At 45.9% G+C, this 144,179-nt stretch overlaps 2 protein-coding genes and 1 non-coding gene across 5 annotated transcripts in view; all 3 read left to right on the top strand.

Annotated features, from left to right (window-relative positions):
- Positions 1 to 11,962, top strand: part of LOC130296984 (keratin, type I cytoskeletal 13-like) — a 13,126-nt gene extending 1,164 nt beyond the window's left edge. The window contains exons 2-8 of the mRNA XM_056549108.1: positions 4,297 to 4,379; positions 4,450 to 4,606; positions 5,036 to 5,197; positions 5,289 to 5,414; positions 6,743 to 6,963; positions 7,706 to 7,779; positions 11,841 to 11,962. Of these exons, the coding sequence (XP_056405083.1) occupies positions 4,297 to 4,379; positions 4,450 to 4,606; positions 5,036 to 5,197; positions 5,289 to 5,414; positions 6,743 to 6,963; positions 7,706 to 7,779; positions 11,841 to 11,914 (897 nt within the window). The 3' untranslated portion in view covers positions 11,915 to 11,962. The remainder of the gene's footprint in view (positions 1 to 4,296; positions 4,380 to 4,449; positions 4,607 to 5,035; positions 5,198 to 5,288; positions 5,415 to 6,742; positions 6,964 to 7,705; positions 7,780 to 11,840) is intronic.
- A 21,433-nt stretch (positions 11,963 to 33,395) lies between these two features.
- Positions 33,396 to 81,398, top strand: LOC130296985 (keratin, type I cytoskeletal 13-like). 3 transcript variants are annotated; one of them, XM_056549110.1, is made up of 8 exons: positions 33,396 to 33,437; positions 73,730 to 73,812; positions 75,086 to 75,242; positions 75,338 to 75,499; positions 76,863 to 76,988; positions 78,539 to 78,759; positions 80,042 to 80,097; positions 81,235 to 81,398. In XM_056549110.1, exons 1-8 carry the CDS (start codon positions 33,411 to 33,413, stop codon positions 81,252 to 81,254), a joined length of 852 nt encoding a protein of 283 aa, XP_056405085.1. In that variant the 5' UTR covers positions 33,396 to 33,410; the 3' UTR covers positions 81,255 to 81,398. The 3 variants fall into 3 exon arrangements, with proteins under 3 accessions (XP_056405085.1, XP_056405086.1, XP_056405084.1); XM_056549111.1 differs by lacking the exon at positions 33,396 to 33,437 and adding an exon at positions 33,587 to 33,610; XM_056549109.1 differs by lacking the exon at positions 33,396 to 33,437 and adding an exon at positions 70,013 to 71,070.
- Positions 56,924 to 57,114, top strand: LOC130297198 (U2 spliceosomal RNA). The gene has a single exon (XR_008849446.1). It is a non-coding gene; the product is annotated as a U2 spliceosomal RNA (small nuclear RNA).
- Positions 81,399 to 144,179: the final 62,781 nt, after the last annotated feature.

Here is a 144,179-nt window from a genome sequence, read left to right on the forward strand (position 1 = left end):
TGAAGTTCTGTGCTTGACTTAAATTATTTTTTTTTAGCTATCTTTCTATCTATTATCTATCTCTTATCTATCTATCTATCTCATATCTTTCTATCTATTATCTATCTCATATCTATCTATCTATCTATCTATCTCATATCTATCTATCTATCTCATATCTATCTACGGTATCTCATATCTATCTATCTATCTCATATCTATCTATCTATCTATCTCATATCTATCTATCTCATATCTATCTATCTCATATCTATCTATCTCATATCTATCTATCTCATATCTATCTCATATCTATCTATCTCATATCTATCTATCTCTCTATCTCATATCTATTTATCTATCTAATATCTATCTATCTATCTATCAATTTATCTCATATCTATCTATCTATCTCATATCTATCTATCTATCTATTTATCTCATATCTATTTATCTATCACATATCTATCTATCTATTTATCTCATATCTATCTATCTATCTATCTATCTATCTATCTATCTATCTATCTCATATCTATCTATCTATCTGTCTCATATCTATCTATCTCATATCTATCTATCTATCTCATATCTATCTATCTATCTGTCTCATATCTATCTATTTATCTATCTATCTATCTATCTATCTCATTTCTATCTATTTTTATCTCTATTTATTTGGAAATCTCTCTCTAACAACTGACTTCAGTTCTACTATCAAAGAGGTAATGTTTCTCCTTGAGGTGAGGACCAAAACGGTGAGTGCAGACCTATGGACCACTGAGAGTTCTGGGAGGAAGGATATGTAAAGTAGCTCTCTGGTGCCACCTTTTGGCTGTAGTTCCCCTCGATCTCATTGCTTGGCTCCATTAAGAAACCCCAAGGCTAGGGATTTAGCAAGCCAACCATATTCTTCTTCATATCCTCCCAGATATTTTACAACCTAACATGTGGATAAGGACACGAGCGGGAGAGGGCAGCATCTTACTTCTTTTACAGGATAAATCTGTTCCTCTTACTCATAACACAGACAAACCCCGTCATGTTCGGGATCACTTGCTACAGAATAATAATATGTCTGGCAAAGAAATGCAAATTAACCACACGCACTCTATACTAGAAACAGTATTCCGAACTAGCACTGAGATCTATAAAGGGGTACTCCGGTGGAAAACATTTTTTTTTTAAATCAACTGGTGCCATAAAATTAAACAGATTTGTAAATTACTTCTATTAAAAAATATTTATCTCTCCAGTACTTATTAGCAGCTGTATGCTACAGAGGAAATTCTTTTCTTTTTGAATTTCTTTTTTGTCTTGTCCACAGTGCTCTCTGCTGACACCTGATGCCCGTATCAGGAACTGTCCAGAGCAGGAGAAAATCCCCATAGCAAACCTATGCTACTCTGGACAGTTAATAACACGGACAGAGGTGTCAGCAGAGAGCACTGTGGACAAGACAAAAAATGTATTCAAAAATAAAAGAATTTTCTCGGTAGCATACAGCTGCTAATAAGTACTGGAAAGATTAAGATTTTTAAATAGAAGCAATTTACAAATCTTATAAACAAAATGGAGAGGCTCCTGTCTATCTGACAATCACCGAGGACCCGAGCAACCCAACATACACCTATACCCACGGTGTATAAAAATAGGATCAATATGGAAGAAATAATAAATGGGGCTCAAGGGTCAAAGATATCTGGTTTAATTAATAAGTATTTATTAATATAAAATGTAAAAAAAGAACCAAATAGGGATGTACAGGGCCCTTGTACCTCCCTAATTAATTACATAACGATAAAATATAATAATCCCAATATAAAAACTAATAACAACTATAAAATTGATATGCAATTTGAGCCTGTAATATCAGTATAAAGATATAAAGATCTCCTGATCTTAAGGAACAGCACAGTATAAATGTTCATTCAAAAAACTCTTGTTTCCGGAGATCTTCAATATAGAAAAAATAATAAAATGTATCCGCTACAAGTAATCAATTGATGCGGTAGTGCTGTATCCGTCCAAATCTTGGCAACTAATTACACCAACACAGTGATACAATGTGGCACTTTGTGAACAGTGGACAGTCATTCAAAATCACTCTTTAAGCATTTCTGCGTATGACATACATCAAAGAAGCCAGTTGGTAGTACATTGCATATAATGCTCACCACTCCGAAATGTCACGGATCTCCCTTCAGTATAGTCCTGGGGGCCGGCTGTTAAGCGTCGTATGGCCGGTGCCTTGCCTCTATCAGGGATCGTGCTGCTGGAGTCTCGGCCAACTCCTAAGATCGCAGCACTCGGTGGTGGGCACCGTTTGGGGGACTGCAGCACTGTCAAGCGGAGTCCCTTGGTCTGGCCAACTTGAAATGATGGTGGTCTATAGACCTCAAGTCCTTATTGCAGATGGTCCAATTGGCTTCTCACTGGTAATTTTTATATGCGATAAGCAGAGTGAATAACCCGGCGGCGTTCCTCGTGCAAAGTTCGCGCGCTCGGGAGATGGTTCACTGTGATGAATGCCTTGGATCTGGCGAATGATTGCTTATTCTCTCAGAAGAGTGTTCTTTAATAACAGGCTCAATATCGCAATGTCTGAATTGCTGATTCAGACATTGCGATATTGAGCCTGTTATTAAAGAACACTCTTCTGAGAGAATAAGCAATCATTCGCCAGATCCAAGGCATTCATCACAGTGAACCATCTCCCGAGCGCGCGAACTTTGCACGAGGAACGCCGCCGGGTTATTCACTCTGCTTATCGCATATAAAAATTACCAGTGAGAAGCCAATTGGACCATCTGCAATAAGGACTTGAGGTCTATAGACCACCATCATTTCAAGTTGGCCAGACCAAGGGACTCCGCTTGACAGCGCTGCAGTCCCCCAAACGGTGCCCACCACCGAGTGCTGCGATCTTAGGAGTTGGCCGAGACTCCAGCAGCACGATCCCTGATAGAGGCAAGGCACCGGCCATAAGACGCTTAACAGCCGGCCCCCAGGACTATACTGAAGGGAGATCCGTGACATTTCGGAGTGGTGAGCATTATATGCAATGTACTACCAACTGGCTTCTTTGATGTATGTCATACGCAGAAATGCTTAAAGAGTGATTTTGAATGACTGTCCACTGTTCACAAAGTGCCACATTGTATCACTGTGTTGGTGTAATTAGTTGCCAAGATTTGGACGGATACAGCACTACCGCATCAATTGATTACTTGTAGCGGATACATTTTATTATTTTTTCTATATTGAAGATCTCCGGAAACAAGAGTTTTTTGAATGAACATTTATACTGTGCTGTTCCTTAAGATCAGGAGATCTTTATATCTTTATACTGATATTACAGGCTCAAATTGCATATCAATTTTATAGTTGTTATTAGTTTTTATATTGGGATTATTATATTTTATCGTTATGTAATTAATTAGGGAGGTACAAGGGCCCTGTACATCCCTATTTGGTTCTTTTTTTACATTTTATATTAATAAATACTTATTAATTAAACCAGATATCTTTGACCCTTGAGCCCCATTTATTATTTCTTCCAATTTACAAATCTGTCTGGCCACTTTCTGGCCCCAGTTCATTTTAAAAAAAAAGTTTTCCACCGGAGTACCCCTTTAAAGAGGTACTCTGCCCCTAGACATCTTATCCCCTATCCAAAGGATAGGGGATAAGATGTCAGATCGCGGGGGTCCCGCTGCTGGGTACCCCCGCGATCTCCCTGCCACACCCGATGTACTTTACAGTGTTGGGTGCAGCACTGGAAGCTTGTGACGTTACAGCCGCACCCCGCAAAACCCCCTCAATGCAAGTCTATGGGAGGCGGCCATCACGCCCCCTCCCATAGACTTGCATTGAGGGGGCATGTGATGTCACGAGCCTCCGCATTGCGAGTCATCGGGCACGGAGCACCGATTCGCTCCATGCACCGATTGACTAGGGTGCTGCAGCCGAGATTGCGGGGGTCCCTAGCAGCAGGACCCCCGTGATCAGACATCTTATCCCCTATCCTTTGGATAGGGGATAAGATGTCTAGGGGCAGAGTACCCCTTTAATCCTTGTCTACATATAAGTCTACGGACCCTAGGATGCAAAGCCAAATGATGACATCAACCGTCTATATGTTCCAAGATATTACACTCATACTGAACTGCACTAGTATATATATATATATATATATATATATATATATATATATATATATATATGTAAATTATGTTTATTGTTGATAACTGCAGAAAGTATTTGTGTATTCTCTGAGCAAAACTAAGTCTTCACTTCTGACCATTTTGTTTTAAGATCCAAGATGCCACCACCAACAATGGCCGTGTGGTCCTTCAGATTGACAATGCCAGAATGGCCGCTGATGACTTCAAGCTCAAGTAAGATGGACGGATTATTCATATTTGATGCCCATAAGACTGCAGTGAATGACAACTATTATCCTCACAGGTTCGAGAATGAACTGTTCATGCGCCAGTCCGTGGAAGCTGATACCAATGGTCTGAAGAGGCTCTTGGATGACTTGACCCTTTCTCGAAGTGATCTTGAGTCTCAACTGGAGAACCTGAAAGCAGAACTGGCCGCTCTGAAGAAGAACCATGAGGAGGTAGAACAATATCATACCTAGTCTTTGTGCCATTGTATGGCTTGTTGAGCAGTAGTGATGAGCGGCAGGGGCCATATTCGAATTTGTGATATTTCACGAATATATTGATGATTCTTTGTCCGATGTTTGCAAAATTTGCATATTCGCTATGTTCATTCCTTTTTTTTACATAAAAAATATTCGCATAAAAATTTGCATGTGAAAAAAAATTACGAATATTCGTCATTACGAATATATACTGTAGCACTATATTGTAAATATTCGCAAAATCGCAAAGTGCCGATATTCGTGATAAAAATTTGCATTACGAATATTCGCGCCCAACACTATTGAGCAGTATAACCCAATGACAAGAAACTATAGCAGCTTTCCATCACAAGGGGGCGCTTTGTAACCTACAACAAGCGGTATGATTACCTGATTATACAGGAAATGAAGGCTTTGAGTGGACAGGTCACGGGTACCGTCAACGTGGACATGAATGCCGCTCCAGGAATCGACATGCAGAGAGTGCTCTCGGACATGAGAGAGGAATACGAGTCACTCATTACCAAGAACCAAAGGGAAATCGAAACTTGGCATCATGCAAAGGTGGGTTACGAGAATTATATAAAATGGATCATGTATCGAATCATTTGAATTAATTCATTTATTTATAAAAAATAATATCATTCTGCTTCAGAGTGAAGAGCTGAGACAACAGATGACCAAGGACTCCCATGAATTCCAGACAACTAGTACTCAAGTTACAGAGCTAAGACGTACTCTCCAGAGCCTTGAGATTGACCTACAGTCCCAGATCAGTATGGTAAGTGACTCTCCTAAACTTTTACTGTTTTATACCTATCCCTATCTTATATGAAGGATAGCCTTATGCCCATCTCTATCTTATATGAAGAATAGCCTTATGCTTATCTCTATCTTATATGAAGGATAGCCTTATACTTATCTCTATCTTATATGAAGGATAGCCTTATACCTATCCCTATCTTATATGAAGGATAGCCTTATGCCTATCTCTATCTTATATGAAGGATAGCCTTATACCTATCTCTATCTTATATGAAGGATAGCCTTATACCTATCCCTATCTTATATGAAGGATAGCCTTATGCTTATCTCTATCTTATATGAAGGATAGCCTTATACTTATCTCTATCTTATATGAAGGATAGCCTTATGCTTATCTCTATCTTATATGAAGGATAGCCTTATGCCTATCTCTATCTTATATGAAGGATAGCCTTATACCTATCTCTATCTTATATGAAGGATAGCCTTATACCTATCCCTATCTTATATGAAGGATAGCCTTATGCCCATCTCTATCTTATATGAAGGATAGCCTTATACCTATCCCTATCTTATATGAAGGATAGCCTTATGCCCATCTCTATCTTATATGAAGGATAGCCTTATGCTTATCTCTATCTTATATGAAGGATAGCCTTATGCCCATCTCTATCTTATATGAAGGATAGCCTTATACCTATCCCTATCTTATATGAAGGATAGCCTTATGCCCATCTCTATCTTATATGAAGGATAGCCTTATGCTTATCTCTATCTTATATGAAGGATAGCCTTATGCCCATCTCTATCTTATATGAAGGATAGCCTTATGCCTATCTCTATCTTATATGAAGGATAGCCTTATACCTATCCCTATCTTATATGAAGGATATCCTTATGCCTAGCCCTATCTTGTATCTTGAGCGTTGATTCAGAGTAGTGATTAGTGGCATTGGCCATATTCGAATTTGCGATATTTCGCGAATATATAGACGAATATTTGTCTTATATTTGTGAATTTCGCGTATTCGTTATATTTGCATATTTGCGTATTCGAAGAAGAAAACAGTGAGGGGTGGGCAACTTTACTATTGGTTGCTAGGGATGTTGTTGATAACCTCTGACAAGTGTATTTGCATCATTCTAATTGGCCCACAAGTGAAAAGAAGGAATATGCGCATGTGTGGAAAAAAGTGAATATTCATCATTTCGAATATATACCGAATATATTTGCAATATTCGCAATAAAAATTGGGAATTTTCGTGCCCAACACTAATTCAGAGGTATGACACGTATTGTATATTATGAATCTTTTCTAAGGACTCCAAATATTTTCATTGCAGAAAGCCGCTCTGGAAAGCTCCCTGGCCGAGACAGAGGGACGGTACTGCATGCAACTGGCCCAACTTCAGGAGATGATCCAAAAGGTGGAGTCAGAGTTAGCCGAGATCCGCTGTGAGCTGGAAGGCCAAAGTATGGAGTACAAGAATCTTCTGGATATCAAGTCTCGTCTGGAGCAAGAGATCAACACTTACCGTAGCCTTCTGGATGGCCAGGGAACCCAGTAGGTTGAATAGTAATGTATTTTATCATAAGGCTTAATGAATAGGTACAGAACTAAAAACCACGTAAAGGCCCCCATTCACATTGGGGAAATGACAGCCGACTAGGGTTTTCTACCGACACAGACGTTATTTTGGCCACCCTGTTGGTATTTTATATTAAAGGGGTACTCCAGCCCTAATACATCTTATCCCCTATGCAAAGGATAGGGGATAAGATGTATGATCGAGGGGGGTCCTGCCGCTAGGGATCCCCCGCAATCTGTCATTCCGCACCCACCTCCGCAGCGCTGGAGGCTCCGAGTGTGAAGCGTGACAACCACGGGGCTGGAGTGTCATGAATCCGCCCCCACGTGATGTCATGCCCCGCCCTCTCAATGCAAGTCTATGTCACGCCTCCTCCCATAGACTTGCCTTTCTGTCAGACCACAGTGCTCTCTGGTGACACCTCTGTCCATGTCAGGAACTGTCCAGAGTAGGAGCAAATCCCCATAGCAAACCTCTACTGCTCTGGACAGTTCCTAAAATGGACAGAGGTGTCAGCAGAGAGCACTGTGGTCTGACAGAAAGGAAATAGCAAAAATAAAAAAACTTCCTCCGTAGTATACAGCAGCTGATAAGTACTGGAAGGATTAAGATTTTTAAATAGAAGCAATTTACAAATCTGTTTAAAAAAAAAAAAAAATGTTTTCCAGCGGAGTACCCCTTGATATAAATAACAAACATATGTTTTTTTTCTTACAGATCTCCCAAAGGCTTCTCCTCTTCCTCCTCCTCTTCTAACTATTCAACATCAGTTTCCAGTTCAGATAGACAAGGTATGAATTGTCCACCAAGGAGACACGTAGGGTGGGGGGAGCTAGAAGAACTATATCCGTAGTCTCAAACTGTGGCCCTCCAGATGTTGCAAAACTTCAACTCCCAGCATGCCCGGACAGCCGTTGGCTGTCCGGGCATGCTGGGAGTTAAAGTTTTGCAACATCTGGAGGGCCACAGTTTGAGACCACTGAACTATATAGGCCAACATTTTCTTATTTTTGCTCCTGTGTTATGGCCAAACCACCCATGGCTCCTCAGAACCAAACCTAGATCACCATAGAACCCAATGGTGCCGCTTAGAGCCATATGAGCGCTTGTGGTAAAGGGGTACTCCACTGGAAATGTTTTTTTTTTTTATCAACTGGTGCCAGAAAGTTAAACAGATTAGTAAATTACTTCTATTAAAAAATCTTAATCCTTCCAGTACTTATCAGCTGCTATATGCACCACAGGAAGTTTTTCTTTCTTTCTGAATTTACTTTCTGTCTGACCACAGTGCTCTCTGCTGACACCTCTGTCCATTTTAAGAACTGTCCAGAGCAGGAGAGGTTTGCTATAGGGATTTGCTTCTACTCTGGACAGTTCCTAGAATGGACAGAGGTGTCAGCAGAGAGCACTGTGGTCAGACAGAAAGGAAATCCAAAAAGAAAAAAAACGTCCTGTGGAGCATATAGCAGCCGGTAAGTACTGGAAGGATTAAGATTTTTTTTTAATAGAAGTAATTTACTAATCTGTTTAACTTTCTGGCACCAGTAGATAAAAAAAAATAAAAAAAAAATAAAAACGTTTTCCAGTGGAGTACCCCTTCAAGATGACCATTTGGCAGGGGTGGCTGATTTGGAAGTGTACGCTGGCCTCCTGACTTTCCTGCAGAGCAGTTGTCAGAGAAGAGAAGAATGGGGAATATTGGATTTTTTTTCACTGCCCTATCCCTTTGTTCTCAGAGAGATATGCCATCAGCAGAGGAGTCTGGCAGCGGCCCACTCAGAACACATGGACGCTCAACTGGGCATTTATAAGGGGGGGGGGGATTGGGAAAGATAGCTTTTGGCCAAACAAGTATTTGACCGGCAGCTATCTTATTCTCGTTCAGACGAGCAGATTTACAGCGTATTTTACGCTGCGGATCCGCCGCTGAAGGACCTCTGTATGGAGCCTTTACATGTGCCTGCTCGGAGCGGCAATACGCCGCTATGAGCAGACACACTGTAGCGATGTGCGAGTCGCCGCGCATGCGCGGTGTACTCGCACACATCCCAGCCGCTCCCCCTGCTCTATGAGCTAGGCCGAGAGCTGCCGCGATGTGCGAGTGTACTGCGCATGCGCGCGGCGACTCGCACATCGCAGTGTGTCTGCTCGTAGCGGCACATTGCCGCTCCGAGCAAGCACATGTAAAGGCAGCATAGAGCGGGGCCTTCAGCATCGGATCCGCAGCGAAATACGTGCGGAAAATCTGCTCTTCTGAACGTACCCTAAGGATGGGAAACCTTCTGGTTATTGCCCTCTTCGTCATTGGCTAAAGCATGCTTGGAATATTTCCCCACGTTTACCTTGGATCACCCTATGGGAGTGTATCTGACAACTAGAAAGAGTTTTCATGTTTATACAATGTATAGGAGGGACAGTATTCAGCGGAACATCAATGGAGGACACATCGGCTGCGTTCCTACTGTACTAAAATAACCACGTAATGGTAAAGGCCTTGAGTTTCCCAATGTTTTCATGACACCACATAACCACAGTAGAATGATCCTGTGAAAGCAGAGGATAGAAGAACATCAGGCCTCATGCACAGAACGAGGATTCCAGGCTTCTGTGGGGGTCGGCACACCTGCTTCCTGCGCACTGCCGGAACGGCAGTGCGCAGGAAGCAGGTGTGCCGACCCCGCAGGAAGCTGCCACACGCCCCCTACATATATCCCATAGAGTTACATAGTGGGGCGTGTCCGCTGCCGCTTCATGTGGGGTCGGCACGCCCTTTCCTTTAGACTACCGGGGCGCCATGCAGGAGATCACGGGGGGTCCCACTGGTCGGAACCCCGCAATTTATAACTAATCCCCTATCTTTTGGATAGGGGATAAGTTTTTTTTCCCACTACAGTACTGCTTTAATATAGAGCCATAGGGACACCATGTTTCCTCATAGGCTTTGGAAGTATAAGTTTCTAAAAGGGAAAAAGTTCTACCCAACTGGACCTCCATTGTTAAAGGGGTACTCCGGTGAAAACCTTTTTTTTTTTTTTTTTAAATCAACTGGCTCCGGAAAGATAAACAGATTTTTACATTACTTCTATTAAATAATCTTAATCCTTCCTGTACTTATTAGCTGCTGAATACTACAGAGGAAATTCTTTTCTTTTTGGAGTGCTCTCTGATGACATCACGAGCACAGTGCTCTCTGCTGATGTTATAATAATAAGTCTTTATTTATTTATTTATTTATTGTTGTCCTTAGTGGGATTTGAACCCAAGGCCCCAGCACTGCAAGGCAGCAGTGCTAACCACTAAGCCACCATGCTGCCCTTAGCATACATCTGCTATGCATGGTTGCTAAAATGGACAGAGATGTCAGCAGAGAGCACTGTGCCCGTGATGTCATCAGTGTTCCAAAAAGAAATTCCTCTGTAGCATTCAGCAGCTAATAAGTACTGGAAGGATTAAGATTTTTTAATAGAAGTAATTTACAAATATGTTTAACTTTCTGGCACCAGTTGATTTAAAAGAAAAAAGGTTTTCACCGGAGTACCCCTTTAAGATTCTTTCTGCGTATAGCTTCCTCTATGGGAGGGGAGTTCTGTAGGCAAATTATTATGGCTCTGTTTATGAGCATAATATCACATCTCATCATTTCTAGGGGGAAATAACTAATTAGTACGGTGCCATATGATGACATAATACGGAGCCATAAGGACTCGGTGTAACGTTGAAGGGTTACCATATAGGCAACCTTTGTGGAGATTGCTTCTGCATTTACCTTTTTCTTTATCGGGATAGGGTAATAGGTGAACAGCCAATCAAGAGTAGTACAAGAAGTACAAGGCCATAGTTCAATAACAATAGAAGTTTATGTGGCCATATAATACCTTGTTATGTGTCATATTTCGTCCATTGCTTCTGTTGAAAATAACTCCTTAAAGGGGTACTCCGGTGGAAAACATTTTTTTTTTAAATTTAAATCAACTGGTGCCAGAAAGTTAAACAGATTTGTAAATGACTTCTATTAAAAAAAATCTATAGCATACAGCCGCTAAAAAGTACTGGAAGGGTAAAGTTTTTTTTTTTTTTTTATAGAAATCATTTACAAATCTGTTCAACTTTCTGGCACCAGTTGATTAAACAAAAAATGTTTTCCACCGGAGTTCCCCTTTAATACCGTGCCATGTGAAGCCTCTATATGGTGACCCACCTATAGCTCCTTAAAGGGGTACTCCGTCCCTAGACATTTTATCCTCTTTCGAAAGGATAGAGGATAAGATGTCTAATGTTAGGGGTCCCGCAGCCGGGACCCCCCCCCCGCAATTCCTGTGCAGCACTCAGCGTTCATTTAGAATGCTGGGTGCCAGTGGAGGGGGTCGTGACGTCACAGTAACGTCATGCCATGCCCCCTCAATGCAAGTCTATGGGAGGGGGCGTGACGGCCGTCACGCCCCCTCCCATAGACTTGCATTGAGGGGGTGTGACGTGACGTCACGACTCCCGCCGCCTGCTCCAAACGTTCAGAACAAAATGAACGCTGGGGCAGCGGAGTACCCCTTTAATATGGAGCTTCAGGGTCAGGGTCACCATACAGACCTCCTTTGTGAATATTTTTTCTATTTTCCTTGAGCTTTGTATATTTTTACTCGGCCCCTGGGAATTTGTTGATGATCCCCTCAGCCTATTTTCTTCTCTAAAGATCTTATTTCTAATCTTTTCTAATTATATTGTTGCCGCAGTTATAGGTAACAATTATGTGACTTGTTCTGTTTTCGGGCGTGGCGGTGAATAATGATCTAAAATTAGGCTGATTATCTGTGAAGGAGTTAAACTCAAGGAAGCCTTGTGTCTTTATGTCATTTAGGTGGATCCTACCATAGCGATGGAAGGGGGAGCAACGCACGTGACCAACACTTCCAGTCTGGATTCAGAAAATGAGCCGTCTCCAGCTCCGATGCCTGCAATCCTTCCAAACGCTACTGTTCTTCAATTCTACCAAGAAATCAACAGAAGGCTTAGATTTAGACCTTAAATGTTTTGTTTCCTCAAGATGACCTGATCCATTATACACCTTAAAGGGGTACTCCACTGGAATTTATTTTTTTTTTTTTTAATCTACTGGTGCCAGAAAGTTAAACAGATTTGTAAATGACTTCTATTAAAAAAATCTTAATCCTTCCAGTACTTATCAGCTGCTGCATGCTCCACAGGAAGTTCTTTTCCTTTTGAATTTCCTTTTTGTCTGACCACAGTGCTCTCTGCTGACACCTCTGTCCAGAGCAGGGGCAAATCCCCATAGCAAACCTAACTTGCTCTGGACAGTTCCTAAAATGGACAGAGGTGACAGCAGAGAGCACTGTGGTCAGACAGAAAGGAAATTCAAAAAAGAAAAGAACTTCCTGTGGAGCATACGGCAGCTGATAAGTACTGGAAGGATTAATATTTTTTTTAATAAATGTAATTTACAAATCTGTTTAACTTTCTGGCACCAGTTGATTTAAAAAAAGAAAAAGAAAAATTGTTTTCCAGAGGAGTACCCCTTTAAGGGGTTGTTTGGTATAGAAAATCAATTTACAAGAGTTAAAAGAGGCAGGTCCTTCAGGATCCTTCCTCATCTTGTGATCTGCTTATTGTTTATGGTCCTCTCGACAACTAAATATAGTCATAGGAGGCGAACCCCTTTAAAGGGGTATTCCGGCGCTAAGACATCTTATCCCCTATCCGAAGGATAGGGGATAAGATGCCTGATCGCGGGGGTCCCGCTGCTGGACCCCGTTACAATCAGACCCCGGAGCACGTTCGCTCCGGGTCTGATTACTGGCGATCACGGGGGCGGAGCAATGTGACATAACAGCCCCACCCCCTTGTGACGCTCCGCCCCCTCAATGCAAGCCTATGGGAAGGGGGCGTGACAGCTGGAGTATCCCTATTAGATCTTTTTGAGGAACCAAAAACTAAGCTTCCACGTGTTGTAGATACACAGATAAACATACACTTGCATCCACAGCTGTCTCCATAAAGAAACACCATATTGTTTGTTCTTCGGTTTAACGGTTTGTCGCTATGTATACTTCTCTTTGCACGCGGGACTCGTGAAGTCTCTAATAAAGCTTTGCTATGTGAATTTCAGCCAGTATTCCGATGAGAACATTTATTGTGCCTATGGATTTACCTCATAATCGTGGCTTAGTTTGTTTCCCGGTAATCTCACCCATCTCTTTGATGTTGCGTAACATAAATCTGTCAGTGTGGGAACGGGGGGGGGGAGTCATGAACAACGTCAAGTGCCAAAGCACGCCCCAAAGCCATAAACTTTTCTTTATATAGTACAAACTGAAGTCGTAGGTTTGGTTGTATCTCGAGTAAAATGCCGATGGAATGGCGTACCAAAGAATCAAGTCTAAACACGATCAATATTTCGACAGGATTATTTGCAATGTCAATGAATATTGGAGCCATTTTGAGACAGTTGTAATACGGACGCGTGGTAGGGTCCATATTGGGGCTGCAATACTCCGACTTGTGTGTTTGTGCTGAGCTTAAAGGGGTACTCCGCCCCTAGACATCTTATCCCCTATCCAAAGCCGGGAGCTGCAGGACTCCCGCGATCTCTGTGACATCATGACCACGCCCCCTCATGACGCCATACCGCGCCCCCTCAATGCAAGTCTATGGGAGGGGGCGTGACGGCCGTCACGCCCCCTCCCATAGACTTGCATTGAGGGGGCGCGGTGTGATGTCAAGAGGAGGCGTGGCCGTGACATCATGACCCCCGTCTCCTGCTCCAAGCATTTTGAACAAAATGTTCCGAATGCTGGGGCAGCAGAGTACCCCTTTAAATCATATAGGTTTATGATGGTCCATGTTCAGTTCAGTAGAACCATGTGTGTGTGGTCTGAACAACATTAAAGGGGAACTCCAGTGGAAACAAGTAGAAAACAATTTTTTTTTTTCAAATCAACTTGGGCCTCAAAGTTAAACAGATTTGTAAATGACTTCTGTGGTAGCCCTTGGGGGGCGTATGGTAGTGGTGGTATGGTATTGGTATAGGAGGGGTTAATGTTAACCCTATAGTTCGTGACACCAGGCTGAGGGCTGTTATGCTGAGTCAATGCTCCGGCCTATTGCCACCCTTCCCAGTAACGATAGGTGCATGAAATGACTGAAGGTCCACAAGGAGATTGAACTTGAACTTGAACAACTTTACTTAAGTGCTTGCATTATCCAAGGCACAGTAACAGTCTCATATAAACAGTCCTTATCTTGCTTAGTGACTGACAGTTGTTGCGGACCTTGAGCTAATCATACAGTCTCTGAATTTAGGGTAGATATTTGCAGATCCGTCCGGATTTAGGTGTATTATTAGGTCCGGTGATGCTGCAGAGTGTCTGGGGATTGATACACTCTAGATTTAGAATTGTTCAGCCGTTGCCGCAAGGCTCGGGCCTAACTCACTGCGTTAGTTGCTGCGCAGATCCTTCTCTCGACAGCCCACGAGGTAAGAGAGAGAAACATGGCCGCCGCTCCCTTATATCGGCAGGGGGCGGGGCGAATCCGATTGGTCCGAACATCTGCCATTCACCATTACAGAGAATAATGGGATTGCTTACGTCACAGGGCCTCCAAAGGTCCTTAAGCTTAATACCATAGAGTTCACCTAGTCACATGACCCGCAGGTCCTGCAATGCTATGGCACTGGTAATTAACCATGTATTTACAGATATATCATTATATTTACATTAACCTTATATAGACCACTGGTCTATTAGTAGAAATAGAGGCGACAAGGGGTTAATTAAGTGACAGGGATCCCTACGTCCTAGGAACTCTGGCTATGGGGACCCACACATACATAGGTACCGTATAGGATGCGGTACCGAAACACCACACTTCTATTAAAAATTCTTAATCCTTCCAGTACTTGCTGCTGTAAAAAAGAAAAATTTGTGATTTTTTTTCTGTCTGGCAACAGTGCTCTCTGCTGACACCTCTTTCCGGGTCAGGAACTGTCCAGAATAGAATCATGTCCCCATAGAAAGCCTCTCCTGCTCTGGACAGTTCCTGACACAGACAGAGGTGTCAGCAGAGAGCACTGTGGTCAGACAAAAAATAACTTTCCATTATCAAAACTGCACCCCTCAAAGTATTCAAAATGATATTCAGAAAGTTTGTTAACCCTTTAGGTGTTTCACAGGAATAGCAGCAAAGTAAAGGAGAAAATTCAAAATCTTCATTTTTTACACTCGCATGTTCTTGTAGGGCCATTTTTTACATTTCTACAAGGGGTAAAAGGAAATTTCCTTGAAATGCGACAGGGCCCTGAAGTGAGAGAGCGCCATGCGCATTTGAGGCCTAAATTAGGGATTTGCATAGGGGTGGACTCAGATGTAAGCATTTCAACTGGCTCCGCTATCAGCTATCAAAAATATTCTATGCCAGTAATTCCCAAACAGGTTGCCTCCAGCTGTTGCTAAACTCCCAGCATGCCTGGACAGTCAAGCTGTCCGGAAATGCTGGGAGTTGTTGTTTTGCAACATCTGGAGGCTCCGTTTTAGAAACACTGCTGTACTATACGTTTGTCATTTTTATTGGGAGGGGGCTGTGTAAGTGGGTGTATATGTAGTGCTTTACCCTTTATTTTCTGTTACTGTAGTGTAGTGTTTTAACGGTACATTTGCACTGGCGGGTTTACAGTGAGTTTCTCGCTAGGAGTTTGAGCTACGGTGGAAAATTTGTCACAGCTCATACTTGAAGCAGGAAACTCACTGTAAACCTACCCGTGTGAATGTACCCTGTACATTCACATGGGGGAAAACCTCCAGCTTGCAAAACTACAACTCCCAGCATGCACTGAAAGACCCTGCTTGCTGGGAGTTGTACTTTTGCAACAGCTGGAGGCACACTGGTTAGAAAACCTTCAGTTAAAGGGGTTATTCAGGAAAAACTTTTTTTTTATATATCAACTGGCTCCAGAAAGTTGAACAGATTTGTAAATTACTTCTATTAAAAAATCTAAATCCTTTCAGTACTTATGAGCTTCTGAAGTTAAGGTTGTTCTTTTCTGTCTAAGTGCTCTCTGATGACACGTGTCTCATGAACTGCACAGTTTAGAAGCAAAGCCCCATAGCAAACCTCTTCTAAACTGAGCGGTTCCTGAGACACGTGTCATCAGAGAGCACTTAGACAGAAAAGAACAACTCAACTTCAGCAGCTCATAAATGCTGAAAGGATTAAGATTGTAATTTACAAATCTGTTTAACTTTCTGGAGCCAGTTGATATATGAAAAAAAGTTTTTTCCTGGATAACCCCTTTAAGTTCTGTTACCTAACTCAGTATTTTTCAACCAGTGTGCCTCCAGCTGTTGCAAAACTACAACTCCCAGCATGTACTGATCGCCGAAGGGCATGCTGGGAGTTGTAGTTATGCAACAGCTGGAGGCAAGCAACTACAAGTCCCAGTATGCCAAGACAGCCTTTTGCTGTTTGTGCATGCTGGGAGTTGTAGTTTTGCAAGATTTTGAGGGCCATGGTTTAGAGACCACTGCACAGTGATCTCAAAACTGTGGCCCTCCAGATGTTGCAAACCTACAAATCCCAGCATGCCCAGACACAAACTGCTGTGCGGGCATGCCGGGAGTTGTAGTTTTGCAAGACCTAGAGGGCCACAGTTTAGAGACCACTGCACAATGATCTCCAAACTGTACCCCTCTAAATCTTGCAAAACTATAAATCACAGCATGCCCAAACAGCAAACAGCTGTCTGGGCATGCTGGGAGTTGTAGTTTTGCAACATCTGGAGGGCTACAGTTCAGAGACCACTGCATAGTGGTCTCCAAACTGTCGCCCTGCAGATGTTGCTAGGCTATTACTCACCTCCTTCAGCAGGATCGCCGCACGCCACGCAAGCTGGAGGATCACCACCCACCGCTGATCGCCGCCCGGTAAGGGACCTGCGCCACCACCGCCGCTCACATCACGGTACCCCTGCCCCTGATCTGCTATTGATCGGTAGCTTCTGACCGACCAATAGCGGGAATAGGAGGGGTGGCACCCCTGCCACTTCACTCCTATCCCTTCAGGGGAATCAGGGTATCTCCAAAAGATAGGGGATAAGATGTCTGATAGCGGGGGTCCCCAGGGGCACCCCAGAACTTTGGTCCGTGCCCGATGACTGGCGATGCGGGGCTGCACCTGACACTCTAAATGAACGCCGGGTGCAGCAGGGATATCGCGGCAGGAGGTCCACAGCGGCAGGACCCCTGCGATCAGACATCTTATCCCCTATCCTTTGGATAGGGGATAAGATGTCTAGGAGCAGAGTACCCCTTTAAAGGAGATGTCTCATCCTACAAAATTCTGAAAAACTTATTGCTATCCATGGAATAGGGGTATACGTTTTCAAATCGCATGGGGGGGTGGTCAGACCTCTGGGGTCCCCCTGCAATCTCCTGTATAGGGCCTCTGCTCTCCCATCATGCTCTCCGCTCGAAGCTATCTACAGGCTCTCCCATAGAGATGTATGGAGGGGGCATGGCGGCCCCCGCTTCTGACGAGGGGCATGACGCGCAGCTCCTGTGGAGAGCCGGCACTATGTTTAGGAAAACGTGGGGCCCCAGCATTCCTGCGCGTAGGGGATATCTTTTTGAGAATTTAGTAGGAGACTTCTCCTTTAACGAAGAGGAAAAATACAATACATCCACAACCTGAGATGACAAGATTGAGAAACAATGGACGGCAGAAAGACAGTGCTCTCCCGGATCACAGTGCTTTCCCATAACCACTCTGTGTCTCTGTGGGCAAATGTGCATCCCTCGAAGGGAGTAGATGTCATGTTCGTGTTTGTCATGATGTAGTAAAGATGTTTTATCTAATAATAATGCACCTCTGGGGCTTTTAGCATCATGATAGAACAGGTTGAACATATCCCGGCACAATGGAACCTTTATATAACGATCCAAAGCAAGTATGACCGGGTTATCATTCGCTCCCTCCGCCCTCCAAGATAATCCTGAGTTTGCCTCCCTGGAGCACTCTGAGTGTACTCTCAATTATAGTATTGAAATTCATAATCCGAATAATATTGTCAGCAAGATCACTTTTGTCATTAAATGGAGGCAGAGGTGTAACAAGTCCTATAGAAGGAAAGGAAAAAGTGTGCAAAGAGGCTGGAAGTGCCCGTTCAGCCTATGGCTGGCCATTGCAGTATCGGTCCTAAGCCAGTGATTGGCTGAATGGGCACTTCCAGGAAGCAGCAAGCACTGCTATGTCTGGATCAAGCACCGTTCGGAAGGATGTGGCGGATGAATCTGTTTTCTTGTAAAAGGGTTATCTCACCATAGAAACCCCTGCCAATACAGATGCCTTGCCACGTACCAAAATGGAGAGCATCTCTAAGTTCATCACATGGATGACCATTCACATAATGATTTCCCACTGGCGACTAGAGATGTCGCAAATTGTTCGCCGGCGAACAGTTCCCGGCGAATTTAGCATGTTAGCGTTCGCATCGCCGGGCGAACATATGTGAAGTTCGATCCGCCCCCTATACTTTAACATTGCAGTAAACTTTGACCCTGTGAGTCAGAGTCAGCAGACACATTGCAGCCAATCAGCAGCAGTCCCTCCCTTCCAGACCCTCCTACCTCTTGCACGGACGCCATTTTAGCCTCATTCAGCATGCTGCAGGCTTAGGAAGTGGAGGGTCAGAGAAGCTGCTCCTGCTGTATAGGGAAAGCAATAGCTAGGTTGCTGCTAGGTGGTGTATTCAGGTTCCAGTTTACTCCTAAAGCACTAGTGTAACATCTGCTTTAAGGACAGCCCTTTTTAGGGCTGAAAGATATCAGTCCGTGTGTCTTGCAACAGCTGGAGGCACCCTGGTTGGGAGGGAACCGCTGGTTAAAAGGGGTACTCCAGAATCAAACTTAAGTTCCTTCAAGCAACTAACTACTACAGTATTCAAAGGGCTGAAATATATCAGTCCGTGTGTCTTGCAACAGCTAGAGGCACCCTAGTTGGGAGGGAACCGCTGGTTAAAAGGGGTACTCCAGAATCAAACTTAAGTTCCTTCAAGCAACTAACTACTACAGTATTCAAAGGGCTGAAATATATCAGTCCATGTGTTTTGCAACAGTTGGAGGCACCCTGGTTGGGGACCACTGCATAAAAGGGGAACTCCGCTGGCAAGCTTTTTTTTCTTTAAAGCAACTAACTACTACAGTATTCAAAGGGCTGAAATATATCAGTCCGTGTGTTTTGCAACAGCTGGAGGCACCCTGGTTGGGGACCACTGCTTAAAAGGGGAACTCCGCTGGCAAGCTTTTTTGCTCATTGTCACATTAGTGCAAATCACATTTGGTGTGAGAGTTGTGCTAATTAAAAAAAATATATATTTTTTGGCTGTTAAATAAAATCAGTCGTCACTGTTAGTTCACGTCACAGTTGCCATTTTTTTTAGCTGCAGGGCAAATTGTGTCACCCTAGTGCAAATTACATTAGATGTGACAGTTGTGCAAATAAAAAAAAAAAAACTAAACTTTTTTGGCTGTTAAATAAAATCAGTCGTCACTGTTAGTTCACGTCACAGTTGCCATTTTTTTGCCTGCAGGGCAAATTGTGTCACCCTAGTGCAAATCATATTAGGTGTGACAGTTGTGCAAATAAAAAAAATATATACCTTTTTTGGCTGTTAAATAAAACCAGTCGTCACTGTCAGTTCACGTCACAGTTGCCAGTTTTTTTGCCTGCAGGGCAAATTGTGTCACCCTAGTCCAAATCACATTTGGTGTGACACTTGTGCATATTTAACCAAAAAAATTACAGGCAGAGGAAGGCCACACCGCAGGGGCCGTTGTGGTGCTGGGATTTTCTTTGGCCCTGGAATGGCCAGTGTTCAGAGGCCACGTACCCTGAACCCCCAAAGTTCTGAGGACTTAGTTGGCTATCACAAGACACCCAATCTACTACAGCTTCTGCTCGGAACCTTGACGCATCTTCCTTCTCCTCCTCTAGCTTAGCTTCGGGCACCTCTCATGTTACCACTTGCCCGCCTGCCGCCACCACCAACACTAGCACCGCAGCAGCTTTACTTGATCCGTCAGAGGAGTTATTTACACATCAGTTTGAAGACATGAGTGATGCGCAACCATTATTGCTAGAGGATGTAGTTAACAGGGATATGTCTGTCAGGCAGCATTACACACATGGACGTACGGTGTGATTATGATGTTGTACCCGCTGCTGCTTCCTTTCTTGAGGTGTCAGATAGCGGTGAAGGTATTGATGATGACAATGTATCCGTGGATGCCATGTGGGTGCCCGCTAGAAGAGAAGAAGAGGGGGAAAGTTCAGATGGGGAAACAGAGAGGAGGAGGAGATGAGTTGGAAGCTGGGGGAGGTCGTCGCAAGGAGCTAGTGGCACAGTCAGACAGCATGCATCGGCACCCGGGGTCAGCCAGACGGGACGCCAATCAACGCATGCTGTTGCCACCATCAGAATGCCGTCATCGCAGAGCTCAGCAGTGTGGCATTTTTTTTGTGTGTCTGCCTCTGACAACAGCGAGGCCATTAGCAACCTGTGCCAGAAGAAACTGAGTGGGAAGTCCAACACCCACCTAGGCACAACTGCTTTGCGAAGGCACATGATGTCACATCACAAACGCCTATGGGATCAACACGTCAGTACAAGCAGCACACAAAGTCAAAGCCGCCATCCTCTTCCTGGTCCAGCATCTTCAGCCAGGTCAACCACTGCTGCCCTCCTTGCCCCCTCTCAACCATCCGCCTCTCCTTCTCTCGCCTTGAGCAGTTCCTGCTCATCTGCCCACAGTCAGGTGTCTGTCAAGGAAATGTTTGAGCGCAAGAAGACAATGTCTCAAAGTCACCCCCTAGCCCGGCGTCTGACAGCTGGCTTGTCGGAACTGCTATCCCGCTAGCTTTTACCATACAAGCTGGTGGAGTCTGAGGCCTTTAAAAAAAATTTAGCCATTGGCACACTGCAGTGGAAGGTACCCGGACTAATTTTTTTTGCACAAAAGGCAATCCCCAACATTTACTCCATTGTGCAAAAGGAAATTATGGCATGGTCCATCTGATCAGGGGGGCAAGGGTCCATCTTACCACTGATACCTGGTCTGCAAAGCATGGTCAAGGCAGGTATATCACCTACACTGCGCATTGGGTAAACCTGGTGATGGCTGCCAAGCATGGAATGCGTGGCTCTGCAGAGGAGTTGGTGACACCACCACGACTTGCAGGCAGGCCTGCTGCCACCTCCTCTACTCCTCCTACTCCATCCTCTTCCATAACCTCCTCGGCCGAGTCCTCTTCCACTACTGCATCTTGCTCCACATCACCCCCCCCCCAGCTCCCCAGGTGCTATTCCACATCCCGGATACAGCAGTGTCACGCTATCTTGGGGTTGACCTGCCTCAAAGCGGAGAGTCACACCGCACCACCGTCCTGCATTATAGAGTCTTCTGGACTTTATGATAATTTAAACTTGAATTTTTAAGAGTACTAACCATTACACCAAGGAACCCGTGTGATTTTTTAACTTAAATTCTCAAAAGTAAAATACAGAGAGGGAAGAACTCTGTTTCTTTATTTGATGAAAAATTTTATTTAGAAAATAATTTCTTTGTCTGTTTCTCCGTCCTGCATTATAGAGTCTTCTGGACTCTTGGATATGTGCTTGTTCTTATATTTCAGCCATGTGTACATGCCGAATTTTTCTGGCCTCTGGTGCTGCACTTTTTATGCTGCCGCAATTTTTCTGGGCGCTGCTACAGCTGCGGCTGTAACAATACCAAATTTTTCATCCATGTGTACATGCCTAATTTTTCTGGTACTCTCTGCTGACATCTCTGTCCATTTTAGCAACCGTGCATATTAGATGTATGCTAAGGGCAGCATGGTGGCTCGGCGGTTAGCACTGCTGCCTTGCAGCGCTGGGGCCTTGGGTTCAAATCCCACTATGTGCTGCCTAATATGGGGGAATCTATGTGCTGCCTAAAGGGGGGATCTAAGTACGTGCTGCCTAAAGGGGGCTAAAGCACGTTATTCCAAAGAATTTAGGAATAATAGGTGATTTATGCCCTGTATGGATTAAAACCAGACTCTTCATCAACTATGTAAATTGCTATGGATCCCCCTCCGGCACGCCACAGTCCAGGTAGTAGTCCCCTTGAAACAACTTTGAAATCACTATTGTGGCCAGAAAGAGTCCCTGTGGGTTTTAAAATTCGCCTGCCCATTGAAGTCAATGGCGGTTCGCGAACCAAAAATTTTATGTTCGTGACATCACTACTGGAGACCAATGCATGGAAAATGTGAGGATGGCTATGGCTAACCACTGAGTCCCCTGGCAATAACAGCTGATTGGCTTTGTGGCCCTAGGGCATAGAACACCCTAGGCCACGCCCCTCTGACACTTTTACAGGCAATAAAAATGCAATTGTAGTGCCGTTGGGTTCATATGCATTTTTCAGGTGACAGGTTTGCTTTAAACTTTCTGTTAATGGTTTGTACGCCAACACTTTCCAAAGATGTGCGCAAAATTTGTAAACCTGATGAAAAAGCCCAGTCAGATAAAATCCAAATAGGGAAACAACCATAGTAAAACTGACAGGCATCTACTTTTAATGAGCTCTTCATTCTCATGCACACAGATGCATCAAAATATCCAAAATAGAATACATGTCCAGTGCTTCAACATCCCCAAAAAGTTTGCTTTATTTCAGATCCATTGAAAGCATAATGATAAACAATTGAAAGCACAATCATAGTCAGGACAATTACAATAACTTATTGTGTTTCGGAGAATTACCCCGTAGTCTTAAAGGGGTATTCCAGGAAAAAACCTTTTTTACATTTTTTTATATCAACTGGCTCCAGAAAGTTAAACAGATTTGTAAATTATAATACAAGGAAGAAAACATACGTGCACTCACCTCCTGGAGGCCGGAAGAAGCACGCATTCACGTGTGAAACTGCCGGCGTAGCCTCCGAGCGCCGTTACACCTGCGCTGATGCTGTGATCTAGCTACCCGTCTACCGGACCTATAAACCAAATTGTCTCCACTGAGCTGTGAGTGCATGTATGTTTTCTTCCTTGTATTATATTTGACACTTCACTCTTCGTATGTGAACCCCGCAGGAGACGACTATGTAGGTTGCCGATACCGTGCTGCACCATAATTAAGGTGAAGTAACCTCTTTGTGTGCCCTCTCCTTTCCCGTCTTATCATTATTTAGATTTGTAAATTATTCTATTAAAAAATCTTAATCCTTCCAATAATTATCAGCTGCTGAAGTTGAGTTGTTCTTTTCTGTCTTTCAACAGTGCTCTCTGCTGACATCTCTGCTTGTCTTGGGAACTGCACAGAGTAGAAGAGATTTGCTATGGGGATTTTCTTCTACTCTGGACAGTTCCTGAGACAGGTGTCATCAGAGAGCACTTAGACAGAAAAGAGCAACTCAACTTCAGTAGCTCATATGTACTGAAAGGATTAAGATTTTTTAATAGAAGTAATTTAAAAATCTGTTTAACTTTCTGGAGCCAGTTAATATATAAAACAAGTTTTTTTTCCTGGATAACCCCTTTAAGCCATGACTAAGGGTTATCTTTGAAATGCATCAAGCTAAAAAAAAGCTAATTTGTATCGGATTTTAGAGCGCTGGACATTCCTTCTATTACACAACAGTAAAACTGGGCCTCTCTATTGTGACAAATACAGGGTCTGTATTTGTCATGCATTACCTCTCAGGCCTTGAATTAAGTTGTTATACCTTCCTTTATACCTTATGTGTGGTGACCTGGTACAGAACATACTACTCTGCCTGCCCTGTCGGGTAGATGTTGTCTCAGGTGTCTGTTTCGCTCCACAGCTCCAGGGAACTTGTTTAATGTTGTGTTTCTTGTCCCTTGTTTATGCCATTGTATGTTGTTCATCATGTATAACATGTACTGTACCTTTTCATAGAAAGGTTGCAAAGGTGTCATGTGATCACTGTGGCCAATTAGGGTCGCCGGCCCTAAGCTACCTGGTCTGGCTAGACAGGGAGGAATCAGTTCTAGTTGGGGTCCAGAAGGAGAAGGAGCTAAGTCTGGTCCTGGGCAAGGTCAGTGGAGTCTGAGGAGAAGTCAAGTGTTGAGTGTTATCCAGGTCATATCAGTCAATGTCCAAGTTGTGGGGACAAGTGCCTGAGAGGCTAAAGGACCCCATAGCGCAAGTCAAGGATAGTGAGAGGGAAGTTCCTCTGTCCACCTCCGTCCAAAAGTCAAAGTCCACCCCTGGCGGTGAACAATTCGGTGGATGTAGCGTGAAGTACCCCAAGTCGGCGTTAGTTGGCTCCAAAGTGTGCCTAAAGTATACTTAGGCTATGTTGAATCATAACAGTTGCACTATAACTACAAGTCCCAGAGGGCTTTTGCAACTTTACCCCATTTATTGCAATACCAAAGTTTGCCGTTAAATTGCACGGACCGTAACATCCGCCTGCAAGGACTTTCAGTAAAAGTAATTTCCCTATTGCCCCAGTGCTTGGCCCAGAAAGCTGCTTATCCTTGGAGTGTGGAAGTTAACATTACCCTGGCTTCACAAATCTTTGTCTGTCTGTCCCTTTAGCCACCACATATGTACTGTGTACTCTTCGTACTTCTTCCTCTAGAAGACCATTGTTCATATTTAATTTTGGGTTGGAATTTGAACAACAGGTTTCACTATATTAGATTATGAGACATGCTATCAAATTTGCCACATGTGATGGGTGTAACACTATCGGATGCTGGCGATGGTGGGGCTTCAGAATAGATGTCTTTTTGTCCATAATGGATCTTCTATTTTATTTACAATGTAACCTGGTACAGTATTTCCTTTACCTCACATTATCCAATAGTTCATTTCTATAATAAATTACATATCTAGGATTTTGTAAAGTTACAGGTTTGCGTACTGTCATGGTCATCATCCTGTCACTGGATTCAGAAATGTGATTAAACAATGGTTCAGCTGCACCTTCATGTAATCAACAAGGTGTCATTTTTGGCTATAAGTATTGGACACTCCCTACCCACAGCTCAGAGTGAGTAATTCCATGAAGAGACTAGATGATATTGTTGAATATGCTGATAGCGCACAAAATATACAGGATATCGTGCCAGCTACATTCCTCTTAATACAGTACTTTTACATAAAACGCGTTGATACGGGGATCCAAAAACTAGCTCATGCACACTTATGCAATAAAGATTAGTGATGAGCGGCATTGCCCATATTCGAATTCACGATATTTTGTGAATATATAGACGAATATTCGTCCTATATTTGCAAATTTTGCGTATTATATGTTATATTTGCATATTCGCGTATTTGAGAAAGAAAACAGGGGGTGGGCAAGTTTACTATTGGTTGCTAGGGATGTTGTTGATAACCTCTGACAAGTGTATGTGCATCATTTTAGTTGGCCCACAAGTGAAAAGAAGGAATATGCGCATATGCGGAAAAAAAGTCGCGATAAAAATGCCAATATGCAAATATTCGCGCCCAGCACTAATAAAGATCTGTAATATGGCATCCTAAGAAATCTATGAACCCCTACAGTACCTCCATATGCCTCTGATCCCCACCTAGCATGTCCCATGTCTAATGCAGGTGTCTTCTTGTGGCCTTTTGGACCCCTCAGGTAAGACCTCTAGCTCTGAATCCCCTATAGCTACACCCTATGGGGGAGATATGTCAAAAACCTGTGCAAAGGAAAAGTTGCTGAGTTGCCCATAGCAACCAATCAGATCGCTTCTTTCATTTTGCAGAGGCCTTGTTAAAAATGAAAGAAGCAATCTGATTGGTTGCTATGAGCAATTGGGCAACTTTTCCTCTGGACAGGTTTTGATAAATCTCCCCCTATGGCTCCATGATACACAACTGTACAGACTCCTTGGGGGAGATTTATCAAAACCTGTACATTGGAAAAGTTGCCCAGTTGCCCATAGCAACCAATCAGATCGCTTCTTTCATTTTGCAGAGGCCTTCTTAAAAATGGAAGAAACGAGCTGATTGGTTGCTATGGGCAACTGCGCAACTTTTCCTCTCGACGGGTTTTGATAAATCTCCCCCCTTTGTCTCCACAGTTCTGTACAGGTACAGAATCTGAAATTTTTAGAATTTGTTGCTCACTAATCGTAGCACATACAGGAGCGTACGCTCACTGTGTGCCTACTGTCTAAGGCAGTGGTTCCTGCTCTGGCCTACACTTCAGGCCTCGCTGCGCAGTTAAAGGGGTGCTCCGCTGCTCAGCGTTTGGAACAAATTGTTCCGAATGCTGGAGCCGGCGCTGGGAGCTCGTGATGTCATAGCCCCGCCCCCTTCATGGCATCACACCCCGCCCCCTCAATGCAAGTCTATGGGAGGGGGCGTGACGTCTGTCACGCCCCCTCCCATAGACTTGCATTGAGGGGGCGGGGAATTACAATATGCGGGGGCGGAGCTATGACAACACAAGCTCCCGGAACAGTTTGTTCCAAACGCTGAGCAGCGGAGTACCCGTTTAACTGTGCAGCGAGGCCTGTAGTGTGGGCCAGAGCAGGAACCACTGCCTTAGACAGGAGTCTCTGCACTTGGCCTTGTAGAATCTGATGCAAAATCTGAATCGGAAGAATATTATAAGAGATTCAAGAACATTGGATCTGAAACTATTTTCCAGGCATTTGTTCGTCTATAGTAGTCAGGATCAGAGCCAAGGGTAATCACCAGAAGACCTGTCAGGATAGGCAGGCCAGAGGATGAGACAGAAGCTTAGTCAGGAATAGAAGTAGAACAATTTTTATCAAACAAAACAATCCTAGGAGCAAGGTAGTCTCTGGAAAACATTTTTTTTTTTTTAAATCAACTGGTGCCAGAAAGTAATTTGTAAATTACTTAAATTAAAAAATCTTAATCTTTCCAGTACTTATTAGCTGCTGAATACTACAGAGGGAATTATTTTCCTTTTGGAACACAATGCTTTCTGCTGACATCTCTGTCTATTTTAAAAAACTGTCCAGAGTAGGAGAAAATCCCACTTTCAAACATATGCTGCTCTGGACAATTCCTAAAATGGACAGAGATGTCAGCAGAGAGCACTGTGATCATGATGTCAGCAGAGAGCTCTGTGATCCAAAAATAAAAGAATTTCCTCTGTAGTATTCAGCAGCTAATAAGTACTGGAAGGATTAAGATTTTTTAATAGAAGTAATTTACAAATCTGTTTAACTTTCTGGCACCAGTTGATAAAAAAAAAAAAAAAAAAAAAAAAAGGTTTCCACCAGAGTACCCCTTAAAATTTATTTTCTGTCTGACCACAGTGCTCTCTGCTGACACCTCCGTCCATTTTAGGAACTGTCCAGAGTAGGAGTAAATCCCCATAGCAAACATATATAGCTCTGGACAGTTCCTAATATGGACAGAGGTGTCAGCAGAGAGCTGGTCAGACTGGAAAGAAATTAAAAAGAAAATAACTTCCTGTGGAGCATACAGCAGCTGATAAGTACAGGAAGGGTTAAGATTTTTTAACAGAAGTAATTTACAAATCTGTTTGACTTTCTGGCACCAGTTGATTTAAAAGATAATGTTTTCCAGTGGAGTACCCCTTTAACTCAAAGAGTAAATGATCAAGGCCTGAGAGGATGCACAAAGCTCACATTATTTCCAGAACAGCCTTTAGGTGCCCACCAGATGTACGATAAGGTACAAGATGGAGGCTGTCAGGCTGAGGAGGACGTTTAGAGGCCCTCTGGGAGTAGGACGTTAAGAGGCCCTCCAGGAGTAGGACGTTTAGAGGCCCTCTAGGATTAGGACGTTTAGAGGCCCTCTAGGAGTAGGACGTTAAGAGGCCCTCCAGGAGTAGGACGTTTAGAGGCCCTCCAGGAGTAGGACGTTTAGAGGCCCTCTAGAAGTAGGATGTTTAGAGGCCCTCTAGGAGTAGGACTTTAAGAGGCCCTCCAGGAGTAGGACGTTTAGAGGCCCTCTAGGAGTAGGACGTTAAGAGGCCCTCTAGGAGTAGGACGTTTAGAGGCCCTCTAGGAGTAAGATGTTTAGAGGCCCTCTAGGAGTAAGACGTTTAGAGGCCCTCTAGGAGTAGGACGTTTAGAGGCCCTCTAGGAGTAGGACGTTTAGAGGCCCTCTAGGAGTAGGACGTTTAGAGGCCCTCTAGGAGTAGGACGTTTAGAGGCCCTCTAGGAGTAGGATATTTAGAGGCCCTCTAGGAGTAGGACGTTTAGAGGCCCTCTAGGAGTAGGACGTTAAGAGGCCCTCTAGGAGTAGGACGTTTAGAGGCCCTCTAGGAGTAAGATGTTTAGAGGCCCTCTAGGAGTAGGACGTTTAGAGGCCCTCTAGGAGTAGGACGTTTAGAGGCCCTCTAGGAGTAGGACGTTTAGAGGCCCTCTAGGAGTAGGACGTTTAGAGGCCCTCTAGGAGTAGGATATTTAGAGGCCCTCTAGGAGTAGGACGTTTAGAGGCCCTCTAGGAGTAGGACGTTAAGAGGCCCTCTAGGAGTAGGACGTTTAGAGGCCCTCTAGGAGTAAGATGTTTAGAGGCCCTCTAGGAGTAAGACGTTTAGAGGCCCTCTAGGAGTAGGACGTTTAGAGGCCCTCTAGGAGTAGGACGTTTAGAGGCCCTCTAGGAGTAGGACGTTTAGAGGCCCTCTAGGAGTAGGACGTTTAGAGGCCCTCTAGGAGTAAGACGTTTGGAGGCCCTCTAGGAGTAGGATATTTAGAGGCCCTCTAGGAGTAGGATGTTTAGAGGCCCTCTAGGAGTAGGATATTTAGAGGCCCTCTAGGAATAGGATGTTTAGAGGCCCTCTAGGAGTAGGACGTTTAGAGGCCCTCTAGGAGTAGGACGTTTAGAGGCCCTCTAGGAGTAGGATATTTAGAGGCCCTCTAGGAGTAGGATATTTAGAGGCCCTCTAGGAGTAGGATATTTAGAGGCCCTCTAGGAGTAGGATATTTAGAGGCCCTCTAGGAGTAGGCTGTTTAGAGGCCCTCTAGGAGTAGGATATTTAGAGGCCCTCTAGGAGTAGGATATTTAGAGGCCCTCTAGGAGTAGGACGTTTAGAGGCCCTCTAGGAGTAGGACGTTTAGAGGCCCTCTAGGAGTAGGATATTTAGAGGCCCTCTAGGAGTAGGATATTTAGAGGCCCTCTAGGAGTAGGACGTTTAGAGGCCCTCTAGGAGTAGGACTTTTAGAGGCCCTCTAGGAGTAGGACGTTTAGAGGCCCTCTAGGAGTAGGACTTTTAGAGGCCCTCTAGGAGTAGGATATTTAGAGGCCCTCTAGGAGTAGGACGTTTAGAGGCCCTCTAGGAGTAGGACGTTTAGAGGCCCTCTAGGAGTAGGACGTTTAGAGGCCCTCATCACTACACATTTCTCTGGGTGGAATAAATGCTTCCTTACCAGCCATGCAATTATCCATAAACATTTGTTGCCAACTTCAGAAACATTGCTGCATATATTACGGCTCAGCACATCCATAAATGACAATCATCTTTACTGAGATGCAATTAGTGATGATTGAAATTTTCACTGTAAAATAGCTGAGAGCTAGAAATAGCTGATTCTCCGCACTAATAAAAGCTAAACTAAGACTGTTTAGACACGTTGTTGAGTCATGGACCATCCATGGTGCGGTAGAACACAGTACACCTCACACTCATCTACACATGTATCTCATATATCCTATGGCATAAAAAAATCATTCAAACAGGGCTGATTCCGATAAGATTCAATATATTCCTTCCAAAACCATTGACATCTCTTCCAAGTATATCCCGGTGCTGATGCCAGCAGTGCAAGATCGTACAGGTAACAAAGATTGGGCACTGGGATTGGCAAGGGCCGAACCTTGCAGGTCTCAAGCTGGTCATGCACATAAAGGGAAACTCCACTGGCCAGCATTCGGAACATTTAGTTCCAAATTCGGTGTGTGCGCACTGTGGGAGTCAGCCATACCCCCTCGTGCCGTCGCGCCACGCCCCCTCAATGAAAGTCTATGGGAGGGGGCGTGATGGCAAATGCTGGCCAGTGGAGTACCCCTTTAATGTTGACCAAACTTGAAGATTTTGGTGGAATTGGATGGCCATCTAATGAATATGGTGGCCTTATGATTTCTCATGATGACAGATGTTGTTGGAAAGAGTGATTGGCCAGTTGGCTTTTTTAACCCTACTAACTATATAACACACCCTTCTCTCCAATGACATCATCTGTTGGGGTAAGAGTCGGCAGGGCACCATACACTTTTAGAAGTTGTAAGGGTTTGGCTAAGTTAAAGTGTACCTGTACGTGAAACGCCCCCTCCCATAGTCTTGCAATGAGGGGGGCGGGGTGTGATGTCATGAGGGGGCGGGGCTATGACATCACGAGCTCCTGGCGCCGACTCCAGCGTTCAGAACAGTTTTTTTCCAAACGCTGAGCAGCGGAGTACCCCTTTAACCAGACCTGGTTTTATTCCTGTGGTCCGGCTCATTCCATGTGTCCAGGTTAGCCATCTCCTGGTTCCCAAGGGGTCATAAGAAGTTATGATCCACCTTCTTATGCAGTTTAAGAAAATAAATAGGATGGCGTGTCTTATCACATTATCATAGCTGTGGTTTTCTTGATGACTTCTTCCATGGATATTATACAAAAAAAGAATGGAATTGTATTGTTAGCTTTGAAGGGATGTGTGGGCTGTTATGTGGGCATTTTCTGCCGCAAGGTAAGGGTACCACTCCTTTGTTTACCAGTGCAAACTGGCATAGACAGTGATGGCACTGTAGGAGTACTATAAAAAACAACCGACAAAGAAAAAACTAGAAAGAAATTTGCCAAAATTAACAATTGCTAGGGTAATACTCATGTAAAACATGGTGTATCGGTCAAATGATTAAAGGGGTACTCCACTGGAAAGCATTATTTTTTTTTAAATCATTTGGTACCAGAAAGTTAAAGGGGTACTGCGCTGCTCAGCGTTTGGAACAAACTGTTCCAGTTTACAAACCCCCTCCCATAGACTAGCATTGAGGGGGCATGGCGTGATGTCATGAGGGGGCGGGGCTATGACATCACAAGCTCCCAGCGCCGACTCCAGCATTAGGAACAGTATGTTTCAAATGCCGAGCAGCGGAGTAACCCTTTAAACAGATTTGTAGGTTACTTCTATTTAAAAATCTTAATCCTTCCAGTACTTATCAGCTGCTATATGCTCCACAGGAAGTTCTTTTCTTTCTGAATTTCCTTTCTGTCTGACCATAGTGTTCTCTGCTGACACCTCTGTCCATTTTAGGAACTGTCCGGAGCAGGATAGGTTTGCTATGGGGATTTGCTCCTACTCTGGACAGTTCCAAAAATGGACAGAGGTGTCAGTAGAGAGCACTGTGGTCAGAAAGAAAGGAACTGGCACCAGTTAAATTTTTTTTTCCAGTGGAGTACCACTTTAATGTTTATATATATATAGTAATTGTGCTAGGATTTGCACAATTATATTCATTGCTTGAAGGTTCAATGTTGCTCCATTGTATATGCCAGGGGACCAGTAATGTAGCTTCCAAAAAATTCCAACTTCCTATCCTCGGTTACAGTGGTTTAAGTGGAGCCAAAGCACCACCTTCTCTTACAAGTAAAATACTAAAGCAGACACATTAGATATGTGATAGCTGAACCCGACAATAACATGAGTGTGGAAAGTGGCGTCCAATCTCTCCCCAAATGGCAGATGTTGGGGGAAAAAAAAGATCTGGCAAGTTGGGTTTCAATATGCCTGATCCTTTTGTTCTTGGGAAGATAAGCTACCACAAGAGATCCCTGTTGGTTGAACAATGGTTGGCCAACTTAATCCCCTATCCAGTTGCCGGGGGTGCCGCGATCTCAGCTGCGGCACCCCAGACATCCGATGCGCGGAGCGAACTTCGCTCCCTGCCAGATGACTGGCGAGGCTTGTGACATCAAGTCTGCGCCCCACTCATGACGTCACTACCACGCCCCCTCAATGCAAGTCAATGGGAGGGGGAGTGACAGCTGTCAGGTCCCCTCTCATAGACTTTCATTGAGAGGGCGTGGCTGTGAAGTCATGAGCGGGGCGTGACCATGACGTTACGAGCCTCCGGCACTGCACCCGATGCTCTAAACGAACGTCAGGTGCAGCAGGGAGAGCGCGGGGGTCCCCGGGGGCGATCAGACATCTTGTCCCCTATTCCTTGGATAGGGGATAAAGTGTCTAGTGGCAGAGTACCCCTTTAAGAGAGTGTATTATATATATATATATATATATATATATATACATGGGTACGTTGGTACGTTTAAAAAATATATACAGATTTTACAAAAAAAGTTATTAATTCTGAAATTAGTGTCCATCAGGAATGGAGAACATAAACAGCAGTTTCTTAAAAGTGTGCAGGAATTGGGATGGGATGTGGCTCTCCATAGCACGACAGATTAACTATAATTTATGCCAGGGACTGGGGTAAATTGTAGCTGAAATCTACAGCAGGTCATAAATTACATAGGGGGAGATTTATCAAAACCCGTCCAGAGGAACAGTTGCCCAGTTGCCCATAGCAACCAATCAGATCACTTTCACTTTGCCTTGCACTTTCATGTTGCCCATAGCAACCAATCAGATCACTTTCATTTTGCAGAGGCCTTGTTAAAAAATGAAAGAAGCAATCTGATTGGTTGCTATGGGCAACTGGGTAACTTTTACTCTGGACAGGTTTTGATGAGTTGCCCATAGCAACCAATCAGATCGCTTCTTTCATTTTTTTTAACAAGGCCTCTGCAAAATGAAAGTGATCTGATTGGTTGCTATGGGCAACGTGAAAGTGCAAGGCAAAGTGAAAGTGATCTGATTGGTTGCTATGGGCAACTGGGCAACTTTTCCTCTGGACAGGTTTTGATAAATCTCCCCCATAGGGGGAGATTTATCAAAACCTGTCCAGAGGAAAAGTTGCCCAGTTGCCCATAGCAACCAATCAGATTGTTTCTTTCATTTTGCAGAGGCCTTGTTAAAAAATGAAAGAAGTGATCTGATTGGTTGCTATGGGCAACTCAGCAACTTTTCCTCTGGACAGGTTTTGATAAATCTCCCCCCATAGATTGTAAAGATGCACCAAATTTATACAAAGGCCTGCGCCTCTTCCATAGCAACCTACTCCAATGTACTGTAGCTAATGACTGGGGTATGAAATGCTTCATTCAATCTGCTCCTGCGAGTTTGTACCTAGAAAAACGTAGAAGGTCTCTGAGGTATTGAGGGAACCAAGTTGAGGTTCTGTCGTACGAAATTGGAGGTTTGGGTGTTGAAATTCCATAAGGTTGATGCAACATGATTAATACTCCTCCTGCTGCCAAATACACACCTGCGGAGTACCCCTCCCTCATTGTCTTCAGTTTTGTTAATGCCTGTCAGCTCTTCCTTAACATGGGAACATGAATTGGGTGACAAAGAGCTCCAGGGTAAAGTCAGACCTATTGTACAGCAGTATATCCATTCTAAGAGCGTTCATCATTCTCAGAGCCGTAGAGCTACTGTTTATTTTGTTAATGTACCAAGATGAGATCGCATTGATATATATTTCACTAGATGGGAGGAAGATCATAGCAACAGAACTAGGCGTCTCATGGGAATGGTAATCCATCACTGGAAAGGCATCTCAGCAATATTTTGCAGTAACTTGTCATAAGATAGACCAGGTTAGATGCAAACACAAGCAAAATGGTGACCTCTGTGGGTGCCCTTCCTTTACCCACCTTCATTTATCCCATTCTGGAGGGGCAAACGTTGTTTAAAGGAGTACTCCGGTGGAAAACGTATTTTTTTTTTTAAATCAAATGGTGCCAAAAAGTTAAACAGATTTGTAATTTACTTCTATTAAAAAGTCTTAATCCTTCCAGTACTTATTAGCAGCTGTATACTACAGAGGAAATTCTTTTTCTTTTTGGATTTCCTTTCTGTCATGACCACAGTGCTCTCTGCTGACACCTCTGTCCGTTTTAGGAACTGTCCAGAGCAGCATATGTTTGCTATGGGGATTTTCTCCTGCTTTGGACAGTTCCTCACATGGACAGAGGTGTCAGCAGAGAGCACTGTGGTCGTGATAGAAAAGAAATCCAAAAAGAAAAGAATTTCCTCTGTAGTATACAGCCGCTAAGTTAAACTTTCTGGCACCAGTTGATTTAAAAAAAATAAATAAATAAAGTTTTCCAGCAGAGTACCCCTTTAACCAGCTTGCCCCTTGACTGGTGAGCCTGGTCCTTTAAAGCCGTACTCCGGCAAAAATGTTTTTATTTTAAGTTCCTTCTAGTACTTATCAGCTGCTGTATGTTCCACAGGAAGTTATATTCTGTATGAATTTCCTCTCTCCACAGCGCTCTCTGCTGACACCTCTGTCTATGTCAGGATAGGTTTGCTATGGGGATTTTCTTCTGCTCTGGACAGTTCCTGACATGGACAGAGGTGTCAGCAGAGAGTACTATGGTAAGACAGGAAGGAAATTCAAAAAGAAAAGAACTTCCTGAGTAGCATTCAGCAGCTGATAAGTACTGGAAGGATTAAAGGGGTACTCCACTGGAATTTTTTTTTTTTAAATCAACTGGTGCCAGAAAGTTAAACAGTTTTGTGAATTACTTCTATTTAAAAATCTTTCTTTTTGAATTTCCTTTCTGTCTGACCACAGTGCTCTCTGCGGACACCTCTGTCCATTTTAAGAATTATCCAGAACAGGAGCAAATCCCCATAGCAAACCTCTCCTGCTCTGGACAGTTCCTGACATGGACAGAGTTGTTAGCAGAGAGCACTGTGGTCAGACAGAAAGGAAACTAAAAAAAAAACTTCCTGTGTAGCATACAGCAGCTGATAAGTACTGGAAGGATCAAGATTTTTAAATAGAAGTAATTTACAAATCTGGTTAACTTTTTGGCACCAGTTGATTGTAACATTTGTTTTCCGCCGGAGTACCCCTTTAAGAGAGACGAGCCTTGGCCTGTTTGACCCTAACATTGGTGTTCATGGAGATGATCCTTGTTCATAAATGCAAGAAGGAAGGGGCAGACCTAAGCAAGAGTCCAGGGCCGGATTATCATTGGAGCTCTCGGATCTCCATCTACGCTGCCCACTCCCCTGCTGCAGCTAGGGGTGCCATCTGGCTGGTATTTTATCGGCATAGCTGGTATTTTGGCCACCCTGCCGGTATTTTTTATATTAAAATTACCGGCAATGCATTGGCCGGTATTTATCCAACTAGTCCTCCAACTCCCGGAATGTTGCACCATATGCTATATCAGGGTTTCCCAACCAGGGGTGCCTCCAGCTGTTGCAAAACTGTCCGGGCATGCTGGGAGCTCTAGTTTTCAAACAGCTGGAAGCACCCCTGATTAGAAAACACTGACCTATACTATATATACTACTATATAATCTAACATGCTGGGAGTTGTAGTTTTTGTTTGGGGCAGTTGCTGAGCCACAGGCTGTATCAGGGCATGCTGTGAGTTGTAGTTAACAACTAACTGCAACTCCCGAATTTGCTAAAAAAAAAATTAAAAATAAAAAAGCGATCAAAAAGTCACATCTAAACAAAATTGTGCAAAAATAGTGCAAAAAATTAGCCTCATACAGGCCCGTATATGGTAAAATAAAAAAATTTATACGGGTCGGAATAGGACAAGATTTCCCTTGCATATGTGTATCCTGTGATGTTATGCATCTATAATTAATTATGCTAATTAGCATGCCCGTTATTTTTTAGCAAGGAAGGTGGCGACTCTAGTTGCAGCATCCGATTGACCCACTAAAGGACCAGTGGATTCTATGTAGGTCCCAACATCTGCCCTGAGCTCTGTTGTGACACAGGCGGAGAGCTTGGTTGTGCCGCTGCTCGTCATGGGCAGGCTCAGTAGCACACTCTGCATATTGCAGTGTTTGTGAGCCGAGTTGCCCCCTCCAACTTCAGATGATAGGCAGCAACGCAGGTGACTTCTCTCTCCCTATGAATTCACTCTCCCGGGGTCATTACATGACCCTAAAAACCAGTGCTCAAATCAACCCCGGCCCTGGTGGGCTGCATATAACTTGTATGTCTAGTGACTTGTGTGGTAGGCCTCAGGGGTAGGGTAGTACAGTCAGGGACTTGCTTTGGTATATCAGGGGTTAATGTTAACCCTATAGTTCGTGACGCCAGGCTGAGGGCTAGTATGCTGAGATGATTCTCCGGCCTATCGCTGCCCTTCCCAGTAACGATAGGCGCATAAGAATAAAGACTGAAGGTCCACAAGGTAGTTGAATTTGAACTTGCATAAACTTAACTTAACGGCTTGCGGTACATCAACAGAGTGGTAACAGTCTCAATCAAACAGTCTCTCTATACTTCAATGACTGACAGATGTTGCGGACCTTGACTTTAGATAATAGTCTCTGAATTCAGGGTATATTGCGAAGATCCGTCCGGATTTAGGGGATAGATAAGGTCCGATGGTCTTGCAGAGTGTTTAGGGATTGATACACTCACAATTTGGAATAGATCAGCCGTCGCCGCAAGGCTAAGGCCTAGACTCACTGATGACAGCAGCGCAGATCCTTTCTCGTCAACAGCCAGGAACCAAGAGAGAGATTAATGGCCGCCGCGCCCTTATATGGGCAGGGGCGGGGCCGTTTTGATTGGTCCAGCCATCTGTCACTCACCGTCACAAAGGAAATGAGTGCATTACGTCACAAGGACCTCCAAAGGTCCTCAAGCAGAAATACCATAGAGTTCACCTGATCACGTGACCTGCAGGTCCTGCTACGCTTCTCACAGGTAATTAACTATTTTTATACATTTTACACAGTTAAACTTCCACAAATAAGGAGCATATGACTAAAGCAATGACTATAGGGGTGAGAGGTGACTAGGGGTGGACTATACAAAAGGACCCCGACGTCCTAGGGACTCTGGCTAAGGGAACCTATAAACAGGTACCGTATAGGATGCAGATGCAGTACCGGGACACCACACTTGGATGGGCAGAGGTTGACTAGAAAGGGGGCTTGAGCCCCTGCCCTTTTGATGTTACTCCTAAAAGTGCCCTGGGCAGTCTGGCTTTATTATGTGGACATTTATATAGATAATTATGGGAAGTGCCCTTTTTTTTCAGTTCAGCCCCTGCCCCCCAAAATGTCTGTGCACGTCCCTGTCCAGTGGTATGTATTATGATGTAGATCAGTGGTTCCCAACCTGGGGTGCAAGTACCCCCAGGGGTACTTAGCAGTTCTCCAGGGGGTACTTGAAAAGAAATGGTAGTATAAAATCACTGTAGCAAGAAGCAGAGAAGGAGGGCAGCAGAAGTGCGGGCACCGGGCTGCTGTGGGCAGTAACTACCACCAGCTTGGGTGTTCCAGTGCTCCTGCGGACTATGGGCCTACTGCTATGAACGATAGAAATAGGTCCCCAGAGCTGAGAAGCAGTGGAGCACTGAAGCGGCGCAGCTATATTTGGGGGCACAGAGGGGGACTAACTACTACATGGGGACAGAAAGCAGGCACTGCTGTGTGGGGCAAAAGACATGGGAAGTTTGTAAAGAGGTGGGTATTGTACTGGAGAAAGGAGCCTAAAATGTTTGTTTGGCTGGTTCTGTGGAGAAGTCTTGTCCGGAAGAAATCTTAAAGGGGTACTCTGCTGCTCAGCGTTTGGAACAAACTGTTCCGAATGCTGGAGCTGGCGCCGGGAGCTCATGACGTCATAGCCTCACCCCCTCGATGCAAGTCTATGGGAGGGGGCGTGACGTCCGTCACGCCCCCTCCCATAGACTTGCATTGAGGGGGCGTGGTCGTGACATCACGAGCCTCCGCCCTGCATCGCTAGTCATCCGGCATGGAGCAAAGTTCGCACCATGCACCAGATGTCTGGGATGCCCAAAGGATAGGGGGATAAGATGCCTGATCGTGGGGGTCCCGCCACTCGGGACCCCCGTGTTCTCGGATAAGATGTCTAGGGGCAGAGTACCCCTTTAATATTTCCCTTGCCCTGTGGTTGGGGAGTGACAAACTATGGCAGAATAGACCTCCCTTCTTGGTGTACACCACCTAGCTAAGGTATAACAAGTAGCCTAAGCTCGATACACATAAAAAATTATAAAACAATAAAACAAAATATATATACAGGGAATCAAATATAATTGTGTATGATTACATCCCTTATGGTGTATAATAGGCCAAACTGGGGTAACAATCTACAAAAGCAACCCTGGTATAATAACCTATGGTGGGTGTAACAAAGGTGGTGTGACCCAGTTTCTACCAAACATATATAAATGTGACCCCCCCTATTAATGATGAGTACTCCTAACTAACTGCAGAGAATAGAATCTACAATGGCTGCAGGATCTGGTGTTACACTGGGATCCAAATTTAGTGAGAGGCGGGATCCTTTTCTGAGTCAGACTAGGATCCTGTGGGTGATACTTAAAGAGAACCTCTCATGATCTTGTTAAATTTTATAATCCTCCCAGGTCACTGCCCCCATCACGATAAACCACCCCCTGCCTTTATTTGTATTATTTGTTAGTTTTGTACCTTGATATTGCTCTGTATTTTCTGCTCAGTCTCAGTCAGATTTGTAGACTTGTTAAGGGGTGTTCCCCAGCAGGCGTGACATCATCTGAAGCCATACAGGGGAGAACTTCCTCCCTCACTCTGCTACATACAGCCCACAGCAGTTCAATGTGAGATGAGCTATGATTGGCTAAGGCTGCACCCCCCTCCTCAGCATTTCCTGATTTTGGACATCTGACAGGCCAGCAGGAGTCCAAAGTCTGTGCATGAGTTGGGGGGGGGGGGGGATGTTCTCTGGACAAGTAGGGAGACACCTAGTGGCAGCTTTTTTAAACACAAATAAAACTTCATTTTTCTTAAACAAAGTACTGTACATTAGAAAGATTTTTAATTTACCAGGAGTGCAATAGCAAAAATGAGTTTTAATAAGAGCGCCCATTTAAGGATCTGGCTGATTTGCAGAGGTGATACTGCAGATACTTTTCTCTGAAAAAAAAAAATAAAAAATTCTTTGAAATTCCACTCTAAAATTCTGATGCAGAAGAATCGCATTGCACAGTGCACACTAAGGAATTTTGCAACAAAAAAAATAGTCTGGTTTATTCTTTAGGTGGAATCTGGGCCGTAGACATTGTCTTCTAGGGGGACGCAATGTCCGCACAGTCCTAGTGCCCACTAGGTTGTTGTCAGTGACCACTACATGAAGTATTTTGTTTATAGATATAGTGCCATAAAGTGAAGGTGATTTGACCTATAAACATGATTGAGGTGGTTTATAAAGATTTGATGTCTTAAAGGGGAACTCTGGTACTTAACAACTTATTCCCAATCCACAGGATAGGGGATAAGTGTCTGATCGCAGGGGGTCCGAATGCTAAGACCCCCTGCAATCTCCCACCTGGCACCCGACCCTCCCAATGCTCTGAGCTGTGTCGACCACCACACAAAGCGGTGCCTGACACACCTCCTCCTTGCATCTGTATGGATTTTGCTAAATTGATGGGAAAAAATTACATGTTTTTACCATGATTTGCACAATAGTGGTAGAATATCACCGGTTTTGCCACAATGTTGGGAAAATCATGGCAAAAACAGCAAAACTGCAGCAAGAAATGTAATTTTTGAACACAACCTCAGGAGAGGTGTACAACTACTATATATTCTGATCCCATAGAGATAGCAGCAGCAGTATACAGATAGAGCTGGGGGAGTGTATAAGTACTATATATCCTGATCCTATAGAGATAGCAGCAGCAGTATACAGATAGAGCTGGGGGGGTATGAGTACTATATATCCTGATTCTATAGAGATAGCAGCAGCAGTGTACAGATAGAGCTGGGGGGGTGTATAAGTACTATATATCCTGATCCTATAGAGATAGCAGCAGCAGTGTACAGATAGAGATGGGAGAGGAGGTGTATAACCACTATATATCCTGATCCCATAAAAATAGCAGCAGCAGTGTACAGATAAAGCTGAGTGGGGAAGTGTATAAATACTATATATTCTGATCCCCTAGAGACAACAGCAGTATATAGATAGAGCTGGAGGGTGATGTGTATAACTACTTTATATCCTGATCCCATAAGCAGCAGCAATATACAGATAGAGCTAGAGGAGATGTGTATGCAAGCCCGGATTGGGACCAAATATAGGCATTTTGGACCATGCAACCCATTTTGGTTGGTGGTCCGACTACTGGGACCCCACCTTAGTTCTAGTGGCTCTCCAGCTTTTACAAAGCTACAACTCCCATCATGCATGGAGAGCCTCAGTAGTTCTGTAACAGCTGTAGAGCAGCAGATTAGGGTACAGTTTTACCTGTCATCACTGCAGTGACTACAGTAGTGATGGGTTAGTGTCAGGATCCGGACTGGTATGCAGCGAGGACACTGGAGGTGGATCCTCTGTGTAAGTGGAGTGATGGCGTGGGCCGTACCAGGGGAACGGAGTCTAAGGGGTTACTGGTTTTCACCAGTGCCCGCCACAAAGCGGGATGGACTTGCAGCGGCAGGTAACCCCCAGGTCGTTCCACCCGATAGCGACTCAACCCCAGCTGACAGCTGAGACAGGCGCGGCACACAGGGACAAGGCAAGAGCAAGGTCGGACGTAGCAGAAGGTCAGGGCAGGCAGCAAGAGTTGTAGTCAGGGGCAACAGCAGAAGGTTTGGGTACACAGGCTTGGGAACACACTAAATGCTTTCACAGGGCACAAGGCAACAAGATCCGGCAAGGATAGGAAGGGGAAATGGGGTTTTATACATATGGCGCAGGTGTAGGTACTGATTGGGCCAGGCACCAATTCATGGTGCACTGGCTCTTTAAATTGCAGAGAGCCGGCGCGCGCGCGCCCTAGAGAGCGGGGCCGCGCGCGCCGGGACAGGACAGCAAGAGGACTGGTCAGGTGAGGAGATTGGGATGTGACCCGCGGGCGGGCGCGTCCCGCTACGCGGATCGCATCCTCGCCGGTGACACCAGTGCAGCGCTCCCGGTCAGCAGGTCTGACCGGGGTGCTGCAGAGAGAGGAACGCAGCGAGCGCTCCGGGGAGGAGCAGGGACCCGGAGCGCTCGGCGTAACAGTTAGTAAGGCAGAATACACAATGATATCAATGACCTGAGTGACGTATTTTCTGTTGTCTTTACTTTTCCTCTTCATCTGGTCCAGACGGCAGGACTTCTTCCAGCTACATCTTCTCTACAGAGATTGATGTATGGACATCATAGGTTCCTCATTTCATGAGAAGATCCTTATTCTCTATATGAAGACAATAATCATTATAACCCTGCCAGATACTGTTTCCCCCAAATATTACCCTGACAGATATCATACCCCCTTAAAATAATACTGTTACGCCGAGCGCTCCGGGTCCCCGCTCCTCCCCGGAGCGCTCGCTACACCTTCCTCACTGCAGCGCTCCGGTCGGTTCCACGGACCCGGGGCGCTGCGATACTGTCTCCGGCCGGGATGCGATCCGCGATGCGGGTAGCGCCCGCTCGCGATGCGCACCCCGGCTCCCGTACCTGACCCGCTCTCCGTCAGTTCTGTCCCGGCGCGCGCGGCCCCGCTCCCTAGGGCGCGCGCGCGCCGGGTCTTTGCGATTTAAAGGGCCACTGCGCCGCTGATTGGCGCAGTGGTTCCAATTAGTGTTTGCACCTGTGCACTTCCCTATATCACCTCACTTCCCCTGCACTCCCTTGCCGGATCTTGTTGCCTTAGTGCCAGTGAAAGCGTTCCTTGTGTGTTCCTTGCCTGTGATTCCAGACCTTCTGCCGTTGCCCCTGACTACGATCCTTGCTGCCTGCCCCGACCTTCTGCTACGTCCGACCTTGCTTTTGCCTACTCCCTTGTACCGCGCCTATCTTCAGCAGCCAGAGAGGTGAGCCGTTGCTAGTGGATACGACCTGGTCACTACCGCCGCAGCAAGACCATCCCGCTTTGCGGCGGGCTCTGGTGAAAACCAGTAGTGGCTTAGAACCGGTCCACTAGCACGGTCCACGCCAATCCCTCTCTGGCACAGAGGATCCACTACCTGCCAGCCGGCATCGTGACAGTAGATCCGGCCATGGATCCCGCTGAAGTTCCTCTGCCAGTTGTCGCTGACCTCACCACGGTGGTCGCCCAGCAGTCACAACAGATAGCGCAACAAGGCCAACAGCTGTCTCAACTGACCGTTATGCTACAACAGTTACTACCACAGCTTCAGCAGTCATCTCCTCCGCCAGCTCCTGCACCTCCTCCGCAGCGAGTGGCCGCTCCTGGGATACGCTTATCCTTGCCGGATAAATTTGATGGGGACTCTAAGTTTTGCCGTGGCTTTCTTTCCCAATGTTCCCTGCATCTGGAGATGATGTCGGACCTGTTTCCCACTGAAAGGTCTAAGGTGGCTTTCGTAGTCAGCCTTCTGTCCGGAAAAGCCCTGTCATGGGCCACACCGCTCTGGGACCACAATGACCCCGTCACTGCCTCTGTACACTCCTTCTTCTCGGAAATCCGAAGTGTCTTTGAGGAACCTGCCCGAGCCTCTTCTGCTGAGACTGCCCTGTTGAACCTGGTCCAGGGTAATTCTTCCGTTGGCGAGTATGCTGTACAATTCCGTACTCTTGCTTCAGAATTGTCCTGGAATAATGAGGCCCTCTGCGCGACCTTCAAAAAAGGCCTATCCAGCAACATTAAAGATGTTCTGGCCGCACGAGAAATTCCTGCTAATCTACATGAACTTATTCACCTAGCCACTCGCATTGACATGCGTTTTTCCGAAAGGCGTCAGGAACTCCGCCAAGATATGGACTCTGTTCGCACGAGGCGTTTCTTCTCCTCGGCTCCTCTCTCCTCTGGTCCCCTGCAATCTGTTCCTGTGCCTCCCGCCGTGGAGGCTATGCAGGTCGACCGGTCTCGCCTGACACCTCAAGAGAGGACACGACGCCGTATGGAGAACCTCTGCCTGTACTGTGCTAGTACCGAACACTTCCTGAGAGATTGTCCTATCCGTCCTCCCCGCCTGGAAAGACGTACGCTGACTCCGCACAAAGGTGAGACAGTCCTTGATGTCTACTCTGCTGCTCCACGTCTTACTGTGCCTGTGCGGATGTCTGCCTCTGCCTTCTCCTTCTCTACAGTGGCCTTCTTGGACTCTGGATCTGCAGGAAATTTTATTTTGGCCTCCCTCGTCAACAAGTTCAACATCCCGGTGACCAGTCTCGCCAGACCCCTCTACATCAATTGTGTAAATAATGAAAGATTGGACTGTACTATACGTTTCCGCACGGAGCCCCTTCTTATGAGCATCGGATCTCATCATGAGAGGATTGAACTTTTGGTCCTCCCCAATTGCACCTCGGAAATTCTCCTTGGACTTCCCTGGCTTCAACTTCATTCCCCTACCCTGGATTGGTCCACTGGGGAGATCAAGAGTTGGGGGTCCTCTTGTTCCAAGAACTGTCTAAAACCGGTTCCCAGTAACCCTTGCCGTAACTCTGTGGTTCCTCCAGTAACCGGTCTCCCTAAGGCCTATATGGACTTCGCGGATGTTTTCTGCAAAAAACAAGCTGAGACTCTACCTCCTCACAGGCCTTATGATTGCCCTATCGACCTCCTCCCGGGCACTACTCCACCCCGGGGCAGAATTTATCCTCTCTCTGCCCCAGAGACTCTTGCCATGTCCGAATACGTCCAGGAGAATCTAAAAAAGGGCCGAATTCTCGTATAACTTCAGGGTCTCTGAGTCTTCCTCCAAATCCCCATTTTTCGTGGTGTACGGCCGTCACCCTCTTCCTCCCCTCCCTACTCCCTTGCCCTCTGGTCTGCCCGCTGTGGATGAAATTTCTCGTGACCTTTCCATCATATGGAGAGAGACCCAAAATTCTCTCTTACAGGCTTCATCACGCATGAAGAAGTTCGCGGATAAGAAAAGAAGAGCTCCCCCCGTTTTTTCCCCTGGAGACAAGGTATGGCTCTCCGCTAAATATGTCCGCTTCCGTGTCCCTAGCTACAAGTTGGGACCACGCTATCTTGGTCCTTTCAAAATTTTGTGTCAAATTAATCCTGTCTCTTATAAACTTCTTCTTCCTCCCTCTCTTCGTATCCCTAATGCCTTTCACGTCTCTCTTCTCAAACCACTCATCCTCAACCGTTTTTCTCCCAAATCTGTTCCTCCCACTCCTGTTTCCGGCTCCTCGGACATCTTCTCCGTCAAAGAAATTCTAGCATCTAAAAAGGTCAGAGGGAAAACCTTCTTTTTAGTGGATTGGGAGGGTTGTGGTCCAGAAGAGAGGTCCTGGGAACCTGAGGACAATATCCTGGACAAAAGTCTGATCCTCAGGTTCTCAGGAAGAGGGGGAGACCCAAGGGGGGGGGTACTGTTACGCCGAGCGCTCCGGGTCCCCGCTCCTCCCCGGAGCGCTCGCTACACCTTCCTCACTGCAGCGCTCCGGTCGGTTCCACGGACCCGGGGCGCTGCGATACTGTCTCCGGCCGGGATGCGATCCGCGATGCGGGTAGCGCCCGCTCGCGATGCGCACCCCGGCTCCCGTACCTGACCCGCTCTCCGTCAGTTCTGTCCCGGCGCGCGCGGCCCCGCTCCCTAGGGCGCGCGCGCGCCGGGTCTTTGCGATTTAAAGGGCCACTGCGCCGCTGATTGGCGCAGTGGTTCCAATTAGTGTTTGCACCTGTGCACTTCCCTATATCACCTCACTTCCCCTGCACTCCCTTGCCGGATCTTGTTGCCTTAGTGCCAGTGAAAGCGTTCCTTGTGTGTTCCTTGCCTGTGATTCCAGACCTTCTGCCGTTGCCCCTGACTACGATCCTTGCTGCCTGCCCCGACCTTCTGCTACGTCCGACCTTGCTTTTGCCTACTCCCTTGTACCGCGCCTATCTTCAGCAGCCAGAGAGGTGAGCCGTTGCTAGTGGATACGACCTGGTCACTACCGCCGCAGCAAGACCATCCCGCTTTGCGGCGGGCTCTGGTGAAAACCAGTAGTGGCTTAGAACCGGTCCACTAGCACGGTCCACGCCAATCCCTCTCTGGCACAGAGGATCCACTACCTGCCAGCCGGCATCGTGACAAATACTACCACATATTGTTGCCTCTCAGTTTGGATTAATCTCACGCCTGTACTGTTCTCTTACAGACCCCTCTGTCCCCCACACTGTTAAATCCTCCTCCAGACCTCTCTGTCCCCCCCATACCTCTAGGTCCTCCTCCAGCCCTCTGTATCCTCCTCCTTCAGACTCCTCTGTCCACCAGACCACTTAGTCCAACTCCAGACCCCTCCGTCCCCCAGACCACAAAGTGTTCTTCCAGACCCCTCTATCCCCCAGACCACAAAGTTCTCCTCCAGATCCCTCTGCCCCCCCCAGACCACTAAGTCCACCTTCAAACCCCTCTGTTTTCTCCTCTTCCAGACCCCTCTGTTTACTCCTCCTTCCTCCAGATCCCTCTGACCCCAACCCCTCTGCCCTCTCCTCCTCCAGATGCCTCTGACCCCCCCCCCACACCCCCTTTGTTGTCTTCTTCTCCAAGAGCCTCTGCCCCCAAACCCTTCTGTCTCATCCTCCTCCAGATGCTTCTCATCCTCCAGATACCTCTGTCCCCTCCTCCTTCAGATGCCTCTGACTCCTCCAAACCCATCTGCCCCTCCTCCTCCAGATGCTTCTGACCCCCACAACCCTAATCCTCCTGACTCTTCTGCTCCCTCCTCCTCCAGACCTCCCTCCCCTCCTCAGCTCCCGGGTCCCCTTATTATGGCCTATTTTGCAGTGTGCAGGGACATGTCAGGGGTGGTAGCAGACTTGTACATGGCACATCTGCTTTCAGCAGCCACTGCTGCTCTTAAAGTGGCAGTGTCCCTTCCCCAGCTGATAGCACCTGGGGCTGGCCAGGAGTGAGGAGCCCTCCTGTGCACAGGCTGAAGAGAGTCGCCAGAGCCGCAGAGGGGCTTTTTTTGTTTTTTGAAGTCTGATGCCCGATGGCCAGTCCAGCCCTGAGTGTATGACTACTATATCTTTATCCCATAGAGAAAACAGCACCAGGAGTATACAGATATGGGAAGGAAAGATCCTGGGAGCTAGCGTGAGGGGATCTGGTAGGAGATTTTGTCATTCTGTAGTTCCCAGAAAGTCAGACCTAGATCTGACATACTGGAAGTTACTATTTGCCTGGTGATCACATGACCAGTGTTACGCCGAGCGCTCCGGGTCCCCGCTCCTCCCCGGAGCGCTCGCTTCACTCTCCCCGCGGCAGCGCTCCGGTCACGTCCTCTGACCCGGGGCGCTGCGATTCCGCTGCCAGCCGGGATGCGATTCGCGATGCGGGTAGCGCCCGCTCGCGATGCGCACCCCGGCTCCCCTACCTGACTCGCTCTCCGTCTGTTCTGTCCCGGCGCGCGCGGCCCCGCTCCCTAGGGCGCGCGCGCGCCGGGTCTCTGCGATTTAAAGGGCCACTGCGCCGCTGATTGGCGCAGTGGTTCCAATTAGTGTGTTCACCTGTGCACTTCCCTATATCACCTCACTTCCCCTGCACTCCCTTGCCGGATCTTGTTGCCTTAGTGCCAGTGAAAGCGTTCCTTGTGTGTTCCTTGCCTGTGTTTCCAGACCTTCTGCCGTTGCCCCTGACTACGATCCTTGCTGCCTGCCCCGACCTTCTGCTACGTCCGACCTTGCTTTTGCCTACTCCCTTGTACCGCGCCTATCTTCAGCAGCCAGAGAGGTGAGCCGTTGCTAGTGGATACGACCTGGTCACTACCGCCGCAGCAAGACCATCCCGCTTTGCGGCGGGCTCTGGTGAAAACCAGTAGTGGCTTAGAACCGGTCCACTAGCACGGTCCACACCAATCCCTCTCTGGCACAGAGGATCCACTACCTGCCAGCCGGCATCGTGACAGTAGATCCGGCCATGGATCCCGCTGAAGTTCCTCTGCCAGTTGTCGCTGACCTCACCACGGTGGTCGCCCAGCAGTCACAACAGATAGCGCAACAAGGCCAACAGCTGTCTCAACTGACCGTTATGCTACAACAGTTACTACCACAGCTTCAGCAGTCATCTCCTCCGCCAGCTCCTGCACCTCCTCCGCAGCGAGTGGCCGCTCCTGGGATACGCTTATCCTTGCCGGATAAATTTGATGGGGACTCTAAGTTTTGCCGTGGCTTTCTTTCCCAATGTTCCCTGCATCTGGAGATGATGTCGGACCTGTTTCCCACTGAAAGGTCTAAGGTGGCTTTCGTAGTCAGCCTTCTGTCCGGAAAAGCCCTGTCATGGGCCACACCGCTCTGGGACCGCAATGACCCCGTCACTGCCTCTGTACACTCCTTCTTCTCGGAAATCCGAAGTGTCTTTGAGGAACCTGCCCGAGCCTCTTCTGCTGAGACTGCCCTGTTGAACCTGGTCCAGGGTAATTCTTCCGTTGGCGAGTATGCCGTACAATTCCGTACTCTTGCTTCAGAATTGTCCTGGAATAATGAGGCCCTCTGCGCGACCTTCAAAAAAGGCCTATCCAGCAACATTAAAGATGTTCTGGCCGCACGAGAAATTCCTGCTAATCTACATGAACTTATTCACCTAGCCACTCGCATTGACATGCGTTTTTCCGAAAGGCGTCAGGAACTCCGCCAAGATATGGACTCTGTTCGCATGAGGCGTTTCTTCTCCTCGGCTCCTCTCTCTTCTGGTCCCCTGCAATCTGTTCCTGTGCCTCCCGCCGTGGAGGCTATGCAGGTCGACCGGTCTCGCCTGACACCTCAAGAGAGGACACGACGCCGTATGGAGAACCTCTGCCTGTACTGTGCTAGTACCGAACACTTCCTGAGAGATTGTCCTATCCGTCCTCCCCGCCTGGAAAGACGTACGCTGACTCCGCACAAAGGTGAGACAGTCCTTGATGTCTACTCTGCTTCTCCACGTCTTACTGTGCCTGTGCGGATGTCTGCCTCTGCCTTCTCCTTCTCTACAGTGGCCTTCTTGGACTCTGGATCTGCAGGAAATTTTATTTTGGCCTCTCTCGTCAACAGGTTCAACATCCCGGTGACCAGTCTCGCCAGACCCCTCTACATCAATTGTGTAAATAATGAAAGATTGGACTGTTCCATACGTTTCCGCACGGAGCCCCTTCTTATGAGCATCGGATCTCATCATGAGAGGATTGAACTTTTGGTCCTCCCCAATTGCACCTCGGAAATTCTCCTTGGACTTCCCTGGCTTCAACTTCATTCCCCTACCCTGGATTGGTCCACTGGGGAGATCAAGAGTTGGGGGTCCTCTTGTTCCAAGAACTGTCTAAAACCGGTTCCCAGTAACCCTTGCCGTAACTCTGTGGTTCCTCCAGTAACCGGTCTCCCTAAGGCCTATATGGACTTCGCGGATGTTTTCTGCAAAAAACAAGCTGAGACTCTACCTCCTCACAGGCCTTATGATTGCCCTATCGACCTCCTCCCGGGCACTACTCCACCCCGGGGCAGAATTTATCCTCTCTCTGCCCCGGAGACTCTTGCCATGTCCGAATACGTCCAGGAGAATCTAAAAAAGGGCTTTATCCGTAAATCCTCCTCTCCTGCCGGAGCCGGATTTTTCTTTGTGTCCAAAAAAGATGGCTCCCTACGTCCTTGCATTGACTACCGCGGTCTTAATAAAATCACGGTTAAGAACCGCTACCCCTTACCCCTCATCTCTGAACTCTTTGATCGCCTCCAAGGTGCCCACATCTTCACTAAATTGGACTTAAGAGGCGCCTATAACCTCATCCGCATCAGAGAGGGGGACGAGTGGAAAACGGCATTTAACACCAGAGATGGACACTTTGAGTATCTGGTCATGCCCTTTGGACTGTGCAACGCCCCTGCCGTCTTCCAAGACTTTGTCAATGAAATTTTTCGTGATCTGTTATACTCCTGTGTTGTTGTATATCTGGACGATATCCTAATTTTTTCTGCCAATCTAGAAGAACACCGCCAGCATGTCCGTATGGTTCTTCAGAGACTTCGTGACAACCAACTCTATGCCAAAATTGAGAAATGTCTGTTTGAATGCCAATCTCTTCCTTTTCTAGGATATTTGGTCTCTGGCCAGGGACTACAGATGGATCCAGACAAACTCTCTGCCGTCTTAGATTGGCCACGCCCCTCCGGACTCCGTGCTATCCAACGCTTTTTGGGGTTCGCCAATTATTACAGGCAATTTATTCCACATTTTTCTACCATTGTGGCTCCTATCGTGGCTTTAACCAAAAAAAAATGCTGATCCCAAGTCCTGGCCTCCTCAAGCAGAAGACGCCTTTAAACGACTCAAGTCTGCCTTTTCTTCGGCTCCCGTCCTCTCCAGACCTGACCCTTCCAAACCCTTCCTATTGGAGGTTGATGCCTCCTCAGTGGGAGCTGGAGCTGTTCTTCTACAAAAAAATTCTTCCGGGCATGCTGTCACTTGTGGTTTTTTCTCTAGGACCTTCTCTCCAGCGGAGAGGAACTACTCCATCGGGGATCGAGAGCTTCTAGCCATTAAATTAGCACTTGAGGAATGGAGGCATCTGCTGGAGGGATCAAGTTCTCCTGTTATTATCTACACCGACCACAAGAACCTCTCCTACCTCCAGTCTGCCCAACGGCTGAATCCTCGCCAGGCCCGGTGGTCTCTGTTCTTTGCCCGATTTAATTTTGAGATTCACTTTCGTCCTGCCGATAAGAACATTAGGGCCGATGCTCTCTCTCGTTCCTCGGATGCCTCAGAAGTTGAACTCTCTCCGCAACACATCATTCCACCTGACTGCCTGATCTCCACTTCTCCTGCCTCCATCAGGCAGACTCCTCCAGGAAAGACCTTTGTTTCTCCTCGCCAACGCCTCGGAATCCTCAAATGGGGTCACTCCTCCCATCTCGCAGGTCATGCGGGTATCAAGAAATCTGTGCAACTCATCTCCCGCTTCTATTGGTGGCCGACTCTGGAGACGGATGTTGTGGACTTTGTGCGAGCCTGCACTATCTGTGCCCGGGATAAGACTCCTCGCCAGAAGCCCGCTGGTTTTCTTCATCCTCTGCCTGTCCCCGAACAGCCTTGGTCTCTGATTGGTATGGATTTTATTACTGATTTACCCCCTTCCCGTGGCAACACTGTTATTTGGGTGGTCGTTGATCGATTCTCCAAAATGGCACATTTCATCCCTCTTCCTGGTCTTCCTTCTGCGCCTCAGTTGGCTAAACAATTTTTTGTACACATTTTTCGTCTTCACGGGTTGCCTACGCAGATTGTCTCGGATAGAGGCGTCCAATTCGTGTCTAAATTCTGGAGGGCTCTCTGTAAACAACTCAAGATTAAATTAAATTTTTCTTCTGCATATCATCCCCAGTCCAATGGACAAGTAGAAAGGATTAACCAGATCTTGGGTGATTATTTGCGACATTTTGTTTCCTCCCGCCAGGATGACTGGGCAGATCTCCTCCCATGGGCCGAATTCTCGTATAACTTCAGGGTCTCTGAGTCTTCCTCCAAATCCCCATTTTTCGTGGTGTACGGCCGTCACCCTCTTCCCCCCCTCCCTACTCCCTTGCCCTCTGGTCTGCCCGCTGTGGATGAAATTTCTCGTGACCTTTCCATCATATGGAGAGAGACCCAAAATTCTCTCTTACAGGCTTCATCACGCATGAAGAAGTTCGCGGATAAGAAAAGAAGAGCTCCCCCCGTTTTTTCCCCTGGAGACAAGGTATGGCTCTCCGCTAAATATGTCCGCTTCCGTGTCCCTAGCTACAAGTTGGGACCACGCTATCTTGGTCCTTTCAAAATTTTGTGTCAAATTAATCCTGTCTCTTATAAACTTCTTCTTCCTCCCTCTCTTCGTATCCCTAATGCCTTTCACGTCTCTCTTCTCAAACCACTCATCCTCAACCGTTTTTCTCCCAAATCTGTTCCTCCCTCTCCTGTTTCCGGCTCCTCGGACATCTTCTCGGTCAAAGAAATTTTAGCTGCCAAAAAGGTCAGAGGGAAAAATTTTTTTTTAGTGGACTGGGAGGGTTGTGGTCCTGAAGAGAGATCCTGGGAACCTGAGGACAACATCCTAGACAAAAGTCTGCTCCTCAGGTTCTCAGGCTCTAAGAAGAAGGGGAGACCCAAGGGGGGGGGTACTGTTACGCCGAGCGCTCCGGGTCCCCGCTCCTCCCCGGAGCGCTCGCTTCACTCTCCCCGCGGCAGCGCTCCGGTCACGTCCTCTGACCCGGGGCGCTGCGATTCCGCTGCCAGCCGGGATGCGATTCGCGATGCGGGTAGCGCCCGCTCGCGATGCGCACCCCGGCTCCCCTACCTGACTCGCTCTCCGTCTGTTCTGTCCCGGCGCGCGCGGCCCCGCTCCCTAGGGCGCGCGCGCGCCGGGTCTCTGCGATTTAAAGGGCCACTGCGCCGCTGATTGGCGCAGTGGTTCCAATTAGTGTGTTCACCTGTGCACTTCCCTATATCACCTCACTTCCCCTGCACTCCCTTGCCGGATCTTGTTGCCTTAGTGCCAGTGAAAGCGTTCCTTGTGTGTTCCTTGCCTGTGTTTCCAGACCTTCTGCCGTTGCCCCTGACTACGATCCTTGCTGCCTGCCCCGACCTTCTGCTACGTCCGACCTTGCTTTTGCCTACTCCCTTGTACCGCGCCTATCTTCAGCAGCCAGAGAGGTGAGCCGTTGCTAGTGGATACGACCTGGTCACTACCGCCGCAGCAAGACCATCCCGCTTTGCGGCGGGCTCTGGTGAAAACCAGTAGTGGCTTAGAACCGGTCCACTAGCACGGTCCACGCCAATCCCTCTCTGGCACAGAGGATCCACTACCTGCCAGCCGGCATCGTGACAACCAGATTAGATTATTGCAACACATAGATGCAGCTGTGCTAGAATAAAACAAATGGCGCTGTAGGACTAGTCATAGTGAGTGCGCATGATATGGAGGGGAAAAAACATAACATTCAGAGTACTTCTGGGCTGTTGGGACAAGAACAGAGACATTGCATATCTGTTGTGGCATGTCAAAAACACTCACTAAGGCTTAGCAGATTGACAGAAATCTCCCTGTTAATCCATCTGCTTTGTACATGTAGCAATTGGTTATCAAGGTCATCACCCTTATACCCAGTTTGCTTTTAGAGATTCGCCTTTTAAAGGGGTACTCAACTGGAAAAAAAATTCTTTTAAATCAAGAGGTGCCAGAAAGTTGAACAGATTTGTAAATAACTTCTATTTAAAAATCTTTTTTTTTTCTTCAAATATGTATAGAACAACTATCTACACATAGACATGAAAAACAAAGAAAAAGAAAACATAGAAAAGAAAATAAAAAAAATTAAAAGGAAAAAGAGAGAGAATCATTCACTCCTTCCAATCTAATTCTTTGTTACATATTACATAACCAGAGGGTGTTACCTAATTGGTCTATTTCTATATTGATCCACTTTTTTTCCCGCTTTTCCTAACAAGTCAATAAGACTGTCTACACTGTCCCAGATGGGGTCTAATTACCCATACGAAATTCTTCCCACAATCTCCATTTTTGCTGCTATGTGCTACTAGTTAACACGTTTTGTGCAAGTAACCCTTCCATCTTATAATTTCTATGTACAATTCTTATTAATTCACAAATAGTAGGTATTTCCTCAGATTTCCATTTTTGTGCTATCTGAGAACGGGCCACAAACAAAATATGTGTCATTACCATCAATACAAAATTGGGCAAAGTACCAGTTGTTAAAGATAGCAATGCCACCACAGGGCTCTTATTTATAGAACGTCCCAGTATATTACCCAGTAGGAGAAATATCTGTTTCCAGTATTTCTGAATTTCCTGACACTCCCACCAAATATGGAAAAATGAACCGACTTTTATTTTACATCTCCAACAAAATTTCGAAAAATTTGATGAAATTTGATTAAGTCGGTAGGGTACCTAATGCCACCTATACATTATTTTCTTTGATATATCCAAATGGTTAGAGCATCTAGAGACTTCAAGTGGAAGATTAAAAACAAAATGCCATTCCTCCATAGAGAAGTTACGGCCCAAATCTTTTTCCCAAGCTTTTTGAAATTAAAAAATATCTGGTTCCTTAACAGAGACCATATGGGCATATGCTCTGGATATTCCCTTTTCCATATTATCCCCTTTATGAAAAAATGTTGTGTATAGGGAAGTGTCTTCTGAAAAACGATATTTTAATGTACTCATAAGATGTCTTAATTACAGATACTTAAAAAAATCTGTCTTTGGAATTTTGAATTTACAACATAAATCCAAGAAAGGGATAAGCCCTTCTATTGTAGATATATCAGCTAAATTTTGAATTCCCAACTTACTCCATTGGGTAAAATCTGTTTGTGGGAGCAATAATTGTAGGACTCTAAAAGGCATTTCAAAATATTTTATGGGGTTGAAAATGTCTTTAGATATTATTTCTTTCCATATTTTAATGCCTGCCCTTACTATTGGTGTATTTGTAAAAATTTTATATTGAGAGATTCCCACAGACCAGAGGGCTAGATCAGCATCTGGCAGTTCCATCATGGATGTTTCTATTGAAACCCAGGCTTTATCATGGTGGTTATGCCACCAGGATTTTAGTTGACTAAGTATTACTGCCTTGTAATATGTACTAAGAATATCTGGATATCCCATCCCGCCCAAAGCAATTGGTGCACGTAATATGTTAGCGGCTATTCTGGGTTTCCGACCTTTCCATATATTGTTCCTTATAATAGCCTGTAATTGCGTCATAGCTTTTGCTGGATCTAAGATTGGTAAGTTTTTAAATATGTATAGAATCTTGGGCAGCAGGAACATCTTTACCACAGAAATTTGGCCTATCCATGACATTGGAAGTTTAGAATATGAATCAGCTTTTTCTTTAATAAGAGGGTTTATATTTTGTAGGGGAAGATTAACGAAATCTGTTGATAATTTGATCCCTAAATAAGTAATACTGTCCTCTGCCCAGTTTAATGTATAATTAGCTTCTAGGTCATTCCTAAGAGAATCTGTGATCAATATTGGCAGTACAACTGATTTTCCAATGTTCACTTTATAATAACTAACATCCGAGAACAGTTTAATAAGATTCATAACGGGTGGGAGCGAGATGGATGGTGAAGTTAGTGCTATTAGCACGTCATCTGCAAATAAAACCTATTTTATGGTCAATGCCGTGACATGCGTATATATACGGCAAAAGGTTCCATAAATAAAGTAAATAATAAGAGAGAAAGGGGGCACCCTTGTCTAGTTCCGTTAAGAATTTTAAATGGTTTAGAAAGGGCCCCTGCTGTAAATACTTTTGCCGAAGGTCCTGAATACATTGCAATAATTGCCTTAATAAATTCAGGGGGGAGATGGTATTTCCGCAAAACTGCTTCTAAATATCCCCAATGTACACGGTCGAATGCCTTCTCCGCATCCAAAGAAAGGAGCAGAGAAGGCATTCGACCATGTTTTGCCTTTGCAATAATATCCAAAAACCGCCTCGTTCCATCCAGTGTCTGTCGGCCTTTAACAAACCCAACTTGGTCAGGGTGAATAATATCGGGGAGTACTTCTGCTAATCACCCTGCCAAAATTTTTGAATACATTTTTAGGTCAGTATTTAATAAGGAAATTGGCCTAAAATTAATTGGACTTGTGGGGGGTTTCCCTGGCTTGGGAATAGTAACAATGATTGCCTCCAACATTTCAGCAGGCATTATACCTAAATTTTGAATTTCCCTATATAATTCAGTGAGCTGGGGTGAAATTATCTTAATGTGAGTTTTGTATAAGTCATTAATAAACCCATCCGGGCCTGGAGCCTTCCCAGTTTTTAGAGCCCTAATGACTTGTGACACTTCTGACTCTACAATTGGTCTTGATAGATTATGAATATGAAGTGGTGAGAGAGGCTTTGTTGTAATTCCCGCAAGATAAGATTGTATAGCTGAGGGGGTAGGGTGGTTAATTTGAGTGTCATTTGATATATTATAGAGTGTTGAGTAATAATTTGAGAAAGTGTTTGCTATAGTTTGAGGATCATAACTTTTGGAACTTCTGGATTAAAAAAAAAGTAATTCTAGCTTTATCTTCTCTAAATTTAATTTGTCGGGCTAAATGTGCCCCTGCTTTGTTAGATTGTGAATACGTTTGCAGCTTAAGTTTCTTCATAGCAATATCATATTTATAAAGATCCAGAAGGTGTAACCTATCATTAAGTTTAGAAATTTGCTGATTTAATTCTCTTGAAAAATATGATTTATTTTTTCTATGTAATTCTGACAATTCCTGTAAAATTTGAATCCTTTGTGCAGATGTTTCTTTTTTTTGTAAGCTGTTTGATTTATTATATGGCCTCTTAAATTTGCTTTAAAAGCGCACCACAGAGTGTTGTGTTTGGATACACTTCCCTGATTATATCTAAAAAAGTCACACATCTTACTCGCTAACTTCTCTTTCAGATCTGGATGCGTCACTATGTATGGATTAGGTCTCCACATACTTCTACAAGGTTTTGAGAGTGAGTCGTGTATAGTGACAGCAACCGGGGCATGATCCGTCCAGGTTATTGTCCCTATAGACGAGTTACTCACATTACTAAGAAGTGATTCTGTGACTAATATGTAATCAATCCTCGTATATACCTTATGTCTATGAGAAAAAAAGGTATAGTCCCTTTCAGAAGGATGTTCTATTCTCCATACATCATATAATTAATTTTTAGCTATTATTTGAAACATATCTGTCCGTTCCTTAAAGGGGTACTCCGCCCCTAGACATCTTATCCCCCTATCCAAAGGATAGGGGATAAGATGTCAGATTGCCGCGGTCCCGCTTCTGGGGACCCCTGGGATCCCCGCTGCGGCACCGCGCTATCATTACTGCACAGAGCGAGTTCGCTCTGTGCGTAATTAGGGGCGATGCGGGGGATGGAGCAGCGTGACGTCATGGCGCCGCCCCTCGTGACATCACGGCCCGTCCCCTTAATGCAAGTCTATGGGAGACTTGTATTGAAAGGGGCGAGCCGTGATTTAACGAGGGGCAGAGCCCTGACGTAATGATGCTCCGGCCCCTGTACTGCCCATCATTACGTGCAGAGCGAACTCGCTCTGTGCTGTAATGATGGCGGGGTGCCGCAGCGGGGATCCCAGGGGTCCCCAGCAGCGGGACCGCGGCGATCTGACATCTTATCCCCTATCCTTTGGATAGGGGATAAGATGTCTAGGGGCGGAGTACCCCTTTAATTACTCTTGCGCATTAAAGTCTCCTAATACAATAACTTTATGTTTAGAGTGGTAAAATTTAGTTGCTAATAATGATCTTATAAAGGCCACTTGGCCTTTATTTGGAACGTAAACCCCAAGTATTGTATATGCAACATTATTAATCTGACAGCTAAGACAAATTAACCTATCCTTTGAATCTATTTCCACTGCGGGTTCTGACAGTGATAATGTATCTTTAATTACTAAAGCCACTCCACCTTTCTTCCTCGGAGCCGGAGCTGCAAAAATATAGGGAAAATGTTTATGCTGTAATCTAAAAATGTCACTTTGTATCAGATGTGTTTCTTGGAGACACATAATATCAGAGTTCATGTGAAGGGCTTCATCCCATACCATTGAGCGCTTATATGGTGAATTTAATCCCTTACAATTAAGGGAAACTATCCGGATTCCCATGGTGGCGGGATGAAGCCCTTAGCATGCAACACTGTTCGCGGGATGAAGTGGTATCTTCTACTGTTACTACCCTCTGGGGAAACCACACCAAGAATAGAAGAACTAGGAGTTTAGTCCCTTAGACCTGGCCTCTTTGTTGTTATTTCGGGCCTTTATGAAGGGGGTATTAGCAAAAAAAAAGAAAAACAAAAGATATGATGCCAGTACATATATATCGTGACCGAAAACACCCCAAAAAATTGCAGCAAATTTGTTAAGGCTTATACATCCATGCCCAATAATATCTCGGCCTTTTTGCTAAGGTCAAGTGTAGTATCTGTTCTTATCAGTTTAATATCTGATACGTCCCCTATCTGGGGACCATATATTAAATGGATTTTTGAGAACGGGGGCCGATTTCGAAGCTTGCTTCTGTCGCCCTATGCATTGACCCGATATGGCAGCATCTTCTGGTACAGTGCACCAAAAATAAAAAAATAAAAAATAAATAAAAATAAACAATTGTAGGAGAAAAGGTTCAAAACTATGGCTAAGCTCTAAAGATAGGGAAAAGAGAAAAAAAAGGGGATGGGAAAAAAGAGAGGAAAGTGATGGGGGGGGGGGGAAGGCAAGGGAGGATAGGGTGGGAGAGGAAGGGGAAAAAAGGAGGGGGAGGCGAAGAGAAAAATAGGATAAAAGGGGTAATGATTTACTTAAGATCTGTAAGTTTACAAGGCTATAAACTATCTCTAGTTAATCTTAGTCCATTCCTCAGGGATTTTATGAGTATCAGTTGGATTATCTTCTGTATGTATGCCTGTCAACTCCCATGCTTGACAGAGTGAGATCAGATCTTTCGGGGGTATCTGCCACATACCGTATATACTCGAGTATAAGCCGAGTTTTTCAGCACGATTTTTCGTGCTGAAAACACCCCCCTCGGCTTATACTCGAGTGAACTCCCCCACCCGCAGTGGTCTTCAACCTGCGGACTTCCAGAGGTTTCAAAACTACAACTCCCAGCAAGCCCGGGCAGCCATCGGCTGCCCGGGCTTGCTGGGAGTTGTAGTTTTGAAACCTCTGGAGGTCCGCATGTTGAAGGCCGCAGTGGTCTTCAACCTGCGGACCTCCGGAGGTTTCAAAACTACAACTCCCAGCAAGCCCGGACAGCCGATGGCTGCCCGGGCTTGCTGGGAGTTGTAGTTTTGAAACCTCTGGAGGTCCGCAGGTTGAAGACCACTGAGGGCGAATGATGAGAAGAGGATGATGAAGGGGGGGGGGGGGTGTGGGGATGATGAAGGGGGGTGGGGATGATGAAGGGGGGGGGGTGTGGGATGATTACAAGGGGATGATGAAGGGGGGATGTGTGGGATGATGACAAGGGGATGATGAAGGGGGGATGTGTGGGATGATAAGGGGATGTGTGGGATGATGACAAGGGGATGATGAAGGGGGGATGTGTGGGATGATGACAAGGGGATGATGAAGGGGGGATGTGTGGGATAAGGGGATGTGTGGGATGATGACAAGGGGATGATGAAGGGGGGATGTGTGGGATGATAAGGGGATGTGTGGGATGATGACAAGGGGATGATGAAGGGGGGATGTGTGGGATGATAAGGGGATGTGTGGGATGATGACAAGGGGATGATGAAGGGGGGATGTGTGGGATGATAAGGGGATGTGTGGGATGATGACAAGGGGATGATGAAGGGGGGATGTGTGGGATGATGACAAGGGGATGATGAGGATGTTAATGACGGGTCTGGATGATGACAGGGGGGGATGAGGTATTTCCCACCCTAGGCTTATACTCGAGTCAATAACTTTTCCTGGGATTTTGGGTTGAAATTAGGGGTCTCGGCTTATACTCGGGTCGGCTTATACTCGAGTATATACGGTACTTTAAATGACAATAAGATCTTCACAGGAAAACCCCATTTTTATTGTATTGAGTTTTCCCTGAGGATCTTAGTTCCTTCAGCGAACTCCCTTCTTCGCATTAGTGTAGTAGCTGACAAATCCGCAAATAGAGAGAGATTTTTAAATTTCTCACTGAGAGGAGGGGGTCTATGCATGGCAACCATAATTTGTTCTTTAATATGAAAAAAATTTACCCTCACTGTAACATCTCGAGGAATTGAGGGTGGCAATTTAGATGGTTTTGGCAGACAGTGGGCCCGGTCTATACAGAGGTCCATTTCTGTGGTGTTTGGTAGTAAAATGGAAAAAATTCCTTTACATAAACGAATACATTTTCTACACTTACAGATTCGGGTATACCCCTTATACGGAGATTGTTACGCCTTGCTCGATCCTCTGTGTCTGCCATTTTTGTTTTCTTCATTTCAATTTCTTTTGCCATTTTAGCAATAGTTCCTGCCATGCCATTATGGCTTTTTGTTAAATCTTCCACCTTCTCCTCTATATGGGCCATTCTCATTCCCAGAGAGTGAATTTCATTTTGGATGCTTTTAACAGCTAAATGAAGATCCGATTGAATGGTTGCTTTAAGGTCAGAAAATAAAGCTACCATGGTTGCCTCTGTTAATAAAGGAGATGTCCCGCAGGAATTTTTGGATTAGTTGGGAGGTGTAAAGATGCATTGGATGGAGTGGATGGGGATACAGAGGTCTGTTGTGTACCCAGAGGAGAATTCATCCTAGTGTCAGTATTATGCACTTGAGACTGTGTGTTATCATATAGCGTATCACCAGAATCAGCTGGGGAAAAAAGCAGATACCTTTAGTGGGCTTTTTTTTTAATCTTTAGTAGCTTTACGAGTACGGCCAATTTCTGCTTCCATTAATGTCGACTTTTATTCTGTTTATGTCCCAGTTATAAACTCTGCTTTTATTTATAGAATTTAACACACTAAACTTACACCTGGTTTCTGCGGCTCAAATTATTGTGCTGCTTTGGTACAGTCTATAATCTTATATAACTATAACCAGGGTTCCCCTTTCTCTTCCTTCCCCTCCTCCTCTCCTCTTCCCCTTTTTTCTTTTCTTTTTTTTCCTCCTCAATCTAGAGGTTAAGGGTTAGAGCTATTATAGTTCTCCAGTTGCCGCTCCTCTTGTATTACAATATGAGGCAGTGATCAGCTCCCCCATTTATCTACTGCTGCTTTCCCCACATCTCATATCATTGGATCTGGGGCTGCTGCTGTTCCTAGCCACTGCTCCCTTCCATGGAGCCGGTCAGTAGCACTTAGCTTGGCTCTCACCTCTGACCGACACTCCTTTCTTCTCCTTGGAGCCTGCTGGACGCTTTCAGCTCCTCCACGGACCACCGCCGCTCAGGGGATGCAGGTTCAGGGAATGCAGGTTCTCAGGCTGCCAGCTTTGCTCCCCGTGACTTGTGGCTCCGGTGTCGTGCCGGCTTCCTCCTCCCAAGCTGTGCCAGTTTCCGCCCTCCACTTGCGGCTCTGCTTTGCTAACTTCTGGCGTCGCGTGCATCAAGGCCAGTCCGCTGCTAGCTTGCGGGGCAGTGACAGCTCCGAACTTCGTTGCGGTTCCGGCACCGAGGATCTGCCGGTATCTAGCGCCTTGATGCCGGCTTGTGCCGCATTAGTTGCTGGTGGTGGTTAGCAGCGGGGTGCGTTCATTCAGCAGCCGTCGCCATGCACGTCCGGTCACTTAATCTTAATCCTTCCAGTACTTATCAGCTGCTGTATGCTCCACAGGAAGTTCTTTTCTTTTAATTACTTTCCTGTCTGACCACACTGCTCTCTGCTGACAACTCTGTCCATGTCATGAACTGTTCGGAGCAGGAGAGGTTTGCTATGGGGATTTGCTTCTACTCTGGACAGTTCCTAAAATAAACCGAGGTGTCAGCAGAGAGCACTGTGGTCAGGCAGAAAGAAAATTCAAAAAGAAAAGAACTTCCTCTGTAGTATACAGCAGCTGATAACTACTGGAACTACTACAGCTTCCTAAAATAAACAGAGAAAAGAACAACTCAACTTCAGTAGCTGATAACTACTGGAAGCATTAAGATTTTTGAATAGAATTAACTATGGCTTCTGGTGTGAAGTTGAGTTGTTCTTTTCTCTGTTTATTTTAGGAACTGTCCAGAGAAGAAGCAAATCCCCATACCAAGCCTATCATGCTCCGGACAGTTCCTGACATGGAAATAAGGTTTTTTTAATTGACTCAAGGCTGGGTTCACATATGTTTGGCGATCTGGCACCATGGATGGGAACACCATATTCCATAGTCAATTCTATAAAAAATTTACAAATCTGTTTAACTTTCTGGAGCCAGTTGATATAGGAGTTTCTGGAGTCCCTAGGACATCGGGGTCCCTCTTGTCTAGTCTTCCCCTTGTCATCTCTCACTTAGTAGATATATAGTGGTTCTATTTGATATTTGTATAGCTATAGGTATATAACTATATGTAACTGTATGTATTTGGTTATTTACCTGTACGGAGTGTAGCAGGACCTGCGGGTCACGTGATCAGGTAGAAACTCTATAGTTTTGCTTAAGGACCTTTGGAAGTCCCCGTGACGTGTTCACCCACCATGCCTTGTAACGGTGAGTGACAGCTGACACGGACCAATTTAAAACGACCCTGCCCCTGCCCATATAAGGGAGCGGCGGCCATTAATCTCTCTCTTGTTCCTGGGCTGCCAAGCAAGCAGCATCTCTCTTTCCTCATGGATCTGCGCAGCTGTCATCAGCAGTAACCAGGCCTAAGCCTTGCGGCAACGGCCATCTCTCAATACTGTGAGTTACTTCAATCCCTATTACCTCAGCAAGATCACCGGACCTAGATATTCCCCTAAATCCGGACGGATCTCTGCAAAAACACCCCAACTACACTATACCCCCCAAGGGCTACCACAGTAGGTTCTGTTGGTGATGGGATTGCTGTCTGTTCTTCAGTCCGTCCTTTAATTTTATTGTTCCTTCTCTAAACAAATCCAAAGTAGATCAATTTTGCCTTAGCTTAAAGGGGTACTCCACTCCTAGACATCTTATCCCCTATCCAAAGGATAGGGGATAAGATGTCTGATCGCGGGTGTCCCACCGCTGAGGACCCCCGCAATATAGCATGCGGCACCTACCTGTTTCTGCTCCGGAAGCACTGGAGGGTCTGGGACCCGACCACCGAAACGGAAGTCCGTGATGTCACAACTCCGCCCCCGTGTGACATCACGCCCCGTCCCCTCAATGCAAGTCTATGGGAGGGGGCGTGGCGGCCGTGAAGGCCGTCACGCCCCCTCCCATAGACTTGCATTTAGGGGACGGGGCGTGACGCCACACGGGGGCGGAGCCGTGATGTCACGGACTTCCGTTCCAGACCCTCGAGCGCTTCCGGAGCAGAAACAGGTGGGTGCCGCATGCTATATTGCAGGGGGGTCCCCAGCAGCGGGACCCCACGTGATCAGACATCTTATCCCCTATCCTTTGGATAGGGGATAAGATGTCTAGGGGTGGAGTAACCCTTTAATGAATTCTCTTTGGGGTTCCTTCCATTTTACTCTTCTAGAGTCGAGTAGGATATTTTTATCTGCGCATTTTCTCTACAGGTCCATTGTTAGGTCATTTGTGTCTGTTCTGGTGATTTTAATATCAAGGGAGGAGACAATCACTTGACTTTACTCCAATGTTGGCTTCAGATTAATGGTGTTTTCATGAAGGACGCCTATAAACTCCTGCAGGCGTTCAGGTGTTTCTTCCCATACATAAGGTGATACTTTCAATATTTCTTCACTATATGTTCCAACGTGATGTTAGTCATGCTTTCTGTGAACAATATTTCAGACTCCCACTACCCTAAATACAAGTTATTAAAAGTCTTTGTACATGTTACCCCCACTATAGTCCCATACTGCACAGGCAAAGTATAACTTGTGAGCTTGAGTGCGCCCATGACTGTCCACAACAATGTCACCCTCCTAGCAAAATACAACAGTAATATACAACACACTGACTGCAGCAGTTATTGCCCAAAAGTTGTTTTCAGGTTGCCTTAAAGGTGAACTCCGGTACTTAAAGGGGTTATCCACCATAAGGTGATTTTAGTACGTACCTGGCAGACAGTAATGGACATGCTTAGGAAGGATATGCGCTTCTCTTGGGGATAAATGGCTATGTTGTGAGATTACCATAACACTGTGGCTAGCTTTTTGTTAACTGGTATTTCCTGTTTGAGTTTTCTTTTCTGCCTACAAATCCCATAATTCCATTTTCCTCCCTCCCACACATCAGCCACCCCACCCGTTGAAACATAAATTAGCGGCATCCATTCAAAAGACCTGTAGTTTTCAATCAGGGTGCCTACAGCTGTTGCATTAGTTGCAGATTGATCTCTCTGCCACCAAGTGATCGCTCCACCCACTGAAGCAGACAGGTTCCCTGTCATCAGCTGACTAGTGAGTCAGTTCTTGGCCACATTGCAACCTGGGAAAAATCTGGGACAACAGTCATTTTGTATGCTGTTGAAAATAAATATTGGGGTGAAAATCACATAAGAATTGTGAGAAAACCGTCACACACAGGTACAGACACTATATTATGAACTACACTAACTTTACAGCCCCTGTAGCATAGTCAAATAATAAAAAAAAATCCTGGAATACCCCTTTAAAGGGGTACTCCACTGGAAAACATGTTTTTTTTTAATCAACTGGTGCAAGAAAGTTAAACAGATTTGTAAATTACTTCTATTAAAAAATCTTAATCCTTCCAGTACTTATCAGCTGCAGTTATGTTCCAGAGGAAGTTCTTTTCTTTTAGAATTTCCTTTCTGTCTGACCACAGTGCTCTCTGCTGACACCTCTGTCCATTTTAGGAACTGTCCACAGCAGGATAGGTTTTCTATGGGGATTTGCTCCTGTTCCAGACCATTCCTAAAATGGACAGAGTTGTCAGCAGAGAGCACTGTGGTCAGACAGAAAGAAAATTCAAAAAGAAAATAACTTTCTATGAATCATAGCAGAAGTTTATAAGAACTGGATTAAGATTTTTTAATAGAAGTAATCTACGAATCTGTTTAACTTTCTGGCACCAGTTGATTAAAAAAAAAAAATGTTTTCCAGTGGAGTACCCCTTTAACTTCTTATCCCCCATCCACAGGATAGGGAATAAGTGTCTGAGTATGTCATCTCCGGCTCTCCCATAGACAGTACATGGAGAGGGAGTGTCGACCACTGCAGCTCCGTGCACGAGGAGATCTAATGTTCTGAAAAAAAATTGGGCGGGGTTCTAACTGTTAGACCCACACGATTAGACACCAATTCCCTATCCTGTGGATAGAGGATAAGAAGTTGAAGGGGTACTCCGCCCCTAGACATCTTAGCCCTTATCCAAGGGAGCAAAGCAGATCTCCCTGCTGCACCCGGCGTTCGTTTAGAGCATGGGGTGCATAGCCGGAAGCTCATGACGTCATGGCCGCATCCTGCTCATGACGTCACCGCCACACCCCCTCAATGCAAGTCTAATGGAGCGGGCCACTCATCTGCCTCTATGGTAACTCCATCTGCCCTCATCACACCCTCACCACAACTTTTGGCATCCTACAAACAGGATAGGGGTGTGTGACTTATGCCTAAAGTACCCCCACCAGTCTGAACTGTGTCCAGCATTGCAGAGTAAAACGCATGAGCATGCGACAAAAATTGCGCCAGAAAGTGTACGGGACTTTGTCAGTAAAAAGTGTTTAATCTGAGGCGCTTGTGTAATAGAGGGGGAGGTGAAGAAAAGTCTGTTATTAGCCATTGAGAACTGTCCTGGAACTGTGCCGACCATGTGTAAAATCAGGTCCGAAGTTATGCTACCTAGCAAACCACTGCCTGTACCTGCAAGGGTTAAAGATGTGCCTGAGAAGCGCACGAAAATGTCCCGTGCTGGTCAACGTCCCGCCTCTGGGCGTGGAAACTGTATTGATGCCGAAATGGAACTGTAAAGATCTGCCCCTTGTTGCCTGGGGAGTGGAAGTCAGCACTGCACCACTGACTCACTTCCAGCCGGCGGCCATTTTCCCAAAGCCCTGCATAAAGGAAGCAGCACCACCGGATCCTCTCAGTTTGCTGGAAGTCTGTTAGTGGAGTAACACTGCGGAATAGGCATGCAGGAAGTCGGAGAGTCCCAAGATGGCGCCGGATGCCTGAAAAGTTGCCGCAGTGCACATTTTCCAAGAGCTGGCAGATCGTCTACAACGGATCCCCATCGGGGCCGAAGAGGCCTGCTACGAAGTCCCGCTGCCCGAGGACGATGAAGACTGGCCAGCAACCCCGCCGGAGGGAACGCCGGCATCTTCCTGAGGATCATCACCGGTGAGGCTGTCCCCTCACCACCGGACCTGGGGATCCTGGGTGGAGATCCATACAGAGGAGTCAGAAGTGAGTACCCTGGTTGAGGCCGCTTTCTCTACCCCTCCTTCTACCCCTAGCCCAGAGCAACCCCCCAGGTCCAGAAGTCTGTAGTATGTCCCCGTTACTTGACGATGAACCAGGACTGATCCAGTTCATGAGAGAGCACCTTCTTTCCATGCCAGGGAAGCCCCATCCCCCAGTTCTGACGGCCCAGTCCAAGAGGGCTAGGAGAGAAGCCCAGGTGGCCGAAATTGTAGAGGGCATGAGGGCGCAAAGAATGAAGGAATATGGGTCGAAGCTGCTACCGTATGAGGAGGGACAAGCGCAGCAGCAAGACACCAAAAGCATTAAAGGCCCTGTACTTTAGAATGCTGGACCATCCCTGAAAGGGAGAGCCACACCTGGAACGGCACAAAGCCACAGTTGTAAAATTCAACAAAGTGCGGGAGTTTGCCACCCTCATGGACTGTCGTTATGGTGGGTCCCCCTTGGTCAATCGTCGGGCCGTCCAAAGAGACTATCTCCCCACACCCTGTGGAACTGTTTGTATCACCAGGCCCCAGTGGCCACTTTAATGCCATCCGCCCTCCACGACTGGGTGCTGAGGATGACTGTTGTTAAAGGAGAACTCCAGAATATAAAAATTGTCCCCCATACTGCCGGTAGTAAAAAATTAAGATGTGCACCATCCTTCGCTCCCCCAGGTCCTACGGTAACCGGCTCCGGTCTCCTCCATGATCCTCATCCTGGTGGTCGGCGAGTCGTACTGCGCTCAGCCAATCACCGGCCGCAGCTAAGTCCCGACTCTACCGGCGATAGGCTGAGCGGCAGTGTGAGAACGCTTCAAGACACAAAATTCTTCACTACACCGGCACCTGCTGCCGGGGCCGAAAACTTCACACTGCCACTCAGCCTATCACCGGCCGAGCCAGGACTTCACTGCGGCCGGAGATTGGCTGAGCGCAGTATGACTCGCCGACCACCAGCCACCAGGAAGAGAATCGTGGCGGAGAACGGAGCTGGTTACCGGAGGCCCCGGGGGAGCTAAGGAAGGTATGTACATCTTAATTTTTTTTTACTGCTGGCAGTATGACGGACAATTTTTAGATTCTGGAGTTCTCCTTTAAGAGGGGGGAGTTTGTGGTGGCCCAGTACAGGAGTTGCACCCCTGTGTCCATGCTGCCCTGTCAGGCAGCCTCCATACAGTGACCCCTGCCCCCCCCCCTGCACCTGTGCCCTATGTATATTCCTAAGTGCCTGTGTTGTATGATGTATTGCATATAAAATGTGTTATGCCTTTAAGACCTGTTGTCATGTGATTGTAACCCAGGAAGGTTCCAGTGACCATGTGACCTACAGGGTGACCTATGGGACCCCTCAGAGTCTCCCCCATATAAGCCCTGGGTGGAGCCTCCGCTCACTCTTTTTTCTGCTTAGCTGAGTTGCAGTGAGGTCAAGTCCTGTCAGAGTGTGTCTGGAGTCCAGAAGAGGCCTAAAGTCTACCACGCAGCCACGGATCCTAAAGTCCACAACCCCCAGGTCCAAGTCAAAACCTGGTAAGCTACAAACGGGGTATAGTCAGTCTCAGTCAAGTCAGTTCAAATCAATCTGTCTCAATTCAGCGTGGCTCTGCAGCATATTGTCCCAGTCCACCATAAGTCCCAGCAAGCCCTGTGGTCTCAGAAGTCACTGGTCACCTCTGTGGGCCTATCCAAGCTGTATAGACTGTTGTTCCTTAACTTGGCGTCGGAGTTATTATTTTCCCCGTGCCTAGCCCAGGATCCAGCGGCCTACCTTCGGGTGGTGAAGCGGTAAACCATGCCCATGCGTCACAAACAGAAGGGGTTAATGTAATCTGCCCCAGGGTAATTCCCTCTGCTCTCATCACACCCTCACCACACATGTATGCACCAGTGTTGAATAGGCTCTAAATAGGAAGAAGATGGCAAAAAGATGAGGACATGCAACAGAAGACCTTAAAATGTTGCATGTAGCTTTGGATATGAATAGGGTATAGACAAATATTATTTTTTCACTGAGGCTTTTAAGGTTATAGCTGAACTATGGTCAGGACCTGCAATAGTTAATTATTCCATTCCTCATTCAGTAGGAAAAGCAGAGCTTTCACTGCTCGTTATCCATGTGATCCTCTCATTTATGAAGTATGTAATGGGAGAGAAGATGAAAGAAGGGGATTATCTGATTATGACACTTAGAAACAGCCAGGAGGTAAATGGGAGACTTGTTCAATCGTATAATCCGAATGTAGATGAAAAATGCCATTTTGGATCAGTATTAATGTAGCTGCCTGCTCAGAAACTTGGTTATGCCATCACACTCTGGCTAGATGTTTGCATAGAGGGGTCCATACAGTAGGGTGTAGAAGCAGAGGTCTCCATCCTGATTTCCAGCATGTCATCACAACCTGCGACTGGGAAGGCCGGCAGATTGTAGTTGTGCCACATTTGGACATTCACAGTGCTTGAGATCCCAGGCTCGGAGTATGGTACTCCAATGCACGCGAGAAGCCCCCTTTCCTTCAAGCCGTCCTTGCCAAGGTTGTCCCATTTCTCCAATTAATATGTACAGGTTTCAAAATCCAAAAGAGCTTGCAAACAGGGCTGGACTTAGAAATGGACTTTTGCATCCATCTCTGCTGAAATGGAGCTCAGTGGTGACCTGGCACCTCCATAACAGTATAGGATTTTGATATATTATTTGAGCACTGTATAGGGGTACATACATCAGATGGCGCTGTATGCTTTTTTGCACACTGTATAACATTAGTAACATAGTTCATAAGGTTGAAAAAAGACCAGAGTCCATTGAGTTGATCCAGAGGAAGGCAAAAAACCCTAATAATAGAGGTAAAAATTCCTTCCCGACTCCAAATATGGCACCAGTATAAATCTCTGGATCAACCTTCTATCCCTATAGATCTAATATACCTAACCTGTAATGTTATTATTCTCCAAAAAGGCATCCAGACCCCTTTTGAACTCTTTTACAGAGTTCCCCATGGCCACCTCCTCCGGGAGAGAATTTCACAGTCTCACTGCTCTTACAGTAAAGAACCCCTGTCTGTGCTGGTGTAGAAACCTTCTTTCCTCTAGACGTAGAGGATGCCCCCTTGTTATAGATACAGTCCTGGGTATAAATAGATCATGGTAGAGATCTCTGTACGGTCCCTGATATATTTATACATAGTTATTAGGTCTTCTCTAAGCCTTCTTTTTTCTAAACTAAATAATCCTAATTCTGATAATCTTTCTGGGTACCGTAGTCCTCCCATTCCCCGTATTACTCTGGTTGCCCATCTTTGAACGCTCTCCAGCTCCACATTTTGGGGACATGCCAACACAAGATGTTGTATAGTACCCCACCTAACATAAGGTAGACCGAGTGTTAACACCTAGTTCACTCTCTGGGGTTTGCTCAACCTAAATGACCAGAAAAACAACCACAAGTGAGATAATGTTTGAAAATCTGTATTTAAAGGCATACTCCGCTGCTCGGCGTTTGGAACAAATTGTTCCAAATGCAGGAGCCGGTGCCGGGATCTCATGATGTCATAGCCCCACCCCCTCAATGCAAGTCTATGGGAGGGGGCGTGACGACTGTCACGCCCCCTCCCATAGACTTGCATTGAGGGGACGGGGCGCGACGTCATGAGGGCGTGGGGCTATGACGTCATTTGTTCCAAATGCTGAGCAGAGGAGTACCCCTTTAAGCCTCACCTCATTGTTAGAAGACCCAACCATGAAAGCAACCAAAGTGGACACTGATAATAGATGGCATCTGTGAAAAAACAGTATATGGACTCCTTGTTTTGGTGACAGTAGGGTGCTAGCCATAGTCCACCCCGTATGGATGAGAATGAGTAAAGACCTTACACATGACCCAATGGACAGTATGGACAATGGACACTGTTGCTGTGGCACCCCTTTCTTGCAGGGCCATTTTCGGCTGCACAGGTTGAACATTTAACATGTCCACCCCGATGAGAACAGCCCATCCAATATTCATGATGGCATTTTCTGAGAATGCCGGAGGACCAGTGACATCACCGAGACACAAAGGACCTTGTTAATGTGACTAATCCTGGTAAATCCACTGACTCCTTATTGCTTCATTTATTTTATTCCTCAGTGACATCATGGGATCTAGGCATCCTTGTTCTCATGAAAAGTATCTTGGACCACAAAATGATGGATCTCAGCTATGTGTGCATGGTAGATAGATCTTCAAGGGATTATCGGCTTTGGGCATTTTCTTCTTGTCGTTAGCCAGTGATAAGCTGCTGCTTGGACCTCCAGTAGTTAGTTGTCATCTGTATGAAAACTCAGCAGCACCTCCGCAGGAAAAGTAAAGCATTGCATTTAATTTGTTGTGATTAATAGTTTGTCTGTGTCATGCATGGACATTTTAATTCCTCCAGCCACAAAGGAAGCTGCCGACCACTCCAGATAAGTTATGGAGAGTATGAATTTGAAGCTCCATCCCCTTCTGTAGATGTATAAGGAGCCATTCAAATCATGTCCCTATGTGTTAGTATAGGCCAAATCCATGTCAACAGCAGATATTCTCCTAAAATGTATTACTATTAAAGGGGTACTCCCGTAGAAAACTTTTTTTTTTTTAATAAACTGGTGCCAGAAAGTTAAACAGATTTGTAAATTATTTCTATTAAAAAATATTAATCCTTCCAATACATTTTAGGGGCTGTATACTACAGAGGAAATGCTTTTCTTTTTGGATTTCTCTGATGTCACGACCACAGTGCTCTCTGCTGACCTCTGCTGTCCATTTTAGGAACTGTCCAGAGCAGCATATGTTTGCTATGGGGATTTTCTTCTGCTCTGGACAATTCCAAAAATGGACAACAGAGGTCAGCAGAGAGCACTGTGGTCGTGACATCAGAGAAATCCCAAAAGATAAGCATTTCTTCTGTAGTATATAGCCCCTAAAAAGTACTGGAAGGATTTATATTTTTTAATAGAAGTAATTTACAAATCTGTTTAACTTTCTGGCACCAGTTGATTAAAAAAAAAAAAAAGTTTTCCATGGGAGTACCCCTTTAAGACTGAATCAGCTTATCCACTCTCTGCTGAATTAGTGAAGTGGGTGGATTGATCCCTCTGAAAAGTTCAATGAGATGTCATTGCCTGATACATACCTGCGGGAACCCTCCCTGCCTAAATTATAGGTTTGCGAAGATAAACAAAAGAAAAAAAAACATTGACTGTGAAAGTTGTGTGTCAACTGTATCCAAGGGGGAAAATAATGCTGAAAAAAACAGGAGTGTAATCAATTCATTATTGGCATGTATCTCACTCCTGTCAGACACGTCATGAATATTAATAACGTTCTGAAAGGTGACACCCATTAAAAAGTATTTATAAGGAGACTAGAGTGGGGTGCAGGACATGCTCCAGCAGTACTAGACTGTCTTACTCACTAGATCCTTGCCTTGGCATCACCTACTGCTTGTAGACATGGCTTATCAATCTTCATCCTCTTCCTATAGGGTATCCTCTGGTGGATCCGTAGCTGGTGGTAGGGGAGTTGGCTCAAGGAATTCTGTGTCTTTTTCTAAGTATGCTGGCAGTGGAGCAGGGGGAAATTATATGGGAAATGCAAGTTTTTCCCAGGCTGCAGACTTTGGTGGAAACTTAGGTGGCGGTTTTGATGGTGGTTATGGTGGTGCAGCAGGAGCTGGTTTTGGTGGTGCATCAGGAGCTGGATTTGGTGGTGCAGCAGGAGCTGGCTATGGTGGTGGAGCTGGCTTTGGTGGTGGAGCTGGCTATGGTGGTGGAGCTGGTTATGGTGGTGGAGCTGGCTTTGGTGGTGGAGCTGGCTTTGGTGGTGGAGCTGGTTTTGGCGGTGGCTTCAACCAAGGAGGGGGATTTGGTGGAGATGGCCTTCTCTCTGGCAACGAGAAGATGACCATGCAGAACCTTAATGACCGTTTGGCCAACTATCTGGACAAGGTGCGTGCCTTGGAAGAATCCAATGCCGAACTGGAGAAGAAGATTCGGGAATGGTATGAGAAGCAGAGTCCCGTTGCCAAGGAAGCAGATTACAGCCAATACTTTAAGACCATCGAAGATCTTCGTGCTAAGGTATGGATTTCTGTTTAGCTCTAAAAATGTTGTCTTTGTAGATGTTACACAATCCCATGTTTATATAAAGGTAAAGAGATTTGATAAATTACATCCTACACAAGGTAAGCAAAGCATCTTAGGACCCTATTTATCCTTCTGCAAACAGCAGCAGAATAAGTCCTAGGTGATCTCCTTCACAGCACGGAAGAGGTTAAACAAGAGGCTTGTTAAATACGATTTACTCAATAATTATACTGTAGGCTATTTGCTATTAACACCTTCAGCACTGGTAGTAATAGGTGTCAAAGCTACAAGAATATAACATGGAGATTGTGGTGCAATGTTCGGTGTCCATCAATACAATCCTATCTCTATGATGTCCATCAATACAATCCTATCTCTATGATGTCCATCAATACATTCCTATCTCTATGATGTCCATCAATACAATCCTATCTCTATGATGTCCATCAATTCAATCCTATCTCTATGATGTCCATCAATACAATCCTATCTCTATGATGTCCATCAATTCTATCCTATCTCTATGATGTCCATCAATACATTCCTATCTCTATGATGTCCATCAATTCTATCCTATCTCTATGATGTCCATCAATACATTCCTATCTCTATGATGTCCATCAATACAATCCTATCTCTAAGATGTCCATCAATTCAATCCTATCTCTATGATGTCCATCAATACAATCCTATCTCTAAGATGTCCATCAATTCAATCCTATCTCTATGATGTCCATCAATACAATCCTATCTCTATGATGTCCATCAATACAATCCTATCTCTATGATGTCCATCAATTCTATCCTATCTCTATGATGTCCATCAATACATTCCTATCTCTATGATGTCCATCAATACAATCCTGTCTCTATGATGTCCATCAATACAATCCTATTTCTATGATGTCCATCAATACAATCCTATCTCTATGATGTCCATCAATACAATCCTATCTCTATGATGTCCATCAATACAATCCTATCTCTATGATGTCCATCAATTCAATTCTATCTCTATGATGTCCATCAATTCATTCCTATCTCTATGATGTCCATCAATACATTGCTATGTCTATGATGTCCATCAATACAATCCTATCTCTATGATGTCCATTAGTACAATCCTATCTCTATGATTTCCATCAGTACAATCCTATCTCTATTATGTCCATCAATACAATCCTATCTCTATGATGTCCATCAATTCAATCCTATCTCAATGATGTCCATCAATTCATTCCTATCTCTATGATGCCCATCAATACAATCCTATCTCTCTGATGTCCATCAATACATTCCTATCTCTGATATCAATGATACCTTAGTGATATTCTGAGAGGCAGATAACCAAGACCTTTGTATAGTAGGAGCTTCCATAGACACTTACATTTGCAGACACTACTAGACGCGGGTTGAGTAAACCGACATTGGAATATTATTCTTTGCAACTATGTAAAGATCACAGGTATCATTTGACAAACCCTCGAAGGAATAAAACTCAAGTGCAACCTAAATAGGATATAATAGCGTATTTGTAGATATATCATCTACAGTCAGTCTGTAACAAGATGGAACAAAGCTGAATTTGGCAGACAAGATTTTGTGCCTTTCAAAGAGTACAAATGAGTCTGTTGGGAAACTGTGCCTTCCGGGTGTAGTGTCATACACACCTTCTTACTTTACATTGTGGTAGAGATGTACTGTGCATAGCAAAACTTGCCTTCCTTGTACTTGTTCAGTCCTCATGAAGAGCTTTAGTGATCCTTGGATCAGTTTAACCCTTACTTGTTTGCTTGGGTTACAGTGGTCGAGGAGAGAAGGAGCCTCCTCAGGGTCATATCACTTATAGGGAAATACATTTTGTACCCCGACTACTTCAGAAAATAGCTCATAAATTCGGAATTAACTTACTGTAGTAAAACAGTAGCATCAAACTTTTCATCACCAATGAAGATAAAAATGCAACAATCTACACATTTAATAAATTAATTGTACAATGTTAATAAATAGAATATTTTATGAATTCCTACTCCTCCCAAAACTGATTCAGACACAAACTCCATATCCCAGTTGCCTTGGCCATATTTCTTATGGGGTTGGGAATAAGAACGCAATCTTTGCCCTGGGAAAAGGAAAGTCCAGCTACGACTCAACTTCAGTAGTACCCATCCAACATAGTGCAGTATTCAAGATAGCCCAAGTCCAAGGGGCTATACTAATAGAATATAAAAATACTATTTATATAGGTCTTGGAAAAATATATAGTGAAATATAAGACCAGGCATTAGCTTTTCTGTATGTTGTTGCGTAACATTAGATCAGTTGTGTGATAACCTAATACTCTTTACCTAAAGGCAATAAACAGTAAAGCAGTTACAGGCAATTTAGAGAACTAGATAAAAACTGGAAAAAAGTTCTTAATTATGCCTTCCATTGCATGGTATAATGGAACATAAATTGTTTGTCGTACCAACCAGGAATCCAGGACGACTAGTATACACGGCAACCTATCTGAACAGGTCATGCATGAGTACACTTCCTTCTCATATAGAAACACATTACAGTCATTCTCTTATTTAACTTACAATTTCAATAATCATAATATATAGTGTTACGGCACGGTTAACCATGTTTATTGTATTATAATCTACAGATCCTTGCTGCCCAAATTGATAATCACAAAGTGATCTTGGCCATCGACAACACAAGACTCACCACAGATGACTTCAGACTCAAGTGAGTATTGGCCGTGTATGCAGCTTGTTGGTTTCCAAGTTTGGTTCCTATAGGAGACTCCATAACAAATTCACATTAACAATCTGAGTATCAGTACCGTGACACATTGGGTACCCTTCTAAGTCGAGTAGGGGTTTGGGTTCTGCCTTGTCAGGTATCCTAAAGTAAGCCTGACAAATTTGAACATATTGTTTGATCTGCCAACAGCAGGTTATAGAGAAGGAGGAACGGAGCAGATCGATATATAGTTTTTAAGGGGAAAGATTTAGTATAATTTAGTCTAGTAAAGATTTAGTATAATTTAGTATAAATTAGTATAATTTATTGATCTAAATCTATGCTCATTCTGGGGTTAGAAGTCCAGTAGGAAGTCCTAATGAGTGACTGACAGCCTTCCCTGTATCAGTCTGCATACAAAAATAACTGTCAATCACTGATCAGGACCACCCACTGGACTCCTAACCCCAGAACGAGCAGGGATTTAGATGAATAAATGACATGTTCTGCTGGATCTTTCCCATAAAACTGTATATCAATCTTCTCAGATCCTCCTGCTCATCACATGCTGCCCACAGATCAGACTGCATTTTCATGACTTGACAGAATCCCTTTAAAGGGGTATTCCGGTCAAAAACTATTTTTTTTATATTAACTGGCTCCAGAAAGTTACAGATTTGAAGATTACTTCTATTTAAAAAAAAATCTTAATCCTTCCAGTACTTATCAACTGCTGAAGTTGAGTTTCTCTTTTCTGTCTGACCACAGTGCTCTCTGCTGACATCTCTATCTGTCTCAGTTCCCGAGACAGACAGAGGTGTCAGCGGAGAGCACTGTGGTCAGACTGAAAAGAACAACTCAACTTCAGCAGCTGATAAGTACTGGAAGGATTAAGATTTTTTTTTTTAATAGAAGTCATTTACAAATCTGTTTACCTTTCTGGAGCTAGATGATATAAAAAAAATAGTGCAGATTTTTTTTTAGCGGGTTTTCCGCTGTGTATTTGAAAGTGGGTGGGCTCTTCTCGGCTGTCCGCAGCAGATTTTCCGCGGCGGAATGTACACTGCGGAAAATCCACCGCAAGCCCCATTGAAGTCAGTAGGGACTGTGGCGGATTTTACGCAGCGTAAATTCCGCCTTGGAAAATCTGCTGCGGACAGCCGAGAAGAGCCCGCCCACTTTGTAATACGCAGCAGAAAACCCGCTAAAAAATCTGTGCGTGTGAACGTACCCTAAAGTTGTGTTCTCAAACTTTACAACACACGTTTGTTTGCAGGTATGAGAACGAGTTGGCTCTCCGCCAGAGTGTTGAGGCAGATATCAATGGACTCCGTAGAGTCCTGGATGAGCTTACCTTGTCCAAGTCTGACCTGGAGAGCCAGATTGAAAGCTTAACCGAAGAACTGGCCTACCTGAAGAAGAACCACGAGGAGGTAAGAGACCAAGACATTGGTAAATGGAGATTTTAGAGAAGTAGATTCTGGACTCCAGTAGACTAAACTATGGACTTTATGGAATTTTTCCGCAGGAGATGAAGGGAATGCACGGCCAAGTCAGTGGAACCGTCAACGTTGAGATGAATGCTGCTCCTGGTATCGATCTGAGCAAGACCCTGGCCGATATGAGAGCAGATTATGAGAAGTTGGCGGCCAAATACCAGCAAGAGGCTGAAGAGAGATTCCAGGCCCAGGTGAGTGGAGAACTGGATTGTTTGGTGACCATATACTTCTATCTGGTAAAACAACTAAGATATTGGCTTCTTTAGGCTCCTATCACGATGTACCTAAAGGAGAAACCTATGAATATAATTTTTACATCATTTTGTATCATTTAAAGGGGTACTCCGGTGGAAAACAATTTTTTTTTTAAATCAACTGGTGCCAGAAAGTTAAACAGATTTGTAAATTACTTCTATTTAAAAAAATCTAAATCCTTCCAGTACTTATCAGCTGCTGTATGCTCCACAGGAAGTTCTTTTCTTTTTTTAATTTAGTTTCTGTTTGACCACAGTGCTCTCTGCTGACACATCTGTCCATATCAGGAACTGTCAAATCTCCATTGAAAACCTATCCTGCACTGGACAGTTCCTGACATGGACAGAGGTGTCAGCAGAGAGCACTGTGGTCAGACAGAAAAGAAATTCAAAAAAGAAAAGAACTACCTGTGGAGCATAGAGCAGCTGATAAGTACTGGAAGGATTAAGATTTCTTTTTAATACATGTAATTTACAAATCTGTTCAACTTTCTGGCACCAGTTGATTTAAAAAAAAAAAAAATAATAATTTCCACCGAAGTACCCCTTTAACACAGTGGTCTCAAACTGTGGCCCTCTAGATGTTGCAAAACTTCAACTCCCAGCATGCCCAGACAGCCGTTGGCTGTCCGGGCATGCTGGGAGTTGAAGTTTTGCAACATCTAGAGGGCCACAGTTTGAGAGCACTGATTTAGGGAGTACCTGTCATCAAACCATATTTTCTAAATTAACTCAGATTATATTCCCTAACTACTCCTGACACCCCTCCTGCCCTTAACATTTTTTTCCGAGCTTTAAAAAGCTGTGTATCACACCTTTCCCCTTGCTCACATTATGTGAGCTCCCGGCAGGAGAAAGTGGGCGTTCCCCAGCAGGCGTGACATCACTGAAGCCTGCAAAAGCTGTGCCCCGACATGCCCAGCACGAACTTCCTGAGTTTGGTCTCCTGCCAGGCCGGGAGGAGACCAAACTAACTGTTTAACTTGCAGCAGGGAACAGAACAGCGCCACCTAGTGGCCGTTCTTTCAATCACATTAAAAACATGTAAAGGTTGAGAATTTTAACAGCAAGAAAATAGCAAAGTGTCTTATAAAAACATAAGGAACAATATATTAAAAGTTTAATTTGGTGACAGGTACTCATTAGGGTAAGTTGAAGAACAAATCACTAAAATGTGCAGATGTGGTTTATGGTTATCTACAGGTACCAAGAATGTTTTCAAGTATTTTATTGTATACTTGTGTTTATCCTATGGGTATTATCAAGTAATAACCTTATTTTATGTTGTTTAATTCTTTAGACCAAGGAACTGCGAGTACAGGTTGTCAGTGGAAGCCAAGAGGTCCAGACTTCTAAGTCAGAAATCACAAACCTGAAGCATACACTACAGAGTTTGGAGATAGAGTTGCAGTCTCAGCTCAGTATGGTAAGTAAACCAAGCCAACGGGTAACGTTTGAGATGCTAAAGATGTTCTACAAGAATACGAGAAAGTGATTCTGACCTTTACCTGGAAATAATAACATCTGGTGATGTAGCTACAAGGACAGATAGAAATATCTCCAGGGCCCTGATGCTCAAGGAGGATCAAATATACTTCTGCCATAAAAAATGGTGCATGGATAGGTAGGTTTTAGTGATGAGCGGCATAGGCTATATTCAAATTTGCGATATTTCACGAATATATGGACGAATATTCGTCCTATATTCGCGAAATTCACATATTCAATATATTCACGGTTATTTTTGCTTTGCTTAAATGTGGATAACTATCTACCTATCTATATTATCTATCTATCTCATATCTATCTATCTCATATCTATCTATATTATCTATCTATCTCATACCTATCTATCTCATATCTATCTATCTTATATCTATCTATATTATCTATCTATATTATCTCTCTATCTATCTCATATCTATCTATATTATCTATCTATCTCATATCTATCTATCTCATATCTATCTATATATCTATCTCATATCTATCTATCTCATATCTATCTATATATCTATCTCATATCTATCTATCTATCTATCTAATATCTATCTATATATCTATCTCATATCTATCTATCTCATATCTATCTATCTTATCTATCTCATATCTATCTATCTATCTCATATCTATCTATCTCATATCTATCTATATTATCTATCTATCTATCTATCTATCTCATATCGATCTTTATTATCTATCTCATATCTATCTATCTCATATCTATCTATCTATATCGTATCTATCTATCTATCTCATATTTATCTATCTGCTAATATTCTTGCTCCTGCCCTGGACAGTTACTGACATGGACAGAGGTGTCAGCAGAGAGCAATGTGGTCAGACAGAAAATAAATTCAAAAAGAAAAGAACTTCCTGTGAAACATACAGCAGCTGATAAGTACTGGAAGTATTAAGATTTTTTAATAGAAGTCATTAACAAGCCACTTTAACTTTCTGGCACCAGTTGAAAAATGTTTTTTCCACTGGAGTACATGGTATGAATAAGAGAGCGCCTTGCGCTTGAAACGCGTATCCTCTTGTGTTCCTGTGTTGTCCTACTGGAATAAACGTGGATTTTACTTGCATAAGAGCTGGATTCCATACCTTTTTATTTTACTAGCTAAAAAGCGAGATACAGGACAGCAAACCCCCTGGGAAACGAATACATTGGAACCTTTTTTGTAATTAGAAAAATGAGAGTAATACTCCCATAACTCTATTTTGTGTCCATTGTATGTGTGGTCAATAGGGCGGGAGAATTTAAGTGTCAATTGAGTGAATAAGTGATAAGTGAAATGTGGACAATGGGATTATAGGGGGTGTGGAAGGTTACTGTTTAATTGTGAAAGGAAGCAAAAGTCCCTCTATTGATGACTACACATCCTTTAAAAACATCCTTTGTTATTATAAAACCATATTCTGTTGGCCGAGAAACCCATAGTCACCCACCGTCGCCATCTTTGTCCCGTGCAGAAATCAGCTCTGGAGTCCTCCTTGGCAGAAACTGAAGGACGCTACTGTGCGCAGTTGTCACAAATCCAAGAACTCATATCCAACGTCCAGTGTGAACTCCAAGACATAAGAAACCAACTAGAACTCCAGAGCAGTGAATACAAGATGCTTTTGGATATTAAGACTCGTCTGGAACAAGAGATCGCCAAATACAGAGAACTGCTAGATGGAGGCGATAAGAGGTGAGTCCGATGGATGAGGAAGCAATTGTCTGCTAAGATTAGAAAAACATTAAAGGGGTACTCCGCCCCTAGACATCTTATCCCCTATCCAAAGGATCGGGGATAAGATGTCTGATTGCGGGGGTCCTGCTACTGGGGACCCCCGTGATCTCGGCTGGTACACGGAGCGAAATTCGTTCCATGCCGCATGACTGGCGATACGGGGTGGAGGCCCGTAATGTCACGGCCACGCCCCCTCAATACAAGTCTATGGGAGTGGGCGTGACTTCCGTCACGCCCCCTCCCATAGACTTGCATTGAGGGAGCCTGGCCGTGACGTCACGAGTGGGCCGAAGCTCTAAACTAATGCTGGGTGCAGCAGGGAGATCACGGGGGTCCCCAGGACCCCCCACGATCAGACATCTTATCCCCTATCCTTTGGATAGGGGATAAAATGTCTAGGGGCGGAGTACCCCTTTTATCTTTTATTGTATTCAAGCTTTCATTGTAAGCTTGGTAACATAAATTAAGGAAAAGAGGTACAGAATTTAGAACAATCCCCCACTGGTGCCTGTAACTTAATATAGCTGGGACCCCATAGAAGTCACTTAACTCTATTGACTCTCCTCAGGGCAATGACCGCCACATTTCATCACTACATTAACAACTAAACCAGGAACAGTCAACGTATAACAACTTAGACCATACATATCATAGCAATATAAAGACAATGGCCGTAGAGGGCAGAATGGGCAGTTCTACCTAACCTCATATTGGTAGACGACATCCCTGCTCACCACATTTTGTTGCCCCTTTACCAATCCCCATCAAATTTTCCCCCTATCTAAGAAAAAAATCCCTCCTATACCCTACCCTATGTGCAGGAAAAGACGATGATCCAGCACTTGGAAACAATAGCTTTATTGAAGATCACTTGACACTGTCAACTGAGGAAGAGTGCATGCGCTCGAAACGCGTCTGAGGGTATGGTCGGTTTTAACAGTGTCAAGTGATCTTCAATAAAGCTATCGTTTCCAAGTGCTGGATCATCGTCTTTTTCTGCATATTGTGTGCCGTTTCGGGCACAGATCCGTGTACTACATTGGAGTGGAGAGCTGGATTTCTTTTCTACAAACCCTACGCTATAGTCTTAAAGACTTCCCAATGGCTGTTCTCTCCCTGTCAAGCACAGATATGAAGATTTTTTTTTAGAAACAACATTTATGCCAGTGTATATTATTACTATGGTCCTACTTCTATTATTATCCGTGTAAAATAATGTAAGAATATATTTGTTTTCCAGCATTCCTGCAGCTGGCGGATCTTCCTCAAGTACAGTCACAACTTCTTCCACTACATGTAAGTAGAATAGTACATAACCGGATACAATGAAGATGCTGATTCTAGATCCAATCTAATAGCTAGAGATGAGCAAATCCATTTCAAGTCTGTTTTGGCGACTCTCACTGTTAGGTCCATTTGGGATTTGGATGCCGATTCTGATTTGGAAGTGCCTCGATTGCCTTGCGATTGCCCACACCAAACTATGCACAGGAGCACGGACTCCTATCAAAGACAGGAGTCCCTGCTTTTGTACTGTACACCGGGTGGCTGTGCCAGATGCAGAGTGCCATGTCAAGCAAATGCAGTACGTGTTAGCATACAGCATGGATGGTTACTCTAGGCCGCTCAGTGTACATGAGCAGGGAAAAAAACAAAATTGAAAATTTGCCCTTCTTTCTAAGAACATATGATCTCTTAAATGGGTTCTCTGTGGGTCTGGTAATTTTTTAGGAGCATAGCCCCTTTTATCCATAGACTGTGTCTAGTATTAAAGCTTAAAGGGGTATTTTGGCTTTATACATCTTATCCCCTATCCAAAGGATAGGGGATAGGATGTATGATCGCAGGGGTCTTGCCGCTGGGGACCCCCGCGATCTTTGGAGGGTGCTGTCTCCGAGACGGGGACATGATGTCACGGTCACGCCCCTAGTGACATCATGACACGTCCCATCCATTAATGTCTATGGGAGGGGGCGTGACGGTCGTCACGCCCCCTCCCATAGACATGAATGAAGGGGGCGTGGCGTGACATCACTAGGGGCCGTGGCCATAACGTCATGTCCCCACCTCGGAGGCAGTGCCCGGCACAGAATTCCGGGGCTGAACCGAGATTGTAGGGGTCCCCAGCGGCGGGACCCCTGCAATCATATACCTTATCCCCTATCCTTTGGCCGGCTGCTCCTGTATCTTTTGATTACCACCGCCCATTGGGAAGGGAAAAGGAACCAAGGCTTACCTTGCTCTATGGGCCCCTGTAGCTGTTGTATGATACCCATTTGGTTGGAAATTCTTGTTTTTCTTCCCAAACAATGTCTGATTCCCTGTTTGACTGTAGGATCAAATAAAGAAATAGAGCCCAGTCCAACATGACATATAAATGGTAAATATGTATAATCTAGTCAAGAATAACACCATTTCTTCTTCTCCCTACAGCTACTACAAGAGTCCGCTAAGCTTGAACCCACAACACAAAACCCAGAATGGTTTTATATTGCACGGCTCTTGTATGCCTCCCTCGTGTCTCTTCATATGCAAGGACACTAGTTACATGGTGTTTCTCTGGCTTTTATGGTGGTCAATAAATCTTTTCTTTCTGCAAGGTATCTTTGCCTCATGTGTTTTTATTCGCTATTCATTTGAATTATAAAAAGAACGAATTGCCAATAGTAAATACAAGGTTTCCTGAACTCCTTTTAGGGCCGCATAATCATGTGACCAGATTCATTGCGCTATTGTCCTGTGGATGTGGCTCTGTGGCGGCCCCTAGTGTTCACAGTGGATGTGACTGACAGAGCTGCGTTGAAACTACTGGATTAGTTATGTCTTAGTCCAGTAAAGGGAGATCACTGTATACAGCTATTATTGAGAACCATCTTTTTCTAGTGGGGGGGGGGGGGGGGGGATTATACCTGGGTAAAGTGTAAAAATGGTTTGTATTTCCCAATATGGCTCAAGTCTGAGGATTATGGTGCATAATACCGAGCAACGGTAGGTCAGGAGAGCAAAACAATGCCCCTTTTTCAAAATGTTTCATATTGTTTGCCAACAGAACGGTCATAGTGGTACAAAATGCTTAGTTCGATGCCACTGTAATGCGTATGCTTGAATGGAAATACATTTCTATATTCCATTGAATGCTATAACCAGGAAAACTGAGTGACATATAGCCTGTTGAGAGATGGACCATTCAGGCATTAGAGCAGTGCCCAAAGACCCCATGCTAGGGAATCCCCATCTCACATGTAGCCCCACCCTATGCCTCAGTAATACATTGGTATGCCATAAAAGTATCCCCACATATAAAATAGAATGCGTCCATCACCCCATAGACGTAGTATATAAGTGACTACATTTGGTCTATTTCCCGAACGTAAACTACAGTATGAATTCAAGTAGAGAAAACAGACATGGTCGCACATCCACAAATTGCATTTTGATCTACTTGCTTGTCAGCATAAATTCAAAAACTAACAGGTTGTTAGTATACATTTTGATCAAAAAGTACAAGCCCACTTGCCACGTCAAGGCCACCTATTTATAGTGGGTCCCTAAATGTCCCTAGCATAAAATGGCGTAGCGCTGGGCGGCGACCGCCACCGCCGCAACACCATTGCCCACAGGGGGAAAGACCCACTGGCAGAGCAGCCCCAATGCCACTCAAACCAGTCCCAGGGAAGCACCTCCCCACAGACACGGCGCCACGGCAGCAATGGATGCCGCAAAGCACCACACCAGTGTGAACAAGGTGTAAAAGCTCACTTACCATGTGCTCCCAGTCAGACTGGGAGACTACCAGAAAAGAAAGGGCCCTGAGCAACTTCCTGCTCATCTATATAGGGTTGGGCTGAGGGGGTGGGGCAGAGTGCAGACCAAGTAAAAACAACAAAAAAAGAAGGGGATAGAAGACACAATGTGAATTCAAGTAGAGAAAACAGAAATGGTCGCACATCTACATATTGTATTTTGATCTAATTGCTTCTCAGCATGAATTCAAAAACTAACAGGTTGTTATTATACATTTTGATCAAAAAGTACAAGCCCACTCGCAATGTCAAGGCCACCTATTTAGAGTGGGTCCCTAACGTCTCTAGCATAAAATGGCGTAGCACTGGGCAGCGACCACCATACAGTAGGTGGAGTATACTACAGTAAACTATGCATTTAAAGAATACCTGTCACCAAATAAAACTTTTAATATAGTGTTCCTTGTGTAATTAGCAGACTTTTCCCCTTTCACTTGCATTTAAAATTATCAATATAAATATGTTTAAAATGTAATAGACCACTAGGTGGCTCTGTTCTGTTCCCTGCCACAATTAATACAGTGAGTTTGGTCTCCACCCAGCCTGGCAGGAGTCCAAACTCAGGAAGTGCTTGACAGCTGCACAGAAAGTTAAAGCTCCACAGATTCTCACAGAAAGTTACACAGACTGAAACCTGCAGGAGAGCCTCACTGATAGCAACACAGACTGAAACATGCACAGAGCCTGAGGTCTTCTATTCATCACAGCACTGCAACCATGTGAGGGCGGAAGTGGTCCCCCAGCAGGCTTCAGTGATGTCATGCGTGCTAGGAAACTCCCACCTTGCTTTTTAAAGCTCTGAATTTTTTTTAAGGGCTGGAAGGGTATTAGGATACATTAGGGAACATGGCCTGAGTTAGTTTAGAATAGTTTATTTGGTGACAGGTACTTTTTAAACACCGCAAAAGCAAAAAATAGACTGACTGTAGCGAGTAGTGGACTAAATTCATGGAAACCTGCCCCCCCTTTCAGAACCATGAGTGATCAGGATGGTCCTTGGTTGGCTTTTCCCTGCTCCACCAGCCAGGTATAGCGAGAGATCTATCGATCAGGGATGGCGAGGCATCCAGGAGCCATTGAGGCAACATGAAAGTAATGAAAAGCCAGATATGGGTATTTATTGGTATAGCATGTATGTATATCTTGGATGCAGCCCTAACGCATGATGTGAACAGGGCCTTAGCATTGCACTCATGCAATAGGCATCTTTTCCAACAAATATGAGGCTTGGGGGTGACTCTGACTGAGAGAGATAAAGCTCTGTTCACACTTTGTATTAGCACTTGCTCCAAATCTATACCTCTGATGGAAAGCTCTGACACCTGACATAGTATAGACAGAATATCAGGTATGTCAATGCATCCCTGGCTGGTGGATGCCAAAAGGACATTCTTTTGGCATCTACTGAGGGCCCCTATGGATATGTTCGGCATTTGCAGTGTGTGAACAGAGACTAACATAGGAACTAGAACTACTAGAGTGCTGGACAATAGTGATTGGTTTGGAGAAAACAAGAAACTAATAGCTAGGTGGACAGGGTTTAACCTCTTAAGGACGCAGGGCGTATCCATACGCCCGTGGGAATTCCGGTCCCCACCGCTAGCCGGTTGGGGAACGGAGCCGGATGCCTGCTGAAATCATTCAGCAGGCATCCCGGCATATCGCCCAGGGGGGTCATTATGCCCCCCCATGTCGGCGATGGCCGCAGATCGCTGGACAATTCAGTCCAGTGATCTGCGGCGATTCCGGGTCAATCGGGTCTCCAGTGACCCGGTGACCCGGAATGGAGGGGCAAGCTGTGCATAACTAGCTTGCCCCCTGACTGGTGAGCAGTTAAGGGGTTAAGAAATATACAGGCAAGGTTTTTAGCCCCCTCCCCCGTCTGTAAAAACTTGTTGGTAACTATAGTGGTATGTCCCATGGGTGGGGTGGGGGAGGAGTGCACCAATCAGGGGTGTAATAGTTTCCCGGGCTTTCAGGGGCCCTCCCCTGGGTATTTATAGCTGTGGTGCCTCCCTTCCCCCCCTAAATCTGCCCAGGACCCGGAGTTTTGACTGCTGGTTGGTGAGTGTCTTCCTTTTATTTGTGGCCTGGATGGAGCAGGAGGGTGAGGGCTGGCATGCTCCCTTATGGCTGTGCTGGCCTCCCCTCCTGTTGCACCCGAGGCGGGTTTGGGAGGCTGGCGGACCTCTCACAGTCCCGCTCTCCTACCCACTATGGCCCCTGTGAGCCCTGTCCCGCCCGTTCCTTTTGCCCTCTTCCCTGCCCGTGGCCCGTGGTGTTTTCCTTGTTCCCCCCCCCGTCCCCCTCCGTCTCTTTTTCCTCTTTGCGGTCCCCTCCGTCTCTTCCCCCCCCCTGTTCCCCTCCGTCTCTTCCCCCCCCCCTGTTCCCCTCCGTCTCTTCCCCCCCCCCCCCCTGTCCCCCCCCCCCCCCTGGCTCTGGAGGCAGCGGCCCCTGGGCGATTCTGTGGCGATTCCGGGTCAATCGGGTCTCCAGTGACCCGGTGACCCGGAATTACTGGCTGATCGGGGCCGTTTCTGAGGGCCCCGAACAGCCAGAGCCTGCAGGGGTGAGGTGGCACTGGTGCCACCTCACGATCGCACTGATTCGTCGGCCGGATTACCGGCCGACCAATCAGGGCGCCTGCTGCGGGTGTCACTCCCGCACCCGCTCCGCCCCTCTTCCGGAGGACGTGAGCAGGTGCGGGAAGACGACCCCGGGTGCTGGGGACCCCGATCCCCGGCGTCCCTGTTGGGATCGGGGCCCCAGGAGCAACGGCGGCAAGGGACTGACCTGCGACGGAGCAGCAGCAGGAGGTGAGTGACAGCCTCCTGCTGTTGCTTAGCAACAGCTCCCAGCATGCAAAAAGGGCATGCTGGGAGCTGTAGTTATGCAACAGCAGGAGGCAGACCACCACAACTCCCAGCATTCCCTTATGGGCATGCTGGGACTTATGGTTTTGCAACAGCTGGAGGCACATTTTTTCTATGGAAAAGTGTACCTTCAGCTGTTGTATAACTACAACTCCCAGCTTGCACTAACAGCTAAAGTGCATGCTGGGAGTTGTAGTGGTGCATCTGCTGGTTGCATAACTACAACTCCCAGCATGCCCATTGGCTGTCGGTGACTGCTGAGAGTTGTAGTTTTGCAACAGCTGAAGGCACACTGGTTGTGAAACTCAGTTCTTTTTTACCTAACTCTGTGTTTCACGACCGGTGTGCCTCCAGCTGTTGCAAACTACAACTCTCAGCAGTCACCTTACACCATGCACCGTACATGCTGGGAGTTGTAGTTTTGCAACAGCTGGAGGCACACTGGTTTTGATACACTGAGTAAGGTCACAAACTCAGTGATACATAACCAGTGTGCCTACAGCTGTCAGCGCATGCTGGGAGTTGTAGTTTTGCAAAAACCGCTGGATGTCCCCACCCCCCCAATGTGAATGTACAGGGTACACTCACATGGGCGGAGGTTTACAGTAAGTATCGGGCTGCAAGTTTGAGCTGCGGCAAATTTTCTGCAACAGCTCAAACTGCCAGCGAGAAACTACTGTGAACCCTGTGCGACTGTACCCTAAAAACACTACACTACACTAACAAAAAATAAAATAAAAAGTAAAAAACACTACATATACACATACCCCTACACAGCCCCCCTCCCCTCCTCAATAAAAATGAAAAACGTCTGGTACGCCACGGTTTCCAAAACGGAGCCTCCAGCTGTTGCAAAACAACTACTCCCAGTATTGCCAGATAGCCACTGACTGTCCAGGCATGCTGGGAGTTTTACAACAGCTGGAGGCACCCTGTTTGGGAATCACTGGGGTAGAATACCCCTATATCCACCCCTATGCAAGTCCCTAATTTAGGCCTCAAATGCACATGGCGCTCTCACTTTGGAGCCCTGTTGTATTTCAAGGCAACAGTTTAGGGCCACATATGGGGTATCGCCGTACTCGGGAGAAATTGTGTTACAAATTATGGGGGGTATTTTCTGCTATTACCCTTTTTAAAAATGTAAAATTTTTGGGAAAAGAAGCATTTTAGGTAAAAAATAATTTATTTTTTTTACATATGCAATAGTCGTGAAACGCCTGTGGGGTATTAAGGTTCACATTACCCCTTTTTACGTTCCCCAAGGGGTCTAGTTTCCAAAATGGTATGCCATGTGTTTTTTTTTTTCTGTCCTGGCACCATAGGGGCTTCCTAAATGCGGCATGCCCCCAGAGCAAAATTTGCTTTCAAAAAGCCAAATGTGACTCCTTCTCTTCTGAGACCTGTAGTGCGCCAGCAGAGCACTTTTCACCCCCATATGGGGTGTTTTCTGAATCGGGAGAAATTGGGTTTCAAATTTTGGGGGGTATTTTCTGCTTTAACCCTTTGTAAAAATGTAAAACTTTTGGGAAACCAAGCATTTTAGGTAAAAATTCTTTTTTTTTTACATATGCAAAAGTCGTGAATCACCTGTGGGGTATTAAGGTTTACTTTACCCCTTGTTATGTTCCCCGAGGGGTGTAGTTTCCAAAATGGTATGCCATGTGTGGTTTTTTGCTGTTCTGGCACCATAGGGGCTTCCTAAAGGTGACATGCCCCCCAAAAACCATTTGACGCTCCCTCCCTTCTGAGCCCTCTACTGCGCCCGCCGAACAATTAACATAGACATATGAGGTATGTGCTTACTCGAGAGAAATTGGGTTTCAAATACAAGTAAAAATTTTCTCCTTTTTACCCCTTGCAAAAATTCTAAAATTGGGTCTACAAAAACATGCGAGTGTAAAAAATTAAGATTGTGAATTTTCTCCTTCACTTTGCTGCTATTCCTGTGAAACCCCTAAAGGGTTAAAACGCTTACTGAATGTCATTTTGAATACTTTGGGGGTGCAGTTTTTATAATGGGGTAATTTATGGGGTATTTCTAATATGAAGACCCTTCAAATCCACTTCAAACCTGAACTGATCCCTGAAAAAAAGTGAGTTTCAAAATTTTGTGAAAAATTGGAAAATTGCTGAGGAACTTTGAAGCCCTCTGGTGTCTTGCAAAAGTAAAAACTCATCAATTTTATGATGCAAACATAAAGTAGACATATTGTATATGTGAATAAAAAAAAGAATTATTTGTAATATCCATTTTCCTTACAAGCAGAGAGCTTCAAAGTTAGAGAAATGCTAAATTTTCAAATTTTTCATCAAATTTTGGGATTTTTCACCAAGAAAGGATGCAAGTTACCACAAAATTTTACCACTATGTTAAAGTAGAATATGTCACGAAAAAAAAATCTCGGAATCAGAATGATAACTGAAAGCATCCCAGAGTTATTAATGTTTAAAGTGACAGTGGTCAGATTTGCAAAAAAGTCCTTAAGGTGAAAAAGGGCTCAGTCCTTAAGGGGTTAATAAAACTATCATGTGACAATTTTTTGCCATTTGGGTGCCCACATATATCGAAAGTGGCAGTAATTTAGATTCAAGGGGTACTCTGCCCCTAGGGGATAAGATGTCTTATCACAGGGGTCCTGCTGCTGAGGACCCGCGCAATCTCCCTGCTGCACCCGGCATTTGTTTAGAGCGTCAGGTTCAGTGCCAGAGGTTCGTGACGTCACGGCTGTGTCTTGCTCGTGACGTCATGTCCACGCCCCCTCAATGCAAGTCAATGGGAGGGGGCGTGACAGCCGTCACGCCCCCTCCCATAGACTTGCATTGAGGGGGCATGGCCATGACATCATGAGCAGGGCGTGGCCATGATGCCATGAACCTCCGCACCGCATCGCCAGTCATCCGGCACGGAGCGAAGTTCGCTCTGTGCACTGGATGTCTGGGGTCCCGCAGCCGAGATTGCGAGGGTCCCCAGCAGCGGGGAACTTGCGATCAGACATCTTATCCCCTATCCTTTGGAGAGGGGATAAAATGTCTAGGGGCGGAGTACCCCTTTAACTCTGGGTTGCACTGAGATCCCCTAGTTGTGAATCATACACGTGGCATTGCTAAGGTGTACATTTCCATAGGCGCATTCTCATTAACCTCTATCAATCTTAACTAATTTCCAAACAAGTTATTACTATTGTGTGAGTAATGTTCTGAATTAAAATCTTGGCTTTGCCTACCATACAATTATCGACAACTTTTTAAGGATTAGACAACTCATGGCTCTTAGGCATAGAAACTAGCTCAAGTACAAGCAAGCTGGGACTTTTTAAATTGCATGGCCAATGAGGAAACACAAACTTATGATACCGCCATTACACAATACTAAGTAATACATGATATACATTATGTACACTATAGTATGTCATTTGCCATATTTAAATTTTTGCAGGTTGACAGATGTGGTACCCAGGGCTGGCCCAAGATATTATGCTGCCACCAAAAAAAATAAAAATAAAAAAAGGCATTGGGTCGGAAGAAGTTTCCCCCACATTAAGTAGGCAGCAGTTTCCACACATTAAGCAGACAGCAGTTTCCACACATTAGGTAGCAGTTTCCCCACATTAGGTAACAGTTTTCCTACATTAGGCAGCAATTTCCCCACATTAGGTAGCAGTTTCCCCACATTAGGTAGCATAGTTTCCCCACATTAGGTAGCATAGTTTCCCCACATTAGGTAGCATAGTTTCCCCACATTAGGTAGCATAGTTTCACCACATTAGGCAGCAGTTTTTCCACATAAGGTAGCAGTTTCCCCACATTAGGTAGCAGTTTCCCCAATATATAAAAATCAGGAACTGTGCAAAGCAGGAGAGGTTTGCTATGGGGATTTGCTCCTGCTCTGAACAGTTCCTGATACAGACAGAGGTCTCAGCAGAGAGCACTGTGGTCAGACAGAAAATAAATTCCAAATGAAAAAAAAATTCCTATGAAGCATACAGCAGCTGATAAGTACTGGAAGGGTTAAGATTTTTTAATAGAAGTAATTTACAAATCTGTATAACTTTCTGACACAAGTTTAAAAAAAAAAAAAAAAAAAAAAAAAAGAAAGTTTACCATCGAAGTACCCCTTTAAGACCTTGTGCTGTGAGCAGAGCTTCATGTGAGCTGCAGTGAGGAACAGAAGTTGGAAGAAATGTGAGGTGATTCCAAGGGAAGCCTGAAGAAAAGCTCTGAATCTAGTCAGCCCCGCCATTCTGCAAGTGTTCCCCGTACAGGAGTTGGTAAGTCATACCCTGGCGGTGTCAGTGAAATTGGACCTTAGCAGAACTTTAGTCAGTGTGGGATATCTCTTAATCTCCAAGTCTCAAGTCTATCCAATTCAAGTGGGTGAAAAGCACCATAAGTTCCAGCAAGGGAACAGGGCTCTTGAGTGATACACTGCATCCCTTCTACTCTGCTCCATACTGTGAGTGTTGTACCATGTACACCTGCCTCAGTAAATGACAGTTATCCATAACCAGATGTCGGTGTGGTCATTGCTCCCGTGCCTGGCCCAGGAGAAGCTGTCTCCTCCTCGGACCATGTAGAGGCTAATGGTGACCTGGCGTCATAAATTGACAAGTATACCTTGCCCCCCCGTGTGACCACAATATTACCGCTGTACACTGTGCCCCTGGTATAATACTGCCATGCTGTGTCCCCGAATATAATACTGTCACGCTGTGCCCCTGAATATAATACTGTTACACATACTGTGCCCCTAAATATTTAACTGCCATACACTGTGCCCTGGTATAATACCACCACCCACTGTGTCCCTGAGTATAACACTGCCACACTCTGTGCTCCTGGTATTTTACTGCCCCACACTGTGCCCCTGAATATATTACTTCCACACATTGTGCCCCTGAGTATAATACTGGCACACGTTATGCCCCTCAATATAATATTGACACACACTGTGCCCTGTACAGAATATGTGGTGAGGGCAGATGTTATTACCCTAGGGGCAGATGGCATAAATCCCTTGTATTCAGGACACCAGAGCGTGGTTAACCTCTGCGCAGAGGAGCCGGCAGGAGATGTCACTCGTCATATTATCCACACAGCCCACAAGACCCGCCACATTACCTGAGCCTGCCGAGGGCGGCCAGGTAAGGAAATATGAAAAATAGAAAAAGCAGGGGAAGAAGGGGGACCTAATGTGGGGGAACTATACTGCCAACCTAATGTGGGGGAACTATACTGCCAACCTAATGTGGGGGAACTATACTGCCAACCTAATGTGGGGGAACTATACTGCCAACCTAATGTGGGGTAATTATACTGCCAACCTAATGTGGAGGAACTATACTGCCAACCCAATGTGGGGTAACTATACTGCCAACCTAATGTGGGGTAATTATACTGCCAACCTAATGTGGGGGAACTATACTGCCAACCCAATGTGGGGTAACTATACTGCCAACCTAATGTGGGGGGAACTATACTGCCAACCTAATGGGGGGGGGAACTATATTGCCAACCCAATGTGGGGCAACTATACTGCCAACCTAATGTGGGGGAACTATACTGTAACTTATAGATCACCGCAGTGATCCGGCAAAACCCTATTTCCCATATATTAAAATTAACCTTTATTATTCCTCACACTTATAACAAACAATTAAAATTGCAGTGCTTATTGATCCATATAATGGCAATAACCAACGTCAGCCTGACTGTCTGACAATATAAAGTAGACGTCGCATGCACCTGCAGTGTGCTATGCGAATGGAAGCAGCACTGAACTCTAAAATCAATTCTCGGCCCCCCTCAACATGTTTCGCTGCTTGCGCAGCTTTGTCAAGAGGACTACGGGCACTAAGTTCTAAAACGCCAAGACGGGGTTTTTTAAAACCTCCCTTGGTGACATCACCAAACCGGATCTATTAACAGCTGATAGGCTGCTGTGCCATCACACCTATCGCTGTGCTATCATATAGATTGATGTAAACTACCACCTATCGTAATGCTCCTCTCCTATCCAATCAATCGTCGTCTGTAGTCTACGGAGCGTGATAGGTCCAGAACAACTGACGTGCCTGCGCTGTGACCTCTGCGCCGGCACTTATGTTTACTTTCGCTTCACGCTAATGCGCAGTAACACTTGCGCTAACACTTAGTTTTGTTTCATGATTCTGTCCATCTCCAGGTTCATTAGTACATCGGTCCCCTGCTTAGGTTCCCGGTAGATTTAACAATTGGACCTCTTTCCGGACTCATGATAAGTAGTTCATTATACACTGGACTTCTAGATGTTATATTTACAGTTGTTATTACTATGATTATATATTATTATATATAAGAGGGGCCTTGTATGAAATATCCATGACTAGAAATCAGACAGTCCTGTTCTATTCAATCAAGCATTCCCAATCTTATTCTGTGAATTTCTGGGGATAGCATCACTAGCATCCATAGTCAATTTTTTCACTCGAAATTATATTACCTAATGAATCTGGACATTTTTGTATCTATTGCTCCATTACAACCTAATGTGGGGGAACTATACTGCCAACCTTATGTGGGGGAACTATACTGCCAACCTTATGTGGGGGAACTATACTGCCAACCTTATGTGGGGGAACTATACTGCCAACCTTATGTGGGGGAACTATACTGCCAACCTAATGTGGGGGAACTATACTGCCAACCTAATGTGGGGGAACTATACTGCCAACCTAATGTGGGGGAACTATACTGCCAACCTAATGTGGGGGAACTATACTGCCAACCTAATGTGGGGGAACTATACTGCCAACCTAATGTGGGGGAACTATACTGCCAACCTAATGTGGGGGAACTATACTGCCAACCTTATGTGGGGGAACTATACTGCCAACCTAATGTGGGGGAACTATACTGCCAACCTTATGTGGGGGATGTCACGATTCGGCTAGCTGGTTGTGGATCCTCTGTGTCAGCGAGGGATTGGCGTGGACCGTGCCGGTGGACCGGTTCTAAGATGCTACTGGTATTCACCAGAGCCCGCCGCAAAGCGGGATGGTCTTGCTGCGGCGGTAGCAACCAGGTCGTATCCACTAGCAACAGCTCAACCTCGCTGACTGCTGAGAAGGCGTGGGACAGAAGGACTAGGCAGAGACAAGGTCAGACGTAGCAGAAGGTCGGGGCTGGCGGCAAGATTCGTAGTCAATATGGCAATAGCAGGAGGTCAGGAACACAGTATGGACAAACACAGTAAAGCTTTCTCAAGGCACTAAGGCAACAAGATCCGGCGAGGGAGTGCAGGGGAAGTGAGGTATAAGTAGGGAGTGCACAGGTGCAAGCTAATCAAGGTGATTGGGCCAGGCACCATCATTGGTGCACTGGCCCTTTAAATCTCAGAGCGCTGGCGCGCGCGCGCCCTAGAGAGCGGAGCCGCGCGCGCCAGAGCATGACAGCCGGGGACCGGGACAGGTAAGTGACCTGGGATGCGATTCGCGGGCGGGCGCGTCCCGCTATGCGAATCGCATCCCCGCCGGCCATGTCAGTGCAGCGCTCCCGGTCAGCGGGTCTGACCGGGGCGCTGCAGGGAGAGAAACGCCGCGAGCGCTTCGGGGAGGAGCAGGGACCCGGAGCGCTCGGCGTAACAGGGGAACTATACTGCCAACCTAATGTGGGGGAACTATACTGCCAACCTAATGTGGGGGAACTATACTGCCAACCTTATGTGGGGGAACTATACTGCCAACCTAATGTGGGGGAACTATACTGCCAACCTTATGTGGGGGAACTATACTGCCAACCTTATGTGGGGGAACTATACTGCCAACCTTATGTGGGGGAACTATACTGCCAACCTAATGTGGGGGAACTATACTGCCAACCTAATGTGGGGGAACTATACTGCCAACCTAATATGGGGGAACTATACTGCCAACCTTATGTGGGGGAACTATACTGCCAACCTAATGTGGGGGAACTATACTGCCAACCTTATGTGGGGGAACTATACTGCCAACCTAATGTGGGGGAACTATACTGCCAACCTAATGTGGGGGAACTATACTGCCAACCTTATGTGGGGGAACTATACTGCCAATCTAATGTGGGGGAACTATACTGCCAACCTAATGTGGGGGAACTATACTGCCAACCTAATGTGGAGGAACTATACAAAAATATAAAATTGTACTATTCTGATCCCTATAACTCTTTTATTTTTCTGTATATGGGGATGTATGAGGGTAATTTTTTGCGTTTTGATTTGTAGTTTTTATCGGTACCATTTGTGTTTTAACAAGACTTTTCAATAGATTTTTAGATATTTTTTATGGTATTTGAAGTGACCAAAAAAAGGTGCAAATCTGGTTAGTGCACTATTACAACTTTTGGGGCCCCACTTTTGATTTTGCCTAGGGCCACGCTAAGCCTAAAACCGGCCTTGTATAAGAAAGCTCCATTATAATAAATAACACATGGTAGGTGATTGACCTATTAGAGGTGCAGCATTGAAGTTCTTCCTCTGCTGAAAACTAATCTCATCTGGAGCTTTACAGGTAGTTCTGCAGTTCTGCTCTTTACCTGAAGAGGGAGCTCTAACTATGTCAGTAAATCTCCCCTCCGCTTCTTCTCATTCCTGCACAGTGATGTGAGATACTTGGAATGTGGGAGATGCAGCTTGTAATGAACTTGTAACCACCGGGGTCACAGGATTTATTGGGTTGGAAAATCTTTATTTGCCTGTTGTGAAGGTTGTGCCCTCTATAAACTCCATACATAACCAAGTGTATTCATTCCTGTACGCCATTTATTACTGAGCTGGACTGCCTGCATCCTAGTAACAATACCCGTGCTATCATTACTAGGCTCCTTGTGATATAGAGGACACAGGGAAAAGGCAGAGATGGCGCCAAATAGTGCAGTTAGTCCCAGTTTGTAAGGCTGGACAGTGTACCCACAATAAGAGTACAGTGACCTCCCCACCTACGATGGCCCCGACATACGATCATTTCAACATACGATGCTTTTGTATGTCGGGGCCATCGCATAAACGGCTATCCGGCAGCACAGACTGCTTCAGCTGCCGCCGGATAGCCGTTTACGGTGCCCCGTGTGGTCCGCTGACGATCACTTACCTGTCCTCGGGGCTCCGGCGCGTCCTCTTCGGGATCCCCTGCATCGTCGGCGCTCTCCATCGACGCCATCACGTTGCTGCGCACGCCGTCCCGTCATCCAATAGGAGCGGCGTGCATAGCGACGTGATGGCGGCGATGGAGAGAGCGAGGATGCCGGGGAAGCAGAGGCCTTGCCGGAGCATCGGGGACACCCCGGGGACGCTGCGACAGCGATGGAGGGCGACATCCAGGGCAGCGGTGACAAGCGGTGACGGTCCGGAGCGGCGGCGACAGGTGAGTATAACCTCCAATACCAGTGGTCTTCAACCTGCGGACCTCCAGATGTTGCAAAACTACAACTCCCAGCATGCCCGGACAGCCGTTGGCTGTCCGGGCATGCTGGGTGTTGTAGTTTTGCAACATCTGGAGGTCCGCAGGTTGTAGACCACTGTCCTATACTTTACATTGCACAGATCCCTCAACATACGATGGTTTCAACAAACGATGGTCCATTTGGAACGGATTACCATCGTATGCTGAGGGACCACTGTATTGCTCACCTGTAGGTGTTGTAGCTGTAGGTGTGCAAGCAGGCAATACACTGGTGATTGACCAGCCGTCTGTGCCAGCGTGAAGACTTTTGAGACCCCACTTATCTCCTATTTACTGGCTCTATCCCTCCCCTATAAACCCTACTTAAATTAAATAAATAACTGAAACAACACGGTTCTTTAAAGGGCTATTCCAGAAAAAAACTGGCTCCAGAAAGTTAAACAGATCTGTAAATTACTTCTATTAAAAAAATCTTAATCCTTTCAATGATTATCAGCTGCTGAAGTTGAGTTGTTCTTTTCTGTCTGGCAACAGTGCTCTCTGCTGACATCTCTGCTTGTCTCGGGAATTGCACAGAGTAGAAGAGGTTTGCTCTGGGGATTTGCTTCTAAACTGGGCGGTTCCCGAGACAGGTGTCATCAGAGAGCACTTACACAGAAAAGAACAACTCAACTTCAGCAGCTCATAAGTACTGAAAGGATTAAAGGGGTACTCCGCCCCTAGACATCTTATCCCCTATCCTAAGAATAGGGGATAAGATATCAGATTGCCGCGGTCCCGCTGCTGGGGACCCCCGGGATCCCCGCTGCGGCACCCCGCTGTCATTACTGCACAGAGCGAGTTTGTTCTGCACGTAATGACGGGCGGTACAGGGGCCGGAGCTTCGTTATGTCACGTCTCCGCCCCTTGTGATGTCACGGCCCGCCCCCCCCTCAATAGGAGTCTATGGGAGGGGGCGTGGCGGTCGTCACGCCCCTGCCATAGACTTGTATTAAGGGGGTGGGGTGTGATGTCATGAGGGGCGGAGCCATGACATCACGCTGCTCCGTCCCCTGTATCGCCCGTCATTACGCACAGAGCAAACTCGCTCTGTGCAGTAATGACAGCGGGGTGCTGCTGCGGCAATCCCGGGGGTCCCATCAGCGGGACCGCGGCGATCTGACATCTTATCCCCTATTCTTAGGATAGGGAATAAGATGTCTAGGGGCGGAGTACAACTTTAAGATTTTTCCGTCCTGTATGCAGGTCTACTCCGAGTTGGCCCCGCTTTCTCCATCTTCATTCCGCCAAGCTGTGACTTACACAAAACAAATACAACAAAAGGGAGGGAGGGAGGGCAAAAACTCTGGGTCCAGGGCAGCAAAGAGGGGGAGGAGAGGGACAGCAACACTATAAATACCCCGGGGAGGAGCCCCTACAGCCCGGGAAAAAACATGACACCCTGATAGGTCACTCCTTTTAGCCCCCACCCTTGGGACATAACACCCTGGTTGCTAGGCAGATTAAAGGTAGGGGAGGGGTGCTATAACTCCAGAATAAATTAACCCCTAAACGGCTCTCCAATCAGGGGGCAAGCTAGTTAAAGGAGAACTCCAGAATATAAATTTTGTCCTCCATACTGCCGGCAGAAAAAAATAAATAAAGATGTACATACCTTCCTTCGCTCCCCCGGGGCCTCTGGTAACCGGCTCCGGTCTCCGATGCGATACTCTTCCTGGTTGCCGGTGGTCGGCGAGTCATACTGCACTCAGCCAATCACCGGCCGCAGTGAAGTCCCGGCTCGGCCAGGGATAGGCTGAGCGGCAGTGTGAGAACGCTTCAAGACACAAAATTCTTCACTACACCGACACCTGCTGCCAGGTCCGAAAAGCTCCCACTGCCGCTCAACCTATCGCCGGCCGAGCCGGGACTTCGCTGCGGCCGGTGATTGGCTGAGTGCAGTATGACTCGCCGACCACCAGCAATCAGGAAGAGGATCGCGGCAGAGACCGGAGCCGGTTACCGGAGGCCCTGGGGGAGCGAAGGAAGGTATGTACATCTTTATTTTTTTTACTGCCGGCAGTATGGGGGACAATTTTTATATTCTGGAGTTCTCCTTTAAGCATAGTTTGCCCCACCAGATACAGAAGAAAACAGCTGGTGCTGAAAAAAACCTGGCGAGGTTTCCACAGTACTCTGGCAAAAAAGTGTCGGCTAAGAGGCGCACACCCGAGGATAGTGAACAACTGCTGTCTTTATTGAGTCATAAAACAGGTAGGACAACGTGTTTCAAAGGTACATCCTTCTTCATCAGGTCCTTTCAGCAGCTGATAAGTACTGGAAGGGTTAAGATTTTCAAATGGAAGTAATTTATAAATCTGTTTAACTTTCTGGCACCAGTTGATTTAAAACAAACAAACAAAAAAAAAGTTTTTCACCGGAGTACCCCTTTAAGCTATTCGATGGCAGGTTTGACAACTTTACTTGAGTTATATAAGGCCATCCACATCGAACAATCCCTTTTTGTTTGAGGACTCCCCTAATAATAGAGGCCTGGTGTTAAGAACCCCAGCAATAAACTGTAATCTGTGGGGGAAACCTGGCAAAAAATGTGTTAACATTTTCTGCAGCATCTCCACAGGTGAAGTGAGGTATTACACCATTCCTATAGAAGCTAATAGACTGTCTATAACAGAGTTTCCAAACTGTGGACCTCCAGATGTGGCAAAACTACAACTCCCTGCATGCCCGGACAGCCGTTGGCTGTCCGGGCATGCTGGGAGTTGTAGTTTTGCCACATCTGGAGGTCCTCAGTTTGGAAACCACTGGTCTATAAATACATGGACACATTGGGTCCTCCAAAGTGAGCTTTAGATAAAGGACCTAGACGTGAGCTATCCCTCTTTTAAAAGGGAACTCCGGTGGAAAACTTTTATTTTTTTTTAAATCCACTGCTGCCAGAAAGTTAAACAGATTTGTAAATTACGTCTATTAAAAAATCTTAATCCTTCCAGTACTTACTAGCTGCTGAATACTACAGAGGAAATTCAGTGCTCTCTGCTGACACCTCTGTTTATTTTAAGAATTGTCCAGAGTTGGAGAAAATCCCCATAGAAAACATATGCTGCTCTGGACAGTTCCTAGAATGGACAGGGATGTCAGCAGAGAGCACTGTGGTTATGATGTCAGAAGAAAACACTGTGTTCCAAAAAGAAAAGCATTTTCTCTGTAGTGTTCAGCAGCTAATAAGTACTGGAAGGATTAAGATTTTTTTTTTATAGAAGTAATTTACAAATCTGTTTAACTTTCTGGCACCAGTTCATTAAAAAAAATAAAAATAAACGTTTTCCACCGGAGTACCCCTCTTTTAATGGGGGTTGTGTTATGACAAAACCCGCGATGGCGTCTTTTTTTTAACATTGCAGTCAATGAGGAAATAACACAACACAACAAAACCATGGAAACAGTTTATGAAAAATAGAAGGTTCTAAATGATAAAGTGTCCACGTCATGAGTTCAGTGTAAGAGGTGACACAGCGCAATACTGTACAAGGTTACTGAACACCCCATAGGATTAATGGTTTACTATACTGCATTAAATATATTTTGTTGTTGCTGGGAAGCCTGTAGTATTGGTTAGGTATTAACAACACTTCCTATACAATTATAGAGGCCACTCCATTGAATCCAGCCTCCAATAATTCAGAATATCCTATAATCCACCACAATGTTCCTACTAGTCATGAGCAGCAGGGATCATATTCGAATTCGCGATATTTCGCAACTATATTGATGATTATTCGTCCTATGTTTGCGAAATTTGCATATTCGCTATGTTCATTCACTTTTTTTTCCATGTGAAAATTTGCCTGGAAAATTTGCATAAAAATTTACATAAAAATTTGCATGTGAAAAAAAAAAAAACAGACCCATGTGATAGACCCCATTCGCATGGAAAATTCACATAAAAATTGGAAATACCTGATCACTTCGTGACGCCAGGGCACTGTTATCCTATACACGGCCTGAGGTTTGGGACAGCTTCTACTGGGCCAGACATGGGGAGAAAATGAACACATCGACGTCTGGTTACGAACAACTGTCTGTACAGACAGCTGGCCGGTGTGAGAGTGCAGCGTAACCCCTTGGGAGTCCTGTTGCCTTTATGAGACTTGTGGTGCTTTCACCAGACAGAATTATACTGACTTGTGAGACTGAAGATCAAATTCTAGTTACTAGGCTCCTGTCAAGGTACTGAAGAACAGTCTGCAGAGACATGAATTTCCTCCTTGTGAGTGGTCCTTGCAGGATGACCAGATGACAGATTAGATTTGCAGTAGGCCTCTCCTCAGAGCACACGACACACAGCACACCTGAACCACACTATAGCTCAGGAGCCACACTAGGGTGAACTGACTAACTCCTCCTCTGCACCTCACTATACAGGGGAGACTTTTGGGGTTCTCATTGGCAGGCAGGGTCACATGGGGTTCACTGCTCACAATTAAAGGCACAGTAACAAGAAAACATATATATATATATATATATATATATATATATATATATATATATACATACAACATTTATTTATAAAAAAATATGTTATCTGGCATTATAACTCTCACATAATCCCTATCACAGTAAATCTCTGGTGGGCCCAACACCTTCTGCTGCCGAGCTGCCCGAGACAGTCCAAAGCCACGGGACAGCTATTGGTGCTGGGACACCACACAATATCACTGACCACTAATATTGTTGCAGATGTGGCGTCCTATTACAGTTCAGAGACCTTCTTTAGTGTGCATTTTATAGAAAGCCCCAAAGGGAACAGACTGGGAGCAGAAGGGGCTGATGACTGGGGGAGTGTTAGGAGCTAGCAGGTGGGAAGGAGAGGGTTAAATAAAGGTCAAGCAGGGCAGAGGGGGTGGCCTGTGGTGAGAGGCCTTAAAGGGGTACTCTGCCGCTACACATCCAAAGGATAGGGGATAACATGTCTTATTGCGGGGGTCCGGCTGCTGGGTATCCCCATGATCTCCGCTGCGGCACCCCAGTCATCTGGTGCATAGAGCGAGCTCAGCTCCATGCTGGATGACTGGCGATCACAGCCGCCCTCCATTCATGTCTACGGGAGGAGGCCTAAAGCTTCCATGACCATAATGCCTCATGCCAGAGATTGTGGGGGGTCCACCCACTGGGATAGGGGTTGACATGTTTAGGGGGCGGAGTACCACTTTAAATGGGTCAGAGTGAGGGAGGAGGGGTCAGTGGAGTTAGAGTAGAGAGCAAGTTTCCCCCCGACCCTTTCTTGGTAGGTTTATGGACATTGGCCACGGTTTGAGAGGGTTGGTTTGGTTTTTGTCACATCGGCAGGAGCTGGAGGGGGACTTGGAGAGAGTGGAGTATTGGAGATAATGGTATGGTGAGGCTGGGGTGGTACCCAGCCGGTGGGGGGAAATCCCTGCGGGTACGGTCCCAAAGGGGGAGTGGTCTCCAAATGAGGTGCCCTTGGATTAGGTGAGGTGATCTACTTAGATTTATGCTATATGTTAAGTGATTACAGAAATTCCCATAATGCATAGTTACCTTTTTTTTAAAAGCCATAACCATGACATTTAAAGGGGTCCTCCACCATAAGGTCATTTTAGTACGTACCTGGCAGACAGTAATGGACATGCTTAGGAAGGATCTGCGCTTGTCTTGCGGCTAAATGGCTATGTTGTGAGATTAACATAACACTGTGGCTAGCTTTTTGTGAACTGGTATTTCCTGTTGGAGTTTTCTTCTTTGCCTACAAATCCCAGAATTCCATTTTCCTCCCTCCTTTAGAAGGCAGCTCCCTTCCATTTATTCTTTTGTATTCAGAGGGTCACACGCTACACATTTTTCTTCATCCCTTAGTAGAGTGTTTTCCAACCAGGGTGCCTCCGGCTGTTGCAAAACTACAGTTGTAGTTTTGCAACAGCTGGAGGCACCCTGGTTGGGAAACACTGCCTTAGTAGCAGAGTTCTTCGCAGCAGGATCCTTTTTGCCTTTTAGAATTCCTGTGTGATTTATAGACCCTTCTCCTCCTCTTTCGGATCTTAACTCCTTTGTGCCACATTCTTCACCTCCAGTTCCATGCTTAGCTCATAGGAATTCAATTGCATAAACTGGCATTCATATGTTTGAAGAAGAAAAAAAATGAAGAACCCCCCCCCACCCCCCCCCCCAAAAAAAAAAAAAGCTAAACAAAGCTACGAATACTTTCTACATGCCACTTTCTGTTGCCTTAAGTCCTGCATTTTACACTGAATGGTGTTTGAAATGCTCCTTTCAAGAGATAAGCTTCTTGTAGGGAGTGCCCGAAAACACAAGTTACTGCTAGTGTGCGAAAGACAAGCATGAAGACTATGCCGCCTCCTGTTATTATTTATGACACTCTTTATTTTCTGTAAAGGCTCATCGGTAGGCGCAGCACATGGACGGTGCAGCCGCAGTAAAATTATTTATATATATATATATATATATATATATATATACACACACACACACACACACACACACACACACACACACACACACACACACACCGTATATACTCGAGTATAAGCCGACCCGAATATAAGCCGAGACCCCTAATTTCAACCCAAAAACGCAGGAAAAGTTATTGACTCGACTATAAGCCTAGGGTGGGAAATACATCATCACCGCCTGTTAATACCTTCATCAGTGGTCTTCAACATCTGCGGACCTCCAGATGTTGCAAAACTACAACTCCCAGCATGCCCGGACAGCCGATGGTTGTCCGGGCATGCTGGGAGTTGTAGTTTTGAAACCTCTGGAGGTCCACAGGTTGAAGACCACTGCGGCCTTCATCATCATCCAGACCCCCCTTTAGTTTTCTACTCACCTCCCCTCGGTGGGAAGGAAGGGTGAGCTGGTCCGGGCCATCTATGCTGCAGGGACCAGTCGTTCCAGGCTGTCCATCTTCACCGGGAGGCCCTCTTCTCCGCTCCGGGCCGGCCCCGGGATGTTCATGCGCAGGGACGTCACAGACCAGCTCACCCTTCCTTCCCACCGAGGGGAGGTGAGTAGAAAACTAAAGGGGGGTCTGGATGATGACGAAGGCCGCAGTGGTCTACAACCTGCGGACCTCCAGATGTTTCAAAACTACAACTCCCAGCATGCCGATGGCTGTCCGGGCATGCTTGGAGCTGTAGTTTTGCAACATCTGGAGGTCCGCAGGTTGAAGACCACTGAGAAGGGATTGACAGGCGGAGAGTTCACTCGAGTATAAGCCGAGGGCGGCGTTTTCAGCACGAAAAATCGTGCTGAAAAACTAGGCTTATACTTGAATATATATATATATATATATATATATATATATATATATATATATATATGTATATATATATATATATATATATATATATATATATACATTCATATTTTAAGGGGTACTCTGATGGAACGCTAATTTTTTTCATCAACTGGGGCCACAAAGTTAAACAGATTTGTAAATTACTTCTGTTTAAAAATCTTAACCCTTCCAGTGCTTATCAGCTGCTGTATACTCCACAGAAAGTTGTGTAGTTCTTTCCAGTCTGACCACAGTGCTCTTTGCTGACACCTCTGTCCATGTCAGTAACTGTCCAGACCAGGAAAAGTTTGCTATGGAGATTTGCTTGTACTTTAGACAGTTCCTGACATGGACAGAGGTGTCAGCAAAGAGCACTGTGGTCAGACTGAAAAGAATACCAGATAGAAATATAACTTCCTGTGGAGCATACAGCAGCTGATAAGTACTGGAAGGATTAGGATTTTTTAATAGAAGTAATATACAAATCTGTTTAACTATCTGGCATCAGTTGATTTGAAAAAAATAGTTTCCACCAGAGTACCCCTTTAACCAGTTAAGGACCCAGGGCGTACAGGTACCGGTATATCGATCAGCAGGCACCTACGCAAGTGCCCAGGGGGGGTCACCAGAATTTACACCGGCAATTTGCGGCGATTTCGGGTCATACGGGTCTCCGGTGACCCAGAAAATAAGGGGGATCGGGGTTGTCCAAGACAACCATGATCCCCCTGAAGGGATAGGAGTGAGGTGGCAGGGGTGCCACCCCTCCTATCCCTGCTATTGGTTGTTCACAAGCGATGACGAATAGCAGATCGGGGGTGGGGGGAGGGTTAACTTTCAGTTTCCCCGTTCTGCCCACCCACAGTAGGCCGGGCAGAACGGGGAAACCAGCGAGGACCGGCGCCGAAGGTCCACTTACCCATCGGCGGCGGCAGCGGGCGGCGACCGACGGTGGTGATCGGCGCCAGAAGAGGACGACTATGTGGCTCCCTGGATCCCACGGAAGCCGGTGAGTTGCCTAGCAACATCTGGAGGGCTACAGTTTGAGACCACTATACAGTGGTCTCTAAACTGTAGCCCTCCAGATGTTGCAAAACTTCAACTCCCAGCATGCCCAGACAGCTGTTTGCTGTCTGGGCGTGCTGGGATTTGTAGTTTTGCAACATCTGGAGGGCCACAGTTTGGAGATCAATGTGCAGTGGTCTCAAACTGTAGCCCTCCAGATGTTGCAAAACTGCAAATCCCAGCATGCCCAAACAGCAAACAGCTGTCTCGGCATGCTGGGAGTTGTAGTTGCGTACCTCCAGCTGTTCCATAACTACATCTCCCAGCATGCCCTTTGGCAATCTCATGAGCTGCCGCGGCAACTGAGGCGTCCATTCCCCGCCCTGCGCTTACAAATACTGGCCAATGCATGGCCGATATTTGTCAGTGAATTGCCGTTCCCCCGTATAACCCTTGGCGTACCCCTAGGGATACGCGTACCCCTGGTTGAGAACCCCTGCCATAGCAAACCTATCCTGCTCTGTACAGTTCCTAGAATAAAAAAACAGAGCAGGAAGCGCTCCGTAGTGTGATACCGCAATGTGTATAGGTAACGCAGAATGTAGATATGCACTTACCAGGAAGGGTTGTACTGCGTCTAAGTACAACCATGGAACAGAGTGCATATAGTGTAGAGTTCCAGCAGCCGCTCCACCTTTCATAGATAAAGATCCAATCCAATTTCCTCCAATATAGGCAGAGTCAGAGAGGCGCTTGAAACCAAGGTAAGAGTAAAACTTCTACTTTATTCCCATAATGCAACGCGTTTCGGGGGGGTTCCGCTTCATCAGGCATGATTGCCTGATGAAGCGGAACCCCAGCGAAAAGTGTTGCATTATGCCTATATTGGAGGAAATTGGATTGGATCTTTATCTGTACAGTTCCTGACATGGACAGAGGTGTCAGCAGAGAGCACTGTCGTCAGACAGAAAAGAAATTCAAAAAGAAAAGAACTTCCTCTGTAGTATACAGCAGCTGATAAATACTGGAAGGATTAAGATTTTTAAATAGAAGTAATTTATAAATCTGTATAACTTTCTGGCACCAGTTGATTTAAAAAAAATTGTTTTCCAGCGGAGTACCCCTTTAACGTCTTCATTGCTCAGGACCATGCCCATTCTACAATGACTCACTATAACAAGATAAGATCAGGTCTTAACAACATTTGTCATTATAGACCCCCTGCTGGTCTCCCATGATGCTTATTTTCCCTAAGATTCCTCTGTTGCTTATGTATCCCCAGTTGTTTATTTTTATTGTTACATCTCTCTGCTGTGATCTGGGCGTTTACTCTTTTGACCACTTGGTGGTCACCAATACGTCTTGTTGTGGAGGAACCTTATTTCTGCTCATGTTCCTTTTCACAGCAGTATTGGAATAGCCTAGCAGGGGTATCATGGAAATTCGTCTGTCTCATGATAACGATGTCCTTGCTCTAGTGGTTGGGATTCAAGAACCTTCCTGATCCCAGGCAGTTAAAGGGGGAACTCCGCCCCTAGACATCCTATATAAGATCTCTGATCATAGGGGTCCTGCCTTTGGTGACCCCCGCGATCTCCCTGCTGCACCAGGCGTTCGTCTAGGTACAGCGCTGGAGGCTCATGACGTCACGGCCACGCCCCCTCAATGCAAGTCCACGGGAGGGGCGTGATGGGAGTGACCTTACCAGTCTCCGCCCCACATCGCCAGCGGCAGGACCCCCTGCGATCAGACATCTTATCCCCTATCCTTTGCATAGGGGATAAGATGTCTAGGGGCAGAGCACCCCTTTAACCCCTGAGATGCCAGATTTTATAATGACTGCAGCGTCTGAGCAGTTTTAGACTAAGTGGGCTCCCTATGCCAAGGGTGAGTGTAACCTATTGGCACCCCACAGTTAAATAACAGGGGTGCTGATAGGTTCCCATGGCAGTCGTCAGCTTAATGAAGACAGGTCTGTCCTATTCGTACCCCTATTAAACCAGAGGCGGGACTAATAGGATGCCTGTCAGCTTTATGCTGACAGGGAATGCATTATATTGGTCCCCTGCAAGACTACAAAATAATAAAAAATATATATTAGAACCCCACCCCCCAAAAAAATTATATATATATATTCATCTAAATGTATGAAACGCGTCATGAATATCTACACTGTCTGTGCACCGAGGTAAAATTCTGCAGTAAAGCTCCTGGACATCCTTTCTTCTATTGTGTGTATATATATATATATATATATATATATATATATATATATATATATTGTATGCCACCTGCTCTAGAAAAAGCAAGTATAAGGAGTTAAATGGTGACATTAAGCAGTAATGCACAGCACTTCGCTACTTACTAAAAAAAAAAAAAAAAAAGCAGGGACTCTTGTGAAAATGACTGGCATCCCTGTGCTTTCCATTGCAGGGGAGTGTAAAAATGCACACCTGCTATCTGTGGCCAGGTATGCAGCATGTGCCTGCCCACTCAGTAAGTACAGGAGCAGGGTCTCCTGACAGTGACAGGAGTCCCTGCTTTTGTACTATATCTGGCAAAAGTGATTTTTTTTTTCTTTTTAAACTTTGGAATAACTCTGAATAATTCCAAATCAGTTCACTTATCGGGCATGCTAAATTTAAATACCTGAACCGATGTAGGATCAGCTGCCACCAGAAGAGTTTGGTTGCTGCTTATTTCCCCTTCTCTATTCAGAACACATGCATGCTTGGCTAAACAGAGTGTGCACATATATGGCAATGCAGAGAGGTACTTATTAGACATGTGTCTTTTATCAACCGTACTATGTACTGTAACTATATGAACAGACATTGAAAGCCCGGCACCCTTATTCTGAGAATTAAAGGGGTACTTAAGCGGAAAACTGGAAAAACAAAATTCTAATCAACTGGTGCCAGAAAGTTAAACAGATTTGTAAATGACTTCTATTAAAAAATCTTAATCATGGGCTAGGAGTGGGCAATAAAGACTCCGACACCAAATTATGGACAACGGAAGCTCTACTGAGGGTAGACAGGTACTAGGGGAGACAGGTACTAGGGGAGACAGGTACTAGGGGAGACAGGTACTAGGGGAGACAGGTACTAGGGGAGACAGGTACTAGGGGAGACAGGTACTAGGGGAGACAGGTACTAGGGGAGACAGGTAGTAGGGTAGACAGGTACTAGGGGAGACAGGTACTAGGGGAGACAGGTACTAGGGGAGACAGGTACTAGGGGAGACAGGTAGTAGGGTAGACAGGTACTAGGGGAGACAGGTACTAGGGGAGACAGGTACTAGGGGAGACAGGCACTAGGGGAGACATGTAGTAGGGTAGACAGGTACTAGGGGAGACAGGTACTAGGGGAGACAGGTACTAGGGGAGACAGGTACTAGGGGAGACAGGTACTAGGGGAGACAGGTAGTAGGGGAGACAGGTACTAGGGGAGACAGGTAGTAGGGGAGACAGGTACTAGGGGAGACAGGTGGTAAAGTCTATAATTCAGCCAGGGCCCAAGGAGGTGACCAGTGAGGCAGAGACCTAAAAGGGGTATTCCGGGCAAAAACATTTTATCCACTATCCAAAGGATAATGGGATAAGATGTCTGGTTGCAGGGGGGGGGGGGGGGGGGGGTGGTTTCTGCTTATATGGGGGAGACTAGCAGGGAGCCCATAGGTCCCTCTTGGGATCACCTGATCACTGGTACCTCCTGGGTAACAAACACATGACATATCACATGGTATAACTCTTAAAGATACAACACATTTTATAGTACAATACACTGCAGAACATATGTACAGGGGGGGGGGGGGGAACAGGTGCAAGGAGGACACTGAAGGAGGCTACCTGACAGGACAGCAAGGGTACGGGGCAACATCTCCCGTACTGGGCCACTACAACACAACTTCCTCTGCAGCACACAGCAGTTGATACGTACTGGAAGGATTAAGATTTTTAAATAGAAGTAATTTACAAATCTGGCACCAGTTGATTTGAAAACCTTTTTTCCCACTTGTTTCCTCCAGAATACCCTTTAATACTGGAATAGAAGTCAATTACTGTGTATTGTATTAACTTTCTCTCAAGAAACTACTGAAAGCGTTAACCACCCAGGAACTAACTAAGAAATGTGTGGCCAAATAAGGAGGGTTGGCACAAACTCCCTTGTGTTTCTGGCATTGGTGTCAGTCTTGAGCAATCCTGCTAGACATAAAACACACATTTTATCTTGGCTGCGACAATATAGGAGAGGAGGTTGGGGAATGATTAACCCACGATAAAGCTGACACACAAAGTATGGAGACCATGAACCGTGCCCACGGGAGGAGCCGGCACACTGCCCACAGGAGGGCCTGGCATCCAGCCCTGGAGACTGGACCTCGGCATTGTGTTCTAGTATCAAACGTACCTAGATGAAAGGCGAATGGGCCACGTACAGGGCCGACTGTAATAAATCTCACATGACCGGTTGTTGGAGGTTCTGCTCTGCTTGTCACAAACAGTAAAGTTCCTTTAGGCCAAAATCTTGTATTCAGTCCTTCCAAAATTATTACCAAATTACAATCTTAAAGGGAACTATGGCCCCTCTGCCATATATTATTAAGGGGTACTTCGCTCCTAGACATCTTATCCCCTATCCAAAGGATAGAGGACAAGATGTCTGATGTCTGGGGATCCCCGCGATCTCCCTGCGTTCACTTAGAGCGTCAGGTGCAGAGCAGGAGGCTCGTGACGTCACGTCCACGCCCCTTCAATGCAAGTCTATGGGAGGGGGCGGGACAGCTGTGGACATGACATCACAAGCCTCCGCCCCGCATCGTCAGTCATCCCGCATGGAGCAAAGTTCGCTCTGTGCACCGGATGTCTGGGGTGCCGCAGCCGAGATCGCGGGGGTCCCCAGTGGCGGGACCACCGCGATCAGACATCTTATCCCCTATCCTTTGGATAGGGGATAAGATGTCTAGGGGCGGAGTACCCTTTTAAGCTACTAACTAGGAATCATAAAAAGTTGCCCAACAGACAACAGAACAAAAGTTCTACTAGAATGTTCTCTGGTCACCACTACACCACTGGATAGCCAATTGCCAGCACCAGAGGTCAATGGGTATGTGCCAATCGACACGTTCCATGCTTCATCCACTTTAAAATTGAGAATTGATATGAAGGGGAGCAGAAGGTCATTACCATCATCTTGGATCCAAGGGGGCCTGTTTTAAAGAAGGGTGTGCTGGGGGGCTGCTCTAATCGTTGGAATCCTCAGGGTTTAGTTAGAGATGGTGAAACTTGTGGACCAGGGCTGCTAAGGTCCTTGGTGATTTTGGAGTTTATGGTCATCATCATCTTGATTCCATAGTTCACTAGCGCTCCTATGGAATGGGTGAAGATGAATATATCAAAAAATGAATGAAAAAAGACTATATATATATATACCATATTTTTTGCCGTATAAGACGCACTTTTTCTGGGGTGAAAAAGTCGATGCGTCTTATACGGCGAATACACCCCTATCGCGGCGGTCCCTGCGGCCATCAATGGCCGGGACCCTCGGCTAATACAGGACATCACCGATCGCGGTGATGCCCTGTATTAACCCTTCAGACGCCGCGATCAAAGCTGACCGCCGCATCTGAAGGGAAAGTGACACTAACCCGGCTGTTCGGGACCGCCGCGATTTCACCGCGGCGGTCCCGAACAGCTCGACTGAATAGCCGGGTTAGTGCTTACAGGACACCGGGAGGGACCTTACCTGCCTCCTTGGTGTCTTCTCCGTTCAGGGATCCCCTGTATGGTCGGCGCTCTCCTTCCTCGTCATCACGTCGTCGCGTACGTGCGTCGGCATGCGTAACGACGTGATGGCGGCGACGGAGAGCGAGGATACCCCGGCCGGTAGCAGAGACGTTCCTGAGCGACGGGGACACGGCGACAGCGATGGAGCGACATCCAGGGCAGCGGTGACGGGTCCGGAGCGGCGGGGACACGTGAGCATTACCTCCTATGCAGTGGTCTTCAATCTGCGGACCTCCAGATGTTGCAAGACCACTATTGGGTTCAAAATCTTAATTTTTTTAGATTTTGCACCAATAAATTGGGTGCGTCTTATACGCCGGTGCGTCCTATAGGACGAAAAATACGGTATATATATATATATATATATATATATATCATTATGGGTCCCTGTTTCCCATATATAAATAGATAGAACTGATATATAAATAAATAAATACTGGTGCAACAAATATGCATAAAAAATATTCTGTTTATTTTAGCTATTTATTTGAAAGTAGAAACCCGCAGTGTTGCAGATACAAAGGCGGAAAGGCGTTCCCCTCGGGGTCACTGGTGAATCACCCAGTGACCCCGAGGGGAACGCCTTTCCGCCTTTGTATCTGCAACAGTTTTGGTTTCTACTTTCACATAAATGGCTAAAATAAACAGAATATTTTTTAATGCATATTTGTTGTGCCAGTATTTATTAATTAATTAATTAATTTCTTTATTTATATTTGAGTCTATCAATATGTTACAATGAGATCAGAATCCCCAGGTTAGGTTCATTGGTGGAGACAGAACTACATAGGGTGGATAGAAAGCCGCAAATATCTACAGAGTTTCCAAAGCAAATGTAAAATGTCTTAGGAGGATAAAGGATACTTCCGCACCAGCAGATACTTCCACACCAGGCAGATACTTCCGCACCAGCAGATACTTCCGCACCAGGCAGATACTTCCGCACCAGCAAATACTTCCGCACCAGGCAGATACTTCCGCACCAGCAGATACTTCCGCACCAGGCAGATACTTCCGCACCAGCAGATACTTCCGCACCAGGCAGATACTTCCGCACCAGGCAGATACTTCCGCACCAGGCAGATACTTCCGCACCAGGCAGATACTTCCGCACCAGGCAGATACTTCCGCACCAGGCAGATACTTCCGCACCAGGCAGATACTTCCGCACCAGGCAGATACTTCGGCAACAGGCAGTCTTGACAAACTGGTACAATTGTTGTTGATTTGTTTGGATTTTATGACTGCATCATCACCAGAGCTCGCCCCGCCATGGTCCCACTCGGAATTTGCCTTTTAATTGTTGGCCATAGAATCTGACAATAATTGAATGCCTATCGTTGGTAATGTCCGCTCTCCACATATTTTTGCCTTCATCCACACATCTTTCTTGTTCTTCCCCATTTTGAGCGTTCAGGGATCACCTATAGTCCACTATAGACCCCACACGTGCCACACAAAAGAAACATAGAATGTGTCGGCAGATAAGGACCATTCGCCCCATCCAGTGGCGTTGCCAGGGTTGGTGTCACCCGGTGCGGTAGAAAATGGTGTCACCCCCATACCTACCCCCTCCCCCAGTAAGTTTTTAGCCTGTTGTGACAGACACGAGAAATTCCAGTATAATAATCAGATATACCAGTTTCCACAGAATTGGAAAGTGTTAAAGAAGTTTTCACCATTTAAATATACAGTTCCTAGAATTACTTAAAGGGGTACTCCACTGGAAAACATTTACTTTTATATCAACTGGTGCCAGAAAGTTAAGCAGATTTTTAAATTACTTCTATTTAAAATCTTCATCCTTACAGTACTTATAAGCTGGTGTATGCTCCACTGGAAGTTGTGTAGTTCTTTCCAGTCTAACCACAGTGCTATTTGCTGGCACCTCTGTCCATGTCAGGAACTGTCCAGATGCAGGATAGGTTTGCTATGGGGATTTGCTCCTACTATGGACCGTTCCTGACATGGACAAAGGTGTCAGCACAGAGCACTGTGGTCAGACAGAAAAGAAATTAAAAAAGAAAAGAACTTCCTGTGAATCGCTTATACAGCAGCTAATAAGTACTGGAAGGATTAAGATTTTTAAATAGAAGTAATTTACAAATCTGTTTAATAGCACCAGTTGATAAAAAAACATGTTTTCCAGTAGAGTACCCCTTTGAGCAATGGTAAGGTTATGCTGGGAAATGTAGTTTCACTGACCATAACTGTAGAACTGACAAGCGACTACAGCTCTGATAGGACATAGTGAGGAGAATACACAATGATATCAGTGACTACAGGTGACGTCTTCTCTATAGAGAGGAGAATGTACAACGATATCAGTGACTACAGGTGACGTCTTCTCTATAGTGAGGAGAATACACAATGATATCAGTGACTACAGGTGACGTCTTCTCTATAGATAGGAGAATACACAATGATATCAGTGACTACAGGTGACATCTTCTCTATAGTGAGGAGAATACACAATGATATCAGTGACTACAGGTGACGTCTTCTCTATAGAGAGGAGAATACACAATGATATCAGTGACTACAGGTGACGTCTTCTCTATAGGGAGGAGAATACACAATGATATCAGTGACTACAGGTGACGTCTTCTCTATAGTGAGGAGCATACACAATGATATCAGTGACTACAGGTGACGTCTTCTCTATAGTGAGGAGAATACACAATGATATCAGTGACTACAGATGACGTCTTCTCTATAGCGAGGAGAATACATAATGGTATCAGTGACTACAGGTGACGTCTTCTCTATAGTGAGGAGAATACACAATGATATCAGTGACTACATGTGACGTCTTCCCTATAGTGAGGAGAATACACAATGATATCAGTGACTACAGGTGACATCTTCTCAATGATATCAGTGACTACAGGTGACGTCTTCTCTATAGTGAGGAGAATACACAATGATATCAGTGACTACAGGTGACGTCTTCTCTATAGTGAGGGGAATACACAAAGATATCAGTGACTACAGGTGACGTCTTCTCTATAGTCTTCCCTTATCTAATTCAGATGGTACATACCACCGGGACTTGTTCCAGCTAAATCTTCTCTTTGCAGAATGTGACGCCCAGACATCTCCTCACTATGTCAGCGCATTCTCATCCTCTATATGAAAACAAGTATTATTATAAACCTGCCAGACACTGTATCCTCTAAATATAATACTACTATACACTGTACTCTGATTACAAACCTTCCATACACTATACCCACTAAATATAATACTACCACACACTGTACATTCTGAATATAATATCAACACATACTGTACACTCTGAATATAAATCTGCCACATACTGTACCCCTGAATATAATACCGCCACACACTGTACCCACTGAATGTAATACTACCACATACTGTACCCTCTGAATATAATACTACCACAAACTGCGCCCTCTGAATATAACATTGCCATACAGTGCACGCTCTGAATATAAATCTGCCACATACTGTGCCCCTGAATATAATACCGCCACACACTGTACCCACTGAATATAATACTACCACATACTGTACCTTCTGAATATAATACTACCACAAACTGTGCCCTCTGAATATAACGTTGCCATACAGTGCACGCTTTGAATATAATAACACAACCGCAGTAACACCCCTCAACATCCGTTAGCTGATGCTATTACCACGGGAGGGGGGTATTGATGGTGTTGCTAGTGGATGATGGGGGTGCTACTACTGGGGGGGTGTTGCTGGAGGATGATGAGGGTGCTACTGGCCATCCCTCCTGGCAGTATCACCCCCATCATCCATCGGCAGGATCATCCTCCTGGCAGGAGCACCGCCATCATTCACCATCAGGATCTGCTGATGGAGGTGCTACTGCTGGGGGGGGGGGGGATTGCTGGTGGATGATGAGGGTGCTACTGCCAGGGGGGAGCATTAGGTAGGCAGCAGTTCCCCCACATTAGGTAGGTAGCAGTTTCCCCACATTAGGTAGCATATTTTCCCCACATTAGGCAGCATAGATTCCCCACATTTGGTATCAGTTCCCCCTGTCACGATGCCGGCTGGCAGGTAGTGGATCCTCTGTGCCAGAGAGGGATTGGCGTGGACCGTGCTAGTGGATCGGTTCTAAGTCACTACTGGTTTTCACCAGAGCCCGCCGCAAAGCGGGATGGACTTGCTGCGGCGGTAGTGACCAGGTCGTATCCACTAGCAACGGCTCAACCTCTCTGGCTGCTGAAGATAGGCGCGGTACAAGGGAGTAGACAGAAGCAAGGTCGGACGTAGCAGAAGGTCGGGGCAGGCAGCAAGGATCGTAGTCAGGGGCAACGGCAGGAGGTCTGGAACACAGGCTAGGAACATACAAGGAAACGCTTTCACTGGCACGATGGCAACAAGATCCGGCAAGGAAGTGCAGGGGAAGTGAGGTGATATAGGGAAGTGCACAGGTGATAACACTAATTGGAACCACTGCGCCAATCAGCGGCGCAGTGGCCCTTTAAATCGCAAAGACCCGGCGCGCGCGCGCCCTAGGGAGCGGGGCCGCGCGCGCCGGGACAGGACTGACGGAGAGCGAGTCAGGTACGGGAGCCGGGGTGCGCATCGCGAACGGGCGCTACCCGCATCGCGAATCGCATCCCGGCTGGAGGCGGTATCGCAGCGCCCCGGGTCAGTGGATCTGACCGGAGCGCTGCAGTGAGGAGAGTGTAGCGAGCGCTCCGGGGAGGAGCGGGGACCCGGAGCGCTCGGCGTAACAGTACCCCCCCCCCTTGGGTCTCCCCCTCTTCTTAGAGCCTGAGAACCTGAGGAGCAGACTTTTGTCTAGGATATTGTCCTCAGGTTCCCAGGATCTCTCTTCTGGACCACAACCCTCCCAATCCACTAAAAAAAAGGTTTTCCCTCTGACCTTTTTGGATGCCAGAATCTCTTTGACGGAGAAGATGTCCGAGGAGCCGGAAACAGGAGTGGGAGGAACAGATTTGGGAGAGAAACGGTTAATGATAAGTGGTTTAAGAAGAGAAACGTGAAAGGCATTAGGAATACGAAGAGAAGGAGGAAGAAGAAGTTTGTAAGAGACAGGATTAATCTGGCACAAAATTTTGAAAGGACCAAGATAGCGTGGTCCCAACTTATAGCTAGGGACACGGAAGCGGACATATTTAGCGGAGAGCCATACCTTGTCTCCAGGGGAAAAAATGGGAGGAGCTCTTCTTTTCTTATCCGCGAACTTCTTCATGCGTGATGAAGCCTGTAAGAGAGAATTTTGGGTCTCTCTCCATATGATGGAAAGATCACGAGAAATTTCATCCACAGCGGGCAAACCAGAGGGCAAGGGGGTAGGGAGGGGGGGAAGAGGGTGACGGCCGTACACCACGAAAAATGGGGATTTGGAGGAAGATTCAGAGACTCTGAAGTTATACGAGAATTCGGCCCATGGTAGAAGATCTGCCCAGTCATCCTGGCGGGAGGAAACAAAATGTCGTAAATAATCACCCAAGACCTGGTTAATTCTTTCTACTTGTCCATTGGATTGAGGATGATATGCAGAAGAAAAATTTAATTTAATCTTGAGTTGTTTACAGAGAGCCCTCCAGAATTTAGACACGAATTGGACGCCTCTATCCGAGACGATCTGCGTGGGCAACCCGTGAAGACGAAAAATGTGTACAAAAAATTGTTTAGCCAACTGAGGCGCTGAAGGAAGACCAGGAAGAGGGATGAAATGTGCCATTTTGGAGAATCGATCAACGACCACCCAAATAACAGTGTTGCCATGGGATGGGGGTAAGTCAGTAATAAAATCCATACCAATCAGAGACCAAGGCTGTTCGGGGACAGGCAGAGGATGAAGAAAACCAGCGGGCTTCTGGCGAGGAGTCTTATCCCGGGCACAGATAGTGCAGGCTCGCACAAAGTCCACAACATCCGTCTCCAGAGTCGGCCACCAATAGAAGCGAGAGATGAGTTGCATAGATTTCTTGATGCCCGCATGACCTGCGAGATGGGAGGAGTGACCCCATTTGAGGATTCCGAGGCGTTGGCGTGGAGAAACAAAGGTCTTTCCTGGAGGAGTTTGCCTGATGGAGGCTGGAGAAGTGGAAATCAGGCAGTCAGGAGGAATGATGTGTTGCGGAGAGAGTTCAACTTCAGAAGCATCCGAGGAACGAGAGAGAGCATCGGCCCTAATGTTCTTATCGGCAGGCCGAAAGTGAATTTCAAAATTAAATCGGGCAAAGAACAGAGACCACCTGGCCTGGCGAGGATTCAGCCGTTGGGCAGACTGGAGGTAGGAGAGGTTCTTGTGATCGGTGTAAATAATAACTGGAAATCTTGATCCCTCCAGCAGATGCCTCCATTCCTCAAGTGCTAATTTAATGGCTAGAAGCTCTCGATCCCCGATGGAGTAGTTCCTCTCCGCCGGAGAGAAGGTCCTAGAAAAAAAACCACAAGTAACAGCATGCCCGGAAGAATTTTTTTGTAGAAGGACAGCTCCAGCTCCCACAGAGGAGGCATCAACCTCCAATAGGAAGGGTTTAGATGGGTCAGGTCTGGAGAGCACGGGAGCCGAAGAAAAGGCCGACTTGAGCCGTTTAAAGGCGTCTTCCGCTTGAGGAGGCCAAGACTTGGGATCGGCATTTTTCTTGGTTAAAGCCACGATAGGAGCCACAACGGTAGAAAAATGTGGAATAAATTGTCTGTAATAATTGGCGAACCCCAAAAAACGTTGGATAGCACGGAGTCCGGAGGGGCGTGGCCAATCTAAGACGGCAGAGAGTTTGTCTGGATCCATTTGTAGTCCCTGGCCAGAGACCAAGTATCCTAGGAAAGGAAGAGATTGGCATTCAAACAGACATTTCTCTATTTTGGCATAGAGTTGATTGTCGCGAAGTCTCTGAAGAACCATACGGACATGCTGGCGGTGTTCATCTAGATTGGCAGAAAAAATCAGGATATCGTCCAGATATACAACAACACAGGAGTATAAGAGATCACGAAAAATTTCATTAACAAAGTCTTGGAAGACGGCAGGGGCGTTGCACAGGCCAAAGGGCATGACCAGATACTCAAAGTGTCCATCTCTGGTGTTAAATGCCGTTTTCCATTCATCCCCCTCTCTGATGCGAATGAGATTATAAGCACCTCTTAAGTCCAGTTTGGTAAAGATGTGGGCACCTTGGAGGCGATCAAAGAGTTCAGAGATGAGGGGTAGGGGGTAGCGGTTCTTAACCGTGATTTTATTAAGACCGCGGTAGTCAATGCAAGGGCGTAGAGAGCCATCTTTTTTGGACACAAAGAAAAATCCGGCTCCGGCAGGAGAGGAGGATTTACGGATAAAGCCCTTTTTTAAATTTTCCTGGACGTATTCAGACATGGCAAGAGTCTCTGGGGCGGACAGAGGATAAATTCTGCCCCGGGGTGGAGTAGTGCCCGGGAGGAGGTCGATAGGACAATCATAAGGCCTGTGAGGAGGTAGAGTCTCAGCTTGTTTTTTGCAAAAAACATCCGCAAAGTCCATATAGGCCTTAGGGAGACCGGTTACAGGAGGAACCACAGAGTCACGGCAAGGGTTACTGGGAACCGGTTTTAGGCAGTCCATGGAACAAGAGGGCCCCCAACTCTTGATCTCCCCAGTGGACCAATCCAGGGTTGGGGAATGAAGTTGAAGCCAGGGAAGTCCAAGGAGAATTTCAGAAGTGCAATTGGGAAGGACCAAAAGTTCAATCCTCTCGTGATGAGGTCCGATGTGCATTAGAAGAGGCTCCGTGCGGAAATGTATGGTACAGTCCAATCTTTCATTGTTTACACAATTGATGTAGAGGGGTCTGGCGAGACTGGTCACCGGGATGTTGAACCTGTTGACGAGAGAGGCCAAAATAAAATTTCCTGCAGATCCGGAGTCCAAGAAGGCCACAGCAGAGAAGGAGAAGGCAGAGGCAGACATCCGCACAGGCACAGTAAGACGTGGAGAAGCAGAGTAGACATCAAGGACTGTCTCACCTTTGTGCGGAGTCAGCGTACGTCTTTCCAGGCGGGGAGGACGGATAGGACAATCCTTCAGGAAGTGTTCGGTACTAGCACAGTACAGGCAGAGATTCTCCATGCGGCGTTGTGTCCTCTCTTGAGGTGTCAGGCGAGACCGGTCGACCTGCATAGCCTCCACGGCGGGAGGCACAGGAACAGATTGCAGGGGACCAGAGGAGAGAGGAGCCGGGGAGAAGAAACGCCTCGTGCGAACAGAGTCCATATCCTGGCGGAGCTCCTGACGCCTTTCGGAAAAACGCATGTCAATGCGAGTGGCTAGGTGAATGAGTTCATGTAGATTAGCAGGGATTTCTCGTGCGGCCAGAACATCTTTAATGTTGCTGGATAGGCCTTTTTTAAAGGTCGCGCAGAGGGCCTCATTATTCCAGGATAATTCTGAAGCAAGAGTACGGAATTGTACGGCATACTCGCCAACGGAAGAATTACCCTGGACCAGGTTCAACAGGGCAGTCTCAGCAGAAGAGGCTCGGGCAGGTTCCTCAAAGACACTTCGAATTTCCGAGAAGAAGGAGTGTACAGAGGCAGTGACGGGGTCATTGCGGTCCCAGAGCGGTGTGGCCCAAGACAGGGCTTTTCCAGACAGAAGGCTGACTACGAAAGCCACCTTAGACCTTTCAGTGGGAAACTGGTCCGACATCATCTCCAGGTGCAGGGAACATTGGGAAAGAAAGCCACGGCAAAACTTAGAGTCCCCATCAAATTTATCCGGCAAGGATAGTCGTAGACCAGAAGCGGCCACTCGCTGCGGAGGAGGTGCAGGAGCTGGCGGAGGAGATGATTGCTGAAGCTGTGGTAGTAACTGCTGAAGCATAACGGTCAGTTGAGACAGCTGTTGGCCTTGTTGCGCTATCTGTTGCGACTGCTGGGCGACCACCGTGGTGAGGTCAGCGACAACTGGCAGAGGAACTTCAGCGGGATCCATGGCCGGATCTACTGTCACGATGCCGGCTGGCAGGTAGTGGATCCTCTGTGCCAGAGAGGGATTGGCGTGGACCGTGCTAGTGGATCGGTTCTAAGTCACTACTGGTTTTCACCAGAGCCCGCCGCAAAGCGGGATGGACTTGCTGCGGCGGTAGTGACCAGGTCGTATACACTAGCAACGGCTCAACCTCTCTGGCTGCTGAAGATAGGCGCGGTACAAGGGAGTAGACAGAAGCAAGGTCGGACGTAGCAGAAGGTCGGGGCAGGCAGCAAGGATCGTAGTCAGGGGCAACGGCAGGAGGTCTGGAACACAGGCTAGGAACATACAAGGAAACGCTTTCACTGGCACGATGGCAACAAGATCCGGCAAGGAAGTGCAGGGGAAGTGAGGTGATATAGGGAAGTGCACAGGTGATAACACTAATTGGAACCACTGCGCCAATCAGCGGCGCAGTGGCCCTTTAAATCGCAAAGACCCGGCGCGCGCGCGCCCTAGGGAGCGGGGCCGCGCGCGCCGGGACAGGACTGACGGAGAGCGAGTCAGGTACGGGAGCCGGGGTGCGCATCGCGAGCGGGCGCTACCCGCATCGCGAATCGCATCCCGGCTGGAGGCGGTATCGCAGCGCCCCGGGTCAGTGGATCTGACCGGAGCGCTGCAGTGAGGAGAGTGTAGCGAGCGCTCCGGGGAGGAGCGGGGACCCGGAGCGCTCGGCGTAACACCCCCACATTAGGTAGGTACCAGTTACCCCACATTAGGTAGCAATTTCCCCACATTAGGTAGCACAGATTTCCCCACATTCGGTAGCACAGATTCCCCACATTAGGTAGCACTTTCCCCACATTAGGTAGCTTAGATTCCCCACATTTGGTAGCACAGATTCCCCACATTAGGTAGCATAGACTCCCCACATTTGGTAGCACAGATTCCCCACATTAGATAGCAGATTCCACACATTAGGTATCAGTTTCCCCACATTAGGTAGCACAGACTCTCCAAATTAGGTAGCATAGACTTCACACATTTGGTAGTAGCTTCCCCACATTAGGCCGCAGGTTCCCTTGCAGGTTCCCCACAATGGGTCAAAGTCTCCCTACATTAGATCGCTGGTTCAACCCCCCCCCCAAAAAAAAAAAAAAAAACACACAACACAGAGAGACAAACACACACAGTCAGAGAGACACACACTCACAGACAGACACACACAGAGTCACACAGTCACACACACACGCAGTCACACACACAGAGTCACACAGTCACACACACACACAGTCACATACACACACACACACACAGTCACACACACACAGTCACACACACACACACACACACAGAGTCACACACACAGTCACACACACACACACACAGTCACATACACACACACACACACACAGTCACACACACACAGTCACACACACACACACAGAAGATAAGGCATAATTGGCACACCAGAAGGCCTCCTACATAATTCCAATACAAGAAATGATTGTGGGCAGGGGTGTAGCTTAAAGCTCCTGGGTCCCCCTGCAAAACACACACACACACAGTCACACACAGCGTCACACACAGTCACATACACACACAGAGTCACACACACAGAGTCACACACACAGACACACATACACAGCGTCACACACAGTCACATACACGCACACAGAGTCACACACAAACACACACACAGAGTCACACACAGAGTCACACACAGACAGTCACACACAGACAGAGGCACACAGACAGAGATAGAGACAGACAGAGAGACAGACACAAACACTCACCCATCCAGCGCAGCGATCCTTCTCTCCAGGCGCCCTGCGAGCGACGTCACTGACGTCCCTGACGTCCCTGACGTCCCATGCGGTGGTGCTGACGGACGGGCGCACGGCGCAGGTGAAGGCCGGGGCAGGGGGGGGGGGTGCTGACGGGTGGGCGCACAGCGCAGGTGAAGGTGGGGGGGGTGCTGACGGGTGGGCGCACAGCGCAGGTGAAGGTGGGGGGGGGGTGCTGACGGACGGGCGCACAGCGCAGGTGAGGGCGGCGGGTGGGGGGGTTGTTATTATGCTGAGGGACGGGAGGCCGGTTGGGCACAGATGGGGGATGTCGATGTAGCTGGGGAGGGGGGATGGGTGCTGCGAAGCGTCTTGGTGTCACCCCATTAGGTTGGTGTCACCCCATTAGGTTGGTGTCGCCCAGGTCGCAACGCCACTGGCCCCATCTAGTCTGCCCGCTAATCTGAATACTATCAATAGTCCCTGGCCCTATCTTATATGAAGGATAGTCTTATGCATATCCCTATCTTATATGAAGGATAGCCTTATGTCTATCCCTATCTTATATGAAGGATAGCCTTATGCCTATCCCAATCTTATATGAAGGATAGCCTTATACCTATCCCTATCTTATATGAAGGATAGCCTTATACCTATCCCTATTTTATATGAAGGATAGCATTATAAATATCCCTATCCTATATGAAGGATAGCCTTATACCTATCTCTATCTTATATGAAGAATAGCCTTATGCCTATCTCTATCTTATATGAAGGATAGCCTTATGCCTATCTCTATCTTATATGAAGGATAGCCTTATGCCTATCCCTATCTTATATGAGGGATAGCCTTATGCCTATCCTTATCTTATATGAAGGATAGCCTTATACATATCCCTATCTTATATGAAGGATAGCCTTATGCCTATGTCTATCTTATATGAAGAATAGCCTTATGCCTATCTCTATCTTATATGAAGGATAGCCTTATGTCTATCTCTATCTTATATGAAGGATAGCCTTATGCTTATCCCTATCTTATATGAGGGATAGCCTTATGCCTATCCCTATCTTATATGAAGGATAGCCTTATTCATATCCCTATCTTATATGAAGGATAGCCTTATGCCTATGTCTATCTTATATGAAGGATAGCCTTATGCTTATCCCTATCTTATATGAAGGATAGCCTTATACCTATCTCTATCTTATATGAAGGATAGCCTTATGTCTATCACTTTCTTATATGAAGAATAGCCTTATGCCTATCCCTATCTTATATGAAGAATAGCTTTATGCCTATCTCTTTCTTATATGAAGGCTAGCCTTATGCCTATCCCTATCTTATATGAAGGATAGCCTTATGCCTATCCCCATCTTACATGAAGGATAGCCTTATGCCTATCCCTATCTTATATGAAGGATAGCCTTATATCTATCTTATATGAAGGATAGCTTTATACCTATCCCTATTTTATATGAAGGATAGCCTTATGCTTATCCCTATCTTTTATGAAGGATAGCCTTATGCCTATCCCCATCTTATATGAAGGATAGCCTTATGCCTATCCCTATCTTATATGAAGGATAGCCTTATATCTATCTTATATGAAGGATAGCTTTATACCTATCCCTATTTTATATGAAGGATAGCCTTATGCTTATCCCTATCTTATATGAAGGATAGCTTTATACATATCCCTATCTTATATGAAGGATAGTCTTATGCCTATCCCTATCTTTTATGAAGGATAGCCTTATGCTTATCTCTATCTTATATGAAGGATAGCCTTATGCTTATCCCATGCATGTTTAAACTCCTTCACTGTATTTGCAGGGACCACTTCTGCAGGAAGGCTATTCCATGCATCCACTACTCTCTCAGTAAAGTAATACTTCCTGATATTACTGCAGAAACCTTTGCCCCTCTAATTTAAAACCTGACTGTTCAGGTTAACAAACCATAATATGTTGTAGCTAGAATTGCACTTGGCATCTGGTCATGGACTAGACTGTTCTGATAGGAAGTGATTACGGGTGAAAGGAGTCAGCAAACAATGGTCAGAAAGGAGTCAGCAAACAATGGTCAGAAAGGAGTCAGCAAACAATGGTCAGAAAGGAGTCAGCAAACAATGGTCAGAAAGGAGTCAGCAAACAATGGTTGTGCAACACCTCCCACCACCGATCAATATTTCTATATTGGATACATACTATCTGTATGTTTGTATTAGTATAGGAGATACAGTGGATATAAAAAGTCTACAGGCCCATTGGAATGGCAGGTTGATTTATGGCGTCAAAGCTGAAAAACTGATAAATCATTGCAGACTTTTTTCAAGTTGTCAGATTGCGTGATGTTTAAAAATTCTATTCCGCCCTCATGGAGTTACCCTGGCCGTAGATTAAAGGGTTACTCCGATACCCAGCATCCGGAACATTGAGTTCCTAACGCTGTGTGCTGGCTTCCGTGCTCATGCGCGCCCCCTCGTGACATCACGCCCTGTCATGTGATGTCACACCCGCCCCCTCCCATAGACTTGCATTGAGGGGGCGGGACGTGACGTCACATGACGGGGCGTGACGTCACGAGGGGGCGTGCATGAACACGGAAGTCTGCACACAGCGTTAGGAACTCAATGTTCCCGAGGCTGGGGAGTGGAGTAACCCTTTAAATTACAGTACATACTGGGGATGATGGTTTCGTGGCAGACTCCATTTACAGAATTCTGGCTACTGCAATTGGCATCAGTCATGCCCCCTCCCATAGACAGGATGACGCGTTTCGGGAGGATCCCTCCCATCCTCAGATCAGGATGACATGATAACAGGATGGACAGGTTTATATGGCCCCAAAAAGGGCGCCAAAAACAAAGGGGAGGAGTGTACAGTAACAGGTAAAATGACAGTATAGTGTACAAAACATTTATATAATAACATACATATTAAGAGCATGTATAAAAACAAGGTTAAGTGTGAAAACTGTTGCAGTGCTGGTAGGCAGGTGTACTTTAGAAACAGCTGTAGAACCGCAGTGGGCCGGAAGTGACCCACCACGGTGTGTGAACGGAAACTCTGTGTATAGAGTACAATCTCCATAGTAAAGACGCGGCCCGGCTGGTTGCCAGGGACGCGTTGTTATGCAGGAGAGCCATGTGATCGTCAGTCAGCCAATCAGATGGCGAGGAGTCTTGTCCGTTTTTTATTTTCTGCTCAATAAAAATGTCCTGCTGAGGACTTCTCCAGTACTTCTGGCTTCGCCTCATCCTTCTCATCAGAGTCAGCAGCGCCTACTTCAAGGGTTTTTTCCAGCCTTGCTTCCAGTATCCACTCCAGGGCGACCTAGTCTTCTCCTGCAACCCTTTTGGCTTAGGAGCGGCTCGAACCTATAAGCACCCCAATCTATTGTGGGTTACATGCGCAGTTACTACTACCACCAGGTGAGCAGCCATCTATAAGCTCCGCGGGGTTGCCACCCACTCACCACTCTCTTACCCCTGGGTAATACACGAGGCGCCATCCGTCGGTTTCTTTTCTCCTTTTTTCACAGAATTTACAGAATTCTGGCTACTGCAATTGGCATCAGTCTCGCCTTTTTGGGATTGCAATATAGTGGCGCATATTTACGTAGGGCTTGTTCCCATTCATGCGGCATCCCATAGGGGCCAGATCAACGAAAGCTAGACAAAAGGATTATTGTGATCTGATGGGAAATATCCCAGATGACCCTTAGGTCCAGGACAATTCCCCAATTCAGCCTATGGGGAAACCCAGGGGCGTACCTAGAGCATTTGGCACCCGGGGCGGACCCTTTGTTTGGCACCCCCCCCCCCCCGCCCACCACACACACGCACCCCCCTTAATTACACCCCCTCCCTCCCCTCCCTCCAGGAGCGGACTGACAACACTCGGGGCCCCCGGACCAAAAAAAAAGGCAAGGGCCCCTGCTAGGCTCTGCAGCTCGTCAATCTTCTGCCACGCTCCTATTCCATCCAAATCCCACACACAATAAATAAAAATTTATATATGTAAGAAACACTTTAACGTAAGTAAATTTCCATGACCAATAATACCAGTATACAAGGAGTAAATATATACCACCACACAATAACTGGATAATACCGCCATACTGTACTGAATAAAACCACTATATACAGACCAGTATACTATAAAGGATCTGTATACAATATAAGTGATTATATACAGGACCATATGGCGGTAGATATCAGCTGTACACAGGATCTGTATACCATATAAGCGATTACAGTTACATTTTGGGACTCACAATTACGTCTTTTCTGATCAGCGGCGTCCTCTTTCCTTTTCTTCTCCGTCCGGATAAGACATCTGCAGGAAAAACATGTCAGACTCTGCATATATTCAGTGCCCTCCCCTCCTCTACAATCTTCCCATCTATAGGCCCACAAACTGTAATAATGCCCTCCTTGGTGTCCTGCACAGTAAAAGGGCAGGTAGGTAGCCAGGAAACCCCCTCTTTCCCATAGGTAAATGCAGAGTTACACTCCCCCCTCTTTCCCATAGGTATATGCATAGGTATATGCAGAGTTACACTCCCCCCCCCTCTTTCCCATAGGTATATGCAGAACTAACCCCCCCCCCCCTCTTTCCCATAGGTATATGCAGAGTTTCACTATATACCTATGGGGAAGGGGGGGTGTAGCTCTGCATATACTTATGGGAAAGAGGGAGGGTAGCTCTGCATATACCTATGGGGAAGAGGGGGGGGGGGGTGTAGCTCTGCATATACCTATACAGAGCTACACCCCACCCTCTATACATCTAAATAATAATAAAATAATAAATCTAAAAAAGTGGTTCTGTTTCACAGTGATCTCACCAGCAGAATAGTGAGTACAGCTCTGGAGTATAATACAATACTCTGGGTCCTAAGGCAGTGTTTGCCAACCCAGGCGCATCCAGCTATTGCAAAACTACAACTCCCAGCATGCCAAGACAGCCAAAGGCTGTCCGGGCATGCTGACAGTTGTAGTGTTGCAACAGCTGGAGGCTCCCTGGTTGGGAAACACTGGGTTAGGCCTTAAAGGGGTAGTCCAGTGGTGAAAAACTTATCCCCTATCCTAAGGATAGGGGATAAATTTGAGATTGCGGGGGGTCCGACCACTGGGGCCCCCTGCGATCTCTCTGTACGGGGGCCAGGCTCTCCGGCCAGATAGCGTGTGTCGACCTCCGCACGAAGCGGCGGCCGACACGCCCCCTCAATACATCTCTATGGTAGAGCCGGAGATTGCCGAAGGCAGCGCTTCGGCTCTGCCATAGAGTTGTATTGAGGGGGCGTGTCGGCCGCCGCTTCGTGCGGAGGTCGACACGCTCCCTTCCCGCGGGCTGTCGGGGCCCCGTACAGGAGACCCCAGCGGTCCTTAGGATAGGGGATAAGTTGTTCACCACTGGACTACTACTTTAAGGCAGTGTTTGCCAACTGGGCACCTCCAGCTGTTGCAAAACTACAACTCTCAGCATTCCTAGACAGCCAAAGGCTCTCCGAGCATGCTGGCAGTTGTAGTGTTGCAACAGCTGGAGGCTCCCTGGTTGGGAAACACTGGGTTAGGCCTTAAGGCAGTGTTTGCCAACCCGGGCGCCTCCAGCTGTTGCAAAACTACAACTCCCAGCATGCCTAGACAGCCAAAGGCTCTCCGAGCTTGCTGGCAGTTGTACTTTTGCAACAGCTGGAGGCTCCCTGGTTGGGAAACACTGGGTTAGGCCTTAAGGCAGTGTTTGCCAACCCAGGCGCCTCCAGCTATTGAAAAACTACAACTCCCAGCAAGCCTAGACAGCCAAATGCTGGCAGTTGTAGCGTTGCAACAGCTGGAGGCTCCCTGGTTGGGAAACACTGGGTTAGGCCTTAAGGCAGTGTTTGCCAACCTGGGCACCTCCAGCTGTTGCAAAACTACAACTGCCACCATGCCCGGAGAGCCTTTGGCTGTCCGGGCATGCTGGCAGTTGTAGTTTTGCAACAGCTGGAGGACACCTGGTTGGGAAACACTGGCTTAGGCCCTACAACTCACAGCATGCCTGGACAGCCAAAGGGGTTGAAGGGGGAGGTAGAAGGGGGGCATGCAGGTGGGGGGGTTACCTATATGGTGGTGGGTGATGGGAGGGAGGCCATGCAGGTGGGGAGCTGGTTTCCTGTACGGCCACAGTAGCGGGAGGCTTGGCGCTGCAACATTCTGCTGGAGGGCGCATGCTCATCTCCAGCGCGCTCCTCTCTGCCGGCACCACGTCTCACGCGTCATCACTAACGTGATGACGCTTCTCCTAGGCAGCCACAGCGGTTCTGCAGGGCTGCAGGCTGCCTGGGAGGTAAGGAAAGGGGGGGGGGCGTGGGGGTTGGGGGCACGGCTCTGGGGGGGTTTGCGGGCGGACACAGAGCGCGGGCGGCGGCAAACAGCGCGGGCGGCTGCAAAGTGTTAAAAAAAAAAAATAATAAATTTTGCGGCAGCGGGTCAGTCCGCCCCTGGCACCCCCCTTGAGAGTGGCACCCGGGGCGGGCCGCCCCCCGCCCCCCCCCTAGGTACGCCACTGGGGAAACCATAGGGAATAGTGTTGCTCACGAATATTCGAAATGCTAATTTTATTCGCGAATAACTATATATTCGTAATTACGAATATTCGATTTTTATTTTTTATTTTTTTTCTTCACAGTACACATCACAGTGATCATCCCTCTCTGCTTCCATCTTGTGTGGTGTAAAGAAGGCTCTAATACTACTGTGTGAGACTGGCGTGCGAATTTTCGCATATGCGAAAATTTGTATATGCTAATTTTCACATACGCGAATTTTAGCTTATGCTAATTTTTGTATACGCTCATTTTCGCTAATGTTAATTTTCGCATACGTGAATTTCCGCATATGCGAAAATAAAACGTGAATATTACGAATATGCGAATTTAGCGAATATGTGACGAATATTCGTCCATATATTCGCGAATATTCGCGAATTCGAATATGGCCTATGCCGCACAACACTAATAGGGAATTGGATTAAAAATATCTAACTTGTAGCATTCAACATTCCCATCAGGGACGGTGTCAGATCACAGGACGAAATGTCAACCCAGCCTACTGTATGAGCAGAAGGTCCATGGGCGGAAGATAATTGTATAGAACCACTTGTCTCCCTCCCCTCCCCCTCTTCATTGTGCCTCCCATTGTAGCTTTTCAGATATCTTTTCACTTTCGAAATGCTGCTGGTTTAAAGGGGTACTCCACTGGAAAACATTTTTTTTTTAAATCAACTGGTGCCAGAAAATTAAAAAGATTTGTAAATTACTTCTATAAAAAGATCTTAATCCTTCCAGTACTTATTAGCTGCTGTACGCTCCACAGGAAGTTCTTTTCTTTTTGAATTTCCTTTCTGTCTGACCACATTGCTCTCTGCTGACACCTCTGTCCATGTCAGGAACTGTCCAGAGTAGTAGCAAATCCACATAGAAAACCTGTCCTGCTCTAGACAGTTCCTAAAATGGACAGAGGTGTCAGCAGAGAGCACTTGTGGTCAGACAGAATGGAAATTCAAAAATGAATGCACTTCCTGTGGATCATAACAGCAACTGATAAGTACTGGAAGGATTAAGATTTTTTAGTAGAAGTAATTTACAAATCTGTTTAACTTTCTGGCACCAGCTGATTAAAAAATAAAATGTTTTCCACTGGAGTACCCCTTTAAGGATTTGCCTTAGCTAATATTTTGCAAGCCTTGCAGAGAGAAGAATTTTAGACAAACACTTAAAGATAGAAGTAAATAACACATAGTAAATGTCTAGACAGATAATAGATAAATACATGATGTAGCTGAAGGCCTGAAAATTATCAGTTAAAGTCCTTATTATCCTTAAAGGGGTACTCCGGTGGAAAACATTACATTTTTAATCAACTGGTGCCAGAAAGTTAAACAGATTTGTAAATTACTTCTATTAAAAAAATAAAAAAATAAAAAAAAATCTTTATCCTTCCAGTACTTATTAGTGACTGTATATTACAGAAAAAGTTCTTTTGTTTTTGGATTTCTTTTTTTTTTTTTTTTGCTTTTGCTCTCTGCTGACACCTCTGTCTGTATCAGGAACTGTCCAAAGCAGCATAGGTTTGCTATGGGGATTTGCTCCTGTTCTCGACAGTTCATGATACAGTCAAAGGTGTCAGCAGAGAGCACCGTGGACAGAAAAAAAAGAAATCCAAAAAGAAACGAACTTTCTCTGTAGTATATAGCAGCTAATAAGTACTGGAAGTATTAAGATTTTTTAATAGAAGTCATTTACAAATCTTTTTAACTTTCTGGCACCAGTTGATTAAAATATTTTTTTCTGCCAGAGTACCCCTTTAACATGTTCCTGACCCAGCAATTTTTTTTTTTTTGGATCATGTTTTTTTTCCTACTTACCTTCTAAGACCCATAACTTTTCTATTTTTCGACTGACAAAGTTGTATTGGGACTTATTTTTTTTTTTGTGACGAGTTGTAATTTCCACTGATACACACTTTTTATTTTTATCATACAATGTATTGGGAGAAAAGAAAAAAATTCTAGAAAAAAATTATATGTAGTGCAAAATAGAAAAAAAAAAAATATTGCACAATTTTGTTGGGCAAACATTTTTTCGGGGTTGAAAAAAAAAATATTGTAAATTTGACATGCTATCTTTATTCCATGGGTCAGTATAATTCCAATGATACCAAACTTGAATAACTTTTGTTTCATTTTATGGTTAAAAATAAATATGAAAACTTGAAAAAGAAAAAAAAAAAACTTTATTCAATATCATGTTCTCATCCCTATAACTTTTTATTTTTCCGCCTACAGAGCTGTGTTAGGGTTTGTTTTTTGCGCCATGAGCGGTAGTTTTTAACGATACTATATACTTTTGTTTAGTTCTGGCTTTCTGATCACTTTTATTATGTTTTTTTGGGATGTGATGTAACCAAAAATCAGCAATTTTGGTGTTTGCAGTCATGCCGCTCACTGTGCAGGATCAGAAATGTTAATCATTTAATAGTGCCGACAATTACGCACGTGGCGATACCAATTTATGTTATTTTCTTTAAAAAATAAGAAAAGGATGCTGATTTGAATTTTTATTAGGTAGGGATTATTTATTTATTTTTTTTAACATTTTTTTTTTTTTTTTACTTTTTAAGCCCTTTTATCGGCCTATCATAAGCCATTACTAGATGGCTTACATAGATCAATGTAATGCTATTGCATTACATTGATCCATGAAATCTGTGCTCGATTACTTAGGGCTGCCAAAGGGAGCCTTAAAGGGGTACTTCAGCGTGCTGGGGACCCCCGTGATCTTGCACGCAGCACCCCAGTTAAAATCAGTCCTTTGGCTAGGGGATAAGATGTCTAAGCGCCAGAGTACCCCTTTAAGCAATCACAGAGCCCGGGAAGACACTGAGGACAAGGTAATGCCTCGGGCTTCCCTAACAAGCCATTACATCATGGGGGGGGGGGGGCTATGGGACCAGTAGACACCAGGGAATATTTAATGTTTAAATGCCATGATCTGTATAGATCAGCCCCACCACCTCCGCAGCATCGCCAAAAGTTCTTCAACCACCATTTCTCCTGTCCTGCACTCCTGAGCTCCACCAGGCCTGATTGACAAATCTCTCTGTATTCGTGTAAGATCTGTCATTCAGGGGCCGGCTGATGACCCTGATTAAAGGGGTACTCCACTGGCCAGCGTTCAGAACATTTAGTTCTGAACGATGTGTGCGCGTGCTGCGGGGGTCGGCCACGCCCCTCCCATAGACTTGCACTGAGGGGGCGTGGCATGGCGTAACGAGGGGTGTGGCCGACTCCCGCAGCACGCACACACAGCGTTCAGAACTAAATGTTCCGAACGCTGGCCAGTGGAATACCCCTTTAAACATGTGACAGTTTCCCTTTAAGCTTGACTAGGGGATATTACAGCTGCTATGATCTGCACCAACTACCCCCTCCCCGACTATCTTACCCACCACCAATTCCCCTTCCCCAGTAAGGACAGAGGCAAAGTATTGGTGAAAAATGGCAACAGCAGCTCAATTTAATAACAACTCAATTAAAACATTGCAACAATAATAATAATAACAATAATAATAATAATTCATATTAATAATTTGTATGAACATCATCATGAACATACTAGAGCAGGCACCATTTTACGAACCTAAGGGGCCCGCTACTTACTCCTGCCTGTAGATCACTTGACCCAGGAGCACCAATTATGCAGCCCCATGCCCACCGAGACTTTACCGCCAGGCTGGGAACCGCTCCGAGCCCACCTCCATACTCCAATCCAAAACCTCCATATTGTCCACTGATGCCTCCAGATCCCACAGCTGACCCCGCTGCTGCGACAGACAACAGATAGGGGATAAGATGTCCCTGCTGGAGTACTTTTATATATTCAGGGATCAGGTGTTGAGGGTGTTGGAAGGACAGATGTTGTTAACCCTTAGGGCAGATGGTATTAACCCTTAGTGTTCGTGATGCCAGGGCGTGGTTATCCTCTACACAACCGAGGTATGGCCACTGGTTCCTGGGCCAGGCCCTGGGCAAATAATCACTCCGATGCAAGGTTACGGAACAACGGCAGCTTCACTGAGGCAGACAGGTGTTAAAGTCTTTACAGCTCAGTTTAGGCTCAAGGAGATGACCAGTGAACTTCAGGAGGTTTGTTGGCTCGTTGGGACTTGTAGTGGACTTGGACCCAATTATGCAACCCACGCTGACTTTAGACTTGACAGACTTGACTATGCTGACTGGACTTCTCCCCTGTATTTGTGCTTACCAGGCTTTGACTTTCACCTGCAGGGGGTCCGTATGGTGGTGGCTGCGTGACTAGGCCTTTGTCTCCCTCAGGACACCAGACACTCTCAGGTCTTCACTTGACTGTAGCTCAGCTAAGACTGATCTGACTAGACTAGCTCCTCCCTGGTAGATAAGGGAGCAATTTGGAGAGGTCCCATAGGTTACCAACAAGTCACCTGGTCACTTACACCTTCCTTGGTTACAACAGGACTTAACAACAAGATTTAAAGGCACACATGTCTCAAAAGATTCATCAGCATATAACATAAGCATTATTAACCATTTAATGAGTCCATGAGAGGGAGGTGGGCCCAGGGGGATACTGACAGAGAATCCACCACACAGGACGGACAGGTGTACAGGAGGACAACTCCTGTACTGTGCCACCACATAGAAATTCGTTTAGAACGTCGGCAGAGGCTGGTGACATCATGGCCACGCCCCCTCGTGACATCACGGTCACACCCCTCAATGCAAGTCTATGGAAGTGGGGGTGAAGGACGTCATGCCCCCTCCCATGGATTTGCAGTAAGGGGCCGTGGTCGTGACGTCACGAGGGGCGTGACCATGACATCACGAGCTTCCGGCACCACATTGCCAGTCACCTGTCATGGAGCGAAGCCGGAGATTGCGGGGGTTCCGCTGCTAGGGACCCCTGCCATCAGACATCTTATCCCCTATCCTTTGTATAGGGGATAAGATGTCTAGGGGCTGAATACCCCTTTAGTATTAGTATTGTAGCCTAAAATATTTATATTCTATCCTTTGGATTGTTGATGAGTAGATCCTTTGGATAAATTGGTATCTATCACCAATTAAAAACAAGATATCTTCTCCCTTACCATGAGAACAATTTTTAATAACAAATCTCTTCTAGGTCACACCCCCCCCCCATAGATTTGCATTAAGGGGGCGGGGCTATGAGTCACGAGCTCCCAGCACCCAGCTCAGTTTGTTCCAAACGCTGAGCAGCGGAGTACCCCTTTAAGTCCTCAACTGAGGCGCCATTTTCCATGCTACCAACACCATCCACATCTCATAGCTGTACAATATCCGTCTCCAGCGTGAGACCCAGTGCCAAATCATAGTGCGCTGGGTTTTGCTGGGAGATGGGCTTCACACTGTAGCTATAAGCTACAGAGAGTGGCGAGGAGAGGCGAGAACGGCGCCTCAGTTGAGGAATTTAGGCGCCAAATTCAAAATGAATATAATTTAGAATAATGATTATCATGCACAGTGCTGCTACCGGATAGTCATTTGTCATAAAAACATCGGAGTTACTCATTAACCTCTGCTTAGCCACAACAATAGGCCATGTGGGCATTTTTGTTATTTAAGCTAACTGTAGAATCTTTAAAACCATACTTGTTTTTATTCTTCCCATTTTTCATATTTTTTTCATGTATTGGGGCCAACAAAGACATTTTTCCGACTTAGTTTTCAGGAAACAACACAATGTGCTTCCTGAATATGGGGAAGGCATTTTATTTCATGGACATGAAAGATTTAGCAAAGAACTTCCTGAACATAGTCCTCTTGAGACTACAGTACTATGATCAGTGTTATATGACTTTACTTTTCATACATAATTTATCTATTTTACCAGGTTTCTCCTTAGATTTCCCATTCTGTCAGATTGCAGGATTAGAGGGGTATTACAGGGAAAATCTTTATAAATATATATATATATATATATATATATATATATATATATATATATATATATATAATCAACTGGCTGCAGAAAGTTAAACAGATTTGTAAATTACTTCTATTATAAAATCTTAATACTTCCAATAATTATCATCTGCTGAAGTTGAGTTGTTCTTTTCTGTCTGGCAACAGTGCTCTCTGCTGACATCTCTGCTTGTCTCGGGAACTGCACAGAGTAGAAGAGTTTTGCTATGGGGATTTGCTTCTACTCAGGACAGTTTCCGAGACAGGTGTCATCAGAGAGCACTTAGACAGAAAAGAACAACTCAACTTCAGCAGCTCCTAAGTACTGAAAGAATTAAGATTTTTAACAGAAGTAATTTACAAATCTGTTTAACTTTCTGGAGCCAGTTGATGTATATAAAAAAGTTTTTTCCTGGATAACCAGCTTTAGACATGGGCAATGTATAAGGAGTCTATGCACCAGCAATCCTCCAAGCACCTACGATCCTGATTTATAAACCATTGAGGGATAGGGAATAGACTGAAGCGATTTAGCCTCCTATTGTGCAAAATGTCCTTAAAGTGGTACCCCGCCCCTAGACATCTTATCCCCTATCCAAAGGATAGGGGATAAAATGTCTGATCGTGGGAGTCCCACCGCTGGGGACCCCCGCGATCTCGGCTGCGGCACCCCAGACATACGGTGCACGGAGCAAAGCCTCGCTCCGTGCCAAATAACTGGCATTGCAGGGTGGAGGATCGTGATGTCACGGTCCCGCCTCGCTTGTGATGCCACACCCCCCCAAGTCTATGGGAGAGGGTGTGACGTCCATCTCACCCCCCTCCTATAGACTTGTATTGAGGTGGCATCATGAGCGGGGCGTGGCCGTGACGTCACAAACCTTCAGCGCTGCTCCTGACGCTCTAAATGAACGCTGGATGCAGCAGGCAGATCTCGGGGGTCCCCAGCGACCCCCGCAAAAGACATCTTATCACCTATCATTTGCATAGGGGATAAGATGTCTAGGGGCGGAGTACCCCTTTAAGGAATTGTATAGTCCTCCATTTACCTACACTTAGAATCAGTGGCCCTGTTACCAGAAATGGGCTCATGTTTGGTTGATAAGCAGCGGTGGAAGTTTAGAAGAACCTCGTAAAGAAGGGTACAGAGCGAATGGCACTAACCAGCAAATGATGCAATGGTTATCAGACTATCAGTATATCTGAATAATAAAAGTTTTATCTAGAAACCTGGATGGACTACGTATTTCGAGAGTTACACATCTCCCTTCCTCAGGTCCTCACGCCTTCTTTCCTGATCTATTTTTCTTGATATTCTCTGCATGTTTGGTAGATGTAATATTTAGGGTTTGTCCTCCTGAGAGTATTTATCAGGATGGGTTGAACCATGCCCATTTGGAATGGTGCCTAGTCTCCACATTGTACAGCCTTCAAATAATGCCCAGCAACTTAAAGGGGTACTCTGCCCCTAGACATTTTATCCCCTATCCAAGGCATAGGGGATAAGAAGATTGATCGCGGGGATCCCGCCACTGGGAACTCCCTCGATCTCGGCTGCAGCACCCCAGACATCCGGTGCACTGAGCGAACTTTGCTCCGTGCCCGATGACTGGCGATGCAAAGTGGAGGCTCTTGATGTCACGCCCCCTCAATGCAAGTCTATGGGCCCATAGACTTGCATTGAGGGGGTGTGATCATGACGTCACGAGCCTCCGGCGCTACACCCGATGCTCTAAATGAATGCTGGGTGCACCTGGGAGATCACAGGGACATCTTATCCCCTATCCTTTGTCTAGGGGCGGAGTACCCCTTTAATGAAATAGCCATGTATGAGTCTCTACATACTGTCATTTGGTAGTCACTTTTCATTGCACCCAAAGAACAACCCTGTTTATCCAACTATATAGAACACAGGTGCCCTGCAGACTAGGGGCCCATTACTGTCTAAGGCTGCATTTACACCCCGTTTTCAGCCTATAGTTGCCGGATCCGGCTGGGGGAGGGGAAAACCGGGCGCTCCCGTACCCCAGCCGGACAAACGCTGAAATCCATTTACTTTAATGAGCCGACCGGAGTCAAACGGTGACTCTGGTCAGCACATTTTTGACCCGTATCCAGTTTTGTGACTGGACCTAAGACCGTAATATACTAAAGGATAGGGGATTAGATGTCCCTGTGATCTCCCAGCTGCACCCGGCGTTCATTTAGAGCGTCGGATGCAGCGCCGGAGGCTCATGACGTCACGGCCACACCCCCTCAATGCAAGTCTACTACGGTTTTAGGTCCGGTCACAAAACCGGATACGGGTCAAAAATGAGTTGATCGGAGTCACCGTTTGACTCCGTTCGGCTCATTAAAGTAAATGGATTTCAGCGCCGGTCCGGCTGGGGTACGGGAGAGGACGGTTTTCTCTCCCCCCAACCGTTGGCTGAAAACAAGGTGTGAATGCAGCCTAACATGCTCTTTAGACTGTATATAAAAGACCATGTTTACAATTTTTCCCTCTGTGGCTTATACACTTGCAAAGCAAAGACCCAGATATTGTCCTGGTTTAGGGGCTTTCCTTGCGACATGAAGGAAACTTGTCCTTTACGTAAACCACTGTGTCTCAATATACCGATAAACCAGTTACATTTCTTAAACAATCCACTGCCGGAGGCGAAGAAAGTCCGAAGACAATGGTGTATTTTTCATACGTGATTCCAGGACTTTGCACCCATCCCATGTCACAAATAAGGACACGCAGTCATCTCTGGATTTGCACCTTGCTTAGCCGGTTTGCCTGTTAATAAAACAAGTGCTGCTGTGTCAACAACCTGAGCTAAATGTGATCATTTATATTATGTTCTCCCGCTGAAGGCCACAAAACCATAGTGTTATATCACAATATTTATTTAATATGGGGCTGCAAGAGAATGTGTGATGTCCCAGTACAGGTACACGGTCCTGGACTCCCTGTAGGCACTGTCAGGTTGAGTCCCTCAGTGACCTGGGGGCTCCCCTACAGTGTCTCCCCTTGTTCTCCTGTTGGTTTAATAAATGTGTGTATGCTTCTTTAATGCATAGACAGGATCCTATGTCTAGATAGTATACAGGACCTGTGGGAGGTCTAAAGGACCTGTGTGTAAGTTGGTCACATGTTATGTTAAGTCACCTGATCTGTTGTCACATGTACTCACAGAGAGCACCAGCTTTAACCTATGACCCACAGCTTGACCAATAGGCTTTAGTCCAGCCCCCAACTATAAAAAGGGGCGGCCATTTGCAATTCTCTCAGATTCCATCTAAGCCTTTGCTGTAAGCAGCTCTTATACCACCAAAGTCTTTGCTGAAGCATCTACCAGAGATCTCAGGACAAATGTTCAGCATCTGGAGTACCACAAAAGCTATAGTTTCCTGTACGTCTACAAGTCTATGTCTGCTGCCACTGAAGCTAGTCAAGTCCTGCACATAGTCAAGTCCTGCACATAGTCAAGTCCTGCACACAGGGCCGGCCTTAGGGGTGTGCGAGCTGTGCGGCCACACAGGGCGCCATAGCAACAGGGGCGCCGGGCGGCCGACACAGCTCGCACCAAGTATATATATGTATTGCCCGACGCACGGGATTTAGCCCTGCTTCGTGCAAGCAGCGCTAAATGCCGGTGTAATGAAGAAAACTGTGCCCTGTAGCAGAATGTGACCCACAGCACAGGGACACAGTTTTCTGCTTTGCAGGCCGCTCCCTCTCATTACATTCCCACTACCCTCCCTCAACTGTGTCCCTATGCGGAGGGTCACATTCCGCTGCAGGGCACAGTTTTCTTCATTACACCGGAAGTCTTCACTTACCCCGCCCTCCTCTGCGTCTCCGGTTGGCTGGCGGCCCGAGCCTGAAGAGGGACGTCGCACAGGTGACGTACCTCCGCAGACCCGCACAGGACGTCAGTGACGTCACTCGTCAGGGCGCCACCGGAGAGAAGAGAAGCGCAGCGCAGGTCAGGTAAAGTTGTCTATGTGTATGTGTGTGAGTCGGTGGGGGGAGGGGGGGGGGAAGGGGGAACGACAATGCTACAGAATTTGGGGAACCTGCTACTACCTAATGTGGGGAAATTGCTTCTTCCTAATGTGGGGCTATACTGCACCTAATGTGGGGAACCTGCTTCTTCCTAATGTGGGGCTATACTGCACCTAATGTGGGGAACTATACCGCATCTAATGTGGGGAGCTATACTGCCAACCTAATGAGGGGAGCTATACTGCACCTAATGTGGGGGACTATACTGCACCTAATGTGGGGAGCTATACTGCACCTAATATGGAGAACTATACTGCACCTAATATGGGGAGCTATACTGCGCCTGATGTGGGGAGCTATACTGCCAACCTAATGTGGGGGAGATATACTGCACCTAATGTGGGGAGCTATACTGCACCTAATGTTGGGAATTATACTGCACCTAATATGGGGAGCTCTACTGCACCTGATGTGGGGAACTATACTGCACCTAATGTGGGGAACTATACTGCACCTAATGTGGGGAACTATACTGCACCTAATGTTGGGAACTATACTGCACCTAATGTGGGGAGCTATACTGCACCTGATGTGGGGAACTATACTGCCAACCTAATGTGGGGGAGCTATACTGCACCTAATGTGGGGAGCTATACTGCACCTAATGTTGGAAACTATACTGCACCTAATGTGGGTGAACTGTACTGCACCTAATGTGGGGAACTATACTGCACCTAATGTGGGGGAACATTATACTGCACCTAATGTGGGGGAGCTATCCTGCACCTGATGTGGGGAACTATACTGCCAACCTAATGTGGGGGAGCTATACTGCACCTAATGTAGGGAGCTATACTGCACCTAATGTGGGGAACTATACTGCACCTAATGTGGGGGACTATACTGCACCTAATGTGGGGAACTGTACTGCACCTAATGTGGGGGACTATATACTGCATCTAATGTGGGGGAACTATACTGCACCTAACGTGGGAGAACTATACTTCATCTAATGTGGGGGACTATACTGCACCTAATGTTGGGAACTATACTGCACCTAACGTGGGGGAGCTATACTGCACCTAATGTGGGGAACTATACTGCACCTAATGTGGGGGAACTATACTGCACCTAATGTGGGGGACTATACTGCACCTAATGTGGGGAACTGTACTGCACCTAATGTGGGGGACTATATACTGCATCTAATGTGGGGGAACTATACTGCACCTAACGTGGGGGAACTATACTTCATCTAATGTGGGGGACTATACTGCACCTAATGTGGGGGAACTGTACTGCACCTAATGTGGAGGAACTATACTGCACCTAATGTGGAGGACTATACTGCACCTAATGTGGAGAACTATACTGCACCTAATGTGGAGAACTATACTGCACCTAATGTGGAGGAACTATACTGCACTTAATGTGGAGAACTATACTGCACCTAATGTGGAGGACTATACTGCACCTAATGTGGAGGACTATACTGCACCTAATGTGGAGGACTATTCTGCACCTATTGGAACATCTACTTCTGCTTCAGTAAAGACAGTTATCCGTAACCTGACATCGGTGTATTTATTATCCCGCACCTGTCCCAGGAGAAGCTTTCCTATCCTCGGACCATGTAGGTTAATGGTGCCCTGGTGTCACAAAGTGATACATCTTACCACCCCGAGTCACGTACCAAACCTCAGTCTGTCTGTCTAACTCCCCATGGCTGCCACAGTTTTCTGGAAAGCATTTTAGCATTATAAGTTACCATCTTTGTCTACTCCTGCAGTGACCCTCTGAAGGGCACACCATGACCGACATCCTGGACCTTGAATATAGGGGTACCTATTGACCTCATCACTAAACGAACACCGGGTGCAGCAGGTAGGTCATAGGGGTCCCCAGCGACGGGACCCCACGATCAGACATGGATCAGACTTTAGAATAGGGTATAAGATGTCTAGGGGCGCAGTACCCCTTTAAGTATTGGTTTTAGGGTGTATGGTATTCACTGATACATATTTGTCACTAATCTTAGGCAGCCCTTTAAAGATACTACAACGTTCCCTCTGTTCCCTCTTTCTTTGAATAGTTCACATCAGATTATCTAAATACCAATTCTATTACGAAAGGTAAAGAAAGTCAAAAATGTACCAACCGAAATCCAAAACAAAAAAACAATATAGTAGTTTCACATTTTTCTTTCAGAGCCCTTTTGTCTTTTAGGTACAGTATCTGACAGTAAGACAGACATATTTATCTTAACAGGCTAATCTTCTCTATGGTAACACATACCAGGCTCATACGGAGACGTAGAGGTCGTGGGGAGGAACAAGGGCGGAACAGAATTTGGGATTAAGCCAATTTACTGCCTTCTGCTTTTTAGTCTGCTACATAAAGTTAAGTCTATTTAGGCCGAGTGGATTTAGTTAAGCCCTTAGAAAGTGATTTCTTATTATTATTATTATCGTTATTGTGATTATTTTTTTTTTTTATTCTCATACAAATATTTAGCTGCAATCTGGCTAAGAATCTAATGTGGTAGCGGGGTGTGATGAGGGCAGATGTTGTTATCCTAGGGGCAGATGGCATTAATCCCTTGTATTCGTGACGCCAGGGCATGGTTTAGCCTAAAACCACACAAAGGTATACCGCTGGATCCTGGGCTAGGCATGGGGACAATAAAGACTCAGACACCAAGTTACGGACATTGGTAGCTTTACTGATGGTAGACAGATGGTAAAGTCTATACAGTTCAGCCAGGGCCCAAGGAGGTGACCAGTGAGGGAGAGACCTTGCTGGGACTTGTAGTAGGAATGGACAATTGAATGCAGACTATGCTGACTTGGCAGATAACAGGAACTGACTTGACTTGACTCATAAAGCTGTGACTTTATCTTAGTTGACTTGATGGCGGCTGCAGGACTGGACTTTGAGGTCTCCAACACTCTGGACACACACACTAGACAAGACTGCACTGGACCTCAGCAGAAGAGAGAGAGAAGCTCCACCCAGGGCTTATATGGGGGAGACTAGCAGGGAGCCCATAGGTCACTCTTGGGATCACCTGGTCACTGGTACCTCCTGGGTAACAATCACATGACATAACTCTTAAAGATACAACACTTTTTATTATACAATACACTGCAGAACATATGAACAGGAAGGAAACAGGTGCAAGGGGCCCAGGGGACACTGAAGGAGGCTGCCTGACAGGACAGCAAGGGTATGAGGCAAAATCTCCCGTACTGGGCCACCACACTATGACATTTTATAAGCATTTCACAAGCCATAGGTATCAATCAGTGAGAAATCTTGTCAGGTAGAGGCTGAAAGAGTTTTTCTCATATTTTAAAATGATCCCCTATTCACAGGATAGGGGATTACTAGCTGATCAGGGAAAATCTGACAACTGGGACCCCCACCTTCATAAAGATAGTGGTCAAACCTCTCCTGAGTAATTGGAGCAGCAACACACATACTCGGTCCCATGTCCATTGACTTTCTATGGAACGACTGAACACTACTGAGCTCTGAACATGGCCCTGTACGAAGTCACTTGGACAGTGATTGGAACAGTGGCCGAGCATGTGGGTTTCTGCGTCATTCACTCGTAAGACATTTAACCTCTGTTCTTGTGAACAGACCCCTACCAGTCAGTTAGTTATCCCTCATCGGGTGGACTAGTGATAACGTTTATAGAGGAAATCCAGTGGTAGACAAGTTATCCCCTTGGATCAGGGATAAGTCTCTGATCGTGGGGGTACGACCGCTAGGAACCCCCGCAATCTTCTGTATGGGGCCCCGGCTCTCCATCACTCGGTTGACTGTCGTAACCAGCACTGACATAGTTTGAAACATGGCCCCTACATTCATTTCTATAGGAAAGGCGGAGACTTACTGTTCTTATGTCTCCGCCTCTCCCATAGAAATTAATGGAGGGGGCGTGTTTTGATCAGCGTCAGTGCTGGGTGCGAGACGTCACTTCTGGAAGCAGAGTCGGTGCTGAGCCGGGGCCCTGTACGGGAGATCACAGGGGGTCCCAGCGGTCACACTCCTTAAGATGAGACACTTATCCCCTATCCTGTCTGTTGGACATGACTCGACTTGGAAGGTAAACAATAACATTTCTGGTCAATGGCAGCAAGCAGTGATCTTGGAAATGGTGAAGAATGAAATGAATATTAAAAAGCCCAAGAGCATCTCATTATATGGTGATTCAGTTTTATTTACTGGAAAACCTCATAATGACAGCTCCGTCCACTACCAGTATTTATGGGAAAATGAAATGACTCATCTTATTTCACAAGCTGCTTAACCTGACATTAAAAGGAATAAGGAAGCGAGAGATGATATTATTTTACCATATGGTTGTACGCACCAGGTTCATAGCTGTAGAGGGGGCAAAGATGGCACAAAAGGCCTCCCTGTCATATAAGACCTCCAGACCTGAGGAAGAGGGGAGCAGGTGCCCTCGAAACGCGTTGTCCCTATTGGTTAATAAAGCCTAATCTTTTTATTATTTTACTGTCCGTTTGTCGCTTAATCGCCTCCTACCTCAAGCAAACGCCACCAGAGTGTCTTCTTTTTCTCTCTCACACAGACCACGTGAGAATTACATTACATTACATTATAAGTACAGTACATCAATATGAACACATATACACATTTCTACAGCTACCGGGGTAAACCCAAGGTGGCCCATCCTTACTTTTAATGGAACCTCAGAGATTACCATGAAGCTAAGTGACTGGCTTCACATGGGGTTGTCTTCTGCTTGACCTCTGGATCTGGATTGTTGCGACCTATAATACTGTCAGAGATCTGGCCCAGATCAGTACCCTCTGGTACTGTGATGCGCCAGTCCAACTTTCATGATATGGATCATAGAGACCATAATAATCTTAAATAATCTCCCGCACTTAACTAATCTTACTGGTTAATGATGCCACCCTTGGTCAATTAGGGCCCCATTTTAAGTGGTATGGGCCTTAAAGGGCTACTCCGCCTCTAGACATCTTTTCCAATATCCAAAGGATAGGGGATAAGATGTCTGATCGCTGGGGTCCCTCCAATGGGGACGCCCTGCTGCATCTGGCAGGGGCAGCGCTGGAGGCTCTTGACGTCACGGCCGCGCCCCTCAATGCAAGACTATGGGAGGGGGCGTGACGGCCGTCACACCCCCTCCCATAGACTTGCATTGAGGGGGCGTGGCCATGACATCACAAGAGGGGAGCAGCCATGACGTCACGAGCCTCCGCCCTGCATCACCAGTCATCCGGCACGGAGCGAAGTTCGCTCTGTGCACCGGATGTCTGGGGTGCCGCGATCTTGTCTGCCCCAGCCGCGGAACCCCTGTGATTGGATAGGGGATAAGATGCCTAGGGGCGGAGTACCCCTTTAAGATTGTTACACTCCCAGCTCAAGGACTGTGAATAAAAAGATGTCATTGGTAAACTTGATGACAATTAATATTTGGTAAAAAATAGTAAAAGTGAAAGAATAGTAAAAAATAGTCAAAAAGAAGAGTAAAAGTAAATGGCATACAGCTCCTTTAATACAATCTACAGTTAAAGGGGTATTCCAGGCCAAAACTTTTTTTTTTCATATATCAACTGGCTCCGGAAAGTTAAACAGATTTGTAAATTACTTCTATTAAAAAATCTTAATCCTTCCAATAATTACTAGCTTCTGAAGTTGAGCTGTTGTTTTCTGTCTAACTGCTCTCTGATGACTCACGTCCCGGGAGCTGTGCAGTTCCTATGGGGATATTCTCCCATCATGCACAGCTCCCGGGACGTGACATCATCATTGAGCAGATAGACAGAAAACTTCAGAAGCTAATAACTATTGGAAGGATTAAGATTTTTTAATAGAAGTAATTTACAAATCTGTTTAACTTTCCGGAGCCAGTTGATATATATATATATAAAGAAACGTTTTGCCTGGAATACCCCTTTAATCTACTCTGGGCTATGGAGCGGTAATATATGTCAAGTTTATTACAATATATTAGGAAATCCCTGTTACATGACTGCGGACGGCTGAGCAAAATCCTCTGGGAGTTGCTGATAGAAAATAAACCTTTGGACTTTTTATTTCTCAGTAAACCATAAAAGGGAACAGCTGCTTTATCGGGACGCTCAGGCTCGTTGGCCCCATCACAGAGAACAATGAGCAGTCATATTTTTCTGTTTAATTTAAAAATATATATATAAATATAAAAATTATTTATATATATATTTTGATAATGAGATAATTTTGACAATGAGATAAAAAGCTCTACAAAATCCTGTTAGTACAATAAAAAAGGTATTACAAGATACTGCAACATTTTTTGATTTGCATTTGCATCACTGGACTAATACGGCTACTTAAATTTGCTATATATATATATATATATATATATATATATATATATATATAAATATACAGTGATCCCTCAACATACGATGGTAATCCATTCCAAATGGACCATCGGTTGTTGAAACTGGAGATGAGCGAACTTACAGTAAATTCGATTCGTCACGAACTTCTCGGCTCGGCAGTTGATGACTTTTCCTGCATAAATTAGTTCAGCTTTCAGGTGCTCCGGTGGGCTGGAAAAGGTGGATACAGTCCTAGGAGACTCTTTCCTAGGAATGTATCCACCTTTTCCAGCCCACCGGAGAAACCTGAAGGCTGAACTAATTTATGCAGGAAAAGGCATCAACTGCCGAGCCGAGAAGTTCGTGACGAATGGAATTTACTGTAAGTTCGCTCATCTCTAGTTGAAACCATCGCATGTTGAGGGATCCGTGCAATGTAAAGTATAGGATAGTGGTCTACAACCTGCGGACCTCCAGATGTTGCAAAACTACAACACCCAGCATGCCCGGACAGCCGTTGGCTGTCCGGGCATACTGGGTTTTGTAGTTTTGCAACATCTGGAGGTCCGCAGGTTAAAGACCACTGGTATTGGAGGTTATACTCACCTGTCCCCGCCGCTCCGGACCGTCCCCGCTGCCTGGATGTCGCCTTCCATCGCTGTCGCTGCGTCCCCGAGGTGTCCCTGATGCTCCGGTAAGGCCTCTGCTTCCCCGGCATCCTCGCTCTCCATCGCCGCCATCACGTCGCTACGCACACCGCTCCTATTGGATGACGGGACGGCGTGCGCAGCGACGTGATGACGACGATGGAGAGCGCCGACAATGCAGGGGATCCCGAAGAGGACGCGCCGGAGCCCCGAGGACAGGTAAGTGATCGTCAGCGGACCACACAGGGCACCGTAAACGGCTATCCGGTGGCAGCTGAAGCAGTCTGCGCTTAGCCGTTTATGCGATGGCCCCGACATACAAAAGCATCGTATGTTGAGGCCATCGTATGTTGAAATGATCGTATGTCGGGGCCATTGTAGGTCGAGGGGTCACTGTATATGCAACAGCTGGAGGCACCCCTATTTGGGAAACACTGACCAATACTATAAATACTACTATATAGTCCAACATGCTGGGAGTTGTAGTTTTCGTTTGGGGCGGCTGCTGAGCCACAGGCTGTATCATGGCATGCTGGGAGTTGTAGTTAGTAACTAACTACAACTTCCAGCATGCCCGGACAGCCAACGACTCTCCATTTACCTCTTACTGACCTCTGATATGCCTATTTAGGGTATGTTGACAGTGAGTTATGTGAACAGAATCTCGCAGAATTCTGCAAGCGAAGATTCCATCTAGCGGCCGAAATACTTTGGCGGTAGGACCGCGCGGCCCTTTGTCACCATTGATGGCAATGCAGTGCTCGCAGACTTCCGCGCAAAGAATGAATGGATTCACTCTTTGCCCGGATCAATTTCAGCGGTGGAATTCTCTGCCATTGAAATTCCGCAGTGTGATCGGGTCAACGGAAGACCCATTCACACCAATGGTAATCTTCACAGTGTGAACATAGCCTTACGACGGATTGTGTTTTCA

Source organism: Hyla sarda, chromosome 12, assembly GCF_029499605.1.
Source record: "Hyla sarda isolate aHylSar1 chromosome 12, aHylSar1.hap1, whole genome shotgun sequence".
In the NCBI taxonomy this organism is placed as follows: domain Eukaryota; kingdom Metazoa; phylum Chordata; class Amphibia; order Anura; family Hylidae; genus Hyla; species Hyla sarda.

What these genes read in the sequence shown, in the direction of transcription:
- LOC130296985 (XM_056549109.1), top strand. Translation starts at nt 70,444, where the DNA reads ATGGCTTATCAATCTTCATCCTCTTCCTATAGGGTATCCTCTGGTGGA. An exon ending in TCGAAGATCTTCGTGCTAAG is followed by an intron (nt 71,071 to 73,729) that starts GTATGGATTTCT and finishes TATAATCTACAG; the next exon opens with ATCCTTGCTGCCCAAATTGA. An exon ending in TGCAGTCTCAGCTCAGTATG is followed by an intron (nt 76,989 to 78,538) that starts GTAAGTAAACCA and finishes TGTCCCGTGCAG; the next exon opens with AAATCAGCTCTGGAGTCCTC.